This window comes from Monodelphis domestica, chromosome 7 (genome assembly GCF_027887165.1).
Source record: "Monodelphis domestica isolate mMonDom1 chromosome 7, mMonDom1.pri, whole genome shotgun sequence".
Taxonomy (NCBI): Eukaryota; Metazoa; Chordata; class Mammalia; order Didelphimorphia; family Didelphidae; genus Monodelphis; species Monodelphis domestica.
In genome coordinates, this window is record NC_077233.1 from 143,165,931 (window position 1) to 143,302,133 (window position 136,203).

General features: G+C 38.5%; 1 protein-coding gene across 5 annotated transcripts; it reads left to right on the forward strand.

The window, feature by feature from the left end:
- Positions 1–23,525: 23,525 nt before the first annotated feature.
- LOC103102108 (uncharacterized) lies at positions 23,526–100,406 on the forward strand. Of its 5 annotated transcripts, none has more exons than XM_056805703.1 (21): positions 23,526–23,661; positions 38,293–38,458; positions 44,922–45,035; positions 47,070–47,199; positions 54,119–54,212; positions 55,022–55,172; positions 55,286–55,493; positions 57,358–57,483; positions 74,283–74,345; positions 75,482–75,604; positions 77,365–77,520; positions 82,986–83,039; positions 83,261–83,481; positions 85,527–85,603; positions 86,753–86,863; positions 87,966–88,052; positions 90,911–91,018; positions 93,163–93,284; positions 95,229–95,351; positions 97,770–97,809; positions 99,244–100,406. In XM_056805703.1, exons 1-21 carry the CDS (start codon positions 23,647–23,649, stop codon positions 99,319–99,321), a joined length of 2,367 nt encoding a protein of 788 aa, XP_056661681.1. In that variant the 5' UTR covers positions 23,526–23,646; the 3' UTR covers positions 99,322–100,406. The 5 variants fall into 5 exon arrangements, with proteins under 5 accessions (XP_056661681.1, XP_007499339.2, XP_056661682.1 ...); XM_007499277.3 differs by having other exon boundaries at positions 55,334–55,493; XM_056805704.1 differs by lacking the exon at positions 23,526–23,661 and adding an exon at positions 44,165–44,278 and having other exon boundaries at positions 38,136–38,458.
- Positions 100,407–136,203: the final 35,797 nt, after the last annotated feature.

Sequence of the window (136,203 nt, forward strand, 5' to 3'; positions counted from 1 at the left end):
GTGAACAAATGAATTGTGGTACACAAAAGCATAATGACATTTCTGTGCAGTAAGAAATGGTAATATGATGAATATGGAAAAGCATAGAAAAATTTGTATGAACTGATGCAGAGTGAAATAAACAGAATGAAGAAAACAATATGTACAATGACATCAACAAAAAGATTTTTAAAAAATGAACATTGCAAAATTACAAAGAATAAGCATAATTGGGAAGAAGAAACAATGAAAAGTCACTTCCACCCCACTCCTTTAGAGGTAGGAGACTGTACATTGCAAATATTTGCTGGGGTTTTTTTCCACTGCATCAGTTATGTAAATGTTTTCCTCTTTTTTTTTAAATCCTTTTAAAAATACTGTTTGTTATATGGACTGACCCTAGGTAGGTATGAAGGGGATACTGGTGAAAACCATATTGATGTAAACAAATGAGATATCAATAGAAAAAAAAATTTAAGAATGTTGCAAAATTACAAAGAATAAGCATAGAACCAAAGAACAGACATGAGAAAACATCCTCATTCCTTGCAATAAAGGGAAGCCCACTGTTGTGGTATACTGTACTTACTTATGAGACTTTTTCAAGGTCTTAATCAATTTTACTGAGTTTTCTCTTCCTTTTCCTTTTTTTTTGTCTTTAAAAAATAATCTGTTATGGGAGGGGATAGAGTAGAGATACCAGGGAAAAAATGTGATGCTATTCAAAAACAAAAAGATATCAATAAAATTTTATTTTTGATAAACATACCCTGGACACTATTTCAAGAAGTCATAAATTTGAAATCTATTAGAACCAGATGGCAAAAGGAAATCAAGTCAACAAGTGTTTATTAAGTGTCTACTATATGACAGAAACTATGCTAAGCTCTGAGAATACAAAGAAAAGCAAACAGTCAAAGATCTCAAAAGCTAAAGGAGACACCATGTAAACAATTCTGTACAAATGATATATACAAGATAAATTGGAAGTAATCTTGGAGGGAAGGCACCAGCATTAAGGGGGATAAGGAAGGCTACTTTCAGAAGGAGGATTTTTAACTAGGACTTGAAAGAAGCCAGGAAATTCAGGAGGCAGAGATGAGAAGAAATTCCAGACAGAGGGAATAGCCAGTGGCAATGAACAATTAGGAGATGGAGTTTACTGTGTGGGATTAGCAGGAAGGCCAATGTTACTAGATCACAGAATATAAAGATGGGAGGGAGCCAAGTTATAAAGGTTATAAACCAATACACAGTACTGATTATAAGATGAAAGGTAAGATTAAAAAAAAAAAAGACACTCATGGGGACATAGTTGGCTCTGTGAATAGAGAGCTAGGCCTGAAGACAGGAGATTCTGGGTTCAAATCTGGTCTCAGACACTTCCTAGTTGTGTGACCCTAGGCAAGTCACTTAACCATAATTGCCTAACCTTTACTGTTCTTCTGCCTTAGAATTAATGCTTAGTACTGATTCTAAGATAGAAAGTAAAGGTTTTTTTTTTTTTAAGGCCAACAGTATTTTATATTTGACCTTGGAGGTAATAGGGAACCACTGTGGGCAGAGGAAGGGAGACATGGTCAACACTGTACTTTAGGGAGACCACTTGGATAGCTGAGTGGAGGATGGACTAGAGTGGAGAGAGACTTTTGGCAGAAAAACTAATCAGAAGATTATTACAATAATCTAGGCATGAGATGATAAAAACCTATATCAGGGTGGTAGTGGTTTAGAAAAAGAAGGCAATGTATGCCAGAAATGTTACAAACCTAGACTAGGACTTTTGGGGGTGGAGCCAAGATGGCAGAGTGATCCAAAGCAGCTCTGTGCCAGCATGAGAATCCTCTCCAACCAATATTAAAATATCACCACAAAATGAATACAGGAATGAAAGAACCAATAAGGAGAAAGAGTGAAACAACTTTCAAGAAAAGAAAAACCCAAAAGGTAGGCCAAGAGGAGAGCAGAACCAGCAAGAAGCTATAACAAGGAGGCAAGAGCAAGCCACACACACACACACACACACACACACACACACACACACACACACACCACATCCCACATCCACTTTCTGAGGTTTAGAACCTATGCACAAGCCAACATCCAGATCCTGATATCCTGCCTGGGCAAATAGTGGTACAAGCCAACCCATACCTCTTGAAATTGCAAACCTGTGGAAAAGTCTGGACCCCCCCCCCCCAGAGAATTCTAGTTTGGGTTTGGGATAAAAGTTTTTTGGGTGGCTAATAGTACCAAGTACTAATCTTTTTGCCTAAAGCTCAAGACAGGACAATCAAGGGTGTGCCTGACTAGATCAAGTACACAGTGAGACCAAAAACTAGAAAGGTAGAATGGAGAGAATTTGGTAATAGATGGGATATAGGGGCATAAGAGAGAATGTGAAGTCAATGATGACACTAGGTTGTCAGAGTTACTCAACAGTAACAAACAAATTAGGAAAAGGAGAGAATTGTGATGGATAGATAATGAGTTCAATTGTTAACAATGATTTTAAGATGTTTATAGGATATTCTGCCAAAAGGCAGTTGGAGATGTGAGAATGGAAATTAGGAGGCAGGTTACAAATTTCTGAAAAAAATTTCTGAAAAATCATCAGCATAGAGATGATGATAATTTAATTCATCATATCTGATGAGATAACCAAGTGAAATAATATAGAGAAAGAGGAAAAGAGGGCCTAGGTCAGAGCATTGGGGGACATCCATGGTTAGTGAGCATGACCTGGATGAAAATCCAGCAAAAAAAAAGTTAGATATATGGGAGGAGAACCAGGAGAGAATGATGTCACAAAAGACTAAAGAGAGAAAAAACTATCAAAGGGAAAAAAGTGACAGTATCACAGGCTGTGCACAGAGAGGTCAAGATGGATGAGGATTGAGGAAAAGTTCATTTTTTCTGTTAAGATATCACTGATAACTTTGGAGAAAACTCAGTTGAATGAAGAGATCAGAAATCAAACTGCAGGGAGTTAAGAGAATGGGAGGAAAGGAAATGGAAATACTATTTGTAAACAGTCTTCTCAAGGGATTTATCAACTTAAAGGAAAAAACAAATAGGAATATATCTACTAAGGACAAATTAATCAAGTGAAAGATCATCAACAATCATCCTGCCACTAGCAATCTAGCTTGGCTCATTAATTATAACACTAAGTAGAGACCATCTTGTCAATAGAACTAGATTTCTTCCCCTAAATACCCACTTCTATGAGTCAGTGTATTGACCTGGAGTTCAGAGAAGAATATAATGTATTATTTTCCAAGAGAGCAGGAATTCCTAATAGGTAACCTTTGTCTATGTCTATATGTGAACACCAAAAAGAACCAGAGGAGTTGGTCTCAGTGGATCCAGTTACAGGGGACATCCCCAGGGAGTGAGACCTGCCTCTAGAATAAAGAGAGATTTGTCTGAGTATGTTGCTCAGTATAGGGTATCCCCATTCACAATTTTATGGATACTACACATGGGGGAGGTGGGGAATTTCAGAACTTCCAAATGACCTTCAATATCTCACTAAAAGAGGAGGCAAAGTCTTCTGCTAAAAGTGAGAAGGGAGATGGCCTGAGGATATGTGCAACATTCAGGAGGAAACTTGCATTGCATCAATACCTTCAGTCTTCTGCCCTTCTGATTGGAGGGCTAGAGGGTGGAGAGAAAAAAATCTGCCCAACCAAAGCCACCATTTAAAGAGGACTCAGAAACAAAGCCAATTCTTCATTTCTCATAAGCTGTTTTTAGATTCAACACCCACTAGCTTCTCTTCCGTGCCCAACTTTTCAGTTTCTTTTTATATATTTGATTGTAATCTCCTTGAGGACAAAGACTCTTTTGTTCTTATTTGTATAGGCAGCACTTATCACAGTGTTTGGCACATAGTAGGTGCTTAATAACTGTTTATTATATTTTTCTCAACTTATTAAATGAAGAAGTGGTAGGAAAAAAGTAGAGATCTTTTAAGGAAGGTAAGGGAGAGGTTTATCCAAATTTGGTAGGCCAAATTACTATCGGAGAACCTTATTTAAAAATTTTAAAGGCTGATAAACTCTCACTTTGCCATTTTTTGAGCTGAGGAAAACTAAGACACAAATCAGGAAAGGCAAACAATTTGAGCAGTGTCCTATAGGGACAAGAAACCAATATTAGAATACTATAGCTCATGCATTTCTAGTCTCTGATAGGTATGTTGAGCTACTCTTCCTAGCAGCCCTCCCACTTTCCTTCTCTAGTGTGACTGTTCCTCAAAATTGACCTGGAGGAGACATATCCAGATAGGGATCAGACAACTTGAACTGCCACCAGTACACTCAGTGGTCTCCTTGCACTGAGTCAATCATTGGGGGCTAACTGAGTCTGAGAGTGGTTTCTGGTAAAGAAACTCAACAGTAAGCCTGAAGTCAGCTCTCTAGGGCGTTCCTAAAATTTCTAATGTTAGACTGATGTACTTGTTTGCTTTTAAAGAACTGACTCCCAGGTTAATCTGTTAAAGCATATGGATAGCCTCCTCCCCCTCTTTGGGAATAAACGCTCATTTCCAGAGATGATTCAAGACTTTTAATTGACTGAATTCCAGGAACCTGGCTTATGGGAACCATTGCTCCCCTATTAATGATCTCATTACACTAGAAATCTGACTGCAGAGAAATCTGGCTTAAGTCATACAAATGAAAATGAATTTTGTGGTTTTATCTCTCTCCCCTTGAAGCACATTAGTCCATGCCAAAAAAAATTAAATAAATCCACCTATGTTATGACTTAGAATAAGGTTAGGTAATGAGCATTCAGTGGACCAGGATGGTGGAAGAGCAACTGGGTTGAATCTAGATGGAGCCACAGTGGGGAAAACCTAGTCCTGCAGCAATGGAGAGTTGTAAGTCAAACCTGTGGACTGTAGACAGCATGGGGGGGGGGGAGGGGAGCAGAGATAGCATAGCAGCAACCAGAGACACCTGGGGGAGAGTCCACATTGGCCCAAGAGATGGCTAACTAGATGACCTTGGGGCGCAGGGCAAGCCTCAGCTTTTACAAACTGGATTGTCCCCAGGAAGGAGGTTATTTGCTATTCACTGCTTTAAAATGCTGTGGGGCTTCTGATAAATGCTAAAAATACGATCTGATAATATGGTTGAATGGTCTGATTATTTTATGACATTTATTAAATGCTTTCTAATCTCATACATGAATCCCGAAATAACTCTCATGAAAAACATGCACATATACATAAAACAGTCAGTGAATAAACTAAGTAGAAGGGCAAAGGGGAAAAGTTTGTAAAGCAATTTAGCTTGTTTGAGTTTGGCTTCCACCAGGACAATCATATTCTCACTAGTCTCATTAATTCAAATTCTTCCCAGAAACCCAGCTAGTCCTCTAGTTTACATACATTCTCATTATCTCTTATTCTATACTTTCTGCTATCTACCAAGGGTTGGGGGGGGGGGCGAGGTAGTGGGGAAAGAGAGGGGGAGAGACAGACAGACAGACAGAGACAGACAGACAGACAGAGAAAGACAGAAATTGAATTTGTAAGGAACTGACTTCTAAAGAACAAAGTTTCCACATCTTAGTTCCTCCTTGGTTTTTCTTTGAACCTTTAGTAGCTGTGAGGTAAAGATGGCATTTTCTTTAGCCAATAAAAAACAAACAAAAAAAATCAAGTTGTGTCTGCACAAGTCCATCAGACCTATACAAAGATGGCAGAAGTTAAAGAGACAGGAGAAAAAAACAACTGGCAAAGGTAGCTCCTAAAGGGCCCCCTGTCTTCTCCACTCTTCCTTCCTACTGCATACATCTCCATCATTCAAAGAGCCTTTGTGGCACTGTTTGAAAAATGAACTTTGTATCCATTTTTATCAAAAAAGATCTCAGGTTTTTTAAACCCTGCTTTATGAACAGTGTTGAAAGGTCCTGTGACGGGCAAGAGGTCTGCTTTTGAAATTGAACAAATTGTCGGTTTATAGTTCCCGGAGGTACGGGGTGCTGTAAATCTTACAGCATTTAACCCATCTGTTCTTTTCCAGCTATGCTACCAACTTCTCGAAGAGGAGGAGGAGGAGAAGGAGAAATGCCTGACATTTCCTGATGTCGGCTGGAATCTAGGCTCTAGGGAGCCTCTCCAAAAAGTTTTTAAAGTAATATTTATGGATGATCGCCATGAATCAGGGTCCTAAAAGGTACAGAGAGAGGGGCTGGTGTTCATTAGTGTTTGGAAACTGTGCACTGAGGATTTCCCTATGGAGGGACAAAAGAAGTGGAAGGAAAGTGAAACAGTTTTAGAGTTAAGCCAGATCCTTTCTTTCTTAAAATATATGTATGTCTGTATACACATACACATATATATTTGGTAAAATCAGACTCCAGCCTTGGAAGCACAAAAACAGCATGGCGATTTAAGGTGGGGGCTGGGGAGGGTGGGAAAGGAGCAGAGTGCTTCAGTTCCTGAAGACAGGGGAGATTATTATGTCTCAAATTATCCTGATTATCGTTGACCAAAGAAGCATTTTCCTGATGATTCTAAGAAAGGGAATTTTAATTTGTGGGCTCTGTGCTTCGTGTTTTTAATAAATTAAGTGCACCAAAAGCTAAATCTTAACTAAAGTTAAGCTCCTATTGAAGTAGCAGGCTCTAGGTAAATCCTGTGACTTTAAAAACAATGACAGCAACTTGGTGACTATGCTCATCGGTGGTTATTAACACCCCCAATAACAATAACAGGACTGTACCCCAATAACTCATTGGCTGTGAGCTTACCACAGGCAAAGGCACACATCTGAATCATAATTCACCTCCACACCAAGATAGGCTACAAATCATGTTACCACCCCATTTAGAAGCCACCGTATGTGGAGAGTAGGCATGGAGTAGCAATATTAATAAAGAATATGGCTAGAGAAATCATTCTAAGAAGTTTTTAATCTACACTGGGAGCTAATCATTTTAGGCCAACGGTGGATGAAGACAAAGAAGATGAATATCACCCAGCAAGTCAAAGAGGCAGCCAGAAATCTTTCAGTAGCTGTGTGGGTCGCTCATAAAGAATTGTACACTCTAGACCCAGGCATAGCATTTATTTCCTGTCACAGAGGACCCATGGTCATAACTGTCTCCTTTATTTAGGCTGTTGATGCTGCTCTCTTACTGCCAAATCACCGAGGCATGGGTCTTTGTGTATGCAGTGCGACAACAGACTAAGTCATGGCCAACCCAACCACTTCACCCCTCGTCATCACTGCAGCCGATCCCTGCAGGCAGTCTATTTATATATCAGTCATTACAATAGCTGAAATGGGTGCCCTACTATACTCCATTAAGTTGGGAAAAGTATAAAGCTGTGGGCAAGTAAACATAAGTAATTCAACACCAGTTATGATTACCACAAGTAATGGAAGTATGGCTCAGCTTGCTAAAGAGTCAGTTATCCTGGAGTGATCATTAAAAGGGAAGGATCATTGTTACTTACCCCTAAGGTCCCTTCCAACTCAAATTCTGTTAGACTGTAAGCTCCATTAGTGAAGGTCCATGTAGGAAATATTTTTTCATCACACCCAGTGCCCAAGTGCCCTGCCTTTGTCTCAATATCTCAAGGATCCACAATTTAATATTGGTGGATCCACCCTTAGCCAATGCATACGCAACCCCTCTATACCTTAGCAAACAATTTAATGAGTTGATATGGCCAAAAATTAAAATTAAAAAATTAAAACAACTGATGGCCAAGTCTATGTGCTTTGAATGTAATCTCTGAAGCAGACTCTAAATTTTATAGTTTGCCATCTTTAGTTAGATTGCTTCTTCAGTCTGTATCTCTGCGTTGCTGCAAAAGTCTAGGTTTTAACATTAACACCAAAGTGTCCTCCCTCCAATTCAAATTTTTTTTTCAGATTTGCCTCTTCCACATATATTCAGGTATGTGAAAAGAAAAATATAAGTTGCCTGTAACATGACACAGAAGTCCTAACTTAAAAATATGTCCATAATTCTTAAGGACCTTAACTGGGAAAATGCACATTCTGTCCTAGAAATGCCTTCTAAACTTCTAAACAGTTGTGAGACTTAGGAAGCTATGAAACTGGTTTTCTTAGAAAAATTCAATAAGAGAGCCAACATTTAATCACCATCCACAAAGCACGGTATTTAGCACATAATAAGTATTTAATAAATATTTGTGTATTCATTCATTCATCATTTAGAGGTGAGAAAATCAATGGTCTACACACAGAAGGTCCATCCATAGTAAAGGGAAAGAGTGATTCATTAGGTTAAAGTTTCAGAACAGTCTAAATATTCATTTTGATGTCTATTCAGACCCAACAGCTACAAATACAGATTTAAAAGACTGTTGTGTACAAAAAAAAAAACAAAAGAAGAACAATCTGTTTTTTTTTTCCCTCTTAAACAACCAGCTACTTCATCTGGAGCACCATCCCCTCCTATGGGGTTCAGAGAACCAGCAGTGAAGAGGTTAAGTTGGAATCTCCTGACCATTAAGATGGCAGCTTTTTAAACAACTGAACAGCCTAATCCACATCATAGACTGATGGCCTGTGATGTTTCATTAATAATAAAAAGTGGGGGGGTGGCTGGGAGAAAACCACAAGAAAGCAAGACTCCAGCTGGTCAACCAAAAAAAAAAACACCCACAAAAAAACAGATGTGGCCCTTTATAATATGGTGTTATCCCCAAGCCTTGGAAAGCTCCTGAATAAAGAAGATAAAGTGAGGAAGGTGTTGGGTGTTTTGTGATATGCGGTAGAGATGTCTGCTGTTAGGACTGCTCACACAGCAGAGGATGGAAAGCATTTCTCAAGGAGATAAACTGAGTACAATCCATTCTCAGTCATCAGTCCTTGGATCCTACTTGCCATAGTAGGAGTAGCACCATCAGAAAGGTGCATGATACAAAAAGTGATGCTATTTGGCATTGGCCTGTATTTTACTTAATTAATCTTATTGGCAAAGGGTTGGGTTTCCTAATTATATTCACAGCCTGCCATTAAAATTAGTTTCCAATCCTTGGTGACCCAACGGAAAATGGCAAAGAGGGCAGTGTAGAAGCATCCTGTATTCGTAAGAAAAGACAGGAGAGAGTGTGGCATAGAGGGAAAGCTACTAGATTGAGTCCTGGCTCTATCACCAACTAGGTGAGGAGGTTTTGCTTCTCTATTTCCTCATTTATGAAATGGTCATAATAATGCTATAATATAATAATATAATAATAATAATATAGAATAATAGAATAATATCACTGCACATTAAATAAAGGACTCCACGTGTATGTGTGCATGTGTACGTACGCCTGACAGAATGTATGTGTGTGTATTATAGAAGTAAGTAATTAGTGGAGGCATAAAGGCTGACGCTCTGTCTCACACCTAGTATAGCTGAGTGGCTGTGTTCAATCATTTAACTCTCTAGGACTGTGCTTTTCAGAAGGATCACTAATTTCCATGGGAAGACTACCTTTACCGGGGACACATTTTCAAACACATAAAATGCTATATAATAGTCGGTCTTATTGCTTAGGCTCATATACTCAAAGAACTAAGTATAGATAAGGAATTGATTATGTTTGAACCAAAGAATCAGTGATGGATAATGGCAGAACAGAGTATAAAAGGAAAAGGGCTAAATAATCAATTGAGTTCTTCTAGCTTAAACAAATAGACCGCTGTTGTAGGTCAAGTACCTACCAAAAAAATCAGCATTGCCATAGAGGAATCAGTGTGGAAAGGGGGTCCCCCAGATGACAGAGCAAGGCTGCCCACAAGTCACATTTGCTTGGGAAAACATGAAAATTTTAGAAAATTATACAACCTTTCACTTTGCTTTGGCTACATTGAGTAAGTGGAACGAACCAGCAACAAATCTTTGGGAAATGGTTCTCATAATCCTTGGAAAATAAAGCTTAGGTGGGGTTGTAGTTTTAGGATCCTATTAAGAAAGTTCCATTTTTCAAAAGTCAGTACCAAAAGGAGCAAAGTTTAGCCATTTAAGTGGACTCCCTTGAACCTGTGAAGTTGTTGTATGTAATGAAAGAGGTCCTTCAGTCTCCACAGAACTCCTGGAGACTGAGGCCATGTTTAGATGGGTCCCACGTGCCCAGGCTTGGCTGTCCTGAATCCTCAAATCATAGCAAAGACATTTCAAATACAAAACTTGGGAAATTTCACAAGTCAAGGAGAATTCAAAGGGACACTCCAGGGTAGAGGAAGAAGGAGGTGGAATGTTGGAATTTTTTGTATAGTTGTTAAGGAGGGGGTTGGGAAGGAGAATAACTTTTACTTAACTCTGGAGTGTGACCTTCACCTTTCTTGCCAAATGGGTACAGTACCAGGGGCAGGATCCTGGATGACTACTTCATAGACCCAGACTTTAAACAGGAAAAACAGCTCATCAGCTCTATCCCTAAACTATAAAAGATTATTCCCAATTGAGTATTTTTCTCTATCATGTTTGGTGTAGTTTGAAATGGCTTTTACATTTATTTTATTTAAAAGGCAGATATTTCCCCCTTCTCCATACACACACCCTTTTGCTCTACAATCTGGCAGGTATGTCGGTCCACTCACAGGTGTTCAAAGGTGACTAGTGAGGTATGCTGTGGGGTAGGTTCTCCTCACTTCCATAGATTCAACATATGTAGTTCATCCCAGCATGGCTTAGCTCTGTGATATAGTTCACTGCTTAGGGGGGGGGGAGGGAGGGAGGGAGAAAGGGAAGGGGAGAGAGAGAGAGAGAGAGGGGGAGAGAGAGAGAGAGAGAGAGAGAGAGAGAGAGAGAGAGAGAGAGAGAGAGAGAGAGAGAGAGAGAGAGAGAGAGAGAGAGAGAGGGAGGGAGGGAGAGAGGGAGGGAGGGAGAGAGAAAGAGGGAGGGAGAAAGGGAAGGAGAGAGAGTGAAGAGAGAGAGAGAGAGAGAGAGAGAGAGAGAGAGAGAGAGAGAGAGAGAGAGAGAGAGAGATCCAAAGAAGGAAAAAAAGCAATCAAACCACCCTAACAAATCCCTCCTCTTACTGGAGGATCCAGGGCTCTAACTCAGTCAGTTTAGTGTCAAATGCAAATTGGGTATGGGATGAGCAGACCAGTTGTCCAAACAAAATGGACAGGGAATTTGATTTGTTATAACACCTTGTGACTTTGCTGGTAGAAAGCGATCTATTTTATTTTCAGGGCAGACGCTGGTATTCGTTTAAGGCCATCTCTTTCCTAATTTGGGATTATTGAGAGGACCCAGGCTCGCCCTTAATTTCTTCTGGGAGTTTACCAATGTCCTCTAAATCCTTAATCTCAAAAAAGTTCCAATGGTTTTTCTGGCACCATTACCCTGAAAATGTGATACCAAAAAACCAATAAAAGTAGCCATTAAACTTTATTTTATTTTCAGCTGCCAAGACAGCATCTCTTCCTTTGGGACAGCATTAAAATTCAAGGGGAAAAGCCTGGAGGGCTGGGAAAGGAAGGTATTTTTAGTGGAATCATTTTTCTATGGGTGTAAACCTTCGTATGACATTTCAAGGGGGAGAGACTAGATTTAGGGATTAGACCAAACAGAGTTCCCATTTTAGGAAAGTTAATTCATTTAAAACTAAATTCTGATCATGATCTTGACCTTGACCTTCATCTGGAGTACCTGATTGCATTGTTTTCATTTGCAAATCTTATATGGTTGTCATATTGGCGATGGATGAATATAAAAGAGTATCAGAGCTAGAGATTCTGCTTGCTGTTTAAATAAAGCCAAGAAATCTCACTTTCTGCAAACCCAGAACAGCAGCTACTAGCTGACTGGGTAATGCTGATCTTTCTGCACAATATTAATTTAAGATGCTGTGAAGTGAGAGGTGTGGGGGTGGGGGCTGTCTAAAATTTGTTCAAAGTCTTTGCTGACTAAATCCACATGGAATTTAATTTAAAGAAACTGACACTCGCATGAATAATGCCAACATTATTAGCTTTTGAACGCTTCATACCCATTGCCTGCACTTTAACAATTCCTTACTTTATGCTTTTAAGACGATGAGCTAAAAGCATCTCGAAATGCATTTAAGCCCTAGTTTTAGGGGAGTGTGCTCTTTTCTTTCTTTCTCCACTGATATAAGGAATCACATCTGTTTTTAAAATGTACCATCCGGGAACGGTAAGGATGGACAGCAACTTATCAAAATTTGACAATTCCAAATAGGGGCTGGTTTTGAAACAAACATTCGGTTCGAGTTTTGTGGTTTGGGTTTGTAACAGATTATTGCTTCAGCCATCTATTTATATGATTAAGTGCATTCAAATGAGAGAAATAGTAAAAGAACTCCTATGTAGGAGGAAAAAGATGGAAAAAAAACAACATAAAGAGAGAAAGGTTATGAAATGTGATCGACATTTTTAACATAAGTTTACAAAGTTATATAAATTCTAATAAGCTTTACTGAAGAAGAAAAAACCCAACAAGCTCTCCTGTAAGCTCAATACCCAGAGTGGTACTGTCTAGACTAGTCCTAGACTCTTAGAAGACTATAGTAAAAAGAAAGCAAATGAAGCTAGGAGTAAGCGTGGCATTGAATAATTTTTTTATTATTCCAAAAGAATAAACATTACTTGATACCTATATGTAAGAAAAAATGGAAGGGGAGACTAAAGGTTTCAGAAAAGGGAAAAAAGACAGGGCGAATGAAAGAAGCACTCTAATTTTATTTGGAGTTTTTCCAACAATAAAATCTAATCCATCATTCTCTCTGTGTGACGGCTCTTAATGAAAATTTAGAGACTGTGACTGAAATTTAGAATTCATAGGGGATACTATTAGGAAGATGTCTAGCAGCTATGCAAAACCTGTTATATCAAAACCTGCCAAAGGAAAAAAAAGTTGAGTGTGAAATGGACAGATTTTAATTTGGCTCCTGGACTGGCCCTCTACCTCTGCCCCCCAAGAACAGGAAACTCCCCTCCCAGGATGAAGACTTTGTAATGTTTGCATTCCTCCTGACACCACTTCTAAGAGTTTGGGTGGTGTTCTGGTTTGTGCAGACCTCAGTCACTGGTCCAACAGTCACTAAATGAGGAAGAAAACAATACAATTTAATGGAATAACGAAACACAATTTCAACTGAGTCAATCTCTCATCTGTTCTCTCCAATCTTTTGGCCATTCAAGTGCAGATTCCAAGAGGGAAATGATTTTCCATCTATGTGTGGACTTCTTATAGTCAATTTAGCTGTGAAAAATAAAGTCTCTGATCTTAGGGATTTAGAAGACAACAGTTACTCTCCAGATTGGCAGGGAGAAGGGTTCTGATTGAGTTAAAGGATGATGGAAGGTACATCTATAAAGAGTATTTCAGATTAATATTTAAGTCATGGATTTGACGATTCCAGCCAGGGATCTGTAGCCAAATCCCCATCTAACTCTGTTTTGCTGGCAGATTCTGAGGATGAGCCATCCGAAGATGCTGCCAAGACATATCAAAAACTCTTGAAGCTGCTAGGTGGCACAGTGCTACTCTGTGGAGTGCTGGACCGAGAGTAAGGAAGACCTGAATGGAGCCTCACCGCAGACACTTCCCAGGTGTGTGATCCTGGGAAAGTCACTTAACCTTTGTCCAGTTCGATTTCTTCATCCAAGAATAGTAATACCTACCTCTCAGGGTCACTGCTGTGAGAGTAGCTGTACAGTGCTTTGCAGACTTTAAAGCACTAGATAACTGTGAGCTACTTTTATTATCTCCAGAAAGTTGAGAACTCTTGTTTCAGTGACAGGGACCTTACCTACCTAGGTCTTTGTGTAATTTGCATTCTAAATTTCTGAGGGACAGAAACATCAATTTTCTTCATTTGTATTTTGACAAAAATCCCTTTATGAAAATGTGAGGGGGGGGGGGGCAGCTAGGTATCACAGTGGATAAAGAGCCAGGCCTAGAGAGGGGAGGTCCTGAGTTCAAATCTGACCTCAGATACTTCCTAGCTGTGTGGCTTTGGGTAAGTCACTTAACCCCCATTGCCTAGCCCTTACCACCCATCTGCCTTGGAACCAATACATAATATTAATTCTAAGACTGAAGGTAAGGATTTTTTTTTAAATGTGAGGTGGCAAAATATATAGAGTGCCAGGCCTAAGTCAGGAAGACTTGTCTTCCTGAGTAGAGATCTGGCCTCTGATATGTACTGTCTATGTGACCCTGAGCAAGTCATTTAACCCTGATGGCCTCAGTTTCCTCATTTGTAAAATGAACTGGAAAAGGAAATGGCAAATCACTCTAATATCTCTGCCAAGAAAATCCCAAATGGAGTCATGAAGAGCCAGATGTGACGGAACAACAATATAACCAAGATGAAAATGTAATCATTTATTATGAACAAACTATTTTGTATAGAAAAATATGTGATATAATTAAAAACACTAAATTTTTAGTAAGGCGAGATCTAGGTTCAAATCTTGCCTATTCTACTGACTGTGTGACAGAGCAAATAATCTCTTTGGGCCTTAGCTTCCACTTCTCTAAAATAGTGATAATATCTACAGTACCTAGCTCACAGGATAGATGTGAGGATAAAATGAGAAAAGACTGTGCATAAAGCATTTTGTAAAACTTAAAAAAATTAGGGACATCTAGGTAGCACAGTAGATAGAGCACTGGGCTTACAGTCAGGAGATCCTGGGTTCAAATCTGACCTCAGATACTTCCTAGCTGTGTGACCCTGGGCAAGTCACTTACCCCACCCCACCCCCATTACCTAGCCCTTACTGCCTTTCTGCTTTGGAACTGATAAACAGTATTGATTCTAAGATGGAAGGTAAAGAGCATTACAGTTACAGTGTTTGCTATCTAGCTCTGCCACAACTTAGCCAGGTGGGATTTATTTCACTTCCGTGACTCAGTTTCCCCATCTGTAAAATGAAAAAGTAGACTAGATGATTACTAAGGTCTCTTCCCACTCTGACGTTTTACTGACTTTGTAAAATGGGGCTCACCGACACCAAGTGACCTGCTCATAGCAAAATGGCAACTAGGAGTCAGAGCCAAGACTCCCAACCAGATCTTCTGCTAGCAGGTTTTCAGACTGTCAGGCTATGCTACTTACTTACTGCCTGACCTGTGCGACTTGGCCAAGTTCACTTCTCTGTGCCTCATTCTCTTTATCTGTAAAATGAGCCGGTTTGGAGGCTCTCTGAAGTTCCTTTTAGTTCTAATGCCTATACCTCACTTTCAAGAGATGTTCCTTGCTTGTTCCTCAGCCATAACCTTCAAAATCCATGTTATCTTATCGTACCCTGATTAGAAATGTATTTGGAAGAGAACTTTATTTAAATTTAACTTTAATTCAACTTTATTTATTTAACTTTTAACTGAAGTTGTTTAACTGCCCAGTTCAGTCTGCTCAGGGACTTGATAATAGGCTGACAGCCAGACATCAAGGCTATTTTTTTTTTACTTTATCTCTAGTCTTTTCCTTAGTAGTAAGCAAGCAAACTTTCCCTAATGTGTCTCCAAAGTTATAGAAAGGGTAGAAAATTTCGTTTGGGGCTAGTACCTAGCCAGAAAACATTAAAGGTGGTGTTGGGTAAGGATTGGTAAATGTCAGTTAGTTACACACCAGGACATGGTCAAAGCAGCTTGAGATCAGACTATTTCGTAGGCAACAGCCCAAAAAGCTATGTGTGAGAATAAATAGTAATGGCTTTTGGTCACTCATAGCTAGAGCTGAACTTAAAACAATGACCGAGAAGAGGGGAAATTTTGTATTCAATTATCATGTCCATGTGCTTTTCATTTCTTAATTTTTTAATCAAAGAAGAGACTATTACCCTGAATATTTTATTTTTCTAGTGGGAAGAAAAGAATCTCAGTTATCAAAGACGTTATGCAATGATAAATTATTTAAGGGCCAGGTTGACAGCATGAGCCAGATTAATATTAAATTGTTGCCAGTTCTTAAAATGAGTCAAAATGCAGCCCCGCCACCAATTTTAAATCCCTGTCTAAAGCCATCTTGGGAAGGGCTTTAATAATCAAGGTTCCACTAATGCAAAAGGAGGGAAAATAGTTAATGTTTAAGCCAGACTACATAGTGATACCAGATGTTACTATTAAACAGAAAGAATTGGCAAATATCATATTCAAACTATTAGTGCTACTGGTTTCAAAGTTATGCCACCAAGTTTGTAATCTGCACAGTAGGCTTAAGTATTCCTTTAATTTTCTGCCTATGGATAACAGGCAATTTGGATTAGTTCCCACAAGAATAATACCCATTTAATTCTCCACAGATGAGCTTCTAAGCATCTGCAATACCCCCCCCCCAAAAAAGAGGCCATTTTAAATTCTTAGCATTTTGGATATCCTATGTTCTTAAATTGTATATTTTTGTTGGACACGCATAACTTAAAATTAGCTGTCTGAAACTGAGAGAATAGTATGGATTTTCAGAAAAGATATGTTTTTCACATTTGTGGAGAGATAGTAAGTAGGAATGATTATTCAGATTTATCATTTTAAAACTGGAATCCCCCCAAATAAAGTTTCTGAGTTATTTCAAAATTCCTTTGTTTTGCAAACTTCCATAAATACAAAATGCAACTTTTAAAGGGAACTTGGGTAGCTCGGTGGCTCAGTGGATTGAGAGTCAAGACTAAGTATAGGAGATCCTGGTTCAAATGTGACCTGAAACACTTCCCAGTTGTGTGACCCAGGGCAAATGACTTAACCCCAATTGTGTAGCTCTCACTGCTCTCCTGCTTTGGAATTGATACTTAGTATTGATTCTCAGACAGAAGATAAGGAATTATAAAAATAAATAAAGGGAATTTAATGGGCTGCTATATTGAGAATTTGATTCTTAATACAAAACCAGCAAGATTCTGAGGCTAGTTCTAATGACAAAAAATGAATCAGGGATGCCAAATATTTCAGTTTTTCAATGATAAATTTTGTTTTGACACATTATACAAACCCAGACAAACTTGATGTATAAGCACCTTGAAAGCATAAGCCTCCAAAGCAGACAAGTACAATATCACAAGTGATTGTGATTGATAGTACATGCAATATTGCTGTTTAGTTGTTTATCATTTGTCAATAAAAAGGAAGAATATTTGCTTCCATTTCAAATAAATTGATACCACTGTTGCCCACAATTTGGGAGGTGAATTGTTGGTTAAAGTCATCTTTATTTACATTATATATTGTTCTTTTTATTCTGCTTCCTTTAGTCTGGACATGGGTATTTATTAGACATCTTATGTGCCAGGTATTGTGTCTTTCTATATCTTTGAACTTTTCCTATTTATCATTCCTTAAAACATAACAATATTCTATAATATTTATTTTCCATAATTTGTCTAGCCCCTGGCAGCTAGGTAGACCTGTGATTTGACCATTGTTCTTGGATCTAGGAAAACCTGAGTTCAAATCCAGCCTCAGATATTCCATTCACTGTGTGACCCTGGGCAAGTCACTTAATCTCTGATTGCCTCAGGTTTCCATTCCTGTAAAATGGAAATAATCGTAGAGCCCACCTCTCAGAGCTGTTGTGAAGAACAAATGAGATAATATTTTTATAGAGCTTGGCACAGTGCCTGGAACACAATAAGTGCTTAATAAATGCGTGCTTGCTTCCTTCCTTCCTTAGGTATATTGTTTCCAACTTCTTGCAGTTAAAAATAGTTGTGAATATTTTCCTACAGAAAAATCTTTTCCTGCTATTAACATTTTCCTTCAGATATAAAACCCAAGTGGGATCACTGTGTCAAATAGTATGAAAAGCAACAACAAAGAGATATGAAGATTTTTGAAACTTTTCTTGCATAATTCCAAATCATTTTCCAAAATCATTGACACAAATAATAGCTCCACCAGTAGTGAATTATAGGAGCTATTCTCCCACCACTCCACCAACGTCAGTTTTTTTTCCTTTCTTTTATTTTCTTTGCCACTTTAAGTGAGTGTGAGATGATAACTTAAAGTTGTTTTAATTCCTATTTTCCTGATTGTTAGCAGCTTCGGTCACTTTTTTGGATGCTGTTAACATTTTGTATTCTCTCGGAAACCATTCACAACCTTTGATCACAAAGAGATCAAAAGTGAATGGCTGGTGAATGGCTCTTAATCTTATAGATTTGTGTCAATTCTCTATTGATTTTGCGTGACAGATTTTATCAGAGATAGCCAATGCAAAGATTTTTCCCAGTCCCTATCCTTTCTTATCATTATATCTGTATTTATTTGTAAAATAAAATTATTTTTTTAAAGTTTTACTTTTTAAAAATCAAACTCACCTATTTTGTCTTTTTACATCCTACATTGTAGCTGATCCCAATACTTGTAAATAATATAACCTTCCCTTCTTCTCTCACTTTATGGTAAGACATTTAGAATGAGATCATTTACCCTTTTGCACCCCTTTGATTTTAGATCACATCTTCACTTGCCATCTCATCACCATTCCCATTAAAACAAATCCTATTGAACTCAATGACATGTTGGGTCAAAGAAGCCCTAACCTACTTTGATGGCTACAACAAACAGTCAGATGTTAATAGTAAAAAATATTGGCTGCACATTGGCAAGAATAGAATGAGAAGGTAGGATATAAGCACAGAAAGGCTGGAAGTAGACGGGGGGCACCAGGCAATTATGAGCCTGGCAAGAGTAGCAGCTTTGCCCCTAAGTTGGGAGCGGAGGCAAGACTAGTCCAGATTTGAAAGTGCAAAGGTTGGTTTTGAACCAAGGTTGCCTGTTATAGCATTTATTTGTTTATCGTTTCATTTCTCTGTGTATTTCCCCCTAGCTTGTGCTAATAAAGTTATAAACATTTCTTTTATGCGGATATAGTCCTAGTTTTCTAGCAGCAGAGATAGGGGTGTTTGGGGGCATTCAGGAAAGCCTAGTACCCCTGGGGGAGGGCTTGCTGAAAGCCCTGTTCAGGGCTGCCTTCCTCCTTTGCTGTCCTGCGGCCAACCAGCTTCTGTAGCACCAAGAAGCTGGAGCATGCGCGGCAGCCCCATGCCAGTAAACCACCGTGGCAGATGGGCTAAGCCATGTCATGGGTAACCTCAATCCTGTTGGTGAGTAAGGGAGGCTTCTACCCCGGGCATGTGAAGACGTCTCCCTGAGGAGAGCAGATGGGAACAATTTAATCCAAAGGTGACTAAAGCAGTTGCCGTAGAGGGCTTAAATACTGAAGAAGCTAAAGTCATCCACTGCGTCCTGGACCATCAGCACTCATCCTGCCTTTTGTCTTGCCATGAGAAGACTCCAAAAGAGAAAGGGAGGTCAGCAATTTGATGCAACTCTGCCTCAATTAAATTCTGTTTATGCATGAGACAAAAGATATCACCAGTGATGTCATTTTGATCCTCTTCTAGTACACAAGTCAATAGTCCAAATAAGTTATCGTGGTATTTTTTTTAAACCCTCACCTTCCACCTTAGAATCAATACTGTGTATTGGCTCCAAGGCAGAAGAGTGGTAAGGGCTAGGCAGGCAATAGGGGTTAAGTGACTTGCCCAGGGTCACACAGCTAGGAAGTGTCTGAGGACAGATTTGAACCTAAGACCTCCCACCTAACTGCCCTAATCATAGTATTAGGTACTGTGGCATAGAATGCATTCCTTTTCTTATTGTGGCCTTCCTATGTTTTATACTGTAGAACTAACTTAATACATTACATATATGTATCTGTGTAAATATAACACACATATGCACATAGTAATATATGCCTTTTGAATACTTACAACAGTTCTCAAAAATTTTTTTCCTCTATATAAGACCATATAAAGGTCATGTAAGTCAAAATGGAAATGATGAAACTTTGTTAACTGGATAGAAGAGAACAACTTGAATCCATTGTACTCAGAGGAAATAAACTAACCATTCTGTAAAATGAGGATAATAATACCATGAGCTAAATTCACTGAATTGCTGTGAGGATTAAATGAGATAATTTAAGTGTTTTGAAAACTTTAAAATGCTATATTCTGTGATTCTATGTAAATGTCAGGGCAGCTAGATTACATGGCGGATAGAATGCCAGCCCTGGAGTTCAAAGCTGATTTTAGACACTCACTAGTGATATGACCCTGGCCAAGTCACTTAAGCCCATTTCCTTCAGTTTCTGCATTTGTAAAAGGAGCTGGAGAAGGAAACGATAAACCACTTCAGAATCTTTGCCAAGAAAACCCCAAATGGGGTCACTAAGGTTTGGACACTACTAAAACAACTGAATAACAAACAATAAATATGAATGGGACAGCTAGGTGGCTCAGTGGATATGGCCAGGAGGACCTGGATTCCAATTTGATCTCAGACACTTCTTAGCTGTGTGATTCTGGGCAAGTCACTTAACCCCAAATGTGTAGATACCAATTCTAAGACAGAAGGTAAGGGTTTAAAAAATAAATAAATGTCACATAATATTTGCTTGTTCATTCACTCAAGGAATAACAACATACTAAAAATGAAATAAAAACTAAATGTCGAGGGGAGGGGCTTCTAATCGAATAAGGGGATTAGAACTATTTTCTAAAAAACAAAACCAGGATGCAATGAATGAATCAGTTACTGACACTATAGAGAGCTTCTGCAGAAGAATTAGATAGGCCAAAAATGCAAAGCAAAAGGACTTTATTTGGTCTATTTTAGGAAAGGCTACATGGCTAACTGGAGACCATCAAGGCTGGAAGCATGGAAGAAAAGGCAGAAACAGAAAAGGAAGAACATCAGCTCTCATGGGTTCAGTTACAACCTCTCTCCATGACTCCTCCCAAAACCATGGCTCCAGCTCTTCTCTTTCTAATAAGCTCCAGTTCCACATTAGCAACTGCCTACTGATATTTCCCTCTGAGTGTCTGAGAGACCTTTCAAACTCAAAGTATCTCATAAGAATTCATCTTTCCCCCCAAACCTACTCTTTCCCCAAACTTCTCAACTTCTGTTAAGGGCATCACTATCCTGCCTTTTCCCCCTCACTCTAATTCATACTCCAGATAATAGTCACAGTGACATTCCCAAGGCATAGGACTGGCCATGTTATTCCCATTCTCGTGGGTGGCTCCCTATTGCATCGAGGATCAAATGCAAACTCTTCTGTTTGCCACTTAAAGGTTTTGACAACGTGACTCCAAACTACCTTTCTATCTAATGTAAGACACATCACTCACCTGGATATGCTGTAAGACCAAATGGTCTACTTGCTATAGCTCACTTATTTCTAACTCTGGAATGCTCTTTCCTTACTTCCAACTCTTAAAATTCTGAGCTCAAGCATCTCCTCCTCCACAAGGTCTTCCTTTTTTTTTCATCCTGGTAATTTTTTTTCACGTTTAATTATATATTTTTTCTAGACTATATGTCAATACAACTTTAATAATCATTTTATGAATTTCAATCCATAGTCTCCCCCTCCCTCCCATCCCTCCCCCTTTCCCAATACAGCAGGTAATACGATATAGGTTGTACATATGTTATCATACAATACATATTTCCCTATGTCATATTGTGAAAGAAGACATATATCGTTTACACCAGAGAAAAATTCATGGAGGAAATAAAGTGAAGCATGGTGTGCTTCAATCTGCATTCAGACTCCATCAGCTCCTTCTATGGTGGTGGAGAGCCTTTCACATCATGAGTCGCTTGAATCCTTGTTGATAATAGTTAAATCAATCACCCAAGGCTTTCCCTGATCCCTTCAGTTGCTAGTACCTCAGCCTTCCCCATCCAAATTAACTTGGATTCACTTTGTATATATTTTGTATTTAATTCTATGTATCTAGAGTGCCCTCTCCTCCACCAACAGAATGCAAGTTCCTAAAAAGTCAGAATTATTTCATTTTTGCCTTTGAATCCTGGATGTCTAGCACATAGCGGGCGTTTAATAAATGCTGAGAGATTTTATGAATGAAGAGGGTAGCACCTACCTGCTCCAGCTCTGAGGCAGCAGTTAATTCCTCCAAAGCAGGATATTGAAACATAAGAAAGGTATTTAATCAGGGGTAGCACTGGAGTGTTTTATCAGGACGGATCTTCAAGGATGGCAAGAGGAAGATGGTGGTCTTGTGAGAGGCTGTCCCCAGAACTTGGTGCATCATTACACCAAGCTCTCACAAGTCCCCATATTATCATTTCATCTATCAAAGCAGTTCCCTGATATAGAAAGCAGAAGAGTCTTACCCAGATATAACTGATTGGTGTCAATCTTAAGACGTTATAGGTTGCATAGGAGATGGAAGCTTCTAACATAAAAGGTTCCCAGTATAGTGCAGAAAAAAATACAGAGAGTGGAAGGAGTGACAGGCATATCTATAGCAAAGATAAATATCTTCAATAAAAAGTAGACTAAAAACTTTTAAGTTTTTTTTTCTGGACTTCTGTATTTATAATGGTTTCCCATGTGATCAACAAATCACTCACAATACATAATATTAAGCACATATTATTTACCACAGCCTTCCTTGTGCTAGACACAAGGGGCACAAATACAAAATTAGTCCCTTCTCTCATGGGCTGCTCTTTTATGTTGTTAATGTTTATAATACACCAATTATTTGTTTATGGGAGAAATAATAATTAATATTTCACAAAACCAGGCATTAATTTAATGGTGTTTCATCACTATCAATGTACATTTTTCCCATTTGGTTCTAATAAAATTTGGGGGCAGGGGACATAGGGAAAATGGAAAATGGGTGGGAAAGGTACCCTTTTTTGCCCCCACAGAAATAATTTGTTGACTTTATAAGTTTGACTCACAGGAGATCCTAGGTTCAAATCTGACCTCAGACACTTCCTAGCTGTGTGACCCTGGGCAAGTCACTTATCCCCATTGCCTAGCCCTAACTGCTCTTCTGCCTAGGAATCAATAAACAGTATTGATTTTAAGATGGAAAGTAAGTGTTCTAAAAATAGTAAGTTTGAATCATTGTATTAAAGAATTAAGTTGATAATAAAATGAATGTATACATATCATCTGACAGAACTGTAGTAGAATCTTACTGGTGATAAAATGTTCAAAAAGATTTTATATCACATTCATCTCCTTTTCCAAAGATTTGCCATCCAGAGATCTCATAAGCCATCCAATGACTTTTCAAATAAGTATTTCTAAAATAGCAAATGAGTAAAAGGAAAATGAGTAGGGTCGTGGTAAACAATAGGAAAATGATTCATTAACCAAAGAAAAACCAAAAAGTAAAATGTTGATGCATAAAGTCAGTGATGGTGTTATAAACAGTGGGGGAAAGGCCAGATGTTCTGGTTCTTCCCCAGGCTAATCCAGTGGCCCACAGTTGTGGACTGCCTTGTATAAATTAAAGTCAAGTGAACAAACTTCAAAAGAAAATTATTTAGTTGATTATTTCCTGTGTGTTCTGGTTATAATGGAACTATTGGTTCTTATATAAGCAATTTCACTTCTATCTACTAGCTTTTCCTCTCTTAAGACTTCTTTGGGGCCCTTGGCTTTTCCTATCACTAGAAGGACTCTGATTTCTCCTTTACTTAAGTGTACAACGACATCACAATCCTCAGTTTATTTTATCATAGGATGTCACAGATATAAGTATAAGAATTTTTATATTCCTGGAGCAAACAGGTAAAGCAATAGACAAGATTCTGCTGTTTGAGTGAAAGACAGTCAAATAGAAGTCACAGTAAGAACAAAGATTAGTAATGAAGGGCATAAAGGTCAGTGTTTACTGTATAAGATTATGCAGTGTATATGTGAAACAAGGAAATAATAAGGATATATAATGTGTAATGGTAGTTACTTTTACTCCTAAAAAATGTTTGTCTAATGGTTAAATAATTGTACTTTAGTGCTTAGCAATCTCTTATCTTTCACTTGCTCATTAAAAGTTCACAGTATAACTTTACAAAAATACTTTTGATAGACAAAACCTTGACTGCCATCCCTCTCAAATCACCGAAATCTCTCTTTCACTTGGAATAACCATATTAGATTTTTCCTGTTTTAAGGACACATATTATTTCTATTCTTCATGGATCTGTGATTTGTTACTGAGTGACAACAGTTATATATACTCTGTCCAGCTTGGTACAGACCTGCCACAATCTATGCTCCATTGGCATAGCTTTTACAGCCCGAGGTCACCTCAATGCCAGGATGAGGCAGTAGAGTGGGAATTTGGTGGAAGCTTTTCATCTTATTTAGTATAAATGTGCAGAAGTATATTGCTTTTGGTAAAAGACATTTCCTGAAAAATTATGTATAATGTGATTTTATAAACTTAACTATATTTTAAATATACTAGTGGGGTTTAGATGTAAAGGAACAGTGCCACAGTTCCTTCTATGATTCAAATTATAACTCTGATTTGTTTATTGTAGAAATCTGGGCTTTTGCGTGCCAGGTTTTCTTAAAGTAAAAAATCTCTATATGATATTTTATTACCTGCTACATATTCTTAAGTAGAAAATGAAAGAACAGAGTATTTGTGCCCTAAATGTATTCAAACCCTAGGTTCTGAACCTTTTTAAAAAAAGGAAAGACTCAAAAGCAGTCTTTGGTACAAAAGACCAACATCCTTGACAATATTTCTTAACATTGGAACTATCAGAGACACGTTTCAGAGAATCAAGAGGACAGAACTAAAGTTGGGGTTTAGCCATAAAAAAGATTGTTAGGTGATAGGTATCTATAAAGGAGATCTAATACTCCTTTATTTTCATCTTAGCCAGTCCCTAGAATAATAATTCAGATTTGGGTTAAATTAAATGACCTCTGATATTTTAATGCTTGGCTGTCACTCCCTGAGGTAGGTAAATGGATCCAACTTTTCAGTCAAGTGCACATATAAGCTTCTCAAATCCCCTACTTAAAAAGAAGAGAGGGCAGACATGACTGTTAAAAAGGAAGGTCTGGATATTCATTTGCTATTGAAGAAATCCAGATGAGCTCAACTCCACATTTGGTTTGCTTTTTAGAAGAGTAACCACAAAAGTTCAGTTCCTGGAGAGTTGGGCTGGTTTTGTTCCTGCTTTAATGCTAAAGGAAACCTCAGCCCTGGAAGGCTAGAGCAAAAGGGAATACAGACAGGATAAAAGTCTCAAGGAAGCTACGAATCAGTGCTGAAGAAGGGGTCAAAAGACATACTTTCAGCTGAAGGCAAAAGAAAAATGCTGGCAGCCAAATCATGCCACAAGAATACAGGAATACATGCCACGAGAAAAGTTGTCTCAGCTCGTCAAGTTACCCCATGAGGGGTGCATAAAACTGATGGTCAACTGAATTGTCTGATATATAAAGTGGGAGGAAAAAAGAACACATTAAAAATCTAAGAAATCTCTACTAAGTTTCAAGTATAAAAACCAAGAGATTCAATCACTGCTTCATTAAAAAAGTGTCAAAGTATAATGGAACTAAATGCACTTTTCCCTAGGAAAGGAAATGTACTCTGAAAAAACAGCTGGTACCAAGGGCAAGTGTGATGTCAATGACCAGGCCACTGATAGTAGTATCTCATGATTATTTCAAGTCTAAAATATTCAGAGGACTTGTGTTTGAAAGAGAAGATGGTGGTTGCAATCTTGACTGGCTGTCAATGTGTTTCTTTATTTACACTTGACTCAGTATTTTAGGTGGTGTGCTCCATCATGTGAAAGTCTGCCCAAAACTTTCAGCAGCTTTTACTATTCCCTTCCTCTCTCTATCTCCTCTTTAACTTGGCTATGCACTTTTGGTATAAGGAATATGGGTTAATAACCAGGTTGTAGATGAGAATGACCAGAGGGAAGCAAAATTAAGAAATGATTACCTTAAGCGCAACAAGGACTATATTTTAATGTGAAAACTACCTAAAAATATCCATTTTATGACAATGTTCAAATCACTTAGTTTTTAACCTCCTCATAAATTGCTTTTTCCAACTAAAAAATAAGGCTATTGGACTAGATGATCTTAAAGGTCCATTCTAACTCTAAAATTTTGTGACTTCCAAATGATTTTCAACTCTTATACCAAGATATATGATTCTATTTCATATGTCTGTAAAGTCCTCAAGAAATTTCTTTTGGTGATCATTAAGAGAAATAGTCTTCAGAACTAGGAAGTTAATAATCCCTCTTTACTCAGAACTCCAGTGGTCAGTTAGAAGGTCACTGATAAGATAGAAAGCACCTCCAATCCAAATAGGCAACTAGGATGTGGAAGGACCTTGAGATTATGCCAGGTGGGCTCTAGCTAAAGGAATTGGGGATGTTTAGGCTGGAGAAAAGAAGACTTCAGAGGGACATGGTAGCTGTCTTTGGAAGAGAAGGGATTAAATTTGTTTGCCCAGACTCCCTTGGACAAAACCAGAAGAGAAGCAATTGGTAGAAGTTGCATGGGGGCAAATTTAAGATTAAAGTATGTGTAATGCAGGCTCAGGGCATGCCAAGATATGATCTAAGATGGTCTGTAGAAGGATGCTAGAGAGTTGCTGCTTTTTTCTACATTGGCTTGCCACATGGGAACAGCCTTTTCCCATGCACTGTATCTCTGGAGCTGTTTGAGTCTTTAAAATAGCCTGATTCAACATCTGACAGGAGTTTTTTGCTGCTTTTTGCATGTAAGGGTGAAGGACATCTTCACTCACACCATGTTCTGAGTGGAGAGGACTTGACAGCTCCTTCCTTCCCCCTGAATCTTTGGACTCTTTGTTCTGTTCTAGATACAAAGGAGAAAAGTCTGCAATCCGGCCCAAGTGTGAGCCACAGGGACCTGGGAGTCCATTAATCCAGGCCAAGTTTAGCAGATAGCCCAGCAGCAAAAATCCATAGTTCCTGGCACTGCAGCCTGGCAGAAACTAGGAATGCAGACTTTAGACTTGAATTTGGTGGGACTAATGCTATGTAGGAAACCTCTCCCCAGATACTGAGTTGTTGGGGGAGGTTTATATGTTTGTTCTTGATGAATCTTTAAATAAATATTCTTTTATAAAAAGCTAATCTAATATTAAGTATAAATGGAACTGGAGTGATAATCACTGTGCCCCTAAGAATGAGGAGAACACAACTGGGAAGGGCTTGAGCCAAAGGCAGAAAAGAAAGACTTTTCACACCTCTCAGTGTACAGAAAAACTCTATGGAATGTAAAATATAACAGACCTGACCCTCAGAGAGTGGGACAGTAGAGTCAAGTCATGTTAAATAACAAAAATCTACCTGACAACCAGAGTTATTTAAAGGTGGAAAAGGTCCCCATATTCCTCTTCACCAGAAACCTTCAAAGACTAAATAACTATTTCTTTGGTATGGTAGAAGGGGAGAAGATTCTTTTTTATGTATGGGCTGGACTAGGTAATCTCGGAGTGCCCTTCCAACACTGAGGTTCTGAGATTCTGCAATCACTCATTTCTAGTCAAAACTTCTGTCTTCTGTTTCTGAGCAAAAAGTTACCTTGTTCAGAGGAATCTTTAGGTTTCTTATCACCTTTCTTCCTCTTCTATTACTACCAACCCATATCCCTAATGATACTCCATGCATACACTCTTTTATTATTTATTATTTTATTATTTATTATTATTTGTCTCTTTTTCCAGAACCAGAGAAGGTTTATCCAAGAACTATAAGTGATATAATTGTCCACAATCTCCCAAAACTTCAAGTCTTCCCACTTTTCCAGTCTGGATAAAGCAAATGATTTTATGAAGCTATATGCCACTGAATTGGAAAATAAAAAGAAAATAGCATAATATCTCTTTTGACTACAAGTTTCGGAAGACATTGGTTACATAATCTTGTACCATTTCTACTTACACACAATACAACAATGTTAAATACTAGATGAAGAGAAATCTTTCTCTTTATTGTCCTCCATTTTCCTGAGCAATGAAACTTTGACTCAGTGGAGCATACCTTGCCTTCTACTTGGAATAATTGAGACATATAAGATTCTTTGCTTTCCTAAAGTGATATAAATTTCCTAGTGAAGGAAAATAGAAAAAATGTTTGGAGTAAACTAATGTGAAAAAATGAGACATGTTGGGTCTTAAAAATATTTAGTCAATGAGTTAAAATTAAATTAAATTAAATTAATTTTAAAAAATTAAATTAAATTAAAACCACCAATTTAAATAAGTTAGTTTTGGTACAAGTCAAGGTCTCCTAATATTTTAAATTCTTATCACAATCCTAATATCCATGTTTTAAATATGTTGATTTAATAGGAAGAAGCATTTTAATTATTGTATTTCATCTCCTCATCCTTTTGACATCATCTTAAGGAAACTGGCTAGTCACTGGCAAGTCATAATAAAATGTCAATATTAGCTGAAGTCTGTCAGAAAAACCATCTTCTTTCTAAATATTGACAATGCATATAACTTACAAACCAAAAAGTGGTAGGAAACACACAGATTGGAAAGGAAGGGAGCAAAACATAAATACTATAGCTGTGCCCAAACTCTAGCCAACTGCCGTCAGTTAGTTCCCATGACTCTGTTTTAGAGAGAGATCTACAGTGCCTTGTTTGGGTTCAATGGACTGGCGGATTAACACTTGCCCACATGGAATTGTACATTTCAATTCACAGAGTTCTTTCCAGTCAATTGACCTACCTTCAGCTTTTCATCGGCCGCAAAGAGGCCTTCGACTTGTAATGGAGCAGAGCAGCAGTAAATATAAATGGAACATGTGAACATTTTTTCAAATGGACATTTTAATGATCTGATTACTCAAAGGCACTGCTATTGCGGTTGGAGGAACATTTCATATTGACTTCATACATCAGTGGATTGAAACCATACAGTCCCCAAATTTAGGTTCAATTCTTTCTCACATATCAAAGGCCTTTATGGAATGGTACCCACTTGGGCTGCATGAGGTTTCTCATGATTCAGAGTTAGCATATCTACTGAAAGAATATTCATTTCTTCTTGAGATTCTGATAACTATTATCTATATATAGAAAAAGTTAGGGCTGAAAGAGACCTCGAGATCATTTCATTCATCACTCTACTTCCAAAAACCTAAATCATGACAGCAAAACGGCTATCAAATCCATTTTTTAAAATATCCAGATTCTAGAAACTCACTCAACAGAGTGTTTTTGCCTTTTACAATTTTGATAGAATGTTTTTCTTAGTTTCTATACTAAATTATCTTTGCTATTATGCTGTTTGTTTCCCTCGGAGTATAGGTAGCTTCCCTAATCTATAAAAGCCTGATAAATGTCCCTTATGGATGAATGGCCATCCCAGCTGAGATCTCACCATTTCTGTCAGAGCTCCTGTAACTTGCCTCCTCATTACTGCCTATGTAGAAATTGTTGAACACTACCAGATAGATCCTTTTTGAGTGTTTATATAAACACAGCTATAGCCCTTTTTAAAAAATGAAATTAACTGGATTAGTTCAAATAAGTTTTAAAAAGAGTATTTTGTCAGTAAAGCAATATAATTTAAAATCCTCTTTTGGGGGCAACTTGGGTGGCTCACTGGATTGAGAGTCAGACCTGGAGATGGGAGGTCCTAGTTTCAAATCTGGCCTCAGACACTTCCCAGCTGTGTGACCCTGGGAAAGTCACTTAACTCCCATTGCCTAGCCCTTACCACTCTTCTGCCTTGGAACCAATACACAGTATGGACTCTAAGACAAAAGGTAAAGGTTTTTTAAAACCTCTTTTACAACCTATCATCAATCTGTTTTAAAGCTAGAAATAGCTGTCCTAGCACCTTACTTAACTTTTCTAACAAGCAAATATTGCATGCCTATAGGGTACATAGCCTTTTATTGACTTTAAATATTACTGTCTCTAAATCTGAAAAAAAAATTCAACTGTATTTTATGACAGATGAACTATAGTAAATATTCATCAAAACATAGTTTAGGGTGGACAAGAAATAGATTTAGAAATTTCCCATATTCAAACATAAACTCTTTATATTTAGTTCCCAAAAGGTATAAGAATAGACCCCTTAAAATATCTAGTTTTAATCCCATAAATGTCATTGACACAATGGTATTTCTTGTACTCTAACTATACCTACTGCACTTAGAGAAAACTATATGACTTTGAACTTGTTTACTCTTTGTTTTGATAGACCTCTAGCTTCATACATGTGCATCTTGTCTCAGCTCATAGATGCCCTCCTTGGGAGGCAGACAGCTTGCCTTCTATTTCTTTACTTCTTTTGTATTCCCCAGAGCCCCTAAAAGAGGCTAGTAGAGAACCATCAATTAACAAACTTTTATTTCATGAATAACAAATCAATCAGAAATTATTTGTTAAATGCCTCTGGGAGGCAAAGGAGGTTCAAAGACAAAAATGGAACTATTTTTGCTCACAAGAAACTTACATTCTATCAAATAAATGGATTGGTGTGAAATATTGGTGTAATTACTGACACCTACTAGCCTAGGAATTCTGCAAGAAATAGAACTAAAGACAAGTTTATTAATTCAATAAGTATTTATTAAGATCTATGATGAGCAAATCACTGTGCTGGGTACTGGAGTCACAAACAAAACAAGTAATCTCCCTCAAGGAGGGCATTAAAACATTTTCTAAAACATGAGTATTTATTTTATAAAATATATTAAAACACATTTTATATCAATCATATAGTTAAATATTTGAGTTAATATACATATCCTAAAAACATACAAATAAGTCATTTTACAGCTACTAATTTTTTTAAATCTCAGAAACTATTTTCTGCTTTAGATGATTACATTTTCAGAAATACAACAACTTTATATTACCCTAATCATCTCTTTGAGTTATCTATACTATTCATAAATTAGGTCCTTTTGTCTCCAAATTTTGGAAATTTGTATTTATTTCTAAGACTCTTCTTTGTACAAAAAATCAAAGCAATCTAATTCACCAAAGGAAGACATTAGGCAAGTGAATTCTAAGAAAACTAAGGAAAGTTAGATTAGTATTTGGAAGCATGCAAACTACTTATTTGGCTATATATCATCCAAATGTAGTACAGTCAATCCTCAATGTTCCCCATTTAACTTTTGCAACATCAAGTATTCACTTGATTTTATTAGTAACCTTATTTTCACTTTTGCATTGACAACCTTGCAAATTCCCAGCAGGTTATGTGTAGTAGAGAAAAAAATTAGAGGTGCTACATGCTTGCTATTCAGTGTGTTTTGCTTGTCACTCAAAACAAAAAAAGCAGGGCAGGGAAACCTAGCCATGTCTGCCTGGAGGAGAATGGCCAAGGCCAGAAAGACCTAGTCCCAGAGCCAGAGTACAGAGTTCAGGTTGGAGCTGAGAACTCCCTAATTCACAGGAGAAGATAAGTTCAATCCTTGAGTGGGAGATTAGAGATGACTGATGTGCTCCTTTCCCTTTTTTAATCTGGGGTTTTGACATCGCAACCCCTGCCCTTCCAGGTCCTATCCAGAGTTGCCTCTATTCTTCCCTGCATTTTCTGGATTATTTCATGGTTATGCCAGGGAAAGTGAATGTTCTCAGAATTAATGTCTTTTTAAAATAAAGAATAATAAGCAGAAAAGTGTATTTTTCAGCAATCTCTAGCAAGATTGCAGTTTTTGGTGATCACCAGGACCTTAACTCCAACTTTCTCAGAGATCCAATGTATCAACGTTGACATCTTTTATTTACCCTATGAAAGTCGAGGATGACTGTATCTCCTTCCAGTACTCATTAGTCTTGAAGTCTGAGTACAGACAAGTGGAAGAATTTCATGGATCGTCAGCGCCATCTCGTGCTAAATAGGGGAATGAGAGAAGGAAAAGTAGAAAAGCTATGTCTTATAGGTTTTTATCTAGCCTTTAGGTATGTAACCTCCTATTTCCACAATAGAACTCATTACCTTTCACTAATTTTTTATTTTGACATTCACAAAAACACATCAACATACAAAAATCAAAAGAGAGGATTATTTATGAATCTGTGAATGTCTAGTATTGTTTCTAGTGCATATTAAATTACAATTGCAGTAAAAAAAATTGTCCTGCTCATCTTTCCCCTTCTGAACTTCCTTCCACGGGTTCCTCTTCTGGGTATTTGTTTTTAATGGTTTGACAGTCTTTTCTTTATTTTCCTTTTTTCCCCACTCTCTATCACTATCAAGCAATTCCATTCTTCTACTCCCTACCCCAAAGAATCCCTACCTGGTAACAAATAAATATAATCAAACAAAGCAATACATTGACCTTGTCTGATAAAATATGGTTTATCCAATGTCTCAAATTTATCACTTCTTTGTCAAGAGGCATAAGGTATGCTTCATCATCAGTCTTCTGAAGTCATGATTGGTCATTTCATTGATCAGAGAGTTCCCTAGTCCTCCAAAGTTGTTTTGTTTTACTGTGGTCATTGTATAACTAGTTTTTCTGAATCTACTCTCCTCACTCGTTATCAGTTCATAAGATTCTTGCTAGGTTTCTCTGAACCCATTATATTTGTAATTTCATGCACAATGATATTGCATTATAAGCATATTCAACAATTTCCTCAGTCATTCCCTTTTTCCAGTTTTGTATTAGAATAAAATTCTATATATTAGAATAAAATACTATAAATATTTTCATGTGTGTAGGTCCTTTCCCTCTGTCTTTGAACGTTTTTGGGGTATGAGTTGGTGTTGATACTGACCAGTTTAGTGTATATAGTTCCAAATTGCTCATTGTTCTCTAAATGTTCCCTATTTTTGCTGAGAATACCTTTATCCATCCATTCGGTTGGGAATCTGAGAGTCATCCTCCACCCTTTACTCTCCCTCACTTCTAGTGGATTGCCAGGTCTTATTGACTCTACCTCTACACAATACCCTTTATCTCCTCTACCTTACTCACATGGCCTACTTCAGGCCACCAACACTTCTCGCCCAGGTTATCACAATAATCTTCTAATTGGTCTCCTTACCTCCAATCTTCCTTCTCTAATCTGTCATTGATAACAGTGGTCAAAGTGATATTCCTAAAGCTTAAGTCCAATCATGCTCAAGAAGCTCCAGTGGGCTCCAACTTACCTCCTTTTTGGCACTTAAAGTCCTTAAAATCTAGTCTCTGCCTGTCTTTCCAGACGTGTTGCACATTATTCTCATTAATAAACTGTATGTCAGTGAAGGCAAACCTTTTAGAGATCAAGTGCCCAAAATGCAACCCTCATACTGCATGTTAGCCCCCTACTTTATCCCAGACAGGGGAGGGAGGAAGCTCTCCTATTGGGCTGCTGGGCAGAGGAGTGGGTAATGTGAGAAATATCCTTAGGCGCCGGTGTAGACGGTGAAGGGAGCAGTCCTCTCCAGCATGTGTACTATAGGTTCACCAACCCAGCTTTATGCTGTAGCCACTTCTTGGTACATCCTATATTAACATTCCATTTCTTGTTTCCATGTCTTTGCATGAGCTCTCCCATCCTCATTCCTTGAATATACTTCTTCCCTACTTCCAACTCATAGAATTCTTAGCTTTCTTCAAACATTTGTCTCTTTACAGTCTCTCTGAATATGTTAAAATCATACAAAATTCCTTCAAAGAGGAAACAATAGAAATAACTACTGGAAGTCCCTTTGATGATTATACCAAATAAGTAATTAAACAGAGAAACGTGAGCTTGCCAAAGGTGTTTTGCGACTTCCATTAACTATTTTTAAACAATGAGAACTGGTGCTAACAGAAATAATCATTTGTCCTTTTTATATGTTGTTCTATAGCTTCAACAATAAACCTTTAAAGAGAATGTATACATTGCTTTATTTAGGATCTAGCAGAGATATGGTGAAGAGCAGAGGTATCAAATGGAAATACTCCCCAGTGGCCCAAATCAGATTGAAATTTAACTGGGAGGGGGCAGCTGGGTGGCTCAGTGGATTGGGAGCCAAGCCCAGAGATGGAAGGTCCTGAGTTCAAATTTGACCTCAGATACTTCCTAGCTGTATGACTCTGGGAAACTCACTTAACCCCCACTGCCTAGCCCTTACCACTCTTCTGCCTTGGAACAAATATCCAGTATTGATTCCAAGACAGAAGGTAAGGGTTTAAAAAGAAAGAAAGAAATATAACTGGGAAATACTTAACAAAATAAATAAAAATACAATACAACATAATAATGTTAATATGTGATTTTCTAAATCAATATGTGGCCACAGAAAACCTTATGTAGTTTAATGATCTAATTTCTTTTGAATTTGACACTGCTTGTCAAGAGAATAGGGTTTTTTTTTTTTTTTACTACTGTGATTTGCAGTTAATAAATGTTTATTGAAAATAGACTTTGCAAGGGTAAGGTAGGTGGCTTAGTGGATTGAGAACCAGGCAGTTCTGGGGTCAAATGTGCCTCAGACCCTTTGTAGCTGTGTGATTTAGGGCACATCACTTAACCCCCATTGCCTAGCCTTACCACTCTTCTGCCTTGGAACCCATGCTTAATATGGACTTTAAGACAGAAGGTAAAGGTTTAAAATAAAAACAAACAAAAAAAGTGACTTGCAGAGTGGGGAGAGGAGTTGGGTTGGGAAAGGGAAAAATTCAAAAAGAATAAAAGGTCTAATATTGTGCCTTGTGAATGAACTCCCATGATTTGTAGAATCATAGATCTAAAATTGGAAAGGAGTTTAGAAGAAAGGGTCATCAAGTCTAACACTATCATTTTATAAATTAGAAAAATGAGTCATAGAAAGAGTAAATTGACTTGCTCAGGATCACACAGGCGGTATCTGAGAATAGGATTTAAGCCAGGTCTACCTGACTTCAAGGCCAGCATTCTATGCCCACCTCTATTTCCATCTCTCTCTCTTTGTGTGCCTCATCCCTACTAAATCTATTCTTTCCCCTCACATTAACCTCCAATTCTTTCAATCCTCAGTACTTTTTCTGTCCACTACCTTATTTTGACTTCACTTCCCCCCTTTCCAATTTCAACTCTATAGTTAACAAATTCAAATCCATATTGTCCTTGACTGAGAAGTGGGAAGAAAACCTCTATCCACTTTCTTATCAACAATCACCCCTTGGCAAATATTAAATGGCTTGCCTGGGATCACATAGGTCATTAAGTGTCTCAGGCTCAATTTCAATTCATCTCCCTGGTTCCTGGTCCAGTGCCCTTATCTACTGCATCATCTGGCTGCCTGAGTACACTACAAATTTTTTTATCCAACTTTAACTGAGCCCTTACTGCAACAAAGCAGTAATTGGTTCTCTCACTCCCTAAAGAAACTAGATCTTTTCTCTTTAAGCCTCCAGGAGCTCCTCACCTTCCCCAGCCCTCTCTGCTGAAGACTTTACCTACTTATTGAATAAACTGAGGCCATCTGTGGTGAGGACTCTTTTTTACTTTATTGTTTCAACAATCTTTGACGTCATGCCTCACTCTCTCCTTCTGCCCTCTAGTCTCTGAAGAAGTGGCTCTTTCTCCTTGCCAAGGCCAACACTCTTCATGCACCACCTATAGAAGTTACCTCTATTTCCTCCATAATTTACTTCTCAACCCTTTATAATATAGCTTTCAAGCTTGTCACTCACCTGAAACTCCTCTCTCTAATGTTACAAACATAACTGCTTCACCTTAGTCCTTTGTGATGGCTTATCATGCATAACATCGCCACTAATTAAATTATGGATATTTAAAGGTTTGTCCTGGGCCCTCTTCTCTCTCTACACTCAATTGGCAACGCTATTTTTTAATTAATTAGTTTGTTACATTAAAATTCCCAATTATCTCCTCTCTGGAGAAGGCATCGTTTGAAAAAAAAAATGTATATATATAAAACTATGTCTTGCTTGTTTCTGTTTATCAGTTCTTTCTCTGAAGGTGGACAAGTCATTCTTCAAACAATATTTCTGTTTCTGTATATGATGTTCTCTTGGTTCTACTCATTTTACTCTTCATAATGTCATGTAGGTCTTTCCATGTTTTTAAGTAACCCGATTGTCATTTTTTATGGCATAGTAGTATTCCATCACAATTATAAACCACAACTTGTTTAGTTATTCCCCAATTGAAAGTTATCCTCTCAATTTCCAGTTCTTTGCCACCACAAAGAGAGCTGTTATACTTAAGAACATATAGGTTCTTTTCCTTTTCCCCCAATCTCCTTAGGAAATAAACCTAATAGTGGTATTGCTGGGTCAAAAGTTATACACAATTTTATAATTCTTTGGGAATAATTCAAGATTGCTCTCTAAAATGGTTAGATCAGTTCACAATTCATCAGTACAAAGTATATTTAGTGTCCTCATTTTTCCATTTTTTTGCATGACCATAGAATTTTGAAGATTCCCAGAATATTTCAGGGCTCAATAACCTCAAACAATAGCTAGAGAATCTCATCACATACGGGGAAATCCTTCTTCCATTTGTACTTGGTGCTTACCAAAAGAATGGATTATAAATGCTTTTGTAAACTATAGTTGTATATTTTGTACCTTGCTTGGCACTGATGTCACAGGTTTGTTTAACAAAATTATCATTCTGGTTATATGTCAAGGAATTTTGTATGATCTTAGCATATGCGTGAGATAAACATTGGAAGAGACTTCTATGGCTATATTTTGCTTTCCTGGAACAAATACTTCTTCTGTAATCAAATAAGCACTTATTAAGCACCTCGAAACAAACACAGAAGAATATTGTCTTTTCTGTACATTTTACTGCCAATATATGGTCTACCTGTCTTATAACATACATTATTTCATTTTGTAATTATTAGCAATATATTGTGTTTGCCAACTGGATGGTAACTTGATCAATTTTCTTAGCACTTTTATCTAAGAAGCTACATTGTATATATCTTATTTTTATTTTGGTAATGCAAATGTGTTTCTTTAGGATGACCTTTGGGCTAAGCATGATCTATGCTTATACTACTCTGACACATAATAACTATGTGACTATGGGCAAGAAAGTCACAACCTCCCAATGCCCCACACAACTCTCTTAGCCTACATTTTACTGTCAGTATGTGATCTACCTATCTTATAACATACATTATTTCATTTTGTAATTATTAGCAATATATCGTGGTTGCCAACTGACTGGTAACTTGATCAATTTGCTTAGCACTTTCATCTAATAAATTACGTTGTATATATTTTGATTTTGGTAATGCAAACATGTTCCTTTAGGGTATGACCTTTGGGCCAAGAAAGATCTAGCCTTATTATGCTTCTGACACATAACTGTGTGACTAGGGACAAAAAAGTCACTTAACCTAGTGTTCCACATGGCTCTCAGAGCCTTTGGAGTTTGCAGTCTTTGTGGGTCTGTAACCTGAATTCCCAATGAGGATGAAGTCAGGGAATTCCCCAAGTCTGTGACTTCATAGGCTCTGTTTTTAAACAACCTCTATACATTTTTTCTTTTTTAAATTGACTTAATTTTTTTTTTCAATTATATGTAGAAACAATTTTTGACAATTGTTTTCTGACATTTTGCAGGTCAGATCTCTCTGCCTTTCTCCCTCACCACCTCCCATTCCATAGGTTTCTTCTTTAGCTGTGGATAGCATTTTTTTGTCATGAGTCCCTTTATCTTGGAGCCTTGTTTTTGCTGGTAACAGACTAGGCTTCACAGATAATCACCATGCACCATTTCTGTTCCTGTACATAGTGTTCTGGTTCTTCTCACTTCACTTTGCATCAGTTCATGTCTTTCCAGGTTTTTCTGAACTTATTCGGTTCATTTCTTATGGCATTCCATTTCAACCATATACCACAACTTGTTCAGTCATTCCCCACCTGACCGGCAGCCCCTCAATTTCCAATTCTTTGTCCCACTCCCACTCCCCCACCCCCAGCATTTTCACTGGCTCTCTCCTATGCTTGGAATTTTCTCCTTCCTTATCTTTTCTTCATGGCTTCCTTCAAGTTAAATTAATTTTTTTTTCACTTAAAATCTCACCTTCTCCAGTCCCCTTCCATTTAAATGTCTTCTTCAGCAATTCTCCCCAATATATTCTGTGTATATCATGTTTGCACAAATGGTTTACATATATTCTCCCTCAGGAGACCAGGAGCTCCTTGAAAGCAGAGACCCTATTGCATTTTTTTGGTGCAAATAAATACACAAAGCCCAGCACATGGTAGGTGCTTTTATAAATGCTTGTTGATTTGGCTAAACTCTAAGCTTTATGAAGTCAGGTTTACCTTGGTCTCTCCTAAACTTCTAGAACACAATCTCCCCCTTAAATCCCCGCCCCCTTGGTCACATGATCCAGCTACTGCTCTTCAGCATCTCCCACCCAACCACATGCCTCAGTGCCTCCTCCGTAAACAGTGGGGTTGGGTCACAGTTGCCTCCAAGATCCACCATTCTGGTGCTCCTGCTCGCCCCGCTGTTGACTGGAATTACCAGTCTAAATCAACAGGCTATTATTTTCTATCCTACAGAGACGACTCTGCAGAGACCCCAGGAGCTTGACGGGAAGGAGGAAGGCCTCTCTACCCAAATGCAAGATGGCGGCCCCAGCGACGGAGACGTCGGCGACTTCTAGACTCATCGTGCCAGCCTTTGCCAGGATCCAAAATGGCGGCGAAGAGCGTCGTCTCAGGGCGAGTGAGTAGCTCTCTTCTTGCGTGAATGGGGCCCCGTGCGCATGCACCGATACGGTCAGACCACGCCCCCACAGGAAGTGACGGTTGTTAGCGGAAGGCCGCCAGAGCCGCGGGAATTGAAAATTAGGGAGTGTCGTAGTAAACTTGCCTGGGCGGTGCTGGCGGCGCGGGGTGGTGGGTGCCTGGGGCGGAGAGGAAAGAAAAGCCTGAGGTGTCTCCCCCTCCACCCAGCCTGGGCAGAGCCCGGGGTATCCATCCCGCGGCAGTTCGAGGAGCTAGGCCAAGAGGTGAGGAAGTCACTTGAATTTGACTAGCGGAGGTGGCTAGGGGAGAGGGTGTTGGAGGCCGGAAGGGGCGTCATGACGGACCCCCACGGTCTTCCCTTGCTCTTGCATTGTCATTGCTCCCTCTCAACCTCAGGCATACACTAGGCCTCAGCTGTACCTTCTGTTGAGAGCCTTAACGTAAGGGTGGACCCAAGCTTGCTGCCTCTATCCCAAAGCCTCTTCAAACACTGGTGTGGACCACTGGCTTCTTTTGTGATGCCGACATTCACTTCAAAAGGCAATTTGTTCAATGCCTTCTAATGGCATACATAGATACCCCCCGCCCCCCCCAAAAAAGGTGAAACAACTCCTGGCCTCCCGAGCCTTACATTCTATGGAGGTGGGGAAGTTAATAACTTGGAAAGGGAATGGGCCTGTAGAGCCAGAACTGTGTTTTGAAAGGTGTAATGGAGGATGAGGAATAGCTTAACGATTTGATTGAGGGAGCTAAGGAAAGAGAGTTCAATCCATAGGAAACCACATGTGCAAAAACAGGTATACAGGAGGCGGAATGTTGTGTTGGGAGAATCTGGTGGTCCAGGTTCATTGGAAGGATGATTCGTATATTAGTCACCAATCATTTGTTAAGCATCTAATATATGCTAGGGACTGTGCTAGATGCTGGGGAAGAAAGGAAGCAAGCATTTATTAAATATCCACCCTGTGCCAAATGAATACTTTACAAATATCTAGACAGCTGGGCAGTGTTGTGGATAGACTTTAGAGCCTGATTCGGGAATTCCTGAGTTCAAATACAGCCTTAGACACTTATGAGCTGTGTGACTCTGGGCAAGTCCCTTTTCCTCTGTTTGCCTCCGTTTCCTCATCTGTAAAATATATAAACTTTTCTTTGTGTTGCAATTGCCTGTTGGTGACTAAATGTGCAATTTTTTGAAAATTTAACAAAAGATATATTAGCTATTGCTTGAGGTGATTAAAAAAAGTCACCCAGAGGTTTCTTATGTATAGAAACCTGGGCATGCCTATAATCAGAAAAGAAGCCATTAAGTAGAAGACTTTGAAACTGAGAGGAGTTTGATATGGCATTAAGTAATTTAATTAAGTGTTTTCATTGTTTTGGTTCAACCTACCCAGGAGTAATGAATAATTTCTCCAGTTATTTAGGGTCTTTGTATTTCAGAAAGCAGTGTTTGTAACTATATGTAGGTACTGCTGGATTGGTAGATTCCCAGATATGTTACATATTCTGTATTTAATTTTAAATGTAATTTCTTTTTCTAGCTCTTCCTGCTGGAATTTATTGGTATCATACAGAAATGCTAATAATTTGTGTGGATTCATTTTATCTTATGCATATTTGCTGAAATTATTGTTTCAAATAATTTTAGTTGACTCTTCAGGGTTAAGTAAGCTATCCTGATCTGCAAAAAATTGATAGCTTTGTTTTTTCTTTATCTCTGTTTATTCCTTCAGTTCCTTTTTCTAATCTTGGTACTATAACCAGCATTTCTAGTTCTTTGTGAAATAGAAGTGGTAAGAATGGACATCTTCGGTACACTCTGTATCTTACTGGAAAAGATTCTAGTTTATAATATGTAAAGCTGGCTCTTGGTTTTAGACATACACTTGATCTTGGGCAAAAGACCAAGTGTTTTTAACCAAAAAGCATGTTGTACTTTATCAAAATCTTTTCTGTATCTGTCAGTAGAATCATTTTTGTATCTTAATACAGTTAAGTAAAATTTATTGTTAAGTGACTGCCAGCAGCCACAAATTAACATATTCGTGGTTGAACACTCAGAAGGAAGGTTGAAGACTGAGGGAGAATGGGTGATGAGGGAAAAGGAGAGGGGATACCATAAAGGAAGAAAGACTCAGAGCTTAGGGATTCTACCACCTGGATTCCAGTGTTGTGAGTGTGATAGATGGTGATAAGACAGAGGAAAGCAGTACTCAACACCACACTTCAGAGTCCAGAGAATTGAAGCAAAAGAGTAGTCCTTAGAGCAAGTAAGCTCTAAGTGGAATTCAGCTCTGATGGTGAAGAACTTCAGTGGTCGAGAACTTGGTGGAGAGAAGAGCTTTTGTAAAGAGCTTTGGTGGAAAAGAGCCTTTTTTGGAGGAGAGCCTTCTCGAATTAGAACGAACTCATTTTTCTTGGGGTTACAAAAAGGAAGGGGAAGAGGGACCTAGGTGATCTGGTGAACATATGGCCTAAGGCTTCTAAGTTTGTTTGATAAGATGTTAATTGATTCTTTTAGAGTATAGCCTCAGGGATGGATCTCAATTAGACCAGGTTAAATACTGAACCAAAGGCTTAGAACTTAACTTGGTAAAAATGCTCTCATGGCTCTTGAGTATGGTTTTTGAGTACCCCCAAAATATAACCAAGGTTCATACATGCTTTGTGTGCTGCATTGTTTTTCTAATAGTTTATAATTTTTGTTGGTATGTATAGAAACAATAGTTCATGAGTTTTGTTGGTATTAAAGTGTTAGTATTTTATTTTAAAATTTAACATCAGTATTCATGAGGGATTTTGTTCTATAGTTTCATATTTCTGTTCCCCCCCCTCTCCCCATCCCACCTGGTGTAGGTATCTAAACCATATTTATGTCTTATTCTCCCAATTCTTGGTACCCTGCTCCTTCCATATTGCCCTTTATGGAATGCCTACTCTAGTGAACAAATTTCTTTTCATCTTAAAGTTCTTACTCCCTTCCATCTTCTGGCCCTCAGTGTAACCTAACTCACCTAATGATGACAGTACTTCACTTGCCACCCTTTCCAATACTGGCTCCTTTTTTCCCCTCATACTCCTCAAATCATTTGTCACACTTCCATGCCAGATTTTGCCTTTACTACTGTCAACATCAAACTTGTAGCCTAAATCTGATGATCCTCAAGTTTTAGAATTATCTTGTACTTGTTTCCTATTCCCATGAGAATTCACCTTGAAGGGAACCTCACACTAGCAATTTCAGACTGAATAATGGACCCTAAGGTAAGCAGATGCTAAGTACTCTTTGTTTTAGATAGAATTCTCCATTGTATTAGAGACCCTTTCCGTAGTAGACCCACACCTTAAGGCAGGAACCCTCCTTTTTTGTGTCCTTTGCAAGGATCCCCTTCCCTTACACCCTAGCCTCTAGCTATGATACCTTTCCAAAGCTTGATTGTGTCCAGTCCCTATAGTTTTCCTTGTAACTATGATAAATTCAATCTTCTTTCTCTGCCCCTGGATCTCCCCAAAAAGGTCCCCTAAATTCTTTTGTTCCATGGAGTTGTCAATCTAGTGCAGTTTGCTCTCCCAGGGATCATTGACCTGAGCAACCAAAGTTCAATCCTCGGACTCTGTGTGGAAGCCTTGAGGAAAGCACTGAAGCCCTTTACTTTATTAAAGAATGGTTTTTCTGACGATTTAAAAGTTTTGTGTTTTTCCCAGTCAACACCACCTTCACTAAGTAGATTCCTCCTTTGAGATTCATGGCATCCAAATTCATCACCCAATCCTAATCCCTGTGGTTTTTATCTGTTGACCTCTAGGTCCTCCTTTCTTCTGGGTATTTAGTGCTTAGCTCAATTTTTCTCTCTTCTCCTACCCTCATTCTAGAGGACTTTAACACATATATTTATGCTAATTTACCAGTTCCTCAATATAATCTCCAAGACACATGCAGAAGTAGTCCTATCTTTGAATTTGCTATCACCCATAAACATGCCACTTTAATGTCCACAAACTCCAAAATTCTTTTGGATAAAAAATCATAATTTTTTATCATTCAGTCTTCCCCTTTGTCTTATGACCCTTAACCCTCTTCTTCATATTCACCATGACCTCAATTTCTTCCTCCTCTCAATTTTTCCCCAGACTTCTGAATTACTATATCAAAGGTACCATCATCCAAAATTTTCAACCTTGGTGCTTGATTCTCCACCCTTAGTGACTCCACACATTCATTCAGTTGCCAGATCTTGTCATTTCTATCTCAATATCTCTTTCATGTCCCCTTGTCTCAGTGCTAGAGGTCTTTAAGTGATCCTCCTACTGCTAGTTACTCCCTGCAAGATTACCTTTGTATGTGTTTTATCTGTACATGTTATCTTCCCCAAATAGAATGTAATCTTACGGCTGTTTTTTTTTTTTTAATCTTTGTATCCCCTACTATATTTTGGTGCTTAGTGAATACTTACCAATTGCTCTCATGCCAAAGGACCTTACTTCAAAATCTACCACTTGTCACTACTCTCTTATCACTAATCTTAGATAAGTCACATCCTTTCTCTGAGTCTTAAAGTTTGTTTTTTCTTTTGTGGAGTGAAGGTAATAGCTATCTGAGAAAAGGGAGTGAAGAAGAGAGCCATAGGATTATAATCAATAAGGGTTGACACCTAGTTAAATATAGGGAAAAATTGAGAATAATTCCAAGTTTGCAAACCTAGGCAACTGGAAAGGATAGGATGTCAGTAACCTAAATAGAAATGGCGAAAGTTTGTCAAAGGCAAAGATAGTGAGGGGTTTTTTTGGACCGTAGAATTTGAGATTTGAGAAGGAACATGCGAATATAAATGTCCAACTGTCTGATGAATAGACCAGACTGTTCCACAGGAGGAAGATTGAGGCTGAACATCTAGATGTAAGAGTCCTTTCCATCGAAATTATCTTTGAACACTTAGGAACTGATATGGTCACCAAGAAAAAAAGAAAAGGGCCTAGGGCACACAGAGCCTGGGGTTGAATACCTGTGATCTGTAGGAGGGAGGGATCTAAAATCTTGCCACAGCCTGCCCTCCTTTATTTTCTTGTTCATTCCCATCCATTTCTATGTATTTGGGTTGGACTCATTCTTCCCCCCAGCTATCATCCCTATCCCCTCCCCTAAGAAAGTCTCAAATGATTTTGACATCCTTCCCTTCTCTCAAGGACTGGGGGTTTCACTAATTAGAACCTACATAAGGAGTATAGATTGTATTTCTTCCCTCATGCTTGACCAAACTGAACTGTTCCCTCTGGACATGTTTCACAGTTTCCTTCTCTAGTACAGTACCTTTGTTCATATTCATCACAGTCCTGAAATGTCTTCTTTTCTCTCTTTTCTAATCATGCATCCTTACCTGTTTTTGTCCTACTTGCCTCTAGTGGAGATTTGTCTCCCTAATCAGAGCTATAATATTTCATATTCTTTCAATATATTTATATTCTAACTTGTGTTATAAAGCTGTGTCCTCCTATACTGAACTTTAGCACAAAGTACTTGTTACAGCAACCAAAATCTTATCTTTGAGTGTTTCACACACTATATTATGCATAGTAAACACTTAATTGTCTGTTTGAATGAATAAACATTATATATTGCTTCATTAGATAATTCTTAACAGAAAAACACACACACACTCATACATCCTGTTTTGTTTTGGAGGTGGGTGTAGGTTGTCATCTGTTTCCTTCCTGCTCGCCCTAAGGCTCTTGGTCAATTGGAACTGATTTTCTGAATGGAGATTGACTCTCTCTTTGAGGACTTGAGTCTCAGAAGGTGAAAATGAAAACTTGGAACTGTTTCCCTTTTCCCTAAAATAGTAAAAGCTAATTATGAAATTTTTTGCAGAAAAGTAGTGGTTCTGAACAAATAATATTTATTAAAAGATCCTTTTTTGTTTTCTAAACATAGTTTGAGGTTTTCCAAGTGCCCTTCCATTAGCATTAATGACTAGTTTTATATCTTTTTATTTAAAAATGTTTAACCCTCTTCTGTATAGGTTACTCTACTAGGTGATGGTGGAGATTCAACAATCAGTAAAACATGGTCTCTGCCTGTTTCAGACTTACAATCTAGGTGAGGGCGTATGACAAGTATGAAGGAAATATATGAGCCCAGTGTTATGGGAGATCTCAGGAAGGAAAGAGCATTTGAGTGGGAAGAAGGGGTCAGGGCAGGTTTCCTGGAAAAGGTAGCATTTTGAGCCAGGCTTTGAAGAAATTATACAGAAATGGAGGAGATGCTCCCTGAGTGTTGCACATGGTGCAAGCAAAAGGCATAGAGTTAGGAAATAATTTAATGTATATAGACCATGAGTATCCCTGATTGAGACCCTAATGCCTTCTGTGTTGAGACAGTTGTTCTTTTGAGTCTATTCCTTCTGATCTTACCCTAATGAGATATACTTATTCCATATTAGATAACATGGGACCTGTAAAAGAAGCCAATGAAGAAGGTGTGATTTTGATTAGTGACGATGAAACAGACATTGAAACTACATTAGGGAATTCTGTTGTGGTGATTGAACCTTCTGGTAGGTACTGCCTGTATATTTGGTAAGTTTTTTTCGAATTTAAATGTACATTGTTAACACACCCAAATCAGCCTTTTCTCCTGTTTTCTCCCTTCCTTTCCCCTATTGCAATTTTATTTGAAACAGTGAGAGGCACCATGGTGAAGGGGAATCAGAAGACCTGGGTTCAGATCCCAGCTTTGCTGTTTTCACCCTATGTAAATCATTTAACAAATCTGGGCTTCAGTCGCCTCATCTCTAAAATGGAGTGGGAGAGACAGATGACCTCTGGGGTTCTTTCCAACTTTGAATTATGATCCTCAATTGTAGACTTATAACTAACATAGGGAGACCAATTAGTTTCTGTGGTTGTCCTTTTGTTTTTTAATGTAATTTTCTATTCTTTGTGATGTCTAAATTTGAAGTGTTGGATATACTACCAGATTTCATAAAACATAGAATTACTTATCAATCTTCCTGTGGTTTAAGTAATTTGTGAAGTCTTCAATCAGCATTAGCATTTATAGGACATCTCTACTAAGTGTGATTTGGTGTAAGGTGGGAAGGGAAAAAAACCGTTGTAATAGCAACACTAAACCCTGATGATACTATTAACCTGAATTCAGGCATGTACAGACTAGTTAGACATTAACATACACATAAAACAAAACAAAAAACCACTGTATTAGTAACATACCAATAAGTTCAGATTTAATAAATGTTGTATGTTGGTTTCCACATTCACTAGTTCATCTCTGAAGTTTTTTCCAGCTTTTATACTAGGCTCCTTAGTAGACACTTAAGTGGACAATAAATGCTAACTTAGCATATTATATTCAGAGACAGTAATAAATCTGTTTATGTTTTGTTTTGGGGGAAGGAAAGAACACTAGAAAACTAGCATGCTTAACTAAGAATCTTATATTTTAATCTGAGAATATGGGGTTTTAATACAAAAACTTTATAGAATCAGTGAAGTGATATAATAGCCCTTCCGTTGTAGGAAGTAGTGGGGCAGCATAAACTGAGGGAGGAAAGGTCAGCAAGTATATATAAGCTGTTGCAGTAATCTAGAAGTGAGTTATTTGAGAGTGATAGCTGTGGAAGTGGTAAGAAGCAAACTTCAATATTAACAGGACATAGGGCAAGCTAGGTGACTCTGGATTAAGAGCCAGGCCCGGAAGTGGGAGTTCCTGGGTTCAAATCTGGCCTCTTAGCTATATGCCTCTGGGCAGGTATCTTAACCCCCATTGCCTAGCCTTTACCACTCTTCTGCCTAGGAACCAATACACATGTATTGATTCTAAGACAGAAGTAAGAGTTTAAAAATATATTGACTTTTTTATATTGAATGAAAAAGGATTTTTTTAAAAATTACCTCAAAGAGGGAATTAACCTAGACTAGAAGAATATGAATCAAAAACATTTACTTTTGGGTCATTAGAGGTTATCTATCTAGTCAAATCTCCTCGTGTTGCAGGTAAGGAAACAATTTGTGTTTAAAAAAAAAAAACTTACTCAGTTTATATAGCTAGCTAACTAAAACTGTCTTAAGATTCAAATGTCCCAAACTAGTATTCTCTTATATATGCTATGTTGACTTGGGTTTTTGGTTTTTGGTTATGATAAGAGAGGTTATAGCAAAGAAGAGCTATAAAGAGATCATTTTATATTGAAATAATTACAAAATATTAATCTATCTTTTGTTAACTGTCCCTTAAGCTTGCTTCTGTAAACCATCACACCATAACCAAAGCAACCTGCAGGTAAGACATGAAATATTAAAGTGATAGTGATTATCAAAGTCTCTGAGAATAGAGTTGTTTTGCTCAGAGAGCAGAGACTGAAAGCAATCTATGGTTTCTTTACTTATTAGGTGTTTGAGATATTTTTTATTTGCCCCATATTTGGAATATTTCTCCAGATAAAGCCAGATTAGTGGACCTTTAAATTTTTTATCAATTTATAGAAAGAATGGGATTTTATCTTTTCTTTCTAGCTTAAAAAAAATTAAGTTATACTTTCTTTGTGTCTCTTCTCCCTCCAACTTTTCAGAAAATTCTGATATAGAAGAGAAGAAATCTGAAGAAATTGTGGATGAGGAATCTGGGCTAGTAGTTACTTTCTGCAAAAAAGGGATGGTGATGCCACATGCAAGATATGACTGTATGACACACCCCTTTGAGTATGTTTTTTTTTTTACTATATGGCAACAATAGAGAATAATTTTCTTAAGGGAAAATACTTTTATTCTAACTATGAAAACTGTGTCCAAGTTGACTGAGGCATCCTATAAAATATCATAAAGTCTACTTGCATATGTTTATACACATTAGTGGACTGTTTCAATATGTCCCACTTTACTGTCTAAACTTATGTTTTAGAGCTTGTTTCATTTAGCATTCTCAGTTGAGCCATTCAAATCATAGCAAACAGTAAAGTATAATTGAATTTGTCTTTCTTTTCACTTCTAGATAAACTTTATTTTGGGAATATAGATCAAAACCATTTTAACATGGCAGATGATAATTCAGATGTGTTTAACTTGAAGCTGCCGATTTTTTTTGTGGTCTCTTCATGTTGATTTTTAATTTTTAATAACTGTAAATGAAAAAGCTGAAGCTTCCCCTAACTGAATTTTCCCATTACATTTAGTTCCAAGGTCCTATTCAAATTCAATTGTTATATCAAATATTGTTTGAAATTAATGGACCATTAGTTTTGTCCAAGGAATCTTTTTTGTGATATAGAAACTTGACTTAAGGTTTGTCTTCATAAATTCAAACCTTTTTAAAAGCCACTACCCTCAGTAGCTATCTACTTTAATGTGTTACCCAAAAAAGATTCCCCACTACAGTATACCAAGACAACTGATCATCGGTTCCTGTTGAAAGACCCACAATGATAGGGAACATACAATCTCCCAAGATACTTCATTTCATTCTGTTTTAGGATAGCCCTAATTGCTAGGAGGTTTTTCCTGACATCGAGCCTAAATTTGTCTCTTTACAACTTAAACCCATTATTCCTTGTTTTACTGGCTGGAGTTGAGTATTACAAGTCTAATCCCTCTTCACTTGACAGCTTTTAAAGTACTTTGAAGATGACTGCTGTATAACCAACCTCCTACTTTCCCTCCCTGTCTTCTCTAGATTAAACCCTACTTCCTCCAAATAGCCCTTATAGGAACTAGACTCGGGGGTCATCACCATTCTGTTTGACTATCTCTAATTAACTGTTCTCTAGTCTCTCAGGGTCTTTTATAAGCTGTTGTTCTGGATTGTACACAGGATTCCAGAGGTCTGGCCCTAAAAGTGCAGAATGTGCAAATTCCACATTAAGCTTTGAGGATCTCCCTCCTTACTCTGGGAGCTCTGCCTCTCAATGAAATGAAAGATAATGTCATCATTTTTATTTCTCATTCTATTCTTGACTGGTTTTGAGCTTGTAGATCACCAAACTCCCCAATTCTTTTCCAGACAAACTGCTCTCTATCTGTCCCTTGTTCTTATAAAGTTTATTTTCTTTAACCTAAGTGTAAGGCTTGATGTTTTATCCTTATTCTGTTTTTATCTTATTACCTTCAACCTAATGTGATAGCCTGTCAAGATCTTTTGTTTAGCTCTCCTTCCCAGATATGGGTCATCACACATGTGAAAAAGATTATTTATTCCTTGATCCCAGTGCATGTGTGCATGTGTGAAAATGTTAAATGCTGCAGGAGACCAAGTACAGACCCCTGAGGCACTCCATTGAAAATATTAATGCTTTCTCCTTGGAATCCAGCTTGTCAATCACTTCCATATCCACCTAATTATTCTCACCTACATCTTTTCATCTTTTACAAAAGAATAGTAAGAAATGTTTTATCAGATATTTTGCTAAAAGAGGTAAACTTATCTACAGCATTCCACTGACCCTACCATCTTAGTAACTCCCTTAAAAAAGAAATATGGTTAATCTGATATGACCTATTGTTATTTGAGGCTGCCCTAGCTCCTTGTGATCACTGCTTCCTTTTCTAGACATTTACCAATCATCTCTTTGATAATAATATTCCATAATTTTGCCAGGAGTACAAATCAAACTCACTGTCCTATAGTTTTCACATTATATTCATTTTTCTCTTTCTTTTGAAATTTGGGACAGTTGCTTTTCTCCAGTCCTGCAGAACCCTTCCTGTTATTCATGATCTTTCACAAATCATTAACAATGCCCAGCAATCATAAATTCATATCTGCCCATTCTTTCCTTTTCTTCCCTTCATTCTCCTTCCTTTCCTCCTTTTTTCCTTCCTTTCTTTTTTAAAAACCCTTACCCTCTGTCTTGGAATCAGTAACCATGGCTATAGCTAAGCAATTGAGGTTAAGTGAGTGCGTCAGGGTCATACAACTAGGAAGTGCCTGAGGCCAAATTTGAACCCAGGGCCTCCTGTCTCTAGAGTTGGCTTTCAGTCTACTGAGGCACCTAGCTGCTCCAGTTGCCAGTTCTTTTTGCGGGATGAGGGGGTTGGATTTAATTTAAGTTTTTTCCCCCAATTAAATGTAAAGACAGTTTCCAAAAATTTTCAAAGAATATTGACTCTCAAATGCTCTTTCTCCCCCTCAACCTTCCACCCCCACCTTGAGATGATATGCAATCATAAAAATTTTACATGTGTAATCATGTAAAATCTTTTTACATGTTAATCCTTTTGTTGAAAACTCAAAATGGAAAAAAAAAAGAAAGAGAAAAAAGTTTACTTTGGTCCAAATTCAGACTCAGTTTTTTTCTCTGAAAGTAGATGGCATTTTTTTTTTTATCATTAACCCTTTGGGATAGTTTTGGATCATTGAATTGATAAGAATAGCTGTTATTCAGTTATTCATTTGTAAAGTATTCCTGTCTCTGTACAATGTTCTCCTGGTTCTGTTTATTTAATTCTGCTTCAGTTTGTGTAAGTCCAGGTTTTTCTGAGCTCCTCCTGCTTGCCATTTCTTGCAGCAAATAATATTCCATTACAATCATATACTGTTACCTACTCAACCAATTGATGTGTATCCTTTCACTTTTCAAATCTTTGGCCTCCCCTAAAAAGAAGCTGCTTTAAATATTTTTGTACATAAAGGTCCTTCCCCTTTCTGTTTGTTTGTTTGTTTGTTTGTTTGTTTTGTTTTGATCTCTTTGAGATACAAATCTAATTATGGTATTGCTGGGGCAAAGGATATGTACTGTTTTATAGCTTATAACCCTTTGATCATAGGTCTAAATTGCTCTTTCTGAATCAGTTCACAACACCAACAATTTATTCATGTCCCAGCTTTCCCACATCTCCAAGTTTTGTCATTTCCCTCTTGTCATAATAGCCAGAATGATAGGTATGGGGTGGTACATCAAAATTGTTTTAATTTGCATTTCTCTAATTAATAGCAATTTAGAGCATTTTTTAATAACTATAGTGAGCTTTAATTACTTTGAGAACTGGCTGTTCATATCCTTTGACCATTTATCAATTGGGGGAATACCTTATATTCTTAAATATTCAACTCATTTCTCTATGTATTTGAGAAATGAGGTCTTTATTAGAAAGACTTGTAAAAAAATGTTGAACCATTGTGATTACTCTGTACTACTTTCTGTCCTGTTGCTTCTTTTTAGTTTCTGACCTCGTATCTCCTCCAATTTACCCTGTTTTCTATCGACCCTATTCTCCTTCCTATCCTATTTTCCTATAGGAGATCATTTTCTATATCATCTGTAAATCTTGAAATTTCTCAGACTTGTGAATGTTAAAAATTTTCCCCAATGGGGAATTCTCAATTGGAACAATTCCCTACTGGGAACATTCCCCATTTTGACTGTGAGAACTCGCCAGGATCAGAAATGGGAGGACCTCTACTCCACCTGTACTTAAGACTGCTTTAGGGGAGAAAACTCCTTGCTAAACAATGAAAGTACTTGGACCCATGCTTATGATGAGGCAGGGAGTTCTTTGAGCCATGCCTGTTTTTAGAATTGATACAATGGGATGCTAGGTACCTATAAAGTTCAGCAACTTGTAAACTTGCCAGGAGCAAAGAGGTGAAAGCTTACTTAGAGGTTTTCTCTTTAGGGGATTAGTGGACTCAGCTGTGTTTTCTCTGGTTCAGGCTTACTAAAGGGATTAAGTCGACCCACCAGTGTTTTCAGAATGGGTTGTCCTTTGGAAAACGTCTGCAGTGATTGGTAGATGTAAGGACTTAGGGGAGGTGACATAGGAGAAAAACCCCTATATAAGAAAAAGCAGAATCTCTTGAGAAGGGAATCCTTTTGGAGAGCTCGGATGAGGATTGCTTGGGAAGAATCTCTTGAGAGAGGCTCTGGAGAAGGGAAGCTCTTGGAGGACAATCTCTAAGGAGGTCTCGCTGGAGCTCCTCGGAGGGGACTCTGTCCCTCTGGAGGCTCTTGAGAGAGGCCCTTTGAAACAGTCTCTGGCTGGAAGGCTCTTTGAGGAAGACTCTGGCTGGAACTCTCTCTGAGGAGACTCTGTAACCAGAATCCTTGCTTAGACAGACCTTGTGGTGAGTGATAAAAGACTGACTGATTCTCTCTCTCTTAAGACTCAGGTCTAGGCCATGTTGTCTTAAGGCCCTTCATACTTACATTTTTTTCTCTCTCTTTTTCTTTGATTACTCATTGTATTATTAATTAAATTCACTATAAAACCCAGTTGACTTGGGCATATTCATGATTGGGAATATATTCCCTGGCGACCACCTTATATTTGATTAAAAAACCAAGACACTGTAGTGAAACATGTTTTCTGCGGTCAAATTTACTCACCCACTCTTATATCTATCATAATTTGTATCTATCAACCATTTTAATTATAACAGTTTATGGCTCCCACTCTTATATCTACAACAATTTAAGGCCTTCAACTATTTTAAATATTACACATTCCATCATATTCAACTCACACCCTCACTCTCTGTCTATGTATACTCCTTCTAACTGCCCTAATAATGACAAAAATCTTTGGTGTTACAAGAATCATCTCCCCATGTAGAAATGTACACAATTTAATCTTATCTGATGTCTTTCTATTTCTCTTCCCTGTTTATCTTTTTATGATCCTTGAGTCTTATATTTAAGAGTCGCATTTTCTATTCAACTCTGGTCATTTCATCAGAAATGTTTGAAAGTCTTCTATTTCATTGAATATCCATTGTTTTTCTTCTGAAAGATTATGCTCAGTTTTGCTGGGTAAGTAATTCTTGGTAGAAGTCCTAGCTTCTTTGCCCTCCAGAATGTCATATTTCAGGCTCTCTGATCCTTTATTGTAGAAGCTGCTAATTCTTATGTTATTCTGACTATAGCTCCATGATATTTGAATTGCTTCTTTTTTTTGACTACTTGAAATAGTTTGTTTCTTCTTGACAAAGGGGACTTAGGAACTTGGCTATAATATTCTGGAAGTTATCCTTTTGGGAATCTCAGGAACGTATCTGGATAATTTCAATTTCTGTTTTGTTCTCTGGTTTTAGAATATCAGGGCAGTTTTCTTTGATGATTTCTTGAAAGATAATGTCTAAACTTTTTTTTAATCATAATTTTCAGGTAGTCCAATAATTATTGGATTATCTCTCCTGGATTTATTTTCCAAATCATTTGTTTTTCCCATGAGATTTTTTTTTTCATTCTTTTGACTTTGAGTATTTTTTGATGTCTTCTGAAGTCATTAACTTCCATTTGATCAATTTTAATTTTTAAGGCACACTATTCTTGAGTGAGCTTCCGTATCTCATTTTCCAAAGTTCTAATTCTGTCTTTCAAGATAGTTTCCTCTTCGGTGTATTTTTGTATATCCTTTTCCTTTTGGTCAATTCTGTTTTTGAAGGATTTCTTCTCTTCTTTGGATTTTTGTGCCTCTTTTACCAATTGGCCTATTCTCTTTTATAATGTTTCCTTAGTATTTTTTGTGCCTCCTTTACCAAGCTATTGACTCTTTTTTAATGATTTTCCTGTATCTCATTTCTTTTCCCAATAGTTTTTTCTACCTGTCTTATTTGAGTTTTTAAATCCTTTTTGAACTCCTCCATTTTGAGGGATCTTTGCCAGCAATTAATATTTTTCTTGGAGGCTTTGGATACAGCAGTCTTGGCTTTGTCTTCCGAGTTTGAGTCTATCCTGTCACCAAAAGAACTTTCTGTGTTGAGTTTCTTTTTTTGTTTGCTCTTTTTCTTTTAGTTTTAAAAAATGTTAAAGTTGGGCCCTGTAACTGTAGTGAAGGGAGAATTCTTCCAAACTTCAGGTTCTTTGTGTAGCTGCATTCAGAGCTAGCACTAGAGATCTATCTGTTTTCAGTATGTAAGGAGAGGTATGTTTAGTGCTCTCCTGGCCTGTACTATGGTTTGCGAGTAACCCCAAACTCTCTTTCACCCCCTTAGAATTGTGACCAGGGTCTCCTGCTCCCCTGTGGTGCTGCAGTGCTGATGCTCCTCCTTATAAGGGCTGCAACTTGATTCTGTGTATGAGCAATGCAACAAGTCTTGCCCCCAGAGCCATAAAAGGATCCTATAATCTCCTTCTGAGCAGGAAGTTATCCAAACCCCCTCCTCACTCCCTTTACTAGGTTGTTTTGGGCTGAAAAATTATTTCACCTTGTCTTTTTGTTGGCTATACTGCTCTAGAATTCGTTTTGAGGTGTTATGTCATTATTATTTTTTGGAAGGTAATATGGTAGAAATCAGATGGGTACCTTCTCTGCCATCTTGGCTCTGCCAGTTCTTTCAAGACCCAAGGTTGCACCTGGGCCTAGAAACCTGAATTCATCAAGGGCAACTGGGTGCTCTTTTACTACCTTAGAATTTATTTCTTTTGAAAGGAAAAAATATGTATGTATCCACTGTAAAAAAAAGCTAATATAGGAAATCAAATTTTTACATTTCATTTTAGAGAAAGATGAAATTTTATCATTGCTTTTCTCTTTGTTTCTGCTCTGATTCTCTTAATAAGCATAATTCTAGACTATAATCAAGTTTTATACTTGCCAAATATGTGATAATGGGGAGGATATAACATTCAAATCAATATTATATATTTCTTCTGTAACTTATCACTAATTGATTTCATATTGATTTCAGACGAACAGAGAATGAGACATGTATTCCTGTTAAACAAAATTCAGATATATGTGGTCAGTGCTACTGCTACATTTGTGATAAACTAGCATCAGAGGTAAGATGAGATTAAGTCAATTCAGGATTGAAATGCTGAAAAAATACATAAGTTCGTGGATTTTAAGACTGTTTTTTGAATATGTTATGTCATTAGACTTTTAAACTAATTATATTAGGAATACTTGCTGATATATTTCATAAATACTTTTATATAAATCCTCTATAATGATATCTACCTACATGAATCAAAATATGCTAAAATTTTTTGTATGGTATAGCAAAATTTGTCATCATATTTTACAGAAGTAGTGTTAAAAGAAATTGTACAATATTTATATATATATATATATATTACATTTAATATATCTTGTAAAGTTGTCCCATTTGTAAAGGAAAAAAGCAATGTTTTTTGCTCTCTTGAAGAACTAAGCTTTTTAAACTACACAGTGCTTTGGCTTGCTTGAAAAATATTCTTCCTCTGAAGCCCTTTTCTGTCAGTTAATGTTATTGAAATGATTTATTAGTAGATAGGAATACCTGCCTGGGATCCTACTGTGTCAAGATTAGAAACCAACCCTACACTCCCCTATGTTTTAGATTTAGATCACTCACCTATTCCCGGCAAGAAAGTATAAATGGAATAGTGTTACTTCTATCATTATCCTGAGAAAACTGTTCTGTATACTTGCCCTTTTATTGATAAATCAATAGTGTAATTTTTATATGCAAAAAAAAGCACATTAATATATTGTCTTTTGAAACTAAGGTATACCTTGTAGTATCAAACTTTATAATGAATAGTTGGTCATCTTGTCCAGACAGTGATGTAAAAAAAGAGACTTTTTTAATTGTTGTTTTTTTTTTAAGTGTCAGTACTGGACAACTTCTTCCTCTTGTCATTGCAATGCCCATAACAAAAGTAAATTTTGGAAGGATCAACGAAATTTTACTTTGACTGGTGTCCTTGTGATTTTTAACCTCGAACTCACAGAAATAGACACAGATCTCCATCATGGGGGTAAGCAATTGCTTTAAAAGTTTCTTTAAAGCTATAACATTTCGTTCCTCTGTTAATCCCACTTAAAATGGTTTTCTATGACTTTTTTGTTCTTTTCTTCTCCTGAATGAAAGACTTTTCTTTGCCCCTTCCCTCTCCCTTCCCTCTTGTATTTTTTGTAGGAGAGCTTCTATTTAAATTTCTTCGAGAGCTTTCTATACAATATAACAACTATCTTTCTGGAGAAATTATTCTGAGTTTTCAGGATTGCACATGTCCCTCAAAACAGACACCTGGACGATGTAATATCTGCAGTCGGTTTCAAAATGAGGTTATATATAGGTGAGTAAATTCTAGTGAGATAGTGCTGCAGTAAAATTTGAGGACCAAATACATCTCTTGTTAGCATTGCATACTTATCTTATAGACCCATTGGTACCCAAAGTAGAGATTGTCATGCTATAAAAACGTTTTTTCTTCTCTCTTATGGTCTTGAATTATACTTTGTATTTGAAATAGGTTTATGTCTAATATCTTTTCAGAGTTTTCCTTGGCAATATTTTATAGAACTCAAGAAACTTTAAAGAAAACATAATATCAATATCCACTGATATAAAAGCTTTCAAATAGTCTCTTTTTCTATACCATTTTTTTTAAACCCTTACCTTCCATCTTGGAGTCAATACTGTGTATTAGCTCCAAGGCAGAAGAGTGGTAAGGGCTAGACAATGAGGGTCAAGTGACTTGCCCAGGGTCACACAACTGGGAAGTGTCTGAGACCATATTTGAACTTAGGACCTCCCGTCTCAAGGCCTAGCTCTCAATCCACTGAGCTACCCAGCTGCCCCTTTCTATATTCCATTTTAATAAATGGGTAGGGTAGCTTAATGCCTATATGAAAGATAAGAAAATAAAAGTATCAATTAGTTATATCCTTTTGAGAACATAAGGTCTTTTAGATTACATATTTATATTTGTGGGAAGTCAAAATAGCTTTCTTGCTAATTTTGTTCACAATTCAACAAAACTATTAACCTGGCACTCCAAGTATAAGACGTAATTATATTCTCTGATCATTTTTGCTCTCTGCTTTTCAAAATTGCTTAAATTTTGAGTTAATTAGCTACACTTTTATAGTAAAAGTCCAGCCAGGATATTTAGACCATCTGAACTTTTTTTTCCCCGCAGGTGTCTCCCAGGAGAGATTCTAGATATGATTTGGTATCTAGCAAGTAAGAATCCCATTACAATGGGAATCCATTTTGAAGAATGATAATGGTCAGCTAAGATAAGACTAGGCAGTGTCTCATTCAGGAAAATTGGGTACCAACCCTTTTAAAAGTGAGATAATTTTAGGGAAAGTTTCTTCCCTATTTTTATAACTGTTGATTTACTGCCCAATCTCCTAACTTTCATTTTTGTAGAAGAAAATGGAAGAAAATATCTTCTAACCTCATCCAGATTTTATTATGGAGAAAAGTAATATTGAATTGTGATATTGTGTGAAATCATTTTCCCCTTAAGCTACCTAAAGCATCTTGGTGTGCCACACTTGAGGCTACTCCCAAGTTTCAACCCAGACTATCAAACTGGGTTGGAATCTTCCTTCTTTTGTTAAAATCTTCAAGGATTAAGGGCAGAGCTGATCAGACATGGTAAACAACATTGGCCCATTTGAAAGATTAAATGTGAGCTGATCAGCCCTGTTAAACTTTGATTCATTTAAAATAAGGTGGTCTAGGGCAGGGAGGAAAAGTATCCAGGCATCTTCTTTGTATAGACAAAGACTTGTTTCCCTTGTGATGATATAATTAGGGAAGAATTGAAATATCTTAAGTCCATCTCTTTTGAATTATCCATCAATGGGGACAGTCAAGGGAGATCCAAAGGTCAAATTGTCCAGGCCCAGAAAGAGGACACAACTCCTTTTATAAACAAGAGACAGAATCCTGGCTTCATTTTTTCCATCTTGACAACTATGTTGAATTTATCTACCTATTCAATGAATTATGGATTAAGACAATAAGCACACCATCTGTACATCTCCTTAATCTTCAAATTTAGTTTGACCTATTTTAATGGCTATGACCAAGGAGCCTAAAGTTAGATTCTATTGTCTTGATATTATCTTATGAAGGATATAATTTAAATATAAGTAGAACCTAAATATGAAAATAATTAACTAAGCATATTCTTTTTTTCTTAGGTATTCAGATGTTTTTAATTTGGTGTCTTCATTTATAAATAAAGCAGAAAAAGAGAAGCCTAAAAGTGCTGCTGTGATGTTGTTGGGAACAGCCAGAGAAATAGCACTTCACAAGGACCCTGCTCAGTATGTATCTCTTAATTTTGCATGTTGAGAACCCTAGACTGTAGCATAGTATGAGTGACTGTCACACGCGCCGCCGCCGCCCCCCCCCCCAAAAAAAAAATTTATGCTTCTTAAGTGCAACTGGGCCTTAAAATGCCATTTGGCAGTCTTTTTATTCTACCATTCTCTACTCTGTATCTCATTCCCCATATTGTTTCAAGCCTTTTCTTCTTTTCTCATTGAAACCATCCAAAACCTCTAATATATTTTTCAGAATTCCTCAACATAATCCCCTCTTCTTTACTTCTCTCTGATCACAAAAGATTGTGTTTGTTAGTCTTTGTTCCTGTGAATTTGCTCATATTCCTTCCTACCTCTTCCAAGACCTTCCATTAGCCATTCTCTTTTTGCATCTTCATTCCCAACCTCTCCCATTGACTTCTTCTCATTTATGTTTGTCTTCACACATACTTAGCTCTCCATGGCCCTAAGAAAGCTTTGACTAGTGTAGCAAATAAAATAGTGGAAGCCATAAACTGGCAGTTAAAAGAGTGGTTGCCTTAAATTGTGACCGTGCAAATATGGTTTCAAATCAAAAATATAGTGGTCGCCAGGGGAAAATTCCCAAATATGAAATATACCCAAGTCAGCTGGGTTTTATAGAGATTTTAATTAATACAAATTAGGAATTAATGAAAAGGAGAGAATAAGAGGAAACAATGAGAAAGGGGCTAGGCCAGCCTAGGCCCAAGCCCTAAGAGAGAGATCAGTCAGTCTTTTATCAACTCACCACAAGATTTGTCCAAGCAAGATTCAAGTGTTCAGAGAGACACCAGTTCAGCTTTGGCCAGCTCAATCTCCAGAGAGAGTTCTCTGAGAGTCTCTTGCTCTCAGCTTCTCATCTCCTTTTAAAGAGAATTTTCTCTTATGTTTCCTCCCCTAAGTTCTTACATCTACCAATCACAGTAGACATTTTCCAAAGGACAGACCATTCTGAATTCACACCTGAGTTGACTAAAATCTCTGAGTAAGTTCTCACCTCTTTGTCCCTTGTAAGTTTACAAGTTGCCTGACCTTTATAGGTACTTAACACCCTTTTGTATTCGATCTAAAAATAGGCCCAGTTTCTTAAGGGTTTTTTGCCTTATTATAAGTATGGGTTAAGTACTTTTCATTGTTCAGCAAGGAGTTTACAACTTTATCTTCCCCTAAAGTATGCTTAAGTAGGCATGGAGTAGAGGTCTCACATTCCTGATCTAAGTCCCTTCATTGTTTAAAACGGGGAATGGTCTTAACCAAGTGTTCTGAAGTAGTAGGGTCTGAGAATTTTTAAGATTCACACTGGGGTGGGGATAGGGTGGGAAGGTGGCAGCAGGGTAGGGCATGGGACTTCCTCAATTTCTGAATTCCCCTACATTAAATCAAAAGTAACTACAGAATCGATGCTAAAAGTTGCAGAAACAGAAGTCAGGAGTGAAGCTGAGCAGCCAAGGACAACTTTGGGAGGAAGGTCTATGTCTTCCCTAGCTTCAGGCTCACCAGATAATATAAATATCCCAGAGCAAACAACACAGAATCATCCAACAGCAAATCCTGGGAGCAGGACAGGCAATGATAAGATTAAAATTCTCTGAAGACTATATATTAATTTATAATTACTTAATAATGATAAAAAACGGGGCAGAGAAAGAAAAGGTATCAGCCCAATGTGGCTGGTTGTTCCCTTCCCAAGCTTTCTTCTCCTACCATCTGCCCCAGATTCTCAGCCAGACCTCAGGTACGCCAGGGCTCCCCTAGGCAACACTCACCTGCCTTTTTTACCTGCTTTATCTCACCACAATTCCAGCACAAAAGAGGGGCTTCCTTCCCTGGATCTGAAACTTATCTCTTCCTTGACATCACTTTCTCAGTTCCTCTGATTTGGCAGAATCAACCACAGCTTCAAGGAGTCACAAGAAACAAAAGACCGGGTATCTTCTGGAAGCTAGGGAACTATAAGGTTTCTGGTGTCTTTCCAGAGTATCCATGTGCTTCCCTTATATAGATAAGCCACAAGCCTTATTCTTTACTCAGGGTCAGAAGGTGGGCTTACATAGCAGCTCCAAAAGAAAATGTGTTCAGAATAGTAAATTCTCTCAGCAGCCTCACCTTGTCTGCTTAACTTGGGAGCTTACCTCCCAGGGACTAATGTCGTCAATAGGCAGCAAACCCTGGAAGTGACCTCAGAGAAGGACTTCAGGAGCCTAGATGCCCTGACCAGACACTTGCTTTTGTCCCAGGCTTTAGCATCAGGAGAGGAGGAATGAGGAAGAAACACACCAGTGAGCATAATTGTTGAGGCTCTGGGAGACCTGTCTGATGTGGTTACTCCCCAACAGAGTGAAGTCCCTGGCTGCCATCAGAGTGGGGAGGTGAGCTGCCTGGAGTGGCAGAACTGGGGGGGATATGTTTGGAGCACCTGAGGGTCAATCAATTTGGGGCTTGAGCAGAGGATCAGGGACTACACCTGATTTGAGAGCTTACATCCCAGGGACAGGTACTAATGTAATCAATAGGCAGAAAAAATTGAAAAAATTAATCAGGAAACATATAGGACAAGGCACCATCCGTCACACCCTAGGCCTGGGACTCCAATAGTTAGCTAACAATAAAGCCTCTTAACCTGCCTGTTAAAAATACCATAAAAAACATGATAAGCAAATAAGCAAGAACCTGACTATTCTAGATATTAAGGGGACAGAGAAGACCTGGGTTGAAACTCCAAGGAGTAGAAACACTTCTAAAACGGCAAACAAAAACATTAAATGGCCACAGGCTCAAAAAGAGCTTTTGGAAGAGCTTTTTAAAATACCTCAAAATCCAAAAGAGAGAGGTTGGAAAATTAGGGGAAAATCAAGAAACCTTATAAAAGATCACCCAAATAGAATCAGAAACTCAAGAAAAAAAGAATTCATTAAAAACTAGAATTAGACATGGGGCAACAAATTAAGCAAAATGAAATAATAGAAGAGAACATAATTCATCTTATAAAAACAATAGACCAAGTAGATAAAATATGAGAATTGTTGGACTCCTGGAAAATTATGATCAAAACAAGAGTTTAGATGCCATACTCTTAAGAAATCACTAAAGAAAATTGCCCACCAATTCTAGAAACAGAGTATTATAGAAAATTTAAATACTATGAAGCTACAATCAGAATAACATAATTTTATAGCTTCAAAATTAAAAGAACAAAGGGCATGAAACAATATTTCAAAGAGCAAAGGAACTGGGTTTACAACCAAGAACAACATACACAGCAAGGTGGGGCATAATTACAAAAGAAAAAAATAATATTTTAACAAAAGTCCCTTCTCAAAGGGAATAAGAGAAGGGAGGGTAGATGAAGAGAAAAGAGGGTTAATATGAAAGGGATACCTAGAAGGGAGCAACATATGAAGAAATAAGGGGGTGAAGTGAAGGGATTAGGGAGAAACTCAGAATAAGGAAGGGATTTCTAGAATCAAGTTTATATCAAGAAATAGAAGGGGGATAGAGAAGGGACTTTTGGAGAGTTGGATAGAATAAGAACTAGAATGGTAAGGGGGAAGAAACAAGGAAGGGATCTTTAGAAGTGTGGGCTAATTTAGATCTAGGAGGGCAAAGGAAGAGTATATGGGAAGGGTTCTAAGAAGGTGCAAATTGGAGAGGTAGGGAACAAATTGGACATCTGATGAATGTTATAGCACCCACATTTTTTTTTAACCCTTACCTTCTGTCTTAGAATCAATACTCTGTATTGGTTCCAAGGCAGAAGAGTGGTATGGGCTAGGAAATGGGGGTTAAGTGACTTGCCCAGGGTCACCCAGCTGTGAAGTGTCTGAGGCCATATTTGAACCTAGGACCTCCCATCTCTAGACCTGGCTCTCAATCCACTGAACTACCCAGCTGCCCCCTGTACCCACATTTTTAAAGGAAAAGCTAAATGAGTTACAGATCAAAATAGATAACAAAACTAATAGAGGCTTCAATTTTCCTCCTTTCAGAACTAGATAAATCTAACCCAAAATAAGGAGATGAAAGGAATCTTTGATAAATTAAATATGATAGAAAATATAATTTGATAAGTTAAATGTGAAATGCCATTGAATAGATATCATTGAACATAAATGAGTATACCTTCTCAGCGGTATATGGTACCTTTACAAAAATTGACCGTATATTAGAGCACAAAAACATTATGGTTAAATGTAGACAAATAAACAATAAATGCCTCCATTTCAGATCATTATGCAATAAAAATTGTATATAATTAGGGACCATAGAAACACAAAGTAAAAACTAATTGGAAACTAAATCTTAAATAATGAGTGGGTTAAAGAAAAAATGTAGAAACAAATAATTTATTAAAGAGAATGATAATCATGAGACAACATATCAAAATCTATGGGATATAACAAAAGCAGTATTTGGAGAAAAATTCCTATCTGTGAATAATTATAATAAAAAAAAATATGAATGAATTGGGTATGCAACTAGAAAAGAGAACAAATTTTAAATCCCCAACTAAACCAAATTATAGAAATCCTAAAAATTAAAGGTGAGAGCCATAAAACTGAATGTTAAAAAGCCACTGAGTTAATAAATCTGGGGGTTGGATTTATGAAAAAAATCAACATAATAGGTAAACCATTATGATTTTTTTTTTTTAGCCCATACTGTTCTAAGACAGAAGAGTGGTAAGGGCTAGGCAATGGGGGTCAAGTGACTTGCCCAGGGTCACATGGCTAGGAAGTGTCTGAGGTCATGTTTGAACCCAGGACCTCCTGTCTCTGAGCCTGGCTATCGATTGAACAACCCAGCTGTCAATATGATTTTATAAAGAAGAGGGGGGAAAAACACAAATTACTAGCATTAAAGATAAAAAGGATGAATATGCCACCAGTGAAGGTGAAATTAAAGCAGAAAATGTGTTTACATATTATAGGCAAACAAATTTTAACAAAGTTAAGTGAAATGGAAGAATATTTACCCAAAAAAAAAACTGTTTAGATTATTGAAGGAGAAAATAGAATGTGTAAATAAACCTATTTTGGAAAAAAAAGAAATTGAAAAAGCCATAAAAGAAAAGGACTTCTTAAGAAAAAAGCATCAGAACCAGATGGATTTACAGGTGAATACAAAATATTAAAAGGTAAACTAATTCCAATATTTAAAAAATTATTGTAAAAGGTAATGTTAAAAAAAAAAGGTGGTGAACCCCTGAGATGATGGTTTAAAGATAGGTCAGATTATGTTAATGATCTAATCCCCCAAGGGTATTAACTTCCTATTCAGACAGAAAGCTGAAATATCACTCTCTGTCCTTGATCTTATAAGATGAAGAAACAGGTAAAGCAGAGGTCTTTACCAGATTTGGGTGTGGAGTGGAGAATAATGGGTGATTAGGAAAGTTTTGCAAAACCTAATCCTCCTTGGGAGACCCTCTGGTAAAACCCACTGCTGGAGGAAGATCAATAATGTCCCAACCAGGACTTTGCTTTACCTGGTTCTGATAGAGATCTTCCTCCCAGACTAAACCTCCACCCAACAACCTTCTTTCTTTTTTGTTTAAATATCTGACTGCTACTGAATAAACAGACTTTTTATTTGGGATAGGATAGCTATGATGGGTTTAGGGAAAAGATTGAGCAGGAGTTCCCTATGCTAAAACACAGATTGATGATGGGTCCTTTTGGCTTAGGCCAAAAGCCGAAAGGACCAGCCTAGAAGCTTTCTCTGTCTTTTTGAGTCCCCTATGCTGGCTATCCTAATCTAATGTTAAAGTTAACAACAAATATCTTTTAAATATAGCTGACACAGAGGGAGATGTTTCTGTCTTCAGGACTGACTCAGCGAGTCTTCCAGGGTAACCCCTCTCAGGCAGTTGAATGTCCAATCAGTCCACATAGGTCTTGAGATGGTAGAGAAACAGGATCAATTTACAGATAATATCAGTTTCGGATGCTATTGGGAAATCCTCAGAAAAATGGAGGGTTTCAAATCGTGAGATAGGAAAGGGAACTACTTTTAGTCCAAAGTTCAGAACCAAACTCCTCATCCATTGGCTCTCTCCCCAGTAGCCTCTGTCCTCAACATTCCAACTGCCCTGTCTGTCACTCTTGCTTCTCCATCATTTCACTTCAACTCTGTGTAAAATCTTCCTTATCAGTAAAGAAGGAGGTTTGTCAAACTTCTTTTTTGAAACCAATATGGTGCTGATAACTAAACCAAAAATAAGAAAGAAAATAAAGATGCAAAAATTCTGAATAAAATACCAGCTAGGAAACTACAACAATATATCAAAAGATTATACATTTCGACCAAGCAGGATTTGTACTGTGTCAAGGAAGCTCATCCCCTCCCCTTCCTGAGTAACTTTACATGTCTATCAAACATTCCTGACATACCACAGTTGCGCCAGGGTTGCCTCAGTGTACGTTCTGTATGTCAATAAAAGTTAAGGTTTGGGGCAGATTGAGGGAGACATGAAGAGAAGAGACAATACAGGGGGTGAAGGAATGAGAAAGAGACTGGCAGGCTAGGCACTGCGCAGTCAGGTTACTTAGGAATGATTGTCTACCCTTCCTAATACACTTTATAAAATATATATGAGTAGTAGAAATATGATTATTTTTTAATTATTACAGTACCAAGTACGTAGGGATGGTTTACTATAAAGAAAATTAATCAACATAACTGGTCATATTAATAAAATAACTAAAACTATATCAATAGATGCAGAAAAGGCCTTTGGCAAAATACAATCATTCCTATTAAAAACTTTGGAAAGCATATATATATAAAAAATATGGATTTTTTTCCTAAAAATGATACAAAATATCTAAAATTATCACCAAGTATTATTTGTAATGGGGATAAACTTGAAGCCTTCCCAACTAAGATCAGTAGTGAAACAAAGATGTTCAGTTATCATCATTATTATTTAACGTAGCATTAGAAATGCTACTCAATAAGAGAAGAAAAAAATTGAAGGAAATCAAAATGGACAAAAAAGGTAATAAAACTATGCTTGCATACAACATGATGGCATATGTGGAAAATCCTAGATATTCAACTAAAAAGTTAGTTGGGACTATCAATAGTTTGAGCAAAGTAGCGGGTTATAAAATAAACCCACATAAATCATCGGCATTTTGTATATTACTGACAAAGTCCTACAAGAAGATATTTGAAACAAATAGAATAAAATACCTGGGAGTATACTTGGCAAAACAAACCCAGGAACTACACAAACAAAAACACTTTTTGCATAAATAAAGTCATGCCTAAATAATTGGAGAAATAGTAAATTGTTCATGGATTGACAGAGCCAGTATAATAAAATGACAATCTCACCTAAACTAATCTATTCAATACCATCCCAATCAAATTACAAAAAATTATTTTGTTGAACTAGAAAAAACAATTTATTTGGAAGAATAATAGATAAAGAATTAATGAAAAAAATGTAAAGGAAGAAGGTCTAACAGTACTAGAATTTCAATTGTATTATAAAGCAGTAATTATCGAACTATCTCATATTGGCTAAGAAATAGAAAGGTAGGTCAGTGGAGCAGAATAGAAAACAAATGGTAATAAAAGAGTGTAGTAACCATGTAGTTGACAAAAGTATAGGTCTTATTGGGGATAAGATATCACTATTTGGTTTAAAAAAATTTTTTTGTATAATTCAAACAGATGTTGCTCATATTAGAAGGAAAAATGTTTATAGCCAGCTTCTTAGAAGTCTCATATCTAAAATATGCAGAGAACTTTGTCAAATTTATAAGAATAAGAGCCCTCCCCCACAAAAATGGACAATTTTCAGATGAAGAAATCAAAGCCATATGTGAATATGAGAAAAGTTCTAAATCATTACTTGTTAGAAAACTGAAACCAAAACAATTCTGAAATACCATCTCACCTCTATCAGATTGGCTAAAATGGCAAATGTTGGGAAATGGGGTACTACTACACTTGGTGACTTGATCCAACTATTTAATTTGGAATTATACCCAGAGAGTTATCAAACTTTATGTGTATGCCCTTAAACCCAGCAATACCATTGCTGAGTCTATTCCCAAGAAGATCAAGAAAAGGGGAAAAGAACCATATACAGTCAGACCTTGGTACTCGACAATTTCGGAACTCATCAGAGTATTTTACACATTTTGATGAGAAAAAATTCCCTCTGTATTCAGTCAACATGCTTGCTAGACCTTGTTAGTGTCTGATCTTGGGAAGCATATGCCTACTGCAGCTGCAACAAAGGATCACATGTTAGTTCAGAAGCATAAAGAAGAGCTCAACACTAAGGACCTACAGGAACTTCAAAAGGAGCAGTAACAGCTTATGGTGAAGGGAGTGTTCTTCAGGTGAAGAGACAAAGGAGGACATCACTTCATTAATCAAGGAAATATGTGCATATTGGGTGGAAATGTAAAACTTTCTTGAAAAATATTACTTTAATAAAGCTTTAGCAAAAGCAGAATTATACATTTATAATGACCAGACTGTTTCCCATTTTAAAGGAATTTTGAAATGCGGACAAAAACATCATTTCTTGTACAACTTAAACCTTGATGAATCTCAAGCAGGGTTCAGTAATAATAACTGACCAAAAATAGAACTCCAGAAGGGCATTTGCCCTCAGATATTAGAAAAGGGGACTCCTCTTCCAGAATATAACATTTCTCCTCACCATCCCCTAATACCTGTGTTAACAAACCTATGGCACACATATCAGAGGGGGGCTGCTTCCCTTCCCCTCTCCACATGCACCTGAGGATATTTCTCCCATCACCTGTCCCTCTGCTGAGCAGCCCAATAAGAGTGCTTCCTCCCAAAGGTTCACCATTACTGCTTTAGGCCATGAACTCTCAATGCAGATATAGTTGTTAGAATTATTTTACATAATCTAATTATTGTTTTTTGTTTGTGTGTCTATTACTAATGTACTTTGTAAAGTAATTTACTTAGTAAAATACAATTTAATTAATGCATATAATGCCTTATAAAATCTGGATTTTCTGGGTGTCGGGAACAAATTAATTCAATTTACATTATTCCTAATGGGAAAAAATCATTTGGTACTCACCTTTTTGGTACCTGACCTGTCTTCTGGACCAAATCAATGACAAAGTACCATGGTTCTATTGTATGGATTATTATGTATAAATATTCCAAAATATTTATAGCAGCTCTCTTTGTGGTAGTGAACTGGAAATTGAAGTAATGTATATCAATTGGGAAATAACTAAGCAAATTGTGATGGAATACTACTATGCTATTAAAAATGGACTGATTTTTTAAAAAACCTTAGAAAGAAGGCTAATGAATAGCTAAGTGAGCAGAACCAAGAGAACATTATATACAGATACTGATTTGATATTTGAAGAATAACTTTGTGAATGTCACCTCCAGAGAATGAACTGAGAAGTGGAAGAATGAAAGACATTATATATCTGTGACTTTTTTGCTAGAGGATGCCTTCTATGATGTAGAGTGGGGAGGGAAGGGCTGAGATGCTTGCAAATAAATTCTATTAATACATTTTTTTTAAAGCTTTGACCCTTCTTTCCCTCCCAACTATTGCCTCATTTTACCCTTCCTTTTACTGCTAAACTTAAAGCTGTATCTATTGCCTCTATATCTGATGTCTCTCCTTCTAGATTCCCCACTATTTCCTCAACACCTTTCAGTGAGTCATATGCTTCACCATTCTACTAAAAGTGTTCTTCCAGAAATTGATGACATGGATAACATCCACTGCCAAATTATCTCTGTATAACATTTGACTGTTGACCATTCTAAATGTTTATTCTCTGACTCAACTTTTTAAACATTTTTTTTTCATTCATCATGGCATTTTTTTAATTAATTCTTTTCTTAATATATCCTTCCACCCAACTGGAATCCCTGCCTTGTTATCAGTGATATGCTGGTAAGTGTTTAACAATCAACTCTCTAAAAAACAATGCAGATTAAGCACTTTTAAGTTAAACCTGAGTTATTAACATTTTCTCTCTCACTTTCTCAAGTGCAGTCATCAAAACAATAAATTAAGCCCTAATTTTTAGTGTTTGCTAATTTCCGGAGTATAAATGTTCTTATTGAAAATAATCATTCTGCTCTCATGGGCTGATACAAGTTGGCTCTAGCACACCTCTGCTTGTAACTACTATTAAACAGATCTGATATCATTGATTTGCCCCTTCCCTCCAACAAGGCAGATCACAATTTATCTAGATCTTCCTGTCTTGTATAACTCTTATCCCTGTCCTCCACAGGGAGTCCACCCAGTGTGGTAGAAGTTTCCTTGACTTTTCTTGATAAAGTGAGGATTCCAGGGAAGGATTCTGTCATCTCTTATTCTGGCCACAAGACCAGTGCATCTTCGTTACTCCCTGTTCTCTCCTTCACTGCTGTCACTCTGGTTCAAGCCCTTATCATCTTATACCTGGACTTGGAATTATCTGCTGGTGGATTTTCTTGCTGTTTCAAATACTTCATAACTTCCCCTGTCCCACCCACCCCAACTCTGACCTTTCTAGTTTTACATTCCCAGATGCACCCTCTGTCTATTCCAGTGACACTGGCCTCCTACACATTCCCTGAGGCATTTTTACTGGCTCCTTCCCTCTGTTACTAATCTCCAGTTTATCCTGTATATGACTTGTTTATTTGTACATAGTTGTTTGCACATTGCCTCCTCCATTAGACTAAGAGCTCCTTGAGAGCACAGATTGGGTTTTGTTTTTGTTTTTGCCTTTATATCCCCAAGTGACGAGTAAGTAGTAGACATTTAATAAAGTTTTGCTCCCTGACTGACTAATATCTTTTGTTCCTATTCTTTGAAGTTCTTAGTTATATGTTGCTACTTGCTCATATTCATCATGACTATCTGAACTGCCCTCTGGGACAATCTAGTCCAGCCCCCTTATTCTACAGAAACTGAGGGTCAGGAAGGTCCGGTACTATTGGAATTTGAACCTAGGTGCTTTGGCTCCTGTGTTTTTTTCCAATGTATCAAGCAGCCTTTCCTAATAGATCATAAACCTTTACTCATATTTCTTTAGATTCTTCATATTCTTTTTTTTGTTCAGTATAGGAATATTCCATTATGTTTATAGACTATAATTTGTTTAGCCATGTCCCCTTTAAAAAAGAATGGAAAATAAACCAATTCTGTAACACTAAACATCAGCTCAACTAAGTTGAGCTATAGGCCCTATATGGCCTCTTTCTCTTCAAAGAAGGGAGGGGGAAGTACATTGTTATGTTCATTTAAACTAAGTTTTGTTATGTTATACAGTATCTAGTTTGAATTTTTCTTGCCTTTCCATTTCACATATTGTTTTACTGGTTTTGCTTTATTTTTCAAAAGTTCACATAAGTCATATGCTTCTCTGTAATTCTTTATATGTGTTATTTTAAAATAGTTTGTTTTGATAGCTTTTGTTTTTGCATCATATTTCCCAATGTTAAAGTCCACAAACTCATCCCGGAGAATCACCCTACAGACAAAGAATTAAAAAAATAGAGAAGGGGAAAATAGTTCAACAAAGCTATTTTTAAGTCTTAACAGGCAGCTAGGTGAATCAGTGGTAAAGTGTGACGCCTGGAGACTGGGAGGTGCTTTTGTAACCTCAATTGCCTAGCCCTTACCACTTTTCTGTCTTGAAACTGATAGGAAGCATTAATTCTAGGATAGAAGATGTGGGTTAAAAAAAAAAAAGTCTTGACATTATGTGCATTGCTCTCATACCTCTGCAAAAGTGCAAGAAAATAAGGTAACTTTTTGCATTTCTTCTTTGGGATCTGTTTGGTTATAATTTTGAAGCATTCGGTTTCAGTTGTTCTCTCTTTACATTGTTATAATTTCTGTGTCGTATTCCTGGTGCTATTTTTTCACATTGTATAAATTTATATGATGCCTTCTTTTTGTGACCACCTCATTCATTATTTCTTAGTTTGTCTATCCCCTTAATTCACAGATAATCTACTTTCCCCCCACATTTTTGCTTCTATTAAAAGTGCTCCAATTTGGTGTGATTTATGGTACTTTGACCTTGGGTAGAGGAGAAATATACCTTTACTTTCTCTTATTGCTTTCCTATGCATTCACAGAACTATAATTGTGGGGAGAGGGAAGATCCTTAACTAAGAGTGAAAGTTTCCTCATTTGAAATAATGCTAGCTTTTGTTTTTTGTCACAAAATGAAACTATTATATTCTTTTTAAACTTGGGGATAATTATTTGGGGAAAACCTATACTATTAACAGCTCCCCCCAAAAAAGTCATTGAAGTATTTTTTAATGCAAAGAATAAAACAAAGGCCAGAAGAAAACAGACAAGCAGGATAGCTTTGAAAGTTTTGTGTTGAATTTTTTTTTTATCTTAAAAGGAATAACACAGGTATACATAATAGAGATTTTTTTTAAAAATATATTTTATTTGATCATTTCCAAGCATTATTCGTTAAAGACATAGATCATTTTCTTTTCCTCCCCCCACCCCCCATAGCCGACGCGTAAAAATCCGCTGGGCATTAGATGTTTTCTTGATTTGAACCCATTGCTTTGTTGATAATATTTGCATTAGAGTGTTCATTTAGAGTCTCTCCTCTGTCATGTCCCCTCAACCGCTGTATTCAGGCAGTTGATTTTCCTCGGTGTTTCCACTCCCATAATAGAGATTTTTAATTTCGCATATGAAGTACTCTTTATTTTGTGTTTAAAAGTATGAAAAGATAAATAAAAAACTTAAGCCACATCAAAATTATTCTTTACCCCCAAATAATTCAAACATCCCTATAGCTATATTCATAGCAGAGATAGTAAGCTTATCTGGTAGGTACTAGTAGTTGGGGGGTCAAAAAAGATGGCCATAAAGACTTCATGCAGAAAGTGACACAAGTTCTTAAATTGCAGAGTAGCTTCATTAAACATTTTTCTATTTTGTTAATATAAATTTTCAGGGACACAATTTTTCCTTTTGGGGACTGCTTTAGTTAAATCCCAGAAACATTGGCGGGGGCCGCTTCTGTTATTTTAAGGTATTGTGATGCTGAGTGTATATTCTTTAGTGTTTCCATAGTTGTTAATTATACTACCATGAGAAAATATTATAAATCTACAGTTGTATTGCTATGTATTCTTGCAAGTCAGTTAATTTCCTTTTTTGAAATTAGATGCTAAGACTTTTAGTAGATGGACTTTTAACATTATTACATAGGAAGAAACACTGACCATTCATAGTGGTATTGCTGTGCCTGAGTCATGGAGTTCGATCCCACTCCATTTCTTTTTCATAACCATTTGCCATTCCTAAGGCCAAATATATACTGTCCTTCCCCATACTACTTAGCAAGTTAGGTGTGTAATTCTGCTACCAGAAATGCTAAAGCAATCTCAGATTGCATTAGTAGAAGCAAAATGTCTAAAGGCAAATAATTACCCCCATAAACACACTTTGCCCTATTCAGATCACTTCTTATACTTTGGATAAACATGCTTATTTCTGAGTGCCACATTTTAAAAGAACTCTATTGTGAAAAGGGTGTCCCAAGATGGTGAGAGATCTTAATACTATTCTATAAGAAATAGTTGAGGCTGTATATAGCTTGTTTATATATACGTTTGCTTGTTGTCTTCCCCCTGTAGTTTGTGAACTCCTTAGGGGCAGGGACTATCTTTTGCTCTTTTTGTATCTGCAGTCCTTAGCATCCCTGGCACATTGAATGTGCTTAAATGTTTATTGATTGATTGATCTCTAAGAATTTGTTGGAAAGGGATATTTAATATTGGTCAAAGGTTCAAGCATAGGTTTGACTTGTATCAAAGGATTTCCTATGTTAAGTCAGATTGGACTAAACAAACTTAATGTCCCTCATAAAATTAGCATTTTTGTCTTCTAGTTTATGTTAAAGAATTTTGAGTTTTCAGTTTTTGAGGAGAAAATGTTCAGGCTATAATTTTAATGCATATTTAATTGGTCTGAACTATTTTATAGGCACCAAATACATGAAGCAAATGATCGATTGTAATCAAGAAATATTTTTTCATAGATTTTACCTGCCAAAAATTTATTAATGGTGTATATGTGACACCATTTTTTTCCAAACCTGATCATAGGTAGTTGGATAGAAACATCTTACAATGACTTGTAGACATGTTGACCCTTCAGAAAAATCTAGCCTCCTGACCTAGTTAACAAGTTAGTCTTCAAATAATTGGTGAGTTGAAAATACTGCCCTTTTTGTTGGGCAAATCTCAGCTCTTAGAATCTTGCTTCTGATTCTACCATTTATGGTTTTCAAAGTTGCTCACTCCAAGATCACCAAAATCTCTTTAATTACTAATCTGAAGGCCTCTTCTCATTTCCCCCTCTTTTTGACCTCTCTGAACATAAAGAAATATCCAAGACAAACCTCTCAACATGAGTACTTGATCTATCTTCCCTAACAAATTGCCCCTTCTTTCATCCCCACTTTATCTTCAGTTTTCAGTAATACTCTATATACTGGCTCTTTCCTTGCTGCCTATAAAGCCCACATCTCCTTGATTTAAAAAAAACAAAAACCCTCATTTAATCTGATCATCCCTACTAGCTGTCATTCTATTATTTCCTTCTCTTCTTAGCTAAATTCCATCAGAAATCACTTACACTAGTTGTTTCTACTCTTTCCTAGCTCCTGAGCCCTCTGCTTTCTGACTTTCAACTTCATCATTCAACTTAAATTCCCTTCTCCAAAATTATTAATGATCTCTTCATTGTCTGATCAAATGGCCCTTTCTCTGTCACCCTTCATGGCTTTCATCTCTAGATTTTTGTGACACTGTTCTCCCTTGGTACTCCCATCTGCCTGATGACATTTTATCTGTGTCCTTTGCTGATCTTCATTTTTGTACACCTGCTAACTGTGGTTATATCCCTCCAAGGATCTATCTTGGATTCTTATTTCACTCTATATTGTTTAGCTTAATGATCTCATTAGCTCCTCGTGGGTTTGATTACCATCTCTGCACAGCAGTTCTCAAATCCAGTGCTGAGCTAGGTCATGAATTTCCAACTGCCTCTCAAACCTCTCACTCAGTGTCCTTTGGGCATCCCAAACTCATCTTGTTCAAAACAGAACTCATTATCTTTTCCCGGAATGCACCCCTCTTCCCATTGCTGGCATAGGAACTACCAATTCTCCTATCACCCAGGCTTGCAACGTTATCATCACCCTTGATTCCTTTGTTCCTACTCTAACATACACTTCCTTTTCTCTACTCAAACCCTGGTGCTATAAGCACTTTTCAGTTCCATTCCTAAACTATCAAAATAGCTTTCTCATTGGTGTCTGCCTCAATCCCCCACCCCACTCCAAATTCATCCTATATTTAATCCTGATTTTCCTTAAGCATAGATCTGACCACATCATACTCTTCCATATTATCTCACTGTTAATCTGCACTGGCTCTCTATTACCTTCTGGATCAAATATAAAATACTTTGCCATTTAAATCCCTTTACACTCTGACCCCTTTTCTACTTTTCTAGTCTTCTTACACTTTACTTCTGTCCATGTAATCTATGGCTTAGTCATCCCCCACCAATTTTCCCCTTCCCCAGTTGTTAGTTCTCTCCTACCTCAATCTGTAAATGTTGTCTTCCCTCGATTGAATATAACTCCCTTGGGAGGCAGAGGCTGTCTCTTTGTATCTCTTTATACATGGTAGCATCTAATAATGCTTGTTGAATTAAATTTGGAGACCTAGAATAGGAAAAGTCCAAAATTATATTAACAGATAGACCTATGGGTACAGTTAGGTGGCTCAGTAGATTGAGAGCCAGATCTAGGGATGAGAGGTCCTGGGTTCAAATATGGCTTCAGACACACAATATGTGTGATTCTGGGCAAGTCACTTAATCCGCATTTCCTAGCCCTTGCCACTCTTCTGCCTTAGAACTAACACACAGTATTAATTCTCAGACAGAAAGAAGGTATGGGTTTAAAAAAAAAAAGTAGATCCAAAGCCATTGGTGCCTTTTTCATAGGACTGTCTTCCTTAGCAATATTCACTATAAAGGTCTGAATGTCAGAGTGAGGTTTAATTGGAACTGCTCTGATTTAGGCTTAGCTCTCTAGACTGATCAGAGCATAGAGCCTGTGGTTCTCTATAGAACTATAGTTCAAGATTTATTAGCCACTAGAAAGTAGTTCATTTTCAATAAGAAGACATAGTTGAAATGCAGAAGAAAAGTGTATTAACTTTATCAAAGACATGGATCAGCACCCTGGGCCCACACCACCCCAGACCACCCAGCTCACCTCCACAAAACTCAGTTTCCTCATTTGTAAAATGAGACCAGTAATTGATCTAATTTGTAGATTTTTGTGAAAATGCTTTGTAAAGTGCTGTATTAGTGTGAGCTGCTACTGTCTTCATCCTAGTTGTGATTAAGCATCGTGCATGACACAATTGAGCACTGTTTAAAAGAAATTTGCCTATCTGCTCTTGGGTGGTGTTTGATATAGGTTGTCTATTGTCCATTCTTCAGACATGATCAGAAACAATTATACAAATATACACAAGTTATGTTGCTAATAAACAGAAATGAGTACCTAGAGATATTGAGTGAAAGATGTTTCTGGTAGAATTGAGAAAATGCATGCTGTGCTGCACCCTTCAACTCAATGATGTTCAGTAAAATCACTTCATTATAATGGCATTAATTTCTTTATGGATATTACTTTTAAGTCAACATGACTAACCCACATGGTGGTTTTTAAAATTTGTTTTAGGTCCTGGCAAAATCTTGGACCATCTGAGTCTCTGAAATTGGCTGTGCCTTTGCTTATGTCAAGGTAAATTATTTCTTTCTCTTTTGTTCTGAATCACTTGTTTTCCTGGTCTAAGCATTTCTAATTTTATCAAGTACCTTTCCATTTCCTCTCCTTTCTTTCACTTGCTTTCCTTTCCAATAGAATTATGAACTTATTTAAGAGAAATTAATATATTACCTAATTTTTCTAAAAGTATATAGAAGAAATTGTTTATCAAAGCCATTTATTTCAAATAATAATAAAGCCTGAAATTTATGGCCATATGCATCCCCATGTGAAAACTTAGAATTTTTAAAATTTGATTTCTTTTGTGCCATCCCTTGTAACGTCCCTTGTGAAAAAAGAAGGGGGGGGGAGGGACAGAGGGAGGCAATTCAACATTATAGTGGTCCCCATCTGTGGCCTGTCACCTCTGCAAAGAAAGAAAGAAAATGTATTTTTGAAGTAGATATATTTTCTATGAATACTAATTTCCTGGTTCTGCTTATTTAACTTAGTATTAGTTCATAGATGTCTTTCCGTGCTGTGGAATACAATACAATACAATACTTCAATGTATTCTTTATTATCTATGACTAAAAAATCTGTAATCTGAGCTGCCTCATTAGCAATAATTGATAGAGCTCTATTCCTTGTGATTTATGTGTATTACCTATGGATGGTAAATAATATGTTCATGTGAATAAGTGTCTTAACTTTTCTTACTTTTCACTTTTAGCTAGAGGCCATGATATAGGATAGCTATAAGAAACCCTCTTTAATTTGTGGCTTTGTGAGCAATTCAAGTTTTGTTAAATGGGCTACTACCAACACATGTAATCATAGTATAGACCTAAAGCCATCTCTCCTCTTACTGCTTTGTACTTTGATCTCTGACTAATTTCAGTCAGGTAATTTGAGTATCATTTAGGCCTTAGACAGCAGTCTCCCTCAACACCTTGTGGTCTAATGCTTAGTGGAGGGAGATCTTATTTCTGTTGGCCATAAAGCATTGCCTTTAGGGATTGAGTGCTTTTTGAGGTTAAGAATATTTGCCCATTCTGACTTCCCAATAGTTTTATTTTATACATAAATACTAACATTTTATATAAGCCTGAAAAGTAACCATATTCTCTGATTCTACTTTGCTTCATAAAGAATCTCTTTCTTAAATCTAGGATTACCAAAAACCTCCAGAGGATGCTTGTGCTCAATGACTTTCCCAAGCAACTTTATGAAAAATTCATTAGCTTTTTCCAGGCTATTCCCCTTCCCCCTTGCTGTTTTAAGTTCACAAATTGGTAAGTATCTCATTTCTGTTATAAATTTTTTTATCTGATAATTTGGTAACATTGGACAAATGGCTCAATGGAGGTTGTATCTGGAAGATCTGAGTTCAGATCCTACCTTGAGTACTTCCTAGATCTATGATCCTAGACAAGTCACTTTGCCACTCTCCACCTCAGTTTTCTCATCTGTAAAATGGTGACAATAAAAGCACCTATATCACAAGGTTGTTGTGAGAATCAAATGAGATAGTATATGTACAGCTCTTTGCAAATCTTATAGAAAAAACAGGAGACAAGTTAAATGTAATATATGTTAAAAATAACATTTGTGCTTATCCCTTCTATTAGTGCTGTTTGCAAGCTGGATCCAGTGAAATAGTTTAGGTAGTTCCAGTTCTAATCTGTGATTGAGTTTGTTTTCTCTACTGGAACACTCAACTTTTATACCTCTGCTACCCTGTGTGCCCTTCAAGCTCTCCAGAGTATGTTGGAATCTTCCAGGTCCCTCCCCCAACCTGCCATTCCTTACTCAAATAATTACTATAATCCCTAAACTTTCCATATACTTCTTATTTGGAGGCTTCTGCTAGCAAAGTAGTGGCTGCTGCTACACATTGAGCTGGAAATCATGCAGTACTAGTTGGGGAACACAAATGGATGAAAATATATGTGGATACAGGTGATTAGAGAAATAGAGAAAAGCAGGTGGTTTGGCTTGCTCTTTTTTATAAGTTTTATTTACCCCACCATATAAATTACATTGATATATATATATATTGATTTGTTTTATTTTATCCTGCTTCTTTGAATTCAGCAAACACTTATTAAGCATCTATTGGATACAAGGCAACCGTGTTAAGTACTAGGAATGTAAAAAAAAAAAAGAAATAAGCATAACCTGCCCATAGGAGCTTATAGTCAAATGTGTACATCCTCACCCACAAGCATAATACAAAGTAGAATATGATGGGATATGAGAGCATTATTCAGCAGAAAGGGCAGCCTTCATGAAAGAAGTAACACCAGAGAGGCTTATGATCCCATCAGGAGAAATAGAGGAGTTGACAGGAGAGAATCAATTAAGGTAATCAAGTTCATTATTTGAGCTGCGTCCAAGGAGGCATCCATATAGAGATTCTAACAGGCAGCTATAGACACAGGACTGTAACTCAAGGGAAATAAAGAACTAAAGAGAAATTGGGAGGTCATTTTCTTAAAGGTTGTAATTAAAACCATGGGATTGGGTGAATTCATCAGGGCAAAGAAAGGAGAAAGAACACATTCAATTCAAAGGCAAGAAGAGGGTGACAAAAAGAGAGACAAAAAGAATCAAGGGTTAATTATTGCTAGCTAGAATATTCAGTCACCCACAGCACATTGTTTCCCAGACATTCTCTATGAACAAGATATTTCCTAGAATTTGGAGTTCTAGAAAATATATTTGCTTGGTATGTGTTTATGTAAATAGATGAGAGCTGTTAAATTTCACTTGCCTTTTGATTTGGATACATAATTCAGAAAAGATGAAGTTGAAAGGGAAGGTACAGAAAATGACTGCACTAAAAAAACAGGACTCTAAACAGTAAAATCATACTTTGGGAAGGCATGAAAAATAAAAAGACGCTTAATTCTGTATGATCCTTACCAAGTGAGCATGCTCCTATAAGCAACATAAATATCTATCTATACACATATTGGTTTTCTGAAAATATTTAGGTTCAGAAATAAAGATAAGAAATATTCAATTTGTACTATTTTAAAATAACTTTCAGCCTGAATATTGCATCATGGGATCACCGATTACTAACCACGGTTTTAAAAGGCCAGAATATTACTGGTGAACAAAAAAAGAATGGGAAGAAGGAATTCCTCTGGGAAGTTCTTACTGTGATAAAAGCTAGAACTGAAAAAATGGAGAACATGGGACAGTAAGTGCCTAACCACTCTTACCTATAGCTATAAGGATTAACTCTTCAAGTTCTATATCACTTTAAAAATAGAGTATTTTGAGGCAACTGGGTGGCTTAGTAGATAGATAGCCAGGTCTGATGTTCAAATCTGGTCTCAACTACTTCCTAGCTGTGGGACTCTGGGGTTAGTCATTTATTCCAGTTGCCTTGCTCTTCTGCCTTGGAACTGATACTTAGTGTTGATTCTAAGACAGAAAGTAAGGTTTTGTTTTATTTTTAAAGAAATATAGAATTTTATTTACAATAGATCTTTATTTTTTACAGTATTTATTTACAGTAAATAAATTATTTACAGTAAATCTAAGAAATAAATAAGAGTAAAGTGCTTTTAACCAAATGATTTTGTTGTTTCTTCCCTAGACCCCCAGTCATTCTACACAATTAAATCAGTTTTATATTCTGATGAAATTATAATCTCACTGAGAGCCATTGATATATTGATGTTATTTATCCGTTTGTTCTAAAATCAAGAAAAGGGATGGGTATGGGGTTGTATTTCATCATTTGCCTCATTATATAATGTTCCTTTGCTAAACAGTACTCTGTATAGCAGATTGTCAAGGGATCTGACAGTTACACATAAGCAATATTAATGGCAAAGCCAACTAAATTTAAGATTAGCTTAACCCAAATAAAAATTAGTCCAATTTGAAGGAAGAAGAAAGCATTCAGAGAAAAGTAGTGGGAATTTGTATAACATTGTAGAAAATTCAAATTCTGAACAAACTGGTTGTAATAAATTAGTGTAAGTATCCTCCATATTTTTGTATCATGAAGTAAAGCCAATGTATGAGCCCTTTCTCAAAATAAAGATTTTAAATAATTGAAGGGCATTATTTAAATAATTGATAGAATTTTTGTTAGAGGCTAGTGAAAAATAAAGTTGTAATTTTTTTCCCATCCACATTAATGGGTCCTCTAAAATCTGTCCTTGGACCCCATGTTAAGAACCCCTGAACTAGTAGGAATTTGTGTTGAAAATAAGAAGCAATCTGCTTAATAGGGCTGCCCTCAAACCTAGTAGAGGTCTAAGAAGCCATTTTCCCCATTCTGTCAGTGATCTCTAGTTTTTGCTGTAGTCACTCAAGTAGAGTTCTTCAAATATAGTCCCTTTCCCCAGTTTTTAATTTTCTACATTGAGTCCCCAACATACTGCCTTTTGCCACTCTTCACCCACCCCAGCCCCCAAACCTCCCAGGCTATTGTAGTTTAGTGCAAACTATCTCAAGTATACAACCAAGCTTTCTACAATGTGATGGAATCTTATATAGTATAAATTTTATAGAAATGAATCACTGAATGAGTGGGGTTTTTTTAGGCCTATAGGGGTATTCTTTTTAGATTTTTAAAATTTTGACCTTAACAGAACATGACGTAAAAGGAGGTCTTCCATGTATGGAATTGTTGGTGTCTGGTGGTTTCAATCACATCCAACTCTTTGTGGCCCCTTTTGGGATTTTCTTGGCAAAGATACTGGAGTGGTTTGCCATTTCTTCCTCTAATTCATTTTACATATGAGGAAACTGAAGCAAACAGGGTTAAGTGACTTACGTACAGTCACGTAGTAACTATCTGAGTCTGGATTTGATCTCAGGCTTCTGGAAATTTGATTGGTCAGAGTTCTTCATGTAAGTCTTTCAAAGTTGTCTATCTTCACAGTGTTATTATATAGATTGTACTATAGTTTTCAATTACTTCTGTCTTCACTAGATCACTTCAGTGTTTCAGGTTTCTTTGAAATAGTCCCTTTTGTCATTTCAGCCATTTGCCACTTGATAAGGGACCACTTTAGTTTCCATTTCACCACCATAAAGAGCTGCTATAAATATTTTTGTACTTATGGACATTTTTCCTTTTATTTCTTAGGGGTGTAGGCCTATTATTGGGATAAATCTTCTTAATGAAAAGAATTGACGTGGCTCTCGCATCAATTTTAATTTTCCAGCCTTTTCCTTTTTGGTGTGAATTTTAAAAGTCAGGAAAACCTTGATATTTAATGTGTGTTAAGAAATGTTTCCCTTAATTCCTTGGGCAGAGAGCAGTAAGGAAGGCAAAATGTTACGTGTTATGTCTTCTCTCTCCGTTCCCTCCCTTCCCTCCCCCCCCCCCCCCAATCTGCACAATATGAGTCATTGAGGGGGTAGAATAAAAGAATGAGAAAAGGAAAGGAGAGGAAAATCTCAAGTCACTCCCCTGGCTGGCTTAGGGCCTATTCTCATAGTTAAGAGTGTGCTCATATCTTTGACTGAACTTGAGAAATATTCCTGAGTGGCCATGAGGTCATAAGGAGCTACATAACAAAATGGAGAAGAGATACCAGACTCTGTTTATGTCTTCAGTTATTTAACTCTTAACCCTCCTAGGCTGTACAAAACAGATAGCAGGATGAATTTGACCCAGAGGCCACAGTTTGTTGACCCCTGCTATAAAAATGGTGCTTTTAAGTACAGTAAACAGGTATTTTTATTCAGTATTTAATATGTTGGATTGGCTTGCACCTATGGCATGAGACCAGCAAGTAATTACCAAAGAAGGTAGGATATGCCCTAATGCAGTCATAGGGATATACTTATATTTCTTAGGGCTTCAAAAGGCACCTTCACTAAAACCCAAATTCTTGGGGTTATAATTTATCTTTATCCCTCTAAGCCCAAGGCACAGCTCTTTTATCTCCTTTTTCATCTCTAGAAGAGCAAAGTCCAAGACTATTTAGACATGAAGCCAATCCTTTAGAGACTTCTGATTGAAACTATCTTATAGGCAATCAGCTGCCTCATTGGCTTGACCTTCTTCATTGACCTTCCTCTATAGAAAATCTGAATGAACTTTTTTCTGACTATATCCTTACCATAAAATCCTCTAAGTTATTCACATACAAATTATATAAATCAGCATGTGAGGGTTTTTTTTTTTCCCATCTCTTTCAGAGCTCTAGAATCTGTTTCTTGAGCTCTCCAACTCCAAAAAGAACTTGCTCATCCTGCCAATTTGGCTCATTTCTTCCACATAAAGACACCATTTTTAAAACAACAAAAAAGAAGTTTTAGTTGCTTTATAACTGCATAATCCCTTTGAAAGGATTATAGTGTCAAAATATTAGACTACAATTTGGGGGATGCAAAGATGTATGGCCTTTGCATTTTGAGAGCATACAGTCTAATTAGAGTAATAATAACATACATACAAGTTAAATAAAATACACTGCCACTGCAAATAAACTCTCCAGAATGGAACAGGTTACTAAGAGGAGGCAGTGCAGATTTTCAGATAGAGGCTGGTTGACAAATTGCCAAAGAGATTCAAGCACAGATGAGGTAGAAATTGAACTAGTTGGCCTGTGAGGCTCCCCACAGTTGTGAGGTTCTATGGGAGATACAGAAAATAAATGTAGAAAGAGCTCTTAAGGAGGGAGAGAGCAAGAGCAGTTAAAAAGTTCAACCACAGAGCTATGCCTCAAAGGATGTATATAAGATTTTGATAGTTGGTGTAGACCTACAGTAGTTCTCAACCTTTCTAATGCCATGACCCCACAATACAGTTCCTCATGTTGCAGTGACCCCAAACCAAAAAATTATTTTGATGGCTACTTCAAAACTGTAATTTTGCTACAGTTATGATTCGGAATGTAAATACCTGATGTGCATTATGTATTCTCATTGCTATAAATTGAGAGGTTAAGAATTGCTGGTGTAGAGGCAGGAAAACATTATTGGGTGAGTTTATTTAAGGCAGAAATACTGTATTAATATGCTTAAGATATATTTGGGAGGCATTTCAATTTGGTTGGAGCAGAGGTTCATATAATTAAGCTTGGAAAGTAGGTCATGGGATTTAGAGCAGGAAAAATCACCTAGACTTTATGGATTATCTACCATAACCACAACACTTTTTAAAAGATAACTGGGTAGCTCAATGGATTGAGAACCTGTCCCTTACTGCTCTTCTTTCTACCTTGGAATCCTTTCTTATATTGAGGTAAAGGCTTAAATTTAAATAAGAGGCCTTTGGATACCTGGCAGTGAAATTGAGACTTGATCGTCTAAGTGGTGGGGATTCAGATTTTCAAGAAGAATGGCATAACAACAGCAGAAAATAAAATTTAATGTGGCAAAATGAACATAGGCTAAACTGGGTAGGGGTGGAATTCCAGTTTTTAGACTTCTGCAGGATAGAGAACCAGAATTAAGATGGCAGTAGAGATATAATGACTGACTCTTATCTCTTATTACCCCAAAATGCAAAAAAAAAAATGATGGGGGGGGTTTCCATTCTTTCATTTTAAATGGTAAAGATCCCAAGTTTATATTTTAGCAAAATTTTTGAGTGGGGGTATATTTTTACTAGGAAGCTAATAAAAATTTCTACTTTGGTTAAACTTAATATCATTTTACTCACTTTCATCCAAGCCTTATCTTTCCTTGTTACCATTACAAATCTATAATTTCTTTGAAGGCAGAAACTTTCAATTTCTACTATATACTTAATTGAATTGAATCTTCATTCATCTTTTGGAAAGAATAAGCATAGGGTGTGAAGAATGGTAGCCTTTGGAGTCAAAAACTTAAATGAGCGGTTATTTAAGTGTACTGCCTATGCTGTAAACAGTTCATCAAAACTAATTTTCTAAGTATTTTAAAATATTAGTGTGTAATTATTGTCCTTGAGGCTTTTGGTTTTTTCAGGATTTGAGTTCACAGAATTTTCTGAAATTTTCCTTTGGGGATGTGGAGAGGAAAAGAAAGAATTTTCATTTGATATATTTTCATGAAAGTAGTTGTGTTTTATACATAGTGATAGGTGGTTGAGGAAGCAGTGTGATTCAGTGGATGGCTTGTGCCTTAGGATTAGAATTCAGGAGATGAGTTTTTAACCCTGTAAATATACCCTTCAGGTACACAAATAGGACAGTTTTGTTAGATGTAATAAACCTAACAGAATTTCAAAGTTTCTCATGCAATCCTTTTTTTATTCGTTTGTATATTAAAATGTTTGTATTTGACTAAGTTCATACTTTCAAAAATTACAAATAAAGTTTATATGCTCTTTTTAAAAATGTTTCTTTCACCTCTGGGCCTCAGTTTCCTCATCTGTAACGTAAAGGAATTTGTGATTTTAAGGACCCCTTCTAGCTCTAAAATTTCCTGATAACTTTAATAGATTTTAAGCTTCTTGACAGAATGTTCATTTTAACCACTGACCATTTAAATTTCTTTTTACAAGTTATCAGACTAACATTAAGTACAATCATTCTTAGTTTGGGTGAACTGTTATCCAGTAGTATATTGAAGTGCCTGTAGAAATGTAAACTATGGCAGGAAATCTTCAGAGACAAAATTGAAATTCTTTCTCTGTCCATTTAAATAATTGAAAATGGGATATAAGAATGTATTGTGTTTTGTTGTTTTTTTTCTCCCTCCATTTAGGTACAAAGAACTAGTTCGATATTTGAGAGCAGTAAAGTGTAACGAAGGCACTGGGTAAGAAAGAAGCCATATGTCTCTCCAGACAGTAACTATTATTATTGTATAACTGTATTATTATACAGTTACATTCAAGATCAAATTGTAAATTGCCCAAATCCTTTAACCTGGTGATAGTTATATATATATAGATTCTATGCATATAAATAGATTTCCACATACTATTTCATTTGTATCTTTGAGAAGTTTAATTTTAAAGAAAGCAACTTCTTACACAGGTTAAGGGATCTTAGAGACAAGATTCCTTTCTATTTGTGCAAAAGTGGTGATTTCACGGGTGCTGCATGCTCACTACTGCTTCCTGTCAACAACCTGGCATGTTGCACGGCCTGTCGGCTTGCACCCTTTCAGTTTGAGAGCTACTTGAAGATGTTTTGGACTGGAAGCGTCCCCTCAGGGAAGGACTTCCAGGACTCTGACAAGTGGATTTTGAATGTAGGTAAGCACTGAACTGGCTCCTGTCACCTTGTTTTACACATGCTTTGGGGATATCTGGCTTGGGTTTCAGTATATTGATGTCTCCTATACTCTCCTTGTACTGAAGCAGTGTTCTCTTTTTATATATTGACCTCAAGTCACAAAGGGTGAGATCCAGTATATTATTTGATGGCACATGGGCCAATAATTTATATTGAGTGCACACACTCTCATGCAATTCTGTGTATATTTGTGATGTTCATGTGTGTATCACATACATATCAAAGGCAAACCTTCATCAAAATTGTGAGTTTACCAAGTAGTCATATCTCTGCCATTTAGTAGTTACATGACCCTGAGCAAATCACTGCCCTCTGAACTTCAGTTTCGTCCAAGAAAATGAGGGACTTTGAACCACAGTAGATGATTCCCAAGATTCCTTCCATTCTAACCTTCTATGATTAGACATTTCTGTGGCACCTTCTTCAAGTCTTTCTTTTTTCTTTTTCTTCCTTAAATCCTTATTGCTCTTCTGTCTTAAGATTGATACTAAGATGGAAAGTAGGGGTTGTGTAAGGTGAGAGGTGGGGCAGCTAGGTAGCACAGTGGATAGAGCACCAGGCCTAGAGTCAGGAAAATATGGGTTTAAATCCTGGCCCTAAACACATCTTAGCTGTGTGATCCTGGGCAAGTCACTTAACCATGAAACCATGATTGCCACTCTTCTTTCTTGGAATTGATTTTAAGATGGAAAGTAAGGATTAGGAAGAAAAATTCACCTTTCCTTCCTAAGCAGACTGAAGTAAGCACTTGTCCTATGTCCCAAATCTCTGCTAGTTGTGTTTTCCTTCTCTAGACATGTTTTCTTTTTTAAAGTATATCTTTATGCTTTGAATGTTGCAAATAAGAATGGCTAGGAATGTTAATATAGGAATGTTGGGGGTGGGGGTGGGGGGGATACAGTATCTTTTACTCCTTGTAATAGATCGGGCTGGTGCCTAATAGCTCGTGGCTACTGAAAGCCCCATGCCTACACAAGGATAGCTAGCTGCTGGAGACAGATGTAAAAAAAACCTCTAATAATATTGGAAAAGGTTTGAGGAAAGGTAAGGTAAGGTAAACAAAGGTGTGAGGATTAGGATTAATTCCCTAATCTAAAAGGGGGTCTAAATTTTATCCACTTCCCTCTAGTTCTTGAGAACTTGCTTTTTACTCCTGTCCCTCCTAGCCGCCTTAACACTCCTTAATCTATACTGATTCCTGAAGTCTATTCTAAATAAGCTATACTAATTACTAATCCTCTCAGTTATATAAGTAACTTTTACTGTCTCCTTGGATCTATTTCAGCTTTAAATCAGTGTGGTTATTCACTCTCTCTGCCTAGCCAGGCTTTTTAGCCTAAGGAGACTGCAAAATGGCTTGGCCTTCTCAGCAGCCACACAAATGGAAAACAGTCTCTCTCTTTCTCTTTTCTGTTGATTTCCCCTACAAACTTATTCCAAAAACTCTAACCTGTTCTCCTTCACCTGACACTGGGTTTTTTCAGTGTTCCCGAGAATAGAAACACCAGTCTCCTCCTAGGGGGGAAAACCTCCAGGAGGTAGTTGGAAAACCCCCAACTTACTCAGGCTACCCCAAATTCCAACAGGCACCCTTCCCAAGATTCTGTCTGGCCTTAAAGAAACCTTACCCACTATTCTTTACCCCCTGTCCTTAGCCGCTAAGATCCCAATTACTCCAAATGGTCTTCATTAGCCCTATAGCTTAATTAATCCTAATAAGAGTATGAATTGGGAGGAAGGGGGAGAGCTGATCACCTGAGATATTCTTTGTGTCTGCTCTCAGTTTCACCTGAACCTCTCCATGGGCCCCTTAAACTGTTGCAGTTGAGACAGAATACAATTCTGGTCTCTTGGTTAAAATGACCATTTTTACTCTTTCCATAAGTTTTGAAAAGGTAAGACAAAATTATTTTTGGTATGGATTTGGGGGGGGGGGGTAGGAGAACCTTTTTTTTTTTTTTAAGGCCAGTTCTTTAAGTTTTGTTTTTCAATTCTTTTCTTCCAGGTGCTCCTGTAAAATGTTGTGTTCTAATTAAGCAGGCCCTCCGAGTACTATACAGCAACCAGTCCTTGTACAGAAATGTAAGAACTTTCATATTCAGTGTTTACTGGGGTGGGGGGGGGGTCTGGTTTCAACCTTTAATGCTATGATATACTTACTATTTGTTTTGGTTCTACCGACATTTAGTCAGTATATAAGATCTTATAATAGCTTTATTTGTCATAATCGCAGAAGTAGATTAATATAGGCTTTAAGAGCCAAGTGGTTTGAGTTTCCAGGCCAATCCTTCATTTTTTGTTATAATCCAGAAGTTGATATTGACCACTTTTAGTCTTTCCCCCTCCCTCTCTGCCACTGCTGAAAAATTAAACCTAAGTAAAGAGAAGAATAGAGGTAGTTAGCTCTTTTTCTCTGCCTTATTCCACAAATATATTTCTTTATTTATGCCTAGAGAAGCCAGTCATTCAGCCTCTCTGAGTTTATTTCCTTTTATAAATTGGCATGAAGATAACTTAAAGCACTATCTCCTTGAGAAGATAATGTATTATTTAAACTGGATTGAAACCTTAAGAAATGACATAAATGTCAACTAATATTACTGTTCCCTACTTATGGTCCTGCCTCAAACAAAAAGTGCTCTGGGCATTTCTGACACCAGAAGTCACAAAGAAAAAGGAGTGCTAACCTGCACTGGTGGTGGGAGTCTCCATATCTGAGAGTTCTCTTAATCAGTGAAATCACAGACAGAGCCTTAGGCCTAGCTGACCTATACAGACTTTTGTGCTATCTGAACACTGAGATGTTATGAGGAACATACTTTATAAACTTCAAAGGATTATAGAAATGTAATTTGTTGTTCATAAGCTTGTTTTTCTAGATACCTCTGTTTCATAGATATCTCTATTTACCCTGTTCCTCTGAAAAACATGTCAGATTTTTATGGATGACCCATAGAAAGGTTGTTTCTTTGTTTAAACAAAGGCATATTGTATCACCAGGCTACAGAGAGCCTCCTCTGAACATTTTCCATTATTTCCCTTGCTTCAGTCTCCAAATATCTAAATTCTCGCATCTTTAGAGAGGGAAGAAGTAAAGTTAATAGAATTTTTTTTATATTTAATATATCCTGTGAAGAAGAGCATTAACTGCCCCAACCCCATTCACACATCCTCCTTTTTAAAGTTTGAGAGTCTGCAGTTTGATATTAATTAAAACTCCTGTTTTTTCAGGCAAGATGTTGGAGTGCCCTCATTACAGTTTTGGGCAGTAGTCCTATTTTGGAACAGAATGGCCTCTTAACTACTCTCACACTGAGAGAACCATCATCTTCCTTCAGACAGGTAACTTGTAATCTTCAAAGGAACAAGCTAATCTTTTGGGGTGGCAGCATAGACATTCTTAAGGTTTCTCTGAAATGTTCAAGTTTATTTGTTTTTAGTATAAGTTTGGAAGCTAAATATCTAGGTACTAGTTGCTTTAAAGGTACTCCTAATGTATAGTTGTGATATAGTTTAATGAATCCAATATAGTCAACTTGTAGAAGATAGACCAAAGTGTGTTCTTTTCAGGAAGATAATTCCTTTAGATTTTTTGAGCTAACTTGGTATGTTCAAATGCTTGTTTATACTTTTGTACCCATTTTGTGTGAGACCCTGCCAGCAATGCATACCTGGGTATACTGTGGAACATAATGAGTAAGGATACTGGTCTTGTAGTCAGAATCTGAAATTAATGCATTCAGTTTCTGAAATAATAGTATAAACCAGCAGAAAAACTTGACTTGGATATATAATGGAACATCATTTAAAAAAAAAAAAAGTTCTGCATCCAGAAGACATAGGTGCCAGTCTTGACTCCCAACATTTTCTGGTTGTATGATCCTGGGCAAGCCATTTACTGCTCTGAGCCTCAATTTCCTTATCTGTAAAATGAGAAGAACAATACCTGCCCTACATAACACATAAGATTGCTTTAAATAAGAAAGCACTTTGCAAACTATGAAATGAGTTATAGAGATCTGAACTTTTGTTTCAACAAATGAATCCAACTCTAGAATTCTATATTTCATTAGCAGTTTTTCAGTAATAAATCAAGGACATGAATAGATCATTCCAAGGATTTAGGAAATTATAAAAGAACAACCAAATTATTAGCATCTCTGTATACAAAGCACAATACCCCCTTTAGTATTCTAAGTTATAATTGGCCTAGAATATTTTGCATTTGAACAAAAGTAAGCAGATCTGACTCAACCAGTAAATGATCATTGGATCTAGAACAGAGGAACTGGATTCCAAGGACAACCCTGATATTTATTGCATGACCCTGGGCAAGCTACCTAATGTCTTTAGACCACATTCGTCAAATATAAAATTATGGGGATCAAATGAGATGATATCCAAGGTCTTTTCCAGCTCTAAAACCTATATAACTTTGTTGCAGATGGTATGGGACGTGTCCTTTGGCATTTTAGAAGAACTGAGATTGAAAGTCAATATTTCCTTGCCTTCAAATATATTTTATGGTTCTGTAAGTTTGCAACTTTTGCCTTTTTCTCTGGGTATTCTGATATTTGAGGTTGCAGTGTTAAATAATAAATAATCTTAATACCATAGACCTAAATCCTGAGTATTTAAACTGTACATCAACTTGGGAATTGCCCCAAACTATTGACCTCCATCTTACGCCTCCTACTGCATTTCAGACATGTTGAACTACACATCCTGTAGACATCTTAAGCTCAATATATCCAAAACAGAACTAATCTTTACCCCTAAATACCCCACTCCTGCCTTCCATGTTATAGAGGGCAACATCATCCTTCCAGTGCCTCAACCTCAAAATCTAGAAGTCATCCTGCATCCTGCATTGCTCACTATTTCTCACCCCCTCTTATACAAGCTGTTGCCAAGGGCTATCTATTTTGCTTTTGCACGATCTCTTAAATAAGCTCCCTTCTCTCTTGACCTAATGCAGTCTATCATCACCTCATGCCTGGTTTTTTGCAATAGCCCATTTGTGGGTCTGCCTTCATTAACTCCCCCCATCTGATCCATCCTCCATTCAGCCACTAAAATGATTTTCCTAAAGATTCTCTCTCCCTCTCCCTCTCCCTCTCCCTCTCCCTCTCCCTCTCCCTCTCCCTCTCTCTCTCTCTCTCTCTCTCTCTCCCTCTCCCTCTCCCTCTCCCTCTCCCTCTCCCTCTCCCTCTCCCTCTCCCTCTCCCTCTCCCTCTCCCTCTCCCTCTCCCTCTCTCTCTCTCTCTCTCTCTCTCTCTCTCTCTCTCTCTCTCTCTCTCTCTCTCTCTCTCTCTCTCTCTCTCTCTCTCTCTCTCCCCCTCCCCCTCTGTGTCCCCTTCTCTCCCCCCCCCTCACCTTAGTGGTTAGCACCGTTCCTAGAATATAATAGCCACTTAATAAATATTGATTGACTGATTCACTTAACATTTCTTACTTGACATATAAGCATTAATGGGATTGTGTGTTAAACATTGGAAGAGACAAGAAACTAAAGAATAGAATTCAAAGGAGCTGCTGTGAGATGTCTTGTACTTGGGCCAATCGGCAGTGCTTTCATGGAAGAGTTATCATTTAAGCCAGATTCTGAAGAAAGAGAAAAATTTTCACTGGCAAAAATAAGATTATCACAGGCATAGAGAGGTGAGCCAAAGCTCACCTTTGGAGGCAATAAAGAGTAGGACATGTCTGTGGGAACAGAAACATGGCATGTTGTCCTCTTTGGAAAGGGACTACATAAAGGAGAGCAAAAAACTAAGTCTGAAAAAGGAGGTCAGAGCCCAGCCGTAGTTGGCCCAGAATGCCAAGCCAAGGAATTTTGGCTTTGGTGGGTAGGAGAGAATGCCTGAACTGTGGAGAAATTTGGTCATCACCTCTTGCTTGGGTTGATATCATCCATGTATTCCTGTTGCTCTTCTCTTGGGCTCCTGGAACGGCATGCTTAAAGGCAGAAGACAGAGGTTTATTGCCTCCAGGATAAAATATAGAATCCCGAATTTGACACTTAAAGCCTTCTGTGATCTGGCTCCCACAATCCTGTCCAGTTTATTCTTATTTCCCTTTAAGGACTCTCCAATCAAACTGGCTTAAACTGTTTCCTTCTATCGCATTTGAACTCCCACCCATGTGCCTTTTTGCTTGGCTAGTCCCTAAGTCTGAAGTATCCTTTCTCCTCATCTCCCCCTCATGGAATCAAGTTTCTCTCATATTGCTTTTCAGGTGTCACTTGTTATCACAGAACCTTCCATCCCTCTTGCAGTTCTTAGTGCTTCCTCTTTCTTCAAATTACTCTGTTCTTCATTGGAGATTTGTGTATATGTGTTTTACCCACCCCCTTTACTAGAATCATGAGCTCCTTGTAAATAAAGACTGCCTTTGTCTTTGTTCTTTAGAATGAGGCCTATCATATAGTATACACAGTTAATGTTTGTTGAATTTAACTTTAATCCTGATCTTTCTACTTACAATCACTTCTGAGCCTTGGTTACCTCATCTGTAAACTGGGCCTAACTCACAGAGTTGTTAAGAGGATTAAATGAGATAATGGACATTGAAAGCCCACAATGTTTTATCTTTATATTATTTTAATAACAAATTTCCACATAGGTTTTCCAAAATCATATCATTCATGCCGTCTCCCTCCCCCCTCCCAGATTTGACAAGCAATTCAATCAGGTTATACATGTATTACCTTGCAAAACATTTTTCTATATTACTTATTTTTGTGAGTCAATTATCTTGTAAAACCAAAACCCCAAATCATATAGCCAAATAAACAAGTGATAAATCATGTTTTAATATGCATTTATATTCCAACAGTTCTTTCTCTGGAAGTGAATAGCATTCTTTTTCATATATCTTTCAGAATTGTCCTGAATCAGTATGGCTGTTAGTAGCAAAGGCAATCACATTTGATCAGCCCACATTATTTCCATTACTGTTTATAACGTTCTCCTGGTTCTGTTTCTTTCACTCTGTATCAACTTTACATAGGTCTTCTCAGCTCTTTCTGAAATCATTCTGTTCATCATTCCTTATAGGACAATAGTATTCTATCACTATCATATACCACATTTTGTTCAGCCATTTCCCAAATGAAGGGCATCCCCTCAGTTTCCAAGTCTTTGCCACCACATCTCTTTGGGATACAGACCTAGTAGTGATCAGAAAGCCCTTTGTCAGTCTTAAAGTGCTCTATAAATGTCAACTGTTAAAAGATTTATTTCATGCTCCTGTGATTGAATGACTCCCCTCTGTCATTTAGTTTTCTCCTAAGGGCCTAAGTGCCTTTGCGCTCACAGTATTACTCAGTAAAGAGGAGGGAATGCACATGGGCCTTCGCCTCTGATTGTTGTTTGTCTTTCTAATTAGCGAAACCTTGAGGCCTGCTTTCTTCTCACCATTAAAGCTGTGCTTCAGATGCTGCTCACTGACTTGCCATGGTTGACTTCTCTTCTTGAAATAATATTAGCTTTTGGGGTAAGTTCTAAATATTTTGAGTCTAACTGATTTAAAAAATTATTTTTCCTTTTTTCCCCCTTTTCCAAAAGACCTACAAGCATGGTGGCACACTGCTATAATGCCTGCCATCAGGATAAGTAAAGTTGGCAGATTTTTTGAGCTTAGGAGTTGTGAATTACAGCACTAAGTAGGGCATGAATATCATGAGCCTCTAGGGGTGAGGGACCACTCTATTATATTGAGAGGGGTGAATCATCCCAGGTTGAGCCTAGTACTTTATAATTTTTTTGAATCAGTAAAATCTACTTCTTCCTAACTGAGAAAAAAAATAAAACCTCCATTATGAGCATGTAGTTGAGAAAAAAAAATTTCCACAAGTTTCATTCTTTGCTCTAATCATTCTCCTATGAGGAGGGTGGGTAGCATGTTTCCTCAGGAGTCCTCTGAAATTTTGCTTGGTGACCATGCTGATCAGAGTCTCTTAAGTCTTTCAAAATTGTCTTTACAATATTGTCATTGTATGATTGTTCTGGTTCTGATGTATTGTAAATACATCTTTCTCAGAAATGATCCCCTTCATTGTTAATGGGACAACAGTATTCCATTTGTCACATTTACACACCATAACTTGTTTAGTCATTCTGCAATTGATGGAGATTTCTTTAGTTTCCAGTTATATGTCAATACAAAAAGAGCTAAAAATATTTCAATCTAACCTTAGGTTTGTTTTGCTTAGAACTCATCTCTTAATTTCCCCTTCTCTCCATTTTCCAGTTTGATAAAATATGTATTTCAGTACCCAACTCTTTGAGAGAGAGAGAGAGAGAGAGAGTGTGTGTGTGTGTGTGTGTGTGTGTGTGTGTGTGTGTTGTGTGAGACAGAGACAGAGAGACAGAGATTCATATCTTTGACCTATTCAGATGAAATACTCTTCCCTCCTTGTTAATGTAGATATCTATTTGCATAGCCCTGTGATTTGAGATAATTTTCTTTGGCCTGCTTTTCCTTTTCCTCCTTGTGTATTCCTTATCCCCTCTTATCTATTCTTCTTTTATGATTATAAACACTTGGCAGAATCTATTTTTTGGCCTTCTAATTATGACTTCCCCTATGGCCTTTGGTTGATGATAGGATTCAGAGAATAGCTGTTATCAGCTTCCCATATTATAATATAAACTTTGTGCATGTTTAGTCCCTTATGATTGTTTTTTCATGCTTAGTTTCTCTTTACTTCTGTGTTTGCAACTCAGTTTCTAGGCTACTCTGGTCTTTTCCTCAGGATTGCTTGAAAAAAGGTCCATCTCCCACCACCCCACTCCCAATAGGATTGTACTGAGTTTTGATAGGTAAATTAATTCTTGGTTGTAAGCCTATCCCCTAACCTAAGCTCTCTTGTTTCTTTAGAGTAGTGGCTGCTAAATCATAATACTGGCTGTATCTTGTACTTGAATTCTTTTTTCTGGTTTCTAAGAGATCTGAGCAATTTTCTTTTATGATTTATTGGAAATATTATCTAGCAGGCTCTTGTTTTTGGTCATAGCTTTCAGATAGTTCAGTGACTAAACTTTTCTTTCCAATCTTTTTTCCAAATCAATTGTTTTTGCTCTTAGATACCTTATGTTTGGGGTTGGGTTTTTTTTTTATCATTGTGGGAAGAATGGGTCTTTTGACTTTGTTTTTAATATGAATCTTTTCCTAGAGATGTTTTGAAGTCATTTTCTTTTTCTGTTTGGAGAGAGATATTTCATATTTCAAAAACAAGGACCCATTCAGAATAAAAATGGGGGAACATAAAGGCAAGAGATGGAATCAAAACATTTAGTATGTGTGTAGTATTCCAAAAATTTTAAAGTACAGTTTTAAGCTATTAAACTTAAAAACAGCACTGCATAGAGACTTTTAGGGCACGCTGTAAATAAAATACTTAAAGCTACCAAGAGTCCTAAAGTAAATATGTAATAAATAAATAAAGTAGATATGTGATGGTGGCTGAATACTATAAATGTTATAATTGTGAATTTTTCTCAATTTTGACCTTAAATGGTCTTCAGTTACCTATGTGGATACTGGGTTTGAAAGAAGGGGAGAAGGGAATGGAGAATTACAATGAAATGTTTGCAATGACAATGAATGAGAATCTATTTCCTTTTTAACTTTCCTAGAAAAATTTCTGGGCACTAAAGCTATTTTTGGAAGACCTTTTGTACCAAATGCCTGTTCTTCATGACATTGTCAGTATGATTGTCAAAGATCTGAGTTACCAGAAACACACTCTGCTAAAATTGTAAGTCTGTCTTTCCTCTTTGAATTCCTCAATTAGAAAATGCTAGGCAAGTGGTTTATCTAGATGTCTCAGTGGATCGAGAGCCAGGTCTAGAGACAGGAGGCCCTAATCTGGCTTCAGATACTTCCTAGCAGTGTGACCCTGATCAGGTCACTTAACCCCCATTGCCTAGCCCTTACCACTCTTCTGCCCTGGAACCAATACACAGTATTGATTCTAAGAGAGAAGGTAACGGTTTGAAAGGGAAAAAGAAAAAAAATGCCAGACATGAATGAGCCATTGGTATTTATCAGACAATGATTGGTTCCAATCAAGTAGTAGTTAATGAACGTAGTTGTCTTATTTCAGGATGGGGTCCTTTCTCTATTCCCCAGCCCAAATTGAAAAGGTGTAACTGAATATTTTGTTTAGAGAAAATTGGCTTCCTATGAGGCTTTGTGAATTTTTTATATTCCACAGTTATGAGTGAGTCATTTATCCTATTAATGGACCTTAGAAGGCACAGTTGCTCCACTAGAAGTAATTTCTCTGACAAGTCATTGACCTCTGTAACTTACAAGAAACTTTTGATTTTTATATAAAATATATATATTATTTAAAATATAAAATACTTTTTACATGATAACATTCTCGTATCTCATTGTAATTCAAGCCCAATGTGTGTACATACTGTTTGTGACTTTCTTAGCTTTCCTGAGGTTTGTTCAATCGTTTATTTAAAGTATTTCTAGTTTAAATAAAATTAAATGTGTTTATTTTGTTTATATTTTTATACCAATCAAATATTATTTCATTTTCATATGTGTGTGTGTGTGTGTGTGTGTGTGTGTGTGTGTGTATCATTTTCTTATAAATAAAATTGCATAGCCAGCACTTCACTCTTTCATATCATTCCTAAAAATGGTTTTCTAGCCAGGAATGTAAACAGTAATCTAGTGCTATGAAAGTAATCATACATATTAGCCTTTTAGTTTTAAGAAAGTCACTTTCCTTATCTTTGTAAGTACACTGGTAGTGAGATGAACTTCACATTCTTCCTGCTTTGAGAGTGATTGATTGCTATTATGGTCATGGTCAAGGTGTTGGGTTTTTTGTTTGTTTTTAGATGCATAAGTAATCGCCAATTCTAAATTACGAAAAAACATCATGTGAAATCTTCCCTTGGTAGTTTGACTAGTTATGTTTAATGTCATTATTTTTCCATGTTTTTTGTTTGTTTTTTGTTTTAATGAAGAAGAGAGACAATCCTTGTGTTTTATTAGTGTCTAATACAGAGTTACTACTAAATGTAGCCTTCTTCCAATTGTTATCATGTGTGGACACTGGTGGCAATGAAGCTATAAACTGAGACTTGAAAGATGACCTCCTAGTAATCTTTTACTCCTCAAATAACTAGGGTTAGAGACCTTCAAGGCCTCTCATTAAAGACCTTGTGGAGCCCTGAACCTAAAAGTAAGGTTGTCTCTCTTAGGGGAAAACCTGACTTCCTGGTTTGGGTCTATGAATATAGTCAGATATTTCTTACTTCTGCCCCTTCTCATGGGGAAGGGGCATTGATGGTGCATATATTCCATTAGCTATAGATATATTGATCCAAGGGATCATCTAGCCTGCTTTTTAATGAGATCGAACCCCAAAATGCAATCAAAAGGGCCCTTGAAATATATGGAGCAAAGAATATGAGAAACAAAAGACACATACGTTTGTATCCATTCCTTTCCTCCTTTTGGAGAAGGTTCCATTTATAGACTTTGAAGATATTTGCTGTCATCATCAGTAAATATTTATTGAGTATCCTTAAGATTGATACCACTGTAGGAAAAGAAAGAAAGGCACTTGGTACTAGGTTTGCACATGATCTGAGAGAGAAGAAATTGATATTTAAATTGTCAAGTAGGCTTAATTTAAAGCTATGAATGAATGCTAAAATGTTTCTTTGAATAGGTGGCAAACCCTGGGTCCAGACTATGTTGGAGAGCTACTCTGTCTTTTCCTGAGCTTCAGGAATTCACAGTTGCAGTCCATTGGCATCTTTCTGTCACATGTGGTAATAGAAAACTTGAATCAGTAAGTATCATGAACATTCATTCTAACAAACTGATTTCATGAAAAATGTGGTGCTTTATTTGTACCAATGGTGTTCTACAGATAATTTCTTTCTGGCTTACCATCAGCATAGCCTCTAGACTGATTTACTGCTTTATATTATTAGCTTGATCTCTATAGTAATGTGTTTTAAATGTTTAATTCTGCAATTGGAAGCTGAGGCAATGAAAATATTCAACATAGATTTGTATTTACCAGTAATGGAAGAATTATCCTTTTTTTTTTTTAATTTTATAGTATTTTATTTGATCATTTCCATGCATTTTTCATTAAAGACAAAGATCCTTTTCTTTTCCTCCCTCCCACCCCCCCGTGGCCGACGTGTGATTCCACTGGTATCATATGTGTTCTTGACTTGAACCCATTGCCATGTTGTTAGTATTTGCATCAGAGTGTTCGCTCCGAGTCTTTCCTCTGTCATGTCCCCTCAGCCATTGTAGTCAGGCAGTTGCTTTTCCTTGGTGTTTCTATTCCCTCAGTTTGTCCTCTGCTTTTGGATAGTGTTTTTTTCTCCTTGATCCCTGCAGATTGTGCAGGGATATTACACCACCACTAATGGAGAAGTCCATTACGTTCGATGATACCACAGTGTGTTTGTCTCTGTGTACAATGTTCTCCTGGTTCTGCTCCTCTCGCTCTGCATCACTATGGAAGAATTATCCTTGATATGTTTGTGCCTATAGTATACAGAAGTCAGATTCCATTAATCCTGTGAACTTTAAAAACAAAAAGTTTACATTTTCAATGGTATGCCCCTAAGAATAAGTCTCTTGGCCTTCTATAGTATAGATAAACTCTCATTCTTAAAAGGCTTCATGCAAAGCTGACTAAGCTAGCTAATGTTGACTTCAGAATTCATAGGACTGACCAAATTGCAGTCAAACTGTTAACAGTTAAATTTGTAGCTTCTGAAACTTTTGGGGGGTGGGGAGGGAGGCAGGGTGTGGCACTTGATCTAATGTACCTGACCATCAATATTCCTGAGCACAGTGAAGCCAATCCACCTGCTCACTTCTTTCAAACCAGACTGAATTGAAGGGGGGAGTTGTAGGGAGACATAAAGAGAAGCAGAAATAGAGATAGACTTGAGGGGGAAATTTAATTCCCCAAAGACTATATATATAAAGTATATATATATATATATCCTTTGAAAGATTCTAGCATAGAGCTCTTTGTATACACAAAAGGCAGTTTCTCTCCATCTGCTGTAGAGTGAATTCTTTTCATTCATTTTTTAAGACAAGAGTCAGAGAAAGAAGTTAGTTGTTTTTTTGATACTTGGGAGTTTCACAAACTAAAAATGCTAAATGCTGACCTTATCCTGTGGGTTTATGAAAAGATTTAATTTCTAGTTGAAGGTGCCTTTGATTCTAAGAAGTCAGTAAGTAGTCTCTTCTTGCTAATTGGCATACAATAATAGATGAATCTTGCTCTTGCCTCCTGCCAGGTCTTGTGCAAAGGAAGAATAATTAGTAAATACACCATTTTATAATATATTCATTCTGATTTATTTCTATCTCTTCAGAAGACTTGAGTCAAATCCCTGGTTTTCTTAATTTTCTACTTGAAACATTCCCATCATAGTTAAGGGATTTTTTTCTTCCATTTCAGATAGCATCTTCCAGAAAAATTCAAAACTTATGTTTTCTTTCAGTAAAATTGATACATTTAAAGAAAGTTTTTAAAAGATTACATAGAGTAAGAGATCTCCTGAAAATAACCTTTTCTATTTGACTCCATTTTCTTTACCAAATTGTCACTATTTGTACTTGAGTTTCTCAAGTGTGTGTGTCATATTGTGCTTTATCTTATAACAAGTTTTGCAACAGACCAACCTTTGACTAAATATTGCCAAGATTCTCCACCATAGTGAATATTCTCAGGTTTATCAGAACACATGAATGCAATTGTCAAAAACAAACTTGTTTTTAATTAAAAGAAAAATTTTAAAACATACATTATCTTCTATAGATAATCTCCCATTTAAGACAACCTGATGATTTTTTTTTGGCCAACATCTTCCCCTTCCATTGCTGTGGGAATCAACTTGGGCCTGTCCCAGCCTCCTGGTGCTTTCCCATTTCCTTTGGGGCTTGGGCTCAGGAGTCTTAAAACAATATTACTATTAGTAATATTATGGCTCACTCACCTGTCAGATGGGTTTTTTGACGACCAGGCTGAGAATCTACTCACCACTTAAAATATTATTTTTATAGATTTCAGGTTCCAAACTATCAACTTCCAAGTGAACTTTTAGAACATAACCCATTATTAAGTTAAGAACTTAATCAGCCAATCTTATGAACCTTAACTCTGGAACTCACACATTTAAGGTGGGAAAATGACAGTCAATGGATTTTTTTTTTATTGTCTTTTTAGGTGTCCTTGGGCAAAGTCACTTGATATTTTTCGTCTCAAAGTAAGTCTGGGTTTATTCATGAAAGACTTTTATTAAAGGATAGGATCTTCTTATACATTATGCATGTTGAAATGATTCACCAGAAGTGATTTACCAAAATATATTTGCCTTTTGGCCTTTATTTTTTCCCCAGTTCCTTTTCACATAATCTTTGTGTTTCATAGCTGTGTTAGTGTCTTGTTCTCCTCTTCAACTATAGCTCTTTAGAAAGAAAAGACTATCTCACTTAGCATAGTGCTCTGTACACAAAAGGCACTTAAGTTACTTAACATGAGCAACTATATTGTGGTTTTAAGAGAAATGGATGTCTGCCTGTTGGTGTAAGTATTCAACTGAAACATCAGGATTACCTGGATTCAACTAGACAGTAGTATTAGAGAGAGATACTTTTCAGAACTGAGGAAGGTGACAGGAAATGTCAGCAGTGTGGAATTGTTGTGGCATTGGTTGGACTGTTTGAAATCGGCCATCCCGACTATAAGCACCCACAGAGGTTATCAGGTAAAGTTTAAAATTTAGGTCTATTTTGTGCTCAGATTAGTTGTGTCAATAGTGTATTTGTCACCTGTTTGTTCACCCCATACTTTGTTTTCACTGTGTGATAGTTACACAGCTTCAACAATTAAGTTCTGCTTTCTGAAGGGGCAGCTAGCTAGCCCAGTGGATAGTTTCAGCCCTTCAAATCTGACCACAGACACTTCCTAGCTCTATGTGACTCTGGACAAGTCACTTAATCTCTTTAGTTTAGCCCTTGCCCTTCTCTCCTAGAGTTGTTTTCATTAGGACAGAAGGTAAAGGTTTTGAGGCATTTTGTTTTGCTTTCTGTTTGTTTGTTTATCTTTTTAATCTACTTTTTGGCTTGAAGTGACCTTGGAATCTAGGAGGAGGATTGAAAATGAATGTCAGTTAGGCATATTAAAAACGTAAAGCAAGCAAGTGAAAGAAACCCTACAATGAACCTTATTATAAAAATAAGACCCCTTCTCTAAGGTCAATATTCACCCTCACTTCCAAAATTTGTTTCTAATTTTTAGATTTTGAGGGATATTTTGTATTCTGAAAGCAATATGGACCTGACTTCATTTTCAGTGATCATTCATTCCTTTGCCTTTCTGCTAATCCCCCAAAAGAATATTCCTATGGAATGGTGTATTGGGAAAATTACTAGATCAGAGGACCTGAGTTCCAGGGCTGTTTCTGCTCTTCTGCTGCTGGGTGACTTTAAGCAAGTCTCTTCCTCTCTCCTTACTCATCTATATAATGAGAGTTAGGTCAGATGATCTCTTAATGTTTATTCTAAATCTTAGGACCCTATAAAATGTTTTACATTTACCATTACTTAAGATTCTAAGCACTTTTTAGGGCTTTGACTTCATTTGGAACTTATAATATTTCCTTCAGCAAATATTTGTTTTATCTCTATTATCTGTGCAGGGTTTCAGAAGACCTCATCTCGAAACTGCAAATCATCTTCAATTGAGCAAATTTGTATCTATATTGGAGAATTTGTAACTATATCCTAAATCATTTCTCTTGGGAATTATGAATTTGTCACACTCACTGCCAGATACCTACAAGCCCGCAATTATTGCTTCATGTTCAGAATTTCCTCGGCTTTGATGTCTTGATAGTAAGGCTCCAGATTGCCAAACCTAGTGGCCTCTGTTTTTATTCACCTGCTATTACATTCTGAACTGAGGGTCATGGGGAAGAGTCCCAAGATAAGATGAACCAATTGAAATGTCTTAGTTCTCTAAGTACCCATTGTTTACCTTCAACCTATACAGTTTGTCCCTTTCCAGGGTTTGGACAACTATTAAACATCCAGGTGTTCCTTTCAGAGTGCAGACAAAGTTGTCATCTGACAGAGAAGGCTTCCCCTGCTCCACAGATTAGTTACCTTTCATGCATGTGATGTGAGTTTCCTGTGTTTGTGCAGAATGACATCGCAAAGGGTAGCAGGCCTGTGTGGGGGAAATCCAATTGGGCACTAGTTCTGGGTTAATTTTTTTTAATCTTCAATCAGAAATCACAGGTCTAGCATTTGACCTAGTATTTTAAGATCTTTGTTTCTCCTTTAAATATTTAATTGAAACTATAATACTGTAGATTTTTGTAAAGGTAGATCTGAAGAAATACTCTAGATTTTCAAACCAGTGTTTTGTTTATTAAGTTACAGTTGCCCCAGAAGAAGAGGGGTTTAGAATTTCTCACTCTGCTGCTATCATAAGTAAATTATCAGGAAATAAGTTCTTAATAAATTACGTTAACAGTCAATCATATCTGTCCTAACTCATGAAAACAGTAACAGAAAGTTTACTTTGGCTTCTGTTGTCTATCCGAACTTTGATCTTCAGCTCCTGAAATCCCCCAAACTTTATTGGAAGCGGTGTTCTCCAAATGCCTCCTTTCAGTTTTCTTTAAAATGATTTCTGATGTATTTTTGCACATATGGGACTTTCAAATAACTTAATTTGTCCAAGTCTAAATTATTTTTTAAAATCCTATTCAAACTTTTGGAGATTATGTAAGATAAGTGTCAGAATTTTTATTAGCTCTGCTTAACCTCGTGAAATAAAACTTTATGTTGTTATCTTTTTCTGTCTTTTTTATTCACCACCAGATTTGTTTAAAATGCTGAGGGGAAAATGGAGTTAGTTTTTCTTCCTTACTCTGTGGAGGGGCTAAGAATGAACCAACTTTAGCTTGTAACTTCTGTTTATGAGTTCCATAGTTTTCTTGTAATTGTCTGATTTGTTAGGTTTTCAACAGTTTTTTTTTTAATGCTCTCCCAAAGACCTATTGTCATTTTTTATCTTTCCCAATTGAAGAAAGTTAAACAAAACTATATCCCTTGTAGTTGAACCCTTTGTTAAGCAGAAGAAGGGATAGAGGATAGGTAGCTCTTATCTCTCTAATTGAATGTGGTTCTGGGAGGCCTCAGCTATGAAAACTCAGGCAGGTTTTCTCCAGGAAAAAACGTTCTTCAATTTCTTCATGTGACTGATGTACTTCTCTTCTTTCTTGGTTAGAGGCAGAGTAGTAGAGTGGAAATCCCCATCGACTTAGATAAATCAGAAGAAGAGAAGTCCCATTCTTGCCTCCCTCTGCCTGGCATTAGCCACACTGGGGCATCCTTTCCTCCAGTAGCTGGTGCTGTTTGTTATATATTGGAGGCATGTAAGAAGTCCAGTCAACATCTGCTGTGAAAGGTTGCTGTGCAGAAAGCACTTTATGAACAAGAGAATGATGTGTCAGTGGACCTGCTTTTACTTCCCCTAAAAAGCAGGGGGAGGCCTGGGACTAGCTCTCAGAAAGAACATATTGTTTGCAAAATGAATGTTTTGATCTTTAGATACAAGGTACAAGATAGAAATTGCCTTCAACAAGCTCCAAAAAGACTTAAAGAAAGGGATGAGACTGAGCAGGTGGCTGTTCCTGCCTAAGCCTCCATTTCCCCAATCATAAAATGAAATGGTTAGACTAGGTCCTCTTTGGCTAACCTTTTATGAGCAAGTACCCAGAAGGCAAATTCAGGTTGTCTATGAATCCCAGAGCTGAGGGAGAGAGTGCTTGCTTTGGGTAGCTGGACTGAGGGGTGGGGCACGCAAAAATGTCCTTGAGCTGTGGAAGAGGGAGAACAGAGCAGCTCCCCCAGTGACGGCTCTGCAGAGTGCCCTGTCCTTACCAACACTGGACTAGGTGATATTTTTTGTTAACTCTTAGAATCCATACTAAGTATCAGTTCCAAGGGAGAACAACAATAAAGGCTAAGCATTGGGGTTAAGTGACTTACCCAGGGTCACACAGCTAGAGAGTGTCTGAGGCCTGAACCCAAATCCTACCAACTCCAGGCCTGGCATTCTGTCACTGAGCCACCTAGCTGCCCTGTAAGTGAGTTTTGGCAAACAGCTCTCCAACTTCTATTTCAAATCTCCCAAGTTTAGATTTTTGCCTTTCTGTCTTAGAGTTATTACTAAGGCAGAGAAAGTAAGGGTCCCCCCCCCCTAAGAAAAAACCCAACTTACCTTTATTTCTCAGTGTTGCCACTTCCTTGGCCTCCTCACATTGCAGTCAGTAAAGGAGATAAGTTTTATTTTATAAAATAAGGTCATCAATAAAAATAGTGTTGTTCAACTGAGCAGATGCTTGTGACCAGCAGAGTTGGGATTTGGACCCAGGTTCTGATTCCCATCCCTTAGTAATCTGTCCTCTCTGGTCCTTGTCAAAAACTCAGCTTGGAGTCAAGATGGCTCTGACGTCCTAAGCCCCCCACCCCCACCCCACCCCAGGGGTCAATGGGTACCAAGTGGAAAGGAAGGAAAGTCAAGGGTCAGCCCACTTTGCATTTTGCTTTCCTGCCAGTTTCACTTCTGGGGTTTAGATGCAAACAAGAAGAGAACTGGGCAATAAGAGGAACTGGGCATCTGTCTTGGCCAGGCGAGTGCTGATGCTGCATTCTTGCCGCCACCTGCTTTTTAGATCCCATCTTTGTGTTTAGAACTACATTCACCTCAGGCAGGTGTCATGAATAGTCAGAGGAAATGGCTTCTTAATGGTGCCTGAAAGCCATGGTAGTGCCTTGAGAATTTTACAGTGCTTTATGCACAGAGAAGAAATCATGATCAGGGAAAATGCCAGCCCTGGAGTGGGGAGGTCCTGGGTTCAAAGCTGGCCTCAACACTTAACAGCTATATGACTGGGCAAGTCACTTAACTCCTATTGCCTAGCCCTTGCTGCCCTTCTGCCTTGGAACTGATACTTGAATTGATTCTAAGACAAGATACATGTTTTAAAAAGTCAGGCCTCTCCAACTCATTCTTGCCCCCCATGCTGTTCAAATTTCTGGGATGATCAGGAGGTCACCACGTGCAATCTTTTCAGTAAGCGAGAAAAGCACCGGGCCTTGCCGTGTGCTCCCCACCAGACCTCCCCCTTCCCCCAGCAGTACAGATGTTCCCTTAGGAATCCTGGGTCTTCTCAGCCCTCTCTGCCTCAGGCCTTGCCTCCCGGGTTAGAACTTGTGCCTTGAGAACAGATACTGTCAGTTTTCTCTACATTTAGCATAGCTCTAGAATGCCTTTCCCTTCATTAAGTCCAATGCCTTGGGGAGAATCACTCAAGTGTCAGATTTTTAGATTTTAAAACCAGGCCCTACCCGGCAGCTGGCCAGGGCCTTGGAGACGGCGTCTCTGGTCTTGTACTCTCCTTGTACGGACGAGACAGTCACTGGCCTTTCCACCCCGGCAGCGAGGGGCAGCGGCAAACGGGACTCCCACACCACACCCCAATGGCCTCGGACAGCTCGAAGGAGAAGCCAAAGTTAGCCATGAGAAGGAAAGCCTGAGGGAGAGTTACATCGAGATCTGGGAACCAGAAATGAGAGAGAAATCATTTTTCTTTGGGGGGAAAAAAAGACACTTTTCCCTAAAATAGAACTGGACCATACCTGCCCCACATGGTTAGGTATTTTCAATGGAACCCTTTGAGCTTAACTAAAACTATGGAATGGAATAGAAAAAGCCCTGGCCCAGGAATCAGGAAAGTTAAATTCTAGTGAAGACTCCTCTCTCACCACTGTGTGACTCCGGGTAAGGCTCCGAGTCAGTTTTTTCTTCTGCAAAATGAGGGAACTGAACTAGATTAGAGGTTCTGCACCTGAGGCTCAGAAACCCCTGATGGTTTCTGGAAATATGTTTCAGGGAGCAAAATAAATGACTTCTTTATTTTAATGTAATTGGCTTCTTTGGAATTTTATGTATTTTATGCATTTAAAAACAATCAAGTGGTCCATAAACTTCACTAGACTGCCAAAGGGCGGGCTCTCTCCCTCTCCCTCCCTCCCTCCCTCCCTCTCTCTCTCTCTCTTTCTCAGTCTCTCTCTCTTTCTCTCTGTCTCTCTCTCTGTCTCTCTCTCTGTCTCTCTCTGTCTGTCTCTCTCTCTCTCTCTCTCTCTGTCTCTCTGTCTCTCTGTCTCTCTGTCTCTCTGTCTCTCTGTCTCTCTCTCTCTCTCTCTCTCTCTCTCTCTCTCTCTCTCTGTCTCTCTCCTCTCTCTCTCTCCTCTCTCTCTGTCTCTCCGTCTCTCACGATCTTGTACGTTCCTTTTCCATTCTGAGATTCTGGGGTTCTATAAATCTCTCCCCTTCCATTCTGGGCCAAAGTTGCATGCCCTAACCCACCCTTTCTTTCCCCCTTCCCTCTAACTCCCTTCTATATAAAAGGCCATAAGGAACAGATCCAAGCCCACGCAGGTCGAGATTCTCGATCTGAAACCACATCCAGGTCAATTCTATTTGTAAATTGCTTACATCCCAGGTAATGGCTCTACCCACAAGTTGGTGAGGGAGACAGATCCAGTGAGTTCAAAGGGGGGAGGGGAGGTAGACCCCTGGCTTTCGTTCATAGAAAGGGACCGCTAGCTAGCACGGGCTTAGAGTCAAGAGGACCTGGGTTCAAATGTGGCCTCAGATACTTCCTAAGCTGTGACTCTGGGCAGGTCACTTAACCCCAGTTACCCATCCTTTGCTGTCCCGCCTGAATTGATGCTTAGTATTGAATTTAGGACAGAGAAGGTATGGGCTAAAAAAAAAAAAACAGGTCTGTAAATAGTCCCTGGGAAATGTTGAACCTGATTTATGCGTCCTTTTCTGAACTCACTCTGCTTTGCACCTTCCATTCTGCCTTCCTTTCCAAACCCAGTTTAAAGAGCTGCCGCCGTTTCCTTTTCCCCTGAAGTCCCTGTACTCACACTCTACAAATGTAGGTCAGGACAGAATACTCGTCCAGTGATTCTCCTTCACTTTTCAGCTCATTCACTCGTCCTTCCCTGCCCTCGATACCATTTTTAGCCTATCCAAAGTTTGTTCTCACTGGTGCATTAGTAGACCTCATTCCGCTCCTTTCCGCTTGGCCTCAAACCCGGGTGCTGCCTGCGGACACCCTGGTAGGGGCTGGGGAGGCCAGAGCCGAGGGGTGGCTCATATTGGGGCCCTTCCTAGGAAGGGAGAAGGTTACCACTGGATTTGGAATCAAAGGATCCGGACCCCACCCCTAGCTTTGCTACATCCATGTCCCGGGACTCGGACGACGCCATCTCATCTTCCTGAGCTCCGTCTCCAGGGCTCTCCAGTGAGAGGTTCGGCTTTGTCACCGCTCAGGGCCCTTTTGGCCCCAAATCTAGGAAACCCCTTCATACTCATCCCCACAGCAAAGTGTGGATGCTGTGGAGCGCTGCTTCCCCCAATAGTTTCCCACCACTGATTTGAGTCTATCTGCATAAATGGCTTCATGTATTTTACGCATCCCACAATCGCCTGTTCCCAAGTAGCGGCTTCATTTAGAAATCACGTCCATATGCCCTTTGACCCAGCCATAGCACTGCTGGGTCTGTACCCCAAAGAGATAATGGACAAAAAGACTTGTACAAGAATATTCATAGCTGCGCTCTTTGTGGTGGCCAAAAATTGGAAAATGAAGGAATGCCCTTCAATTGGGGAATGGCTGAGCAAATGATGGTATCTGTTGGTGATGGAATACTATTGTGCTGAAAGGAATAATAAAGTGGAGGAATTCCATGGAGACTGGAACAACCTCCAGGAAGTGATGCAGAGCGAAAGGAGCAGAACCAGGAGAACATTGTACACAGAGACTAATACACTGTGGTATAATCGAAGGTGATGGACTTCTCCATTAGTATCAATGCAATTTCCCTGAACAATCTGCAGGGATATAAAAAACACTATCCACAAGCAGAGGATAAACTGTGGGAGTAAAAACACCGATGAAAAGCAACTGCTTGACCACAGGGTTGGAGGAGATAAGACTGAGGAGAGACTCTAAATGAACACTATAATGCAAACTCCAACAACAGGGAAATGGGTTCGAGTCAAGAACACATGTGATAACCAGTGGAATCATGCGTCGGCTATGGGAGAGGGAAAGGCGGGGGTGGGGGAGGGGGGGAGGGGAGGAAAAGAAAACAATCTTTGTTTCCAATGAACAATGTATGAAAACGACCAAATAAAATAATGTTTAAATAAAAAAAAGAAAGAAAAGAAATCACGTCCATAAATCAGCTTTGCCTTTCGAATCAATGTGAACTTAGTCCTAGCACGGCTGATCCTGGAACCAGGACGGCCGGGATTCAAATCCCTCTTCTGACCCCTCCTGCCTACTGGCCCCGGGGCAACTGCATCTAGAGGCTGAAAGAAGGTGCTGAGGGCCCCCCAAGTCAGTCCTAGCCCTATTTGGAGGGAGGGAGTGCATGGCCCACCCCAGCCGGTCAGCCAGCATTTGCCGTTGCCCTGGGGTATGAAGAAGGCAAAGGCTCGCCTCCCGAGCAGATGACTAGATTGGCATCCCGTCCTCGTGTCAGACTCCTCGCCTGGTGCAAAAGAAGCTCTTCACAGGGGATGAAAACCCGTATGTCCACTTTCTGGGTGATGACAGCCGCCATCAATCCCCTCATTTAATCAGACTCTTTCTAGGACTTCAGAGAGTGGCGTTTCTCCACAGCGCCTCTGAGATGTGGGGGAGCCGATAGCTGTTGGGGTTGAAAATGTCATCCTCCTGACACCAACCTGGAGATGAGCTTCTACCTCCTTCGCTGGAGGGCCACCTATGACACATACAATCGATCCATCACTAGACCTTGTTTCTGAGCCTTTCCAGCTTGGCATTGGGCCTGCCAACCCTGATACTTTATTGGAGCCAAGGCACCTTTGCGCATGATCTGAGGCAGGAGAGGTGGAAGTGAGAAGAGTCTAAGCAAATTCTAAAGACAACACGAGACTTACAACCACTAAACTGGCTGAAAATGAACAGTTCTTTTTATAAGAAACATCAACATTGTGGGCAAGTGAAGTTGCCCCCAGCAATGAGAAATAGGAGTCATTTGAACACAGCCAAAACATTCAGAATTTGCAACTTGGCTCCTAACCTTTTATTCCTTTTTTTTTCTTTTAACCACATAAAGCAATCAGACTTAGCCAAAGTTCAGAAATAAGTGGTCAATTATAACATCGTCCTCTCAGCCCTATCTAGAGTTTGGTTAGGCTTTTTTAATTTTAAATTTGATTGTTGCATTAAAATTCCCAGGTAACCATCTCTTCCTCCTTCCCCTCCCCACAGAAGAGAAGACACCATTTGACACAAAGATATGTGCTCCAGTAAAACTATATCCTGCTTGGTCCTATCAATTCTTTGGAGGTAGACACAAATTCTTCAAACAATATTTCTGTTGCTGTTGTTAGAATACTCTTTTGGTTCTGCTCATTTCCCTCTTTATGTTGGCCTTTCCATGTTTTTTTTTAACCTTTTTTTTTTTAATTTAACCTGCTTGTCATCTCTTATGGCACAGTAGTATTCCATCACAATCATGTGCCACAACTATAAGAAAACAAAAACTAAAAGGGAGGATTCCTTAATTGCAGCTCCTGTAGCAAGTGTCGCAGGTTCTGAAGTCTTTGTCAGATCAGTGGGAGACAGCTTGATGACAAGAGAACTGGGTTTCAGTTTTGACTCTAAATCACTCAGTTCTACCCTCTTTAAGAAGTTATATGTGGATTATCTACCTCAAAATATTTTGTAAACTAAAAGTCATAAAAAGCTGAACTCTCCTTGCAAGAATCCACAGCGAGTGGCACTGAGGTAGCAGTGTTCAAATCATGTTGTCTCCCTCCCTTCTTCCCTCCTCCCTCCCAGATTTGACAGGCAATTCAGTCTGGGTTATACATGTGCTATCACACAAAACATATTTCCATATTATTCGTTTTTGTAAGTGAAAAATCCTAGAAAACCCAAACCCCAAAACAAAAAGCCAAATAAACAAGTGATAAATCATATGTTTTCATCTGCATTCTTACTCCAACAGTTCTTTCTCTAGAGGTGGATACTATTCTTTGTCATAACCTCAGAATTGTCCTAGATCATTGTATTGCTGATGAGAGCAAAATCTTATCTCATTTGATTGTTTCACACATTGCCCTTAACTATGAACAATGTTTTCCTGGTTCTGCTCATTTCACTCTGCATCAGTTCATGGAGGTCTTTCTAGCTCTTTCTGAAATCATCCTGTTTATCATTTCTTACAGCACAACAGCATTCCATCACCATCACATACCACAATTTGTTCAGTCATTCCCTAATTGATGGACATTCATTTAGTTTTCAATTCTTTTCTACCACAAAAAGTCTGCAGCTATAAATATTTTTGTATAAACCAGTCCTTTCCCTTTTTTTTTTAACTCTGGGATACAGACCTAGTAGTGGTATGGCTGGATCATGTAAAAAATTAAAATTAAATCTCAACTGTAAAATTTTAAATTTTATCTCAAATAATAAAAATATATTTTATGAGGTTTATTAAATGATCATTAGAAATCAAGGAATAAAGAGAATATGAAATAAAAACCATGTGCCCGTGGCTGGTTAGCCATTTTCAAAATCCCCACTCACCACCATCACTGCTGATTCTACATCATGCCAAAAAAAGAGAAGGAGCCTCAATGCCCACTCCCTTTATCTTCTTCTATCTACAGGAAGTATGTAATGACAGGAAGTCATTATATAGTTTTTTTTGGGGGGGGGGGTAACAGATTTGCAATTATACAATCAAAAGGTATGTATTCTTTTATGGCCTTTTGGGCATTGTTTCAAATTGCCCTCCAAAATGGTGGAATCCATTCACAACTCCACCAGCAATGCATTAGTGTCCCAATTTTGCCACATCCCCTCCAGCATTTATTACTTTACTACTCAATTGGCCAATCTGCTAGGTGTGAGGTGGGCCCTCAGAATTATTTTAATTTGCATTTCTCTAATCAAGAGGGATTTAGAACATTTTTTCATATGATTATTGATAGTTTTGATTTCTTCATCTGAAAACTGCCTATTCATGAAGATAAGGGTTTGGTAAAATCCATAGTGTTTGTATTTTTAAAATTTTAATTCAAGCCCTTTAACATTGTTGAGTAGGAAATATACCACTTTCTCCTAGTCGGTGTGGGTGTGTCCAGGTATGGTCCTGGGTTCACATTGCCCCAGGAATGAGTTACATAATCCATGGTATCTCCTTCCTTGCAAGGTGTGAATTTTTTGCCTTCCCAGTACTTGTCCCACTGACACCACATGGATGATAACAGATTAGAATGATGGCTGCCTGTTCATATACCCTTTCCATACTCATGAGCTTGGCCATTTAAGGTGGTCATGTAGGGGATCTGAGAGAGAAAGACTAAAGTAAAGGCAACAGAGGAAAGGAACAGTATAGAGAAATTGGACTCCATAGGTTCAAATCTGGCCTCAGACACTTCCTAGCTGTGTGACCCTGGGCAAGTCACTTAACCCTGATTGCTTAGCTCTTGCCACTCTTAGGTCTTAGAATTGCCATGAAGACAGACGGTAAGGATTTTTTAAAATGAGAATGAAAGGACGTGCGTGTGGATACATATATTAATAGAACAGCAAGCAGATTGGACAACTTGCCTCTCTTCCCACGTAGTAGCTTAGATTTGAAAAATGGCATCACTATAAACAATGGCAGGTTTCCAAGCTGTTTACCTTCATGCTGGGTTAACTTGCCCTCTTTGGAAATTCTCAGCTACCTCTTCGTAACAGTGGAGAGAAGGCAGAGAAATGTCTCTGGGCTTCTGGCTTAAGTGAGCAGTCAAATGATCACTGAAGACATTTATTTACTGAACTCTTCAGGTACCTGGGAAGCTGTAAGAAGGAGGGCAGCACGTGCCATCTGTTCCCTGACTTTGCATCATTGCCCTGATGGTGCTCTGTGTGCCCCAAGTGTATTTGGGTTTGGTGCTTTTTTTTTTAATCCTGACCTTTGGGCTTTAAAGAATTCTTCTAAGACAGAAAAAGAGGGTCAAGGGCTAGATGAGCAAGGCTAAGTGAGTTGCCCAGGGCCACACAGCTAGGATGTATCTGAGGCCAGATTTGAACCCAGTTCCTCCTAGACTCCAGTCCCATGCTATCTACTTGCCCTTCCAAAGTGTATTTGTTGATTTGAATAGGCTTAGCAAGGGCAGAAGTGCAGGGTGGGAAGAATGCTGACCTTGGAATGGAGTGACCCTAAGTTCTAGCCCTGCCTGTGACTTTAGCTGTGTGACCTCCACATTCTTTTTCCTCTGTGCCTCATCTATAAAATAGCAAACAGCATGCCTCCATTGTCAGACGCTGTTGTTTTCATGGTCAGTTTTGTTTAACTGTCTTTCTTCCTTTGGAGGAGGTACAGCAAAACGGGTGACTATTGGGAAATGACTTGACATTTTTATTTTAATTTAATTTTTTTTATTTTTTAAACCCTCACCTTCCATCTTGGAATAAATGCTGTGAATTGGTTCCAAGGCAGAAGAGTGGTACGGGCTAGGCAATGGGGGTTGTGACTTGCCCAGGGTCACACAGCTGGGAAGTGTCTAAGGACAAATTTGAACCCAGGATCTTCTATCTCTAGGCCTGGCTCTCAATCCACTGAGCTACCCAGTTGCCCCCATGAATTGATATTTTTAAAAAGCATCAGTAAAACTTTTTTTGAGCTAAAAAGTGTTTAGAATATTCACCATAAAATATACATAAGTGAAACTATTAGCAAATCATTTTATTTTCACATTTGACCATATCAGTACTTATGAAATGCTTATGGATATGGATTTTTAAAAATAAAGTTTGTATTGTCTTTTTGATGGGTTTGTAAAGAGAATGTTTTGAAGCCTCCCGTAGAAATGTGAGGAGTGTAATGCAGTAGTAAAACTTCCTCTTCTGCATAAAATGGTGACCCGTCTCTAAATGACTAAAAATTCCCAGAACTTTCTGTGTACTGTGCCCCTGCCTTCCTTTTTCTTGTTTCTTCGAAGACCCTCTCCTCTATCCTTTATGTGTGCTCTCTTTCTCTGTCTCTGTCTCCCCTACCCCCATTTCTCTCCCTATTTCCGTCTGTCTCTCCCCCTGCTCTCTCTCTCTCTCTCCCTCTTTCTGTCTCTGTGTCTCTGTCTCTGTCTCTCTTACTTCTCTGTCTCTCTGTCTGTCTGTCTGTCTCTTTGTCTCTCCCTATCTCTGGCTCTCTCTGGATGTCTCTCTCTGATTTTCTGTCTTGTCTCCCTGTGTCTCTCTTACTTCTCTGTCTCTCTTTGTTTCCCTCTGTCTCTCTGGTTCTGTCTTTCTGTCTCTCTGTCTTTGTCTCTCTTCTCTATCTTTCTGTCTGTCTCTCTGTCTCTGTCTCTCTTTGTCTCTGTCTCTCTTCCTTACACACACACACACACACACACACACACACACACACACACACAGAAAGCCAGAGTTCTTGGAAACCAAAACCGTTCCAGCCCCTCCATCAAGCCCTGCCTAAATTCCCCCGCCAAAGACAGCCGCTGAGACTGACCTACATCCCCCGCCCAGTGTGGCCCCCGGGGCCAGCCACAGCGTTGGATGGGATTCTCGGGTGTTTGGGGGGCCAAACTTTTTCTGTCAAAGATTTTCTCCAAGAGCAGAATAGTCATGAGTTGGAGGGTCTCCGTGGCTCAGTCGGCTCACCTTTATTAAGCTCTCTGTGGTCAAGAGAAAGAAGAAAATGTCTGTGCTGGACACCGTGCTCCGTGCCCGGGAGAAAAAGAGAGGCAAAGCAGTTCCCATTTGCGAGGCGCCCCTAGGCTATGGGGAGACCACGCCCCAGAGATGGACAAGAGAAATGGGAAGGCGGAAGATGAGGCGGACTGCCAAAGGCTTCTTGAAGAAGCCAGAAGCGAACTTCTCCACACTTGAGGGAAGCCCCGCAAGCTGGTCCGGAAGCAGAACACGCCTGGTCAAGGTACGAGCCCAGACAATGCTGACTTCGATTTATGGAATCTTGGCCTAGAGCTGGAACAGCATCAAGCTGGCTGGACAGCTGAATTCTCTTCTTGATGAATTTTTCTTGAACTATTTTTTTAAAGTTGTAAGTTAGTTCTCATTTAGCCGTAGGGCGTCAATACCGTGATTCACTAATTCAAAGAAACTCCCAAATAAATGGACCAAGAACACATTGCGTCCTCTTCCTTAACCCTAATTTTAAAAATCAGAGGTGTAGGGACAGTTAGGTGGCTCAGTGGATAGAGAGCCAGGCCTATAAATGGGAGGTCCTGCATCCAAATATGACCCCAGACCCTTCCTGGCTGTGTGACCCTGGGCAAGTCACTTAACCCCAGCTGCCTAACCTTTACTGCTCTTCTACCTTGGAACTGATACTTAGCATTGATTCTAAGAAAGAAAGTAAGAGGGTTTTTTTTTCATCATATTTGCATTTATTTATAATTGCTTTTTGTTCTTTTATTGGGCAAGTGATGGGAAAACCAATTTCTACTAGTAACTCAAACTGTTGACTTAACTAACTAAAGAGAAAGATGATTTCAGTCCAGTATGCTCTTTAAATGAGAAATTTAAATTTAATTGGAATGATGACACATTTTGATGTGACACACTTTTGAGAGAAGCAAGAGCTCAGGGTGTTTCAGGATGGTGCATACTCTTGAGATAGAGCCACTGCACTGGCTTTAAGGAAGACTTAGGGGCAAAAGAGGTAGGATGAGATGGACCAGAAAATAAATGATAACCAAAAAAGCATGAATAAAACTTTCTTTAATTCCACTTATAAAATTACCTATTTTTATGACAGGCAAAAATATAATTACACTATTTATTCTACAGATCCCTAGCTACCTTTAATTCCTGCTTCCTATTGGGGGTGGAATTTGTTTTGGTATAAAGGAGTTCCTAAAGGCAACCTGGTCTAATGGATAATGAGAGACTTAGAACCAGGAAGTCCTAGATTAGGGGGCTACCATGGATAGATGTTTAATTTGTGGTCAGGAAGTACTGAGTTCAAATTCTGAGTCCAACACTTACTAGCTGTGGGACCTTGGGTAAGTAACCTTGATTTTGGGGGCCATGAGGAAGTTGACCATGATAGCCTCTAAAGCCCCTTCTAGCCTTAAATCTATGATCTGATTATCCAAATCCTGCCTTTGACTTTTGCTAGTCATAGGCCTCTAAATAAGTCCCTTAATCTCTGCAGAAGCAATTCCCTGGAGTTTCTCTCCTAAATCATCAGCTTCTTAAAATCCACACTGAACATAGAATGAATTCACTCCCACTTTTCCAAGGGTCCTTTGGAGACGTTTTTGTCATAAGCCACTCTGGAAGTTGGGGTGCAAATTCTTTGCCTGATCAGTGTGAATTTTAAAACAATTCCACCCTAATCAGACCATTCTTTAGAAGATGTGATTTAACTATTTCCTGATCAGTAACAATGGAGATACTTGGAATAACAGAATCAGGTCTTGGAAACTACATTTCTCCTCCCTTCTTAGTTTAACAAGATTTTGAAGGTCTATATCAAACTCAGGTTTTAATTATCTGAGGAGATGGCCTTCAACAGACATGTGCAGAAAAAGGACAGACGTCTGGGCTGTCCTAAGTCAAGTTAAGTCCTCATTGGTACAGATGAGACACAGAAAAGTGATGTAAAAACGTCCATATAAGGCATGACACTTCCTGTCCCTTACTTTTTCCCTGGAGAGGTGACTCTGGCTGGCAGCGCACTAAGCGTTCCAACATCTTGGGAGCGGTGGCAGTTATTTGTCCGGGTTTTGGCAGTGTGTTTTGTCCTTGACCTGATTCAGGTTCAGGCATCTCAGCTGAGCCCCTTTTGGAGTTCAGGTTGATTCCTTCCTCCTTCACACTCCAAACCCTTACTTTCTCTTCCTGCCTGGTACCAGCCAGGCAGGGGGAGAATCCTTCACCCTTTCCTTCTCCCTTCTTAATCTTCTCTACTATATCAATTAAATCACCATAAAATTTGGCAGCTGATTTGGGTATTTTATTATTTGGTTTTTTCATTAATATTTTTATAAATATAATCCTTGGCGACCTAAATTAATTATATTTTCAGTCTCAGCCATAATTTCACCCTTTACATCAGCAAGCCAGAATCCAGACTATAGCATCCTTGAAACTTGCACCTGGTGATAAAGTATGTAACATCACTGAAGATCCTTGGCATAGGACTTTGGATAAACCAAACTGGAAATGGAAAATGGCCATTAAGGACATACCTTAATGGTGTCTCAAGAATTACAACTAAAGGTCTCAAAAATATTTTGGAAACTGTTCAAGAAAAAGAGTGTTGTATGAATGGGTAACCTCTGTCCCAGAGTCCATTGGTGTGGAACTCTCTCCATATTAGTGGAAATGAAGTCCCTGTCCTGTTCCTTTCTGGGACTCTCCAAGCAAGAGCCTTCTTTGAGTGTAGAAGTTAGAAGAGGCCAACTTCGTTTCAGGTTGCCGAAGGAAAAGACTGTCGAGGCACGAGGGGAGCCGGCGGTCTCTATCGTGTCCCTATTCCTAGCTTGCTACTCTAGAGACTCTGAGGAGTTTCCTTCTGGGTAAAATCAAGGATACTCTCTCTTGGTTGAGCTAAGTTATTTCCCTCCCAATGGTGAAGCTCCTTCATTTTGTCTTATCTACTATACACTATCCTACATATATTTCTTTGATTTCTGCTTGGTTATGGTTTGGATTAATGGGTTTCTTTGTTATTTTCTATTGTGGAACAAGAACAAGGTGGAGAAAAGATCAAACCTTGAATGTAGAACGTGGTATGCCCCTTTCCCCCCTGATATGACCAAGTGATCAAAAATTGGATGGAACTTAATCATATTCCCTAAACTAATATTTAATGGAGCAAATAGAATAATATTTTAGGCAGCCCTTACCCCCACTCTCTGAAGAAAGTAGAATGGTGAGCTGGACCCCAACTTCCTATTTCCCCTCCTCAAAGTCTAATACTTTGGAGAAGAGTGAAGGGAGAAGAGACTGGAACTGTTGATTTTTATCTCCCTTCAAGCCCCACTCAAGGATAACTGTCCTTGCCACATGTGGAGCCAACCACCATTTCCTCTACTCTCATCGCTATGTAAGTACCAAAAAGCAAAGTGCTGAACTCTCAGTAAAAATGAGCTCCAACTCACGTCCTGTTGGCTAAGAACAGAAATTACCAAAAAAATAAACTATTGGCTAGATATTTTTAGGACAGGAGACATAATGTAATGGTTAGCTTTTTTTTTTTAGAATAGTATAAATATTTAATCCTTTTAAAACTGTATGAAGGGAACTGAATTTCAATCCCTTTTTGTAGTCCCACAAAGATTGCCTTTATGCAGGCGTATATTTTGAAAGTGCCTATTTTCCTCTTTCCAACAAACCATTACTTTAAAGATTGTCTCCACATAGGTTCATTTTAACCTAACAATGGACAACAGGAAGTTACTCTCCAGAAAGCCATAGTTACTGAAGAGTTGTTCTCCCATTGTTGTCCAGGAAATTCTTGCCTTGGGTAGGTGAGTCCATCTCACCCCCTTTGACTGTTAGTGAGGCCATCACATCCTTCTGGCTTTAAATGAATCCATTTCACCCCCCTCTTTGAGTCCATCTCATCTCCTCTGGCTTTAGATGAGTCCATCTCACCCCCTTTGACTTTAGACAAGTCTATCTCATCTCCTCAGGCTTTAGATGAGTCCTTTTAACCTCCTCTATGAGTCCATCTCACCCCTCCTGGCTTAAGATGAGTCCATCTCACCCCCTTTGACTTTAGACAGGTCCATCTCATCTCCTCTGGCTTTAGATGAGTCCATCTAACCTCTTCCCTGAGTCCATCTCACCCCTCCTGGCTTTAGACGAGTCCATCTAACCCCCTTTGACTTTAGACAAGTCCATCTCACCCCTCCTGGCTTAAGATGAGTTCATCTCACCCCCTCTGACTAATTTCATACTATAGTCCACTGAGAGGAGCACCCTCTACCCAGCTTTGTCCTGAGTTCTCAGAGCCCAGTTCTGGCCCACTTTCCCTCCTCTGTTGACCTTTGTTGACCTACCTAAAGTAGATATGTAATTCCTTCCAGGGACAAATGTTACTGTCACACACACACACACACACACACACACACACACACACTAGCATGGGGTGGATGCTTTATAAATGTTATTAAAATCCACAATGGCCACTTTGTCTTGCTGCTCTTGATGCCCAAGAATCCCAAAGTACATCCTCCCCCTTGGGCCTTTCTTTCATAACCAAACTTAGAGGCACACAAATACAGCAATGTTGTCCTCATCTGGATACCTAAGGGTGTCCTCAGGGCATTTCCACAGAGGAAGTTCTGAGCTGGAAGAGACCTGAGAAATCATCTGAGCCAACCCCTATACCGGAGCAAGAATCTACAATACTATACTTAGTATAGGCTGCCTGATACGATTGGTCCAGGGTTTCAAGTGATTATTATAAAGTCTTATTTCTAAAACCAGACCACGAGCTGCTTAGAAGGAGGGGGTCATATCATCTAGGTTGCAGAGCAGAGGGTAATTGAGAGTAGAGATAACCAAACTCAAATCCTGCCTCAGCCACTTGGCAGCAGTGTGATCCTAGATCACCCTTAAACTCTTGGGACCTCAGTTTCTACTCTGTAAAATGGGAATGATAGGGGGCAGATGGGTGGCTCAGTGGATTGAGATCCAGGCCTAGAGACAGGAGGTCCTGGGTTCAAATATGGCCCCAGACACTTCCCAGCTGGGTGACCCTGGGCAAGTCACTTGACCCCCATTGCTTAGCCCTTACCATCTTCTGCTTTGGAGCCAATACACAGTATTGATTTTAAGACAGAAGGTGGGGGTTTAAAAAAAAAAGAAAATGGTTTAAAATTAAATCTACATGTAAAAAAGTAAATACTAGCTATTATCATTATCTACTCTGTGTCCACACGCAGAAATGGGTTCAACAAAATAAACAATTATTAAATACCATGGAAACTGGAAATGAATTAAATAGAACTAAGTTGAAATTAGTTTGAAGCAATTGGGGCTGTCCTTTTACTTAGATTCCCTATCTCGAAAGCTGGAGAGGCAGCATGATAACCTGGAAAGGAGTCTGAGAAACTGGGTTTCAATCCTACACTTAATACTAGGTGGGTAACCTCGGGCAAGTCACTTAACCAGATGTCCTCAGAAGTCCCACTCTGGACCTCTGATCTTTTCCCAGCATTGATTAGGACACCTCCACAAAAACAAAATGACCTTGCCTTCAAGGCTCCTCTATCCCATGACTTTCTGACATCCCAATTCCATGAAGACCGAGAAAATGGCTCCTGTAATGCCCAGTTTGGTCTTTCCCCTGAGTATTAAATAGTTCCATGGAACAAATCTCAAAATGTGCTCAGAATGGGACTCTGGCCTTGTTAAAGTTTCTGTTTAAAGATTGCATCCAAAGTCAGTCAATAAGCATTCATTGAGCACCTACTGCGTGCCAGGCTCTGTGCTAAACTCTAAGAATAAAAAGAAGAGCAGAAGTCATTGCCAAGCTGGCATCCTCAAGGTTTCATCCAAGTTAGCCCAATGGGATTCATCCCAACAAGTCTACTCAGAGTTGTTATTTCTTTCTTTTTAAAAAAATTTTAAACTCTTATCTTCTATCTTAGAATCAATATATGGGACAATTGTAAGGCAGAAGAGTGGTAAGGGGTAGGTGGTTGGGGTTAAGTGACTGGCCCAGGGTCACACAGGCCTGGCACTCCATCCTTTTTGCTACATAGCTGCCCCCAGAGTTGCTATTTCCAGAGACCCCAAGGACCATGTTCAGCTGACAAAGTTCTGGAGGTCAGTGATAGTTTCTGTATAACCACCATCTTGAGCGAAACGAGGCTCCTTAAGCAAATTCAGCAAGGGCTCCCCCAAGCCTCGGGAACTCTGGGTGCCACCAGCTAAATAATGATTCATGCACAAACGCTAAGCTGTTGCCATTTTAAGTGATTATATTCTAATTAATAAAGCCAACCCCAGCCAAGAGACACAGCACTGAACAGTTAAAATAGACCACAGCTAGAACTGCCAGGAAGTGCATGATACCGTAGCAACACCAAATTAAATATCCAAGAAGCCAGGAGGCATCGTCCCCACTAAAAGGAGATGGAGAGGGGCAGCTGGGTGGCTCAATGGATAGAGAACCAGGTCTGAAGACCAGATGTCCTGGGTTCAAATTTATCTTCAGATACTTTCTGTCTGGGACCCTGGACAGGTCACAGAGTCCCAGTTGCCCAGCCCTTACCACTCTTCTGCCTTCAAACTGATGCTTAAGTTATCAGACTGATTGTAAAAGAGAAGGTGAGGGTTTATTTTTAAAAGGGTGGAGAGGGAGATAGATATTCCCGAAAGCGCTGATCCTGAGTATGTGGGACACTGGCTGCGCGAGGACGCAAGCTTTGGAAAATCTGAAATGGCAGATGAAAAACTGCAGTCACAAGTTTGGAAGAAATTATCTTATTGTGGCCTTCTGTGTAGGACGACCTAATAGGGCTGTTTCCTCTCTAATGGTGCTAAGTCACTTCAAAGCTTGGAAGGTGTTCATGGTAGTGACTCCATTGGACTGAGCCTCAAATTCCCATGTCCCTTCTATACCTGTATGAGCCAGAGATCATTGAGGGATTCAATAGATGTTAATTTAGTATATGTGATATACATATTAAATAAAGAAACAAACAAATGAATCAATGAAATAAATGTAAATATACATAAACATATAAATATAAAAATATTAATAAATACTAAATATACAATACTATGCTAGGCACTGGGAACAAACAAGAAGTTGTCTTTGTATTCAACTTATAGTCTAGTAAGGATAATTAAATATGTGCAATTAGAAATAAGCCAAAGGACTATTTTAAGTCATTTGGGGGGGGGGGTTCTTGGCAAAGATACTGAAGTGGTTTGCCATTTCCTTCTCTAGCTCATTTTACAGGTGAGGAAACTGAGGCAAATAGAGTTAAGTGACTTGTCTAGGGTCACACAGCTAGTTATGTCTGGGGTCAGATTTGAACTTAAGAAGATGACTTTTCCTGGTTTTGAGCCCAGGGTTCTATCCACTGTATCACCTAGCTATCCTGTCTAGAAGTTGGGAAAGCGAGAGGTCATTTGGGGGTAGGGTAAGTGCAGGGAAGGGTTTTTGGAAGAGTTCAAAAGTATCCCGAATGACTTTGTGACATCCTGATCCACAGCCAGAGTACCAAGGAACAGGCGGACTTGAACCACTGGGTTTGAATTGATCAAGATGAGGTAAATTTCTAGGATTAAAGAGGTTGCTTGCTCAACTATGAGCCCATAATGGGATCTGAATTGTGATGGGATCTGCCTGTTCCAAATGAGTCAAAGACCAGTTTCCTGGTTTTGTTAATTTTGGTAGGTATGGGTCACAGGCTCTTGATGTCTCCCTCCAGGAAGCAATTCCTTCTCCCCATGGACTGATTCCTTCCTTTGCTAAGCTTGCCTGGAAGCAGCATATTAGAAGGGAAAGAATATACTAGATTTGGAGTCAGGAATCCTGATTCCTGATTCTGCCATTTGTAGACTTTTGAAAATATCTCCCTTTGGAGGTTGTGGATATACCCATTGGTGACACCTTGTTAGAAGAAATAATGACTAAGTATCTGTAACCGAGTGAGGCTTTCACCAAGAGAAATTGATTGGCTTAGACCTCTCTTTTTGTCCTGGTCTACAAGATTAAAGATTTCCCTTTTCTTGCCTTTCTCAAGATCCAGAGGGCATAGAACATTGAAGGAAGGAAATTTCCACCGGCACTTCTGCCAAGAGGGGAAGGGATGGTAGTGGGGTCAGAATAGAATCTTCCTTCTAAACCTAGTTCTCCTTGGCCCTTAAGAAAGGAATTCCAGCTATCAGCAAGCAGATGGTGATGGGATTTGGAGGGCTAACAGGAGGATCTTCCCGAGATCACACCATATTTTCAAGTGAAAACCAGTCACAAAATAACATTTTCTCACATTTGATTGAATGAGAAGATGTTTGTAAAGCCCTTCGTACATTTTTTTAATCTGGAAAATTTTATTTAATGAATTAATTTAGAATATTTTTCCATGGTTACAAGATTCGTGTTCTTTCCCTCCCCTCCTCCCACCCCACCCCCCCTAGCCAACACACAATTCCTCTGGGTTTTACATGTGTCATTGATCCAGACCTATTTCCTGTGAATTTTAGATTTACTCCACCCTGCTTAATCTTTAGAATTCTAGCAACCAGGAATGTATACACTCCCCACTTAGGGATTTAGTGTGGGGGAAGATCTATGACCCGTGTGTGCTAGCAAGCAACAAATCAGAAACAACTGACTGACCCCTTGGGCTGTCCAAAGCCAAGTTTAAGCCACCATTGGTACATATGAGCCACTGGAAGTGATGTAAAGAACTGCCTTTATATTTCACATCACTTCCTGTGAGGACTTTAGTGGTGGTACTTGACTTGGAGGGCTATGGGACCTCAGACTGCTTCCCTTAGACAACCACGTGGTAAGTGTTAAGGCTGACTCTTTCCCTTGACCTTTCTGAAGGCACCAGCCTCTGAGGAGGCCCCTCATCTTGGAGGAGGCCTCCTGGATGGATTTAATCTTCTGGGAAGGCCCCTTGGCTAAAGCCTTGGAACTCCCCCTGGCTCAGACCAGGCCAGAGCAGGTCTTCTTCCCTTCCCCCTCTCTCTCTCATTCCTAATTTCTTCCTTCTATTGTAAATAAACCACCATAAAATTCCATCCTGACTTGAGTATTTCATTGGGATTTAGAATTTAAATCCCTGGTAACAACTAAAAATATATTTTCAGTCTCAAACCTAAATTTTACCCGTAACATCCCATATTATTGATATTTGCATTAGGGTGATCATTTAGAGTCTACATCCCCAATCATATCCCTATCAAACCATGTGATCAAGCAGTTGTTTTCTTCCGTATTTTGTAAAAGGGAAATGGGGCTGATTTTTTAAAGGGTTGGACTTGATTATTTAAGAGTTTGGTCACCAGGAATTTAATTAATTCCAAAGAGATTTTTACACTTTATTTACAAAATGTAGAAAAAGTGAAGCAAGAAATCAGAGAGAGGATAAGGTAAGATATCTAGCCTGAGCACTAAGCAATTTACTTGTGGCCCCTCTGGGCAGGGAGAATTAGTTTCAGCTGAGGACCTGGTAAGTTTCTTCAGAAAATCCAGCAGTTAAGAGTCAGCTTTTTACTCACCAAGAGTCAGTCCAGTCAGCAGATCCTTCTGCCTCTCTTCACCAGCCTCAACTAGAAAGCATGAAGAATTGACATCCAGCAGCAGAAGTGGAAGTCCAAGTTGAACTCCACTCCAAGAATAATGCCCCCAAACTCTGTGTAGCTCTCTCTCTTTTAAAGGCATTTTCTCTTGTGTCACTTCCCCTAATTCCAAGTCTATCAATCACAGCTGATGCTCTGTTCTAGGACTGCCCAGAAGGCAGTTAGTCAATTCTGATTCATTACGCACTATCTCACACATGGTCACAGACTTCCCACTTCATGATTAAGTGAGATATTTGCACTTTTGGTGATTAGATCTAAATGGGCAGGTCTCCATACTTACCTTTAAGTAGGGTGTAAACACTTATGGGGATTAAAATCTAAAAATAGACATGAGTTAACAATTTAAATCTTCACAATCAGGGAAGAGCTAAGTATTTTCATTGTTACAATCAGGGGAGAGTCAAATCCAGTTTCACAGTTTCTTCTCCAACAGATCTTTCTCTGGATGTGGATAGCGTTCTTTCTCATAAGTCCCTCAGAATTGTCCTGGATCTTTACATTGTTGCTAGTAGCAAAGTTCATTACATTCAATTGTACCACAGTATATCAGTTAGTGTCCTACATGCATGATCTCATTGACTCTTCATGACAAAATTTTGGGGTAGGTAGACAGGAGGAATTGTTTTCTGGAGAGCATAACTGGGAGGAAAGATATAATTGATGGAGCTTTGCCCAGTGCGCTACACTGCTTCTCTATCTTGTTATAGCCTAAAGAAGGATCCATTTCCTTTTTAACAAAAAAGATTTGTAGTACGCATCACTGCTTGGGCTTGGGGGAGAGGTGGTAGAGGGTTATTGAGTAGCCCTGAAAATATCCACCAGTTGACCAAAGTACAGTGCCTACTCTTACACAGTCTCTACTCTGCCCCAACTGAACTTTATGACTTTGTTGGGAAGATGAGAGAGAAAAGAGCTCCATGAGGGCAGAAACTGGCTTATCAATCAATTGCCAAATGTTAAATGCACAAAGTATTCCAAGTACTGTGCTGAAGAGGAGATACAAAGGCAAAAAAGAAAACATTCCCTGCCCTGAAAGAAATTCCATTCTCTTAGAAGGGACAATACAGTATGTATAAATATTTATAAAAGCTAACTAAATAAAATGAATTCCAAGTACATTTAGGTAGAGAGACTCTAAACTAAGAGAGATTGAGAAAGATTTTATGAAAGAGGTGGAATACGAGCTGAACTTTGAAGGAAACTAGGATTTCTAAGAGGTGGAAGCCAATAGGGAGGGCATTACTGGCAGGGGCACAGCTTGTGCAAAAGCACATAAAGATGGAATGCAGTGTGTGAGGGATAGCAAGAAGGCCAATTTGGACAGACTCTAGAGTGAATTAAAGGTAGTCTGGAACCATCAGAGAAGGACTTGAAATGCCAAATGGGATCTTAAAGGGATCAGGGAGTCACTGTTACTGAGCCACTAGGGGAGTACCATGATTTGACCATGCTATGGGGATATAACTTGGGCAGCTATGTGAAGGATGGATTGAAGAAAGAAATAAGGCAGAGGGAACAATTAGAAAGCTGTTTGCAACAGTCCAAGTCTGAACCAGAGTAATTGATGGATGTGAAAAGATGGGATGAGTATGACATTATGAAGGCAGAATCAGCAAGATTTGGCAATTGTTGGCAATTGTTTGGTATGTAGAATGAGGACCAATGAGGAATTGAGGCTGATTGTTCCCTTCTTAGAGTACTTTTTTTTAACTCTTACTTTTTAAGACAGAAGGGCAAGGGCTAGGCAAGTGAGGTTAAATGACTTACCCAGAGTCATACAATTAAGAAGTGTCTGAACTGTGGGAGTAGAAACACAGAAGAAAAACAACTGCCTGATCACATGGGTTAATGGGGATGTGATTGGGGATGTAGATTCTAAATGATCACTCTAGTGTAAATATCAATAATATGGAAATAAGTTCTGATCAATGACACATGTAAAACCCAGTGGAATTGCGTGTTGGCTGGGGGGGAGGGAAGGGAAAGAACATGAATCTTGTAACCATGGAATATTCTAAATAAATTAATTAAATAAAATTTTTCAATCAATTGAAATAGAAAAAAAGAAGTACCTGAGGTCACATTTGAACCCAGGATCTCCTGACTCCAGGTCTAGCACTCTAGCCACAGCACTACCTAGCTGCCCCTCTTCAAGTACTTCTTCTGCCTCACCCTATGGCTATCTAGAATATGTTTGAGCTCCCTTGCTAAACTGAGAATAAGACAAGGCCAAGGACCATGTCTCAGCCTTTTCCTCCCTAACAGTGATAACCTTTAGTAGAAACTCAAGAAAAACGTGTGGAGTGAATGATTTTAGGAGCAAAGAAGATGCACAGAAACCAACAGCTGCTGTTTGAGCCACTAGAAATTCATTTTTTGCAACTAGACTCTAAACGGCTGGCCCCGAGTGGTGGCCACTGCCAGATTAACAGATGGCCTCTGATCATTTATATTGCCGCGGCTGCCCCCCTTCAGAGTTTGTAATTCCTTAATCTATAAAACCAGGTGGCAGGGATAACGCTGAAGCCCTGCAATCTGCCGGGCCTGCCTGAGAGACAGCACTCTGGCAGTTCATCCCCTGAATCCCCATTTCCCACCCCACAGTGGGTGCTGATCCTAAGAGGATTTGGGAGTCAGGTAAGTAAGGGCAGTGCAGAAATGGATCATGGAAGAGTCACCAGGTGTCCAAAGCAAAAGACTCAGGGGGCAGCTGGGTAGCTCAGTGGATTGAGAACCAGGCCTAGAGATGGGAGGTCCTAGGTTCAAATCTGGCCTCAGCCACTTCCTAGCTGTGTGACCCTGGGCAAGTCACTTGACCCCCATTGCCTAGGGGAAAAAAAAGTTCAAAGCAAAAGACTCAAAGAGTGGTAGCCTATTTCTAGGAGGACATCATTCCATGCCTTCAAAAAGGCAACCAGTCAAGGGCAGCTGGGTGGCTCAGTGGGTTGAGGGCAAGGCCTGGAGATGGGAGGTCCTGGGTTCAAATCTGTTCTCGGACACTCCCTAGTTGTGTGACCCTGGGCAAGTCTCTTGGCCACCATTGCCTAGCCCTTACTACTTTTTTTCTGCCTTAGAACCAATACGCAATATTTTATTTAATTGGTTCTAAGGCAGAAGGTGAGGGTTTAAAAAAAAAGATCAAAGATGGAAGGGGTGGGGGGTGTCTCCATTTATCTACTATACCATGCTGCCTTTTTAACTCATCAGCATTTCAGACAAATGATCATCCAACCACTGACTTATTGACCAAGTTAGTCTGTCCAAGTGCTCTCAGGAAAGAATAGACCAGAGTTCTCAAAAAAGGGTCCAAGGTCCCCTAGTGGATCCATGAGACCCTTTCAGGGGATCCACGTGCTCAAAACAATTATCACAATAATGACACCAATACATTTGAATTTCTAATATTGTAAATATTGGTAGCCTTAACCCAGACCAATGGAAGATCGCCAATAATTTTTAAGCTTGAGAACCAGTGGATGAGACAACAGATCAGAGGGGAGGTCCTAGTCTCCTAAAACAGCCCAGCCCATTATGAGGAAGTTTTAGGGACCAGAATGGGCCAAGCTAAAGCTCAGGTTGAGTCCGAGGCCCAGGGAACAGCTGCTCAGACTGTATTTCATGGTGGGATTTTTTGTTTTGATGCACAACCCAATAACCCTGATTCAGTGTTATTTTGCTGCTAACCCTCCTCCCACCCTATCCCCTCCAATCTCTGCTGATTATTGTTAGAGAGAGATTATGTTGGATGCCTTCAGCTCCATAATCTTGCCTTTCTGAAGCCAATCTCCCTGACTTCCTCCACGAATACTGTCTAGAAACAGCTCCAGCCTAGGCCCTGCCTCACCTCTGGGGAGTGAACCCCGACCTGAGCAGGAGAAAGGAAGAACCACCTTTTGGGATCCAGGTGAGTCCTGTTCCAAGCACAATTTCAGGATAAGTTCCCATTTTGCCTTGAACCTTCCAAATGAGAAGCAATGGAAAGGAGCACAAAGGGCACTGGGCTTTGAGCAGAAGTCTTGAGTCTGAGTCCCAATCCACCCTTTACTAGCTTATGTGAATGAGCACATTGCCTCTCCCATTTTAGTTCCTCCTTTGATGGCATGGTAACCTACTTGCACTAGTTATAAACAGTGAGGTTCTAGAGGAACTTGAGTTAATATTACTATTCCATGCAGCACTGAAGGGTTCTAATAAAGACCTTTCAATGGTTCCCTTTTCTTGTTGTTGAGTCATTTCAGTCATGTCTGACTCTTTGTGACCCCATTTAGAGTTTTTTTGGCAGAGATCCTAGAGTAGTTTGTCTTTTTTTTCCCTCCAGCTTATTTTACACATGAGGAAACTGAAGTAAACAGAGTTAAGTGACTTATACAGAGTCACCTAGCTACTAAATGGCTATGGGTGGATTCAAACTCAGGTCTTCCTGACTCCAGGTCTAGGCACTATCTACTGGGCTACCTAACTGCCCCAGCTCCCTATCACCATCAGGCTAAAGTTCAGACTCATGAAGCTGACATTCAAGGCCCTTCAAAAACTGGTCCCACTCTTCTTTTCCATCCTCTTATTTGGTTACCCAGGACAAAGCCCCTGCTCCAGACAAAGTAATCTCATTCTTCCTTCCACGTTCTTTCCTGCCTCCCTACCATCTCTTCTGCTGTTCACACCCCTCACTTCTACCCTCTCCCAATTTTTTTTGAATTTTCTCTGAGCCTTTGGGAATCATACCAAATCTTCAAGGTTTGACCGAAATCCCACCTTCTCCAGGTAAGCCTTCCCTGATTGCGCAAACCTAGGCTGAGCTCTTCCTGTCCTTCCCCAGAATAATAATATTTTCCAGTTAGTTTATGGGGCACTTTTCCTTCCCACAACCCCAAGAAGCAGGAAATGTCCCCCATCACCTATCCTTTTGGAATCCTTGGCGTCTTTTGAGGCTCAGATCAAGGCCACCTTCTGCAGGAGACTTTTCCCTTTAGCTGCCAGAATCTTCCACTCTGAGATGATTTTCTATTCATTTTTCATTTACTTTCTATGGAACTGTATATGTGGTCTCCTCTCCTCCTTAGGATGCAAGCCCTTTGAGGGCAGGGCTCTTTTTGCCTAGTTTTTGGTATCCTGGCACATAGCCTTTAATTAATGGTGATTTATTGATATTAGGACAGGTTCAGAGAATATCAATCAAAAAACGTTTATTAAGTGCCTACTCTGTGCCATGAACTGTTAGGCATTGAAAAATTCAGAAACTTGCCCAAGGCAGTGCAGCCAATAAGTGGCAGATCTGAGTCCATTACCCTTTCAGGCTATCTTGCCTATCGCACTTATAACGTCTCATGCTTAGAAATATGCCTCCTGGGAGATAATGTGACGTCTCAGATTGCTCTCATAGATGTGCAGACCAGGTTTTCACTGAATTAGTTTGTCCTTCTCTGTTGAAACCAAGCACAGTCTAGGCTAGAAAGGGAACAGAAGGGGACACAAATGGGCACTTCATAGTTTAATTAACTTCTTACTCCACTCAAATCCTGCCCTCAAATCCAGAGGGGGGGAATTAGGTGGAGCAGTGGTAGAGCACTGGGCATAGAGTCAAGAAGATCCAAATTCAGGGGGCAGCTTGGTAGCTCGGTGGATTGAAGGCCATAAAACTGTACATACTCTTTGACCCAGTAATGCCTGACTAGGTCTGCATCCTAAAGAGATCCAGGGGTCTACATGTACAAAAATATTTATAGCAGCTCTATAGATGGTAGCAAAAAATTGGAAACTGAAGGAATGTCCATCAACGGGAAAATGGCTAAACAAGTTGTGGTATGTGGTTGTAATGGAATATTATTGTGCCATAAGAAATGATGAACAGAATGAGTTCAGAAAATCCTGGAGAGCCTTATATGAACTGATGCAGAGTGAAGTGAGCAGAACCTGGAGAACATTGTATACAGTAACAGAAATATTGTACAATGATCAACTGGGAAAGAATAAACTATTTTCAGCAATATAAGCATCCAAGACAACCCCTAGAGACTCATGATGAAAAGTGCTATCCTCAGTCACAGAAGGAATAGAAAATATGGACGCAGATCAAACCATGCCATTCCTTGCCCTGTTGCCTTCCTGAGTAAGGGCCATGAAAGAAGACATATAACACACATGTGAGGAAAAACTCTGGAAATTTGTGTTGCATGATAACACTAGAATTGTTTACAACAGATAGTTTACCCTCTGGGGAGGCGGGAAGGGGAAAGGGAGGAAATTTGGATTGCAAAAGATGAGAAAGCAATTGTTAGAAAAATTGTTTCTATGTGGAATTGAAAAAAATTAAAGGAACTGAAAGTGGAAAAAAAGAGAGAATGAGACTGATAATTTTGTGCAATTCTGCCTCACTGAAATCCATTTCACAACCTAGTCAAGACATCACCAACGACATCATTGGTCCTCTTCAGAAGGAAGGGCAAACCACAAGACCCTGGGCAAATGACTCAACCTCTCAATCTCTAGGCAACTTTCTAAGACTGTAAGTTTCCAAGAGGGTTCCATCCTCCATTGATAGAGAGGATTTCCTCTTCTGGGAGTTGCATATACTAATGAAACAAGCCTAATTCAAATCCTTCCCTCACGACAAATCCTATGAGACAGCATTATGTTATAGATGTGGAAACTTAGAGAAAAGTAATATGGCGCACCCAGAGTCCTGACAAATATTAGAGATAGGAGTCACACTCAGGCCTTTCGGACACCAAGTCCTGGACTCCTTCCACTACTCTCTGCAGCCTTTCGGGGCAGTTGCTTGTGTCCTTTCCCCTCTCACAGAAGGATGACCTGACTCAAGCTGCTCTGCCCTGCTAAAATGACTGATGGCCACAGCCCAAGTCTGTGGTTAGTCTTATATCTACTAGCAATAGTTATCCCCTTAACTCCCCTGGTTATCTGCTGTTTGCTGATGTTATAATAGGGGTGCAATGAGTAGAAAGCATTTTGTTTGGTCTCTACACTCAGCTAAGGTCTCAGGTATCTCCTGAGTTCCCTTAGTTACATCACAAATATTTGCTCATCGTTACTCTCAATGGCATCCCCTGGCTTGTACTATTCTCCAAGGCACTCTTGCTGGTCTACTGTTCTTTCTAGTAGTTTGGTTTCTCCACCACGAAGAAAAAAGGACCTTTCTGCCTTAGAACTGATACTTAGTAATTATTCTAAGGGTTTAAAAAAAATCAAAAAAGGACCCTTAATCTAGTCCACCTGTTGCTGGAGCTGAATACTGGAGACATTCTTGCAATTGGTAGAGGATTGGACAAGATCAAGAGTCCTTTTTTGATTTTTTAAACCCTTAGAATAATTACTAAGTATCCATTCTAAGGCATAAGAGTGATAAGGACTAGGCAATCAGCGTTAAGTGACTTACCCAGGGTCATACACAGCTAGACAGTATCTGAGGCCATATTTGAACCCAGGACCTCCTGACTCTAGGCCTGGCTCTCAATCCACTGAGCCATCCCCTAATCAAGGTTTCTGAGACAGATTTCACTCTAAATGAAATAATACCCTCCTTACCCAGCCCCCAATTATATTTCATAATTTAATAATGTCCTCTGATGCCTCATTGTGATGTTTTCTTCACTGAGTTTTTGCTCTATCATTTTATTTTCTAATTTTTCTTCTACATCTCCTATTATGTATTTTCTGATCCTATTGGAGCTCTTCCAGGAGTTCATTTTGGGCCTGACATCCTTTCACATTTACCTTTGAGCGTTCCCACTTTTCCGTTTTGGCATTGCTCTGCTCTTCTGAGTTTTCATTTTGCTCTTCCCTGTTCCTGAAATCACTTTCCAAGGTCAGGTCTTTTCTTTGTCTTTGACTCATTTGACAAAAAAAAAAAAATCCATACCATTGAAATCACCTGTGTGAGGAACAGTAGTACTCAGTTTCACGTCAAATGCTAGTCCATCGATTTTGCTACAGGAGGAATTTCCCAGCATCGTAGGGTGAGCCACTGTCAGATCCTGCCCTTCTTGCATTCTTGCTGGCACTTGTCTTCCTCTTCCTTTTCATGCTCTGGGGTCTAGGGACCCTGTTCAGGCTACTGGGAGCCTATGTGCCTCCCTAACAAGTCCACGGGGCTCTGAGACTCGGAGCAATTTGCAGGTTTTGAGAAGTGGGAGCATGCAAGTATACGCATGCACATAATATCCAGGGAGACTAAAACGTTGGCCTCAGAATGGGATAGGAAGAGAAGGAAAAAATACAATCTTCCCAGCCCCAACTGATCATAAATTTAGACTTGGAAGGGGCCCTAAAAGCCAACTGTTGTTGGTTAGTCATTTTTCAGTTGTTCTGACTCTTCAGGATCTTTTTTGGGGTTTTCTTTTTTTAATTGAAAATTTTTATTTAATTAATTAATTTAGAATATTTTTCCATGGTTTCATGATTTATATTCTTTCCCTCCCCTTCCCCTGCCATGTAGCCAATGCTCAACTCCACTGGGTTTTATATGTGCCATTGATCAAAACCTATTTCCATATTATTGATAATTGCACTAGGGAGATTGTTTGGAGTCTACATCCCCAATCCTATCCTCTTTTGGGGTTTTCTTGGCAAAGATACTTGAGTAGTTGGCTATTTCCTTCTCCAGCTCATTATACAGATGAGAAAACTGAGGTAAACAGGGTGAATGGATTTGTCCAAGGTCATATAAGTGTGAGGCTGGTTTTGAATTCAGGTCTTCTTGGATCCAGACCCAGCACTTTATCCACTGTGCTCCCTAGAGCTGCCCATAAGTTGACTAGTCTAATAACTGAGGAGGAAACTGAGGCCTGAAGAAAATGAGTGAATTATTTGCTCAAGGTCACTTACACAAGGAGTAATTGGCAGACTCAGTATTTGAATCCAACTCCTCTGAGACCATATCCAATGCTCCTTACCCACTATACCATGCTGTTACAATTCAATGGTTCTTACCAAGCTCAACTTCCATTCACCCAGTAAGGATAATAATCCCTCTTGAACTGCTTTACAAAAATGTTTATACAAAGTACTTTCCCCAGACTCTAGTTTGAGCTTCACAGAAGCTCAACTGGGAGGTAGCAGTTCAGGGACTATTATCCTCAATTTACAGATGGGGATGCTGAAGCCCAGAGAAAGTGACTTGCCCAAGATCAGACAGCTTGGTGTTGAACTTAAATACAGTGATACTTCAGTTTTCCTGGAAAATCCATCAGAAAACAATCATGAAATTGAAACCAACAAAAACCGAGGCAATTATTTCCAAGTAAATCAATGTAGATCCAATTAATTCCTTCTAGACACTAAAACACATACCCAAAACACATTTTATTTAGTACTAAAAACAATAAGAAATGAATATAAAAGACTAATGTAAGGAATAAATTAATATTTCGCATGTCATTCACCTTTCTGAAGACTCTTCTTGGCATACGGAAGACAGAGAAGAGGGAAGAGAGAGGCTTATTTGGAAGGGCAATCCCCCTCCATAAGGACCTTAGGTATCAAGGCATTATCTGGAAAGACTTTGGATAGAAGCTGATGTGTAGAGCAGTTGTTACCTTGATTATGTCCTTCTTCTCAGCTGAGATACTATGGGGGGATTTCTATTTGACTGAGATGAGATAGCTCACACTCAATGAGAGAGCTCATTCATTTTGTATAGTTAGGTATGTATTCTCCTCCATATGCTTTATCTGATTTTTGTTTTTGTTATCTGTATGGATAAATAGATTTATTTGCTTTTCAATACATGTATTGTTCCCATTGAGCAGGAGAACATGTGGGTCACCCTTTGTTTTTGCAAAATTAACATCAAGGTCAAAAGGGAATGCCTACATAATCCAAGGCAACCATGAAAACCGAGACAAATTTTTTATGGAAAAAATCGAAGAAAACCCAAACCAACGATGCCCAATGTCGACGAAAACCAAGGTATTACTGAACTAGGCATTCTGTCTCTCTTTCTCCCATGTTGCCTTCCTTGGATAAGGCTTCCAGAGGGAGAGGTGAGGCTGAACTTTGTAGACAGGTAGAGCCAACAGTAATAAGTATAACTATAACTAAATATATATATATATAAAACATAATTTTTCCCCATTAGTAATTTCTCTTTATAAATAACTTATGGGAAAGCAAGCAAAACTTGGCAATGGATTGAGAAACTGTAGGAACTGTCCTAGTGAAATGGGAGTAGCAGAGAATGAAGCACAGGGAATTTAGGTTATGTTAGACAAGTGTGCTTATAAGTGTTTACCTGGCTCTCAAAAGAATACAATAAAATGTAAACTTGATACCCTTTTAAGTTTAATCTACATTGTTAATGTTTTCTCTATCACTTTCTTAAATCTAAATATTAAATCTAAATCTTAAATCTAAATAATTAACAAAACTTTAAGTCAACCCTGATTTATAGTGTTTACCTATTTCAGGGTGTAAATGCTCACACTAAAAATTTAATAGCAGGTTCTTTTTTTTTTAAACCATACCTTCTGTCTTACAGTCAATACTGTATATTGGTTTCAAGATAGAAGAGTGGTAAGGGCTAGGCAATGAGGATTAAGTGACTTGTTCAGAGTCACACAACTAGGAAATGTCTGAGTTCAGATTTGAACCCAGAATCTTCCATCTCTAGGCCTGGCTCACTAACCCTGAGCCACCTATTACCTTTCAACAATCTGTTCTTAAGACCTAGAACCAATAGGAGTTGGCTCCAACACACTGCTGAATTCAGGTCTGTAAAGTTTCTTCCCCATATACTCATGATGGTGAACCTGTGGCACACATGCCAAAGATGGCATGCAGGGACATCTCTGTGGGCACATGAACCATAGTTAGTTACTAGAAAGGCAGAAGGAGTCAGGTAGAGCTACCTTCCCCCTCCACACCCCTCTTTCCAGAAGCCCAATGAAAGCAATTACTTCCTTCCAAGTGAAGCACTTGAGCCACTCTCTTCTATTTCTCTATCTCCTGCTGGGGTAAAGGGAGTGGGGGGTGCAGCACTTGGTCTCTGGAGGGTGCAGGGCACAACATGCAGTCTAGGGTTCTGGGACCAGGCACAGAACATGGTCTCTAAAAGGTTTGCCATCACTGCCATATCCAAATCTGTGCTTGGGAATCCAGGGGACAGATAGACTTCAGAAAGTGTTGCTCCTTGTGCTAGCAAACCATCCCTCTAAAAAGAACCTGGACAAAAAGCAGCTAGGTGACTCTGTAGATAGAGAATCGGGACTAGAGATAGGAGGCCCTGGATTCAAATTTAATTCAGACACTTCCTTGCTGTGTGACACTGGGCAAGTCACTTGACTCTAATTGCTTTAGCCCTTACTGCTCTTCTGCCTTGAAACAGATGTTTGGTATTGATTCCAAGACAGAAGTTGAGTTTAAGAAGACAAAAACAAATCCTGGGGGAAAAATAAGTGTCCATCAAGAAGAATATTTTCCTTTTTTTTTTTACATCATTCATTTCTGAATAAATCCTTTTCCTCTCCTGCCTAGCAAGTCTGCCCAGGTTTAAAAATAAAAGGAAAAAAAAAACCTAATGGCACATCTATTGCTTCTGCCAACATGTATCAGAACAACATATTATTGCATCACAAGAAACTACATGGGAAGAATTTAGAAAAACCTAGGAAGACTTTGTAGGAACCGATGCAGAACAAAGTCAGGAGAATCAAAAGACAAGAATAATTTACCCAATACTAGAATGTAAAGGAAAACAACACTGAGAGACATCAGAATGCTGTGGATCAGTGACCAACCAGTGACCAATCTTGACTGGAGAGGTCTGCCAATGATGCTTATCTCCCTTCTCTCTGAAGACAAGTGTCACATCATAGGTTCTGCCCCAGTCATAAGTGTATCTGCTAACCAGGAGAACACTGTGCCCAGTCACATCAATATTGCACAGTGATCAGTTGTGAAGGGCAATTTTTTATCAGCAATGCAAAGATCCAAGACAACTCCAAGGATATCAGGATGAAAAACATTATCGCCATAAAATGAATGCAGATCTAATTATACCATTTTTTTCTTTATTTCCTTCATGAATATTTTCTTGTGTGGTATGTGTCTTCTTTCAAAACATGACCAGTATGGTAATATGTATTTCATGATAGCAAATGTATAACCTATATCATATTGTTTGACACCTCAGGGAGGGAAGAAGGGAGGGTGGGCAGGAAAGAACTGGATTACAAAATGTCAGAAAATGACTGTTAAAAATTGTCTCCACAGGCAACTGGAAAAAAAAATATATAATAAAGTCTTGGGGAAAAAATAAGTAATCTGGCCTCAAGATATTTCTTAGCTGTGTGACCCTGGGCAAATCACTTAATCCCCACTGCCTAGCCTTTACCACTCTTCTGCCTTAGAAGCAATACTTAATATCAATTCTAAGACAAAAGGTAAGGCTATAAAAACAGCAACAATAACAACTGTGTATCTACTTAAAATAGATCCTTTGAGACTTACATGAACTGATGCAAAGTAAAATGAGCAGAACCAGGAAAACGCTGTATCCAGTAGCAGTAATATTGTATGATAATCAGCTGTGAATGACTTCGCTATTCTTAATAATACAAATCTAAGGCAACTCCAAAGGACTTACGGTAAAAAATGTTAACCATCTTCAGAGAAAGAACTGAGGCAGGCTGAATGCCGATGGAAGCATATTGCTTTACATCCATGGGTGTGTATGTTTCTTCCACATGACCAACATGGAAGCGTCTTTTGCATGATAGCACCTACATAATCGAAATCAAATTGCTTACCATCTCAGAGAGGAAAATGAAGCAAGGGAGAGAATTTGGATCTCAACGTTTGGGAAAACTAATGTTAAAATTATTTTTAAGTGTAATTGGGAAAAATAAAATATGGAAATATGGGGAAAGCTATCAATAAAATAAAATAGATCCTTTGAGGCATCCTAATATACACGGCACTGTATAGTATAGAGCAGACCTGCCTGTCCCATTCCCAGGGTGTCCCTGTGTGTGGCTATGACAGGAGGGAAGTGGAGGTGGGTGCCCAGAGACAGCCAGTGGGAGCTGTGCCGTGTGTTCAAATACAGCCGGGGAGGTTTCTATTTAAACATGCAGCTGAGTGTCTAAACTCAGCCACCACATGGTGTGTGTGTGCAAAACAGGCCTTGGAGACGAGTAGCCCGTGTTACGAAACACCATGTGGCCACCAAACAGAAAAAAGCAGCAGCAGGTCTGGGGCTCTTAAACAAGAACAAACCAAAAGCAAAAACCAAATGGGCTGAAAAGACAAGAATACTCACAGCTAGGGCCTGAACGGTAACACAAACCCCCTGCAAGGGTATTTTAATGCTTCTGAGCCTCACGATGTCATGGCTGGGGGGACTTCCCCTGCTGAGCCAGACCATCATTTGCTCAGATCTTGGTAAAAAGTAAGTAGTGCTTTGACTGGGTCCCCTTAGTAAAAGGGATTTTCCTTTTTTAATCATCAACAAATATGAACCTTTTGGTATTTAAAGACAAGAGGATTGCATATGAAATCAGTAAGTTCCCCGACATAGAATTTTAAGTGTGTATTAAATTGTATCCAATAGTAAGAAATGGCGCCGCCTGTTCCTTTTTTGCCCTTTCAGAAGTGTTTTGCTTTCTTCTCAGCAGACGCTGGTCTGCCAGCTAGCGAGAGTGTCACAGAGGAGACGTCCTCTTTACCCAGAGGTCATCATTGTAGTGACTTAGGAACCTGGCACTGAGAAGCCTGGCAGAAGTAGGATACCATAGAAACAGAGAAGAGCCATCTTGCTGAGCTATGCAGAATCACAGGGCTAGCCTGGAGTGCTAGAGGAGCAGCCTAGGGTGGCAGGCCTTCCTCCCCACCCCCATCACGAGCCCTGGTCATCAGGACTCTTACAGGTAGCTGGCTGCTTTGGGTGTGAGAAATAATCCCAGCCCTCCCTACTGAGAGCTGATGAGGCTGCTGCCAGGGAGAGATGATGGATGCTGTAGAGCCAGTGTAGCGGTTCTTGCCCCCCCCCCCTTTGCTTATTAAAAGGATGTTGTTGACATTTTCTGTCCTTAATGGTCCATTGGCCAATCTCTTCCCAGGCCCCTTTTCTGCCCAGCAAGGGAAGGAAGAGGTAGGGGAGTAAAGCTTATTCCATTTCTTCTGGCAGCCAGCTAACCGTGGCTGTACCCACACTGTCACTTTGGCTGTCACCCTTTCAGTTCTGATGCTCTTCTCATTGTTTGATCAAAAGCTTAAGGGGGGGGGGGGGATTACTGGCATGATTTAATGACACCAGATCAGACTGGAGATTTGGGAAGAGATTTATCCTCTTTAAAGATTCCCGAGACAGTACCTCAGTTGTCATGGAAGTGAGCAGAGACATTGGGCTGGGGAAGGAGATCACTGGATTCCCTGAGAGGGAGAGAGAGAGAGAGGCAAAGAGCATTGAAACCATGATCATCTCCTAGCCTAGAAGACTAGTCTGGTCTACTGAGAGACTAGGAAGAGAGACTATTGAAGTCAAATATTATTACAACCTGGAGGTGGCTCTGAGATCGCCAGAGGGCTTACTTTAAAAAATATTTAGCTTTATTTTATTCCAATAACAAATTTCCACATAGTTTCCCCAGTTATATGATTCATGTTGTCTCCCTTCCCCCACCCAGAGCTAACAAGCAATCACTGGGTTTATCACTCAAAACCCATTTCTGTATATTCATTTTTGTAACAGACTAATCCTTTAAAATCAAAAGCCCAAATCATAGACCCATATAAACAAGTGACACATCATGTTTTCTTCTGCTTTTGGGAGGGCTTGCTTCTTGAGGTGGGAAAGTCACTCAGACCCCACAAATATTTAAGGAACTATAGCATAATTATGTACCGAATAGGAAGAGAATGTTTGTGTTCTGTGGGCATCATTGACAAGGGGCTCCTGGGAAGGATGGAGAAGGCAATGTCAGTTAAAAGCCATGGGGGGTGGGAAGGGAAATCTTGCTCCTGGCCAAGAGCAACAGGGTCTTAACTTATGGGGTTTTGTCCTTTCTGCTGCTAGGGGAGTTGCCGATCCAATAGAATCCTCATATATTGAATGTACTATCATCCTTGTTACAGTGGAAAGAGTGTTGACTCTGGAGGTGGAGGATCCTGATGTAAATTCCACCTCTGATGCTTACCACCCACGTGACCTTGGACATCTTTTAATCCCCTGGGCCTCAGTTTCATTACCTATAAAAT

Bases quoted from the DNA above. Each gene is read 5' to 3' on its own strand.
- LOC103102108 (XM_056805703.1), top strand. The intron at 83,040-83,260 runs GTAAGAAAGAAG...CTTCTTACACAG, and splicing joins AAGTGTAACGAAGGCACTGG to GTTAAGGGATCTTAGAGACA. The intron at 97,810-99,243 runs GTAAGTCTGGGT...TTATCTGTGCAG, and splicing joins TTGATATTTTTCGTCTCAAA to GGTTTCAGAAGACCTCATCT.